Below are 121,896 nucleotides of genomic sequence, written 5' to 3'. Positions count from 1 at the left end.
ATAAGATAAATCATCCATAGTATGGAATTACATAACTCATAAAGGTCAGACAGCTTCTTGGCATTCACTGATATGGAAAGGAAGGCCTCCTGGCTACTCTGGCAGAACCAATGACTATCTCTGGGCAAGTAGGGAGGTGAGGACCCTTTGCCATCCTACTTCTTTCAAGAAAGAAAAGTTTAATTTCAAATAGATGCTAACAGCTTATTTCTCTACAAAATAATTTATTTTCTGACTCATAGGTAGGTGTAGTAAGGTCCAATCACAGCTGTAATAATTTTAAAATAAAGGCATTCTTACTTAGGCCTTATGCATGAAAAAGGCATTTTGGGCAGGATTTAGTTGAAATAAGTACCCTCTGCAGATGGAGTAATTTGAAACTATTTTGAGATCTTGGGTAATCCAGAGCAAATAGCATACTCTTTTACTGATGCAAAAGCTGAAAAATAATCACTTCTAAAATAAGGTTATGCACATATTCAGACCTCTACCAGACATCAATGACATTGTGCTCTCAGTATTATTTATGACCCACCATATAGTCTTCTGAGTTTGAGCAGTAATGACAGTAGGAAAAATGAGAAAAAAACCAAAGGTTGTAGAGAAGTTACTGAACCAGAAACAAAGATGGCTCTTTTTTGCAGATTTTATATAAAAACAGCCCCACTGAAGCTGAAGAACAGGTGGGATGACTTTAAAAAAGGAAACCATCAACACAATAAAGAAACAAACATAGAGTGGTATATTTTAAAATGAGGGTTTAAGTGTAGTGCCAGTTTATAGTAGCAGTGACAAAAAAATTAAAAGTAATAAATACAGTACAGCTGGGAGAGGACAGCTGATAATCAGAGGTGATAGAAAGTGGGGGTCTGAGAATGCAGAAAGGATAAGGACTCAGAGTAACATAGCAGCCTGGGTGTAACCAGTGAAAGATCTGAAAAGTTTGTCATTTTATATTTAACATTTAAATAATCCTGGTCTGAAAATGTGCCATCCACTACCCTATGTTTGAGGCACCAGTAAACAAGCAGAATAAATTGTTCTCCATATAATAGTTCCTCACATCAACAAGATATTTCAGGTAGTGCAGGCTATGAAACTGTGAACACTACAACAGGCCATGGAAGCATTTCCTGTGACACAAGGAAAAGCTAGGGCAAAATACAGTGAGGCACTGTTGCCTGGGCAGTAGGGTGTATAGAAAATGATGGAACATAATAACGTAAGGTAAAGTTACAATTAATTTAAGCAAGAGAAAAAAAAATCTATGCTCAATTTCGAAGTCAAGCAGAGAATATTTCCAACGGGTCAATTCATATATATTTTATAAATTAAGACTTAATAGGGTAATTGGTAAAATCTATTTATAGACCATGAACAAATGTTTTAAAAAGTGAAAATATTAAAAAACATTAAAAAGTATGTTTCTATTTAAGATGAAGGACATTTCAAAGTATTAGACATTCTCGATGTTGCCATATGTATTTTGTTGATAGAGAGTTGTAGTGATAAATCTGAAGAAGCAGAGAAATTATCAAGTAATATTACATTTAAATTTATTAATTAGAAATTAATATTAATTAATTCATAAATTAATACTATTAATTCAATAAGAAAAAGGTAATACACCTAAAGAAAAAGTGGGCAAAAGATGTGATGGGAAAATGCAATAATAAAGAAATGCTAATAAATTTATAAAAATATTTATCATCACAAGGAAAAAGCTTAAAATTAAAACTATGACTTATCAAATCAGAAAAAAAAAAATGTAGATACTATCAGTCCAGTGTTAGCCCTAGACTGGGAAAATAGACTCTCATTAGCAGCTATATCGTAAATTATTGTAAATTTTTCATCGCAATTTGGCAGTATGTATCAAAAGCCTTAAAAATGTTCATATCCTTGGATCCAGAAATCTCAATTATAAAAATATATTTAAGAAACATAACTGAGCAAGAGTGGTAATATAGGATGACATGGAGGAAAACTGGAGAAAGTTCTAATTGGATTTCAGTTTTGTTTCCTCTTTCTATCAAAATGCCAATTTAGAATAATTCCTGATTCCCTCCTCCAAGATTAGCCCATAGGAAAAGCACCAAGAAAAAAATAGAAAATTAGAGAAATCCCTGAAGTGACTGTGTGAAGGTGGGGGTGGCTTTCACCTGGAACAGGATGCAGCCAGGCAGTGAGAAAAAAAAAATAAAACGACCACATTTCCTGCTGCTTTTTAAGGAAGAAAATCAGGGCAGTATAAAAGGTCCCTGTTTAGAAGTAGCTAAAGAAAACAGGAGATGAATTAACTTCTGGAGGTCACATCCTCACCTTTCCTCTTCCAGACTACCAGGGCTGATGAACTACAATTGCCCAGTTGGAAGGTTGGTGTCCCAACCATTCTTAACCGACTCAAACTCAAACTGGACACAGCTGATTCCAAGTTCCTGAAAAACAGCTCAGATAAACATCTTATTGTTTAGGCTGTGTGATGCTTGGAGGACGTCTAAGTTTTTGTAAAAACAAAAAAGAGTGAGCTTGATCAGTGAAAGCAAGTTACAGTTCATTACCTATTAAGCAAGTCATAGTTGAATGGATCTAACTGATGACTACCCTCGATTTTACAACACATGTACTTTACATTTGGTATTTTTCTAAGACAAAAAGAAATTTTATCAAGGTGTTTAGTTTTATTCATTTGACTGCATAAACTTCATAGATCTCTTGCAAGATCTCTTAGACTTCTTTCTCTTGTTTAGAATACTTCATTCAAAACTCATTCAGTCTTCTGAAATCTAAGGCCTCAGGTTGCATTGAATAAACTTTAATGTGTTTGATTATGGGATTTGGCTCAGAATCTACTTGAGGTTATTTAATGCATATATTTTCTTATGTCCTGAAATGTAAATGACAGTTTGATAGGATATAAAATCCTCGGATCTAAGGTTTTTTTCCTTCAATGCTTTGAAAATTCTACTCCATTGTCTTTTTGCAGTTACTGGTGGAATATCTAAGTCATTCGATTATTATGTTTCTCTCTACAAGTTTTTAGAATGTATCATGATTTTTTATATTCTCAAATTTACTTACCTTTCTAAAACCTGAAAAACTTTTGCATTCTAAATTACTAGTGTATTTGTATCAGTTGTCTATTGCTATGCTACAAATCACCCCCAAACTTAGCAGCTTATAACAACATTCATGCATGAACTCACCGTCTGTGGGTCAGCAGTTTGGGTCAGGCTCTGCTGGCAGATTTTCTGTTGCTCTTGCCTTGGCTCACTAATGTGATTTTTTAGTAATCTCGGGGCTGGATTGAAGCTGTATGATATAGAACAACCTCAACTTTGGTGATTGGCTTCCTGTCATCTGATTCTCCACCATGTACCTCTTCAGCAAGCTAGATGGAGCTTGTTCACATGGTGTGTGCTTTCTAAAAGGGCAAGAGCAGAAACAGCAAGGCATCTTAATGTCTAGGCTGGCAAGTTGCTCAGCATCACTTTCACTACATTCTGTGGGCAAAACAAATCACCAATTATCTCAGTTGAAGTGGAGAAATACACTCTATCCCTTCATGGGTGGAACTGCACAGATTTTGTGGCCATTATATCTAACACAGTGATGTTATCCATACAGGATTATGGACCTGCTTTATCACAAGAGGGTGAGTGTCAAAACTATCAAGGAAAATATTCTTGTTTCTACTGGCGTGTCTAATTCTGAGAATTCATTTTGACATAATGAATGATAGAAAATAAGGAGAAACACAACAGGTAAGGTTTTAAATAGAACATTTAAACAAGGAAGAATTATTGTTAAAAATCCACAGCAATCACCAAAAGAATGGAGAAATGGAAGTGAAAGTAAATGAAATGATGATGTTATAGGAATGTGTCAAAAGGGTGTTCAGTGGGGTAGTTTCCATCTTGGTGAGTCTGCCTGGTAGTTACGAGCTGTAAGTGAATAAGGATGCCCAGGAACTATTCTCCATGGAAGACAAGTGTTGAAGGAAAGACAAGTGTCAGTAAAGACAAAGCAATGGAAATGGAGGGAATGTCTATGAAGGGGGTGAGGATTATATTTGTCAATTATTTAAAGTGGAGCAACTACCAAATGTAAAATAGATAGCTAGTGGGAAGCAGCTGCATAGCACAGGGAGATCAGCTTGGTGCTTTGTGACCACCTAGAGGGGTGGGATAGGGAGGGTGGGAGGGAGATGCAAGAGGGAGGGGATATGGGATATATGTATACCTATAGCTGGTTCACTTTGTTATACAGCAGCAACTAACACAACAATGTAAAGCAATTATACTCCAATAAAGATATTAAAAAATAAATAAATAAAATAAAATAAAATGGAGCAGAGGACACAATGAAAAAAACTCAGAGAGGATTCAGTGTAGCAAAAGAAAGGTGAGTCTAGGTTCAAGTATTTTGAAGGAAACTATTTGTGCTTGAGAATATTTGCTACAGCTATCCCCCCAAAATCTCATTTTTCTGACAGAATGACATGTCTCTAGCTGTTGATTGTGATCAACAAAGGATGTGAAGACCTTGGGAAAAATTTTTGTTTGGATAATAAAGAAAGGACAGTCAAAGCATCACTGTACATAAATAAATCAACTCAATGACCTGGCAACTTAGAACTGGCGACATATCAAAAAGGCATAATAAATATTAATCTACCTTTGTACAAAGGTGAGTTGCATTGAATTCTGAGTTATTGTGGTTTAGGTAATCTCAAGGCAAGAACACACTGAAGCTGGAAAAAGACTTAAGTTCAAGTCTTCCATTTCAAGGATGAGTCTGGAAAGAGTTAAACCTCTCGCCTAAGACTGGATGGATATATAGTGGCCTTGGGGATTCTACCTGTATGTGTCTCAGGCCAAACCAAATATCTGGGAGTCACCTTTCATATTCCTCTTTCCTTTCACCTCCCATGCACTTCAGCAAAAAACAATATTATTTCTTACAAGGAAGACCACAGAGAGTCTTGAGAAGGATTCCTCCATGTGCAAGCAGAGAGGGGGAGTAGCTGCTTCTGGAGGAGGGACAAAAAACTCCTTTTGGCCCCTTCTCTCTTATTCTTTTATGGAACAAAAGCCCTAATCTCTGTGTGTGGGAATAATATGGCAACAAACTGTCACTCTCAGGACACTGGGAGAAGGTAAGATAAAAACTGTGTAAACATGGGGAAAGGGGAATACATGGCAGAAGGCCTAAAACTAGAACAAGAGGAGGGTGAATAGCACTTTTGCACCTAGATGACCTAAGTTCCAATAGCTCAGAATTCAATGTAGCCTGTCTTTGTACAAAAATAAATTAATATTTATTATTCCTTTTTGGTACGTTGCCATGTTCAAAAAATTTTTTGAAGCATATGAAGTCAAAGAAATGAATGTACTTCCAAGCTGGAAAGAAATTAGCACCAGACTCAGATATCGAAGATTGATATGTTAAAGTCCCTAATGGAAGAGGTGGTCAACATACAAGATCATACAGCTAATTTCAGCAAAGGGATAGAAACCTTAAGAAATAAGAAATGGAAATGTTAACAGAGATGAGGAATGTCTATGAAAGGTATATCAATATCTCATTAATATACTTTGCTGAGGCAAAAAAAATTGGTGAACCTGAAAATAAGTGAATAGAAATTACCAAAACATAAATGAATAAAAGATAGGGAAAAATAGAAAAGAAAAAAGAGAATGGGGCAGAAGAAATATTTGAAATATTAATGACTCAGAATTTTCCAAAATTATGACACACATAAAACTACAAACCCATGAAGTACAGAAAACACCAAACAGGATGCATAAATTTAAAAAAATCATTAGCATATTATATGCAAACTGCTGAAAACAAAGAAAACTCCTGAAAGTATCCAGAGGAAAAAAAGAAACATTACGTACTGTACTCTTCAGAGTAACTGAACTCTTTTTACATTGGCCTATTCAGAATATATTCATAATACATCTCATTTCTTAAAAGCAAATGAAATTAAGTCCACTGAAAGTGTATCTATTGCATGCAAAGCAACGTGCTGAATCATGGAAGATTTGTGAGAATAGAACTTGAGCTGACTGAAAAAAGTACAATAGGGTAAAGTGGAGATGAGAAGGAGAAAGCTACAATCAAACATAAAGTGTGAAAACAGCAAATGGATTATTCAAAGGGACAGTGGATGAGGTATTTCTCTGTAATGAAGATAGTTCGATAAGGTTGAAAAGCTGACAGGTGATCAAAACATTGTAGTCTGGACTTGGTTAAGTGGAGAGCAGCGTTTATAGTAATATCTTGAATGGTGTCATAACAAGATCAAAACAGTGCCATGAGATCTTATTCTGAATGCACTGCATAAGATGGATTGGATCAGGAGGGACAAGAATTCGAGACAGCAGTACCCTAACTTTGCAGTGTTCCAGAAATGGAGTGATAGCTCTTAGAATTAGGTAATTTTTTAAAAATGGAAAATTTACAGAGATAACCAATAAGTCTTGTAGAAAGCTGGTGGAGATTGTAGGGACAGTGCCCTCAATCAAAGGGTAAGAGTTAGGTAATCAAAATCATGTGTAGATGTGATTTATCTCACACTTTCTTCTCTTCTGGGGTTTCAAACAGGGTGTCTAGTGATATTCTCCTCTTGTGGCTCTAGATCTCCCAAAAAGTTAATGTTTAACCTGCATACCAGGTCAAGGAGTTCAGGGTACATCTTTGTTTTAAATATGTTTCTAGTGTAAAGTTTTCAAGTATATCCGTGTCCTTGTTCCAATGAAGATGCAGTTTTGGTGTTTTGTTTTTTTTTTATTTTGGTTTTGGTTTTTGCTTCTTTCCCTTTATATTTCATTCCATAGTAGAGGGAATAAAGATAATTTTACAAAAGAGTTAATAATAACCCATTTCAGACAAAAAAGTATAACCAAGGAATATTTAATCAGGAAAACTATAGCCTACCTGCTATACTATTACACTTGTATAAATATATCACATGTAGTTAAAATATTAACTATAAAAATATTTTACATGCTCTTAAGTATAAACCAGTTAAATATTTAGGGATACCTTATTTTATTTTATTTGTTTTTTAAAATTAATTTTTATTGGAGTAGGGATACTTTATTTTAGAAACGTTGACTATACCTGCTGTTTCTGACAGTTCAAAAAATTTTATTGATTACTAGGACTCTTCATGTGTGAGCATAAAGCCATGTGCTCTGCATACAAAAAACTCTAAATCTTTCTACTCTTCGACCAAGGCTGGGGAATAGAAGAAGGATGAAAGTATGGCTCCATAGTGCTCGGGGATCTAGCTTTGCATTCTACCATTCCCAAGATAGGATCATTGTCCTTAAGTGTCGAGATGGAATTATAGCCATCACTTTCACAATCCAAACCACAACACAGATGAAGGGATAAGGCAGTGGCATGTCCTCTTCTTTTAAGGGACATGTGGGCACCATTTCCATTTATGTTCCAGTGGCCAGCAATTAGTAACGTGGTTGCTTGGGCCAGGGATACTGGAAATGTAGTCTTAATTCTGGTTGTCCATGTTCCTAACTAAAATTCTAAGGAAGAAGGAAAATTGGAAATTAACTAGGAATTTTTGCCAACAAACTGGCTTGGCCTATTGGATACACAGACACACTTCAAGCTTCTCCCTTGCAACAGAAACCTCTATTAAGTGGATCTTTCATATATTTTCATAAATCCTAGTATATCAACATTCATATTTACTGTGCAATATATTAAAGCTTCTTTTTGAGACGGAAGTACTCTAATATCATATGTGATATATTTTTAAATCATAATTTAGGCTCGGGAACTCCTGGAAGGTGTCTGTAGTTTTATCTATAATGTTATAGGCCATCCTAACCTAAGCTATTCTTTAGGTTCTGATGCAGGGGTTCCAAAATTCAACTATTTTATATGTTAGCCAATATATCAATTTCACCTACATTACCCCCCCAAACACTAGTTGAATAGTTTTTGCATGGAGAAAACTCAGCCCTTTTAGAGGATTCCATTCCTTTATAATGAAATTGTAAGCACCAGGAATTTTTTTTTATATTAGTTGAAAATTACACCTGAAATTAGAATTGGTTAGACTTTGTCTTTCCCTCTGGAATCTAGAGATATGTGATTCAGTATGGGAGCTGGCAGTTTTCATATTCAATAAATATACTAACTAAATGTATAAAAAGTTTTCTCTTAGTCTTTGGTGAGAGATAAACTAATGGGCATCTGAAGGTTTTCCATCAGGGACCTATGATCAAACATTCTCTAGAAGTACTCACAGGACTCAGCATGTGGTTATACTCATGGATAAGATTCTCTACAGTGATGTAGTAGGATATGCAGCTGAACCCTAAGGGAAAAGACACAGGCAGAGTCTAGAGGAATGCATGTGTAGGTTTCCAGGTATGCTCTCTCCCTCCCGTGAGAGGTCACACAGGGCACACTTCCCCCACAGCAACAAACGTGCAGCAACATATGTGTGATGTTTCCACCCAGGGATGCCCATTAAAAGCTCAGTGCCCAAGATGTTTATGGGGGGCTAATCACATAGGCAACTTCTGGTTTACTAGGGGGCTGGTCACATATGAAAATTCCAGACTCTACAAGGAAGCAGGTGTCTCACACATACCTTATTGTTTGCACAGTCTAGGTACAGTTAATCACCTTGTCACTTAGCTGTAGATTGGGAACTTTGAGAGCCAAGTACACAAATGCCAGCCAAGGGTCAACCTTGCCAGCAGGTTTTTCTTATAATAGCAATCTCAGGTTTGCTATGTAAACTCTTTTCTGCAAAGATAAGTAAATTCCATGTCTTTATATTTCTAGATGAATAAGGTCAAGACAGATGTGTAGGAGTGTGCTTAACTTCATAGGCATTAAAGGACAATGTAAATATAGTAGCAGTTTCCTAAAAGTGTTTAAAATATTGACTCATTCAACATTAAAATTTTCAACAGCTTTTTTCAACTGTCATGTGAATAACATATTGATGATGTTATTAAACAAGGGAAGCCCCCCATTTTTTTCATTTCCTTTTTAAAAATTGAAGTATAGTTGATGTACAATATTATATTAGTTTCAGGTATACAACATAGTGATTCAACATTTTTATAGATTATACTCAATTTAAATTTATTACAAAATAATAGCTATATATATATATATATATATATATATATTGTGCTGTATAATATGATCTTGTTGATTATTTATTTTATACATAGTAGTTTGTATCTCTTAATTCCCTACCTCAAACTGCCCCCCTTCCCTTCCCTCTCCCTTCTGGTATCTTCTAGTTTGTTCTCTTTACCTGGGGAAGCAGCCTGTTTTCACTGGTAAGACTTTCCCAGGGAAGGACTATCATCTCCAGGAAAAAGAACAGAGATTTGATTTGCTAGGATATAAGCAAATACCATGACTTCTTCCTCCACTTCCCAATAAAAGCTCTGCCACAATCTCCACCCCCAGCTCTGGCGTGATGGCTTTCCTTCCTCCTTGGGCCTGTGCACTAGTTGGTTGCATTTCTGTTTCTTTAGCAGGAGCTTTCAGTCTCTCAGATCTGTATCCCCCCCTGTGGAGTGAGAGTCCTGGTCAGTTCAGTGACTACAGGGTGGAGAATGGGAAGTATGTTATTGATCCCTGGGTATACTCTAAGAGAATGGGGATGTACAAAATCCTCATGAACAAAACAGCCAGTTATTTTGAAAAATTTGCACCAGATAATGAACAAAATTTTTTATGGGGATTGCCTTTGCAGCATGGCTGGCAATATACTACAGGTAAGAATGACCCTTGTTTTTATTCTAATGATCTTCTAATATAACCATGTTGTAATTGGGAAATGGAACTCTGTATACACCATAGCATGTCTTTGAAAATTGATTCTTTTCTTTTTCCTCTTTTCCCCTCATAACCCTTATTTTTCTACTGCTTCTCCTTCTCCTCCATCAATCTTTCTGTGTTGCCTGTTTTGACTAGAAACTGCAATGGGGCATATGGCATAGTTGCCAAACACAAAAAGACTTCATATTCAACCTATTGGGCATTCTACAAATATTTATTGAACTCCTACTAGGTGCCAGACTCTATTCTAAGCCCTGGGATGAACAGAACAGTCAAGGAGATGCGGATTAAAAGCAGAAGGTGATGTCAAATTAGTTTGAATTTCTTAAAGTTCTAACTATGATAACCTATACATGGAGATGGAGAGAAGCAGGAGTGGCACCTTGTTCATGAGGATGTTTCTCTGCAAAAGATTGATTCCTTTCAAAAATAAAATACATTCTAGTGTTTAGTTAGAAGATATGTTTGGGCCAAAGACTCACAAATTATAAGATATTTTGGCTGATGGAGAAGCTCATGAAACAGAGTGGTGCCTCCTTCACTCCATACTGATAACACCACCAATAAGGAAACTTGTTCTGTTCTGATGGAAAAAATATACGGAGAAGATTAAGGTTTGTCTAAGATCTGAGGAGGAGTCACGTACAGGAGCTACTGAAGTTGGCAATTCATCCACCTTTGTCAGGTGATGTCCTGAGACTCAAACCAACTCCTATTTATCTGGCTTTCCTCAGAGTCAAAAAGATAGAGATCCAGGAGAAATCATTAGCACATAGTCCGCCATGGGAGGCACGCCAGACTCCGGGGCCTGGGGGCCAGCGGTAGATGGAGGCTGAATGCTTTTCTTATTCTTTCATTACATTCACATATTATGATCAAGCCTGACTAAACTCATCTAATGATGGGCTTATATGTCTCCAGCATTTTCTAAAAGCAGCTGTGGGGTGCGGGTAAGTAAGTATTGCAGACAGTTTCCCTGCCGTCAAAGACCTTACAACACAATTGAAACAGGAAAGGTATTAGAAATGAAACAGAGAACAATAAATAACAACACTTTGTTAAAAATTAAAGTGCAAAACAAGGGACACAGTGGAGTCAGCTGGAGTAATCAGAAAAAAAAATGCATTTGAACTGAGATTTGAAATGTGGACAGAATTTCACTGTGGAAAAAGAAACAAAATCTAATAGGGAATAAAAGAATGAACAAAAGCAGAGGTTCTCGCGTGTAGTTGCACGTTGAAAACAACTACCTAGTTTTTAAAAATATCAATGCCTAGGTCCACCACCAGAAATTCTATTCTGATTTAATAATATGGAAAATTAAGCTACAGAACAGAGCCTGGAAATAGCATGGCATAGGTATATGTGACTGAGTGCAGGTGTGTGTGCACGCGCACGTGCGTGTGCAGCCTGAGGAATAATCAATTAGGAAAACTCACACTTGTAATATTCATGCAGGTTAACAGCATTAACAAGTTCTTTATCAATCATTGCTTTGAGAACGATTAGGTTAGGAAAAGGAGAATAATAACAAAAGCAAATAATATTCAAAACAGATAACCCAAAAGTGGAATACTGCGGTGATGTTAGATGAAGGAATAGAACTTGGTTCTGAGATGGGAAATGAAGGGCAAAGAGTGATAGGAAGATAAACACAAGTCATCAGAAGAGAAATGTTTGTGCATCTTTGCAAACAAACTGCGCCTAGGTAAGGGACAATTATTACCATCTTCAAAATGTGCATAATAAATAATCCGTGCCTCATTTCTCTTCTAGGCAGATTAGTTGATCCCAGCCGAAGGACAGACTGTGGCTATGAATCTGGAGATCGTTTGTGCATCTCTGTGGACAGTTGGTGGGCTGGTATGTTCATTTAATAGCAAAATAGGTAATAACCTTCCTGCAAAGAAAATATTCAACCTAAAATCTGAGGGACAGAGAGAAAACAAAAACAGCACTATTCCTCTGTAAAAAGGAATTTACTTCATCATGTACCTTGTGGCCTTTATGTCACATTCTAGGATTTATGGCCACAATTTCAATAATGATTCCTTTGGACATATTTCACACGGGGACTGAATTGAGGAACAGTAAAGGACGACGGCCTTTGAATGACCAGCATTGGCAGTTAGATGGGAGGTCCCACTAGCCAGAGGAGTCTCCAAGGACGAGGAAGGATGAGAAAGGAGAGGACAAGAAAATAATGCTTTCTTCTCATTTTGCTCAGATAAAATGTGTTTAACTTTGAAACTCATAAAATGTCAGTGATTAATCTACCACAAATCGTTCTATCAATCAGTAATCTAAGGCCTCTGTCAGATATTTAATACTAAAATAATTAGAAGGTAGTTTCTAATTCTTTAACTTTATTTTGTATTTTAGTAGTGAAATTAATTTACACACACTTTCTTAGGCATATTTCCCAATAATTAGAAACAAGGTCACATTAAATTTCACTTTCTTGCAGTGACACACATCATATACACCTTTACCTATTTTTCTCATAGGATACCAATGGAGTCTTTCCAAAGACTCACAAATAGTCACAACTACAGATCTAGAATTCAGGCTTCTTTTGTCTCACATGGACTCCATAGTTTGGAGTATAAGCCTGCTACCCTGGGGCGTAGGACTGCATTCAAAATACATGTCTATGATGAAAAATGTTCTGCATCACCAGTGGGAATCAGTACAACAAGCTTTACAGTCAACTATATCATGATGTCTAAATTTGCTGGAATAGGTTCCATTTAGAGAGAAATTTTAAAAATCTTAATTCAGTGTTAATTTAATTATCCAAAGATCTATTGCCAACATTTACCCAACATTTTTGCTTTAAAGACCTAATGTAAGACAAGGACTTTGTGACATCATGGTTGCACATTAAACTTGGTTAAATAAAATACAAAATATCAATACTATAACCATAATAAGATAATTTAGAAAAAAATCACATTTCATGGTAAAACCTCAGCTAGAGGTGTTGTATCATTCTGTGCACAAGTAGATATATTTCTTCCATTTTTACATAATGCTTTGAAAAATGAATGGTACCAAATTCATTAAAATTACTTTTTGTTTTAAAATATTGTAGTCGACTATTTTAACCCATATTCATTTCCAATTGTAGAGTTATTAACAGAAACATGTTAAAGTTATGTATATGATCCTTAGGGAGATTTTCAATATTTTGCAGTGACTTTTTTTCATGTTTCTGGATCTGTGAGTTTTTGCTTAATGATTTACAGATTACTTTAAAATATCCTCTATCACATTTGTTAGTGCTTGTGGTAATAATAAGTATTTTGCAATTACAGATATAAATTACTTTCTATGTGCACTACCCTTCCTTGCTGCGGTTGATTCTGGCATAATGGGGATATCATCAGATCAAGTCCTGCTTTTGCCACCGCCGAAGGACCAGACAAAGTTTTGTCTTAATATTTCTAGTTGTCAGTCATCCTTTCCTAAGACGATGAACAAGTGGAATGCCCTTTACAAGGTACCTTTATTAAGTTTTATAATTTACTCTCTTAGGAGGTGGTAAGAGAATTTCTTTTTCTTTTTTTTGTGTAATGCTTTCTGTTTAGGTTTTTGTGTGCATTATATGCTATAAAAATGTAAAATTTTATGCCAGTTATATTAATATCATTACATTACAGCAGGGCATTACATGTCATTTACACCCTCTGAACCAATGCAGCATTAACAGAAAATCTATCCACTCTTCTCACCCTAAATAAGCCATACATAAATGTGAGAGCACATAGGATATCTCACTGAATGAAAGGATTATTCTGGTAAATTGAACCTTCAAGTCAACTGAGCAATAACACTTGGGAGAAATATGATTATGGAGTTGGTTTTAGAATAGTCAATTAACTTATTTCAAGTGATTTGATAAGCAGTCACAAATAGGTATAACTAAACAATTATGTGGTAATCAAAACCAAATATTCAGTGACCAAAATAAAATACATTGGTTAAGCACAGTCATGAACCAAAATCAATGCTAAAAGATAAATTTACTTGTTCTATAGATTATTAGTTCATTTTTAAAGATGTGATTAAATTAAATATTCTGGTAATTTCCCACTTTTCTTAATGTTAAACTTTTGTGGTAATTTCAACTATGGTAGCAGAAATACAACTGATAAACAAAAAGTAAAGTTCTCTTGGTCAGTATAAAATACTGACTTTTGGGAAAACACATGCAGTTCGTCTCTTATAGATGCACTCAGTATTGCTACTAATAATAGATAACTATTATAGTCTTTACAGAGTGTTAGTCACTAATGGCTTACAAAAATTAATCCATAGAAACAAAACTTTCCTGTCATGTAGAATATTGTTAAATTGTAAATGTGAACAAAATTAAATTGTAGAGAAGAATTGTTATAGTTGCTCAAATATGAATAAATTTCTTCTCTTTAGCGTTTGCAGTCACCTTCTAGTAGCTTTGATGACTTGTTGAAGTACTTGTGGGATGCACATCTCTCAGCCTTGAAAGATGCTTACAAAATTTTTGAAGATAGGTAAGAATGGATCCCAAGTTATTTCTACTTAATATGGCAAATAATTTTTTGGCTTATTTATGCCTTTTTATTCATTTTCTAATATCAATCTTCCTATTAAATATTATATTTAATCATTGGGGATTTTAATGATGATGTGTGATTATTTTAGTATGATCAGGCTTAAAAATTGTTTTATGAAGAAAGGGCAAAAATTTGAGAAGAAAAATCTTGTACCAACCAACCACCCAACCAACCAAAAAACATACAACCAATTTCTCTCTATTAAAAAAAAAAAAAGAAAAGAAATTATCACTGTTTTTTTTAATCATAGGCACATAATATGGTAGCTACATACTTGGGGAAGAAAATTCAGTAGCATCAGGGTTTGCATACAAAATAGCCTAGAAGATTATCAAGCCACTCCACAGGTACACTTAGAAGTATTATACACCTAGATGTGAGAGTGTAAGAATGATTTGTGTTAAGATGTGAAAGCACTGTATTAGTTAGTGTTCTTCACAGAGACAGACCCAATAGGAGATGATAGATTTATAGATACATGATAGATAGATATAGATTTTTTGTAAGGAACTGGCTCCTATGACTATGGAGGGTGGCAAATCTATAATTTGCAAAGCCAATGTCCAGTTCAAGTAAAAAGGCTGCAGCTGCTATAGAACCAGGAAGAGCCTATGTCTCAGTTTGAAGGCCATCAGCCAAGAGAATTCTCTCTTACTCACTGAAAGATTAATTTTTTGTTCTAGTCAAGCTTTCAACTGATTGGAGGAAGCCTATCCACATTATAGAGGGCAAGTTGCTTTACTCCGTCTACAGATTTATATGGTAATATCTTCCAAAAATACCCTCACAGAAATACCCAAAATAATGTTTGACCAAATATCTGGGCACCCTGTGGCCCAGTCAAGTTGGTGCATAAAATCAATGATTACAGACGCTATTTAAGGGGTGGAGTCAATCCCCAAGAGTGAAGTATGGGCTAGAAATCTGGGTATAATATAAAACAGGAACAACAACAACAATAAAAATCGAGGCTCATGGGCATTATACAAGCAAATTTGTAAATCCAGCCAAGAATTTTGGGTACCTCATATTCCACTGGTTGTTGTCTGTCTCACGAACTCCATCATCCAGTAAGGTAAATAAATCACCTGATTAGCAGATTCACAGCATATGTCCTCCTTTACCTATTGGTTTCAACAACTGGGTATTAAATTGGGCAATCCAAACAGTGACAAACTCAGTTTTCTCATCTTTGAACTTGTAATAATAACAGTACATACTACATAGGGTAATTTTGGGGATTAAATCTATCTATGCATCATGCTTAACATACCACTGTCACATGAGAAGCAGTCAATGTAAAGTAACTATTATCATCACAAGAGGCAGTAGAGGACAGTTGTAAAGAACATGAGCTTTAAAGCCAAGTTGCTAGGGTTTCAGTCCTGACTGCAATTAATTAGATGTGTGGCCCTGTATTGCATCCAGTTTTTCTCACAAGAATGTGAGGCACAATCAACAGCCATTAAACCTCAGCGTCATACGACGGTAAGCGTTGATTGCTTACGTGCCTGAGGCTTAGATGGGCAGCTCTGCGGATCTTTCCTGGGCTCATGTCATGTTGGCTGATTTTTACCAGCCCCGCAGGGGTGAGTGGGAAAGCTCAGCTCTGCTCCACTTGTCTCTCGTTCTCCATCAGGCAAGCCTGGGTGATCTCCACTGTGATGACAGAATAGCAAGAGAGAGAAACCAAGTGTGAAAATGCATTTTAAGCTTATGCTATGTAAAGTGGGCTAATATATATTTTTAAATTTTTAATTGAAGTATAGTTGATTGACAATATTGTGTTAGTTTTAGGTATACAGCAAGGTAATTTGGTTTTATACATATATGTATATAAATATATATATATTTATATACATGTATATGTACATATATATATATTTATATACATGTATATGTGCATATACATACATATGTATCTATATTCTTTTTTATTCTTTTCCATTATAGTTTATTACAAGATATTGAATATAGTCCCCTGTGCTATACAGTAAATCCTTGTTTATCTATTTTATACATGGTAGTATGCATCTGGGGAAGGGGCACTGGAAGATGACATGCCAAAAAACAGGGACATAGAGAGTATTGAAGAATTGAGGCCATGTTTACAATCTGTACAGCCTGGGGAACTTCCTTAAAACCTCATGAGTTACTTTCTTTAGGTAAAAATAAATACTAGGAGTTGTTTCTTTACATGAGACAATACTGAACCCTGTGTAGTCTACATATACTTAAATAAAACTCTGTGGTCCTGGATCCTCAGATTGGCTGGTACATGTATATATTTCATGTTTTAAAATATATTTTAAATTAAAATGAGCCTTTTAAGGTGTATTTTTCTTTTTGCTTGGACATATTTTAACTGACTTATTGGTTGAATTGTTCAATAGCACATTCAATAGAATAATGTGAAAGGCTTCCATTGAATTTCACTTGTGCTCCTATGGCCTCTGTGTCTTGATCTGGTGCCCACATCCCTTTCCCCCTTTCCTAGTGTTGCTGACTCCCTTGCAATTTGTTTAATCCATTGTTACTAGGGCTACGTGGCTATTGGTCAAAATCCTTATGAATTCACATTTCCTTTAATCCTTACTTCATAATCAGCTGTGATGTGACTAAAAATAGTCAACTGTGAATCCAAACCAAACTCTTCTCTCATTAAGAGCACACTGTATGCAGTCTTCCACTTCTGGGTGTTAGAGGCAGGAAGGAGCCTGTGTGCATGTGAGCGAAACACAGCAAGGCTTCTTCTCTGGGTTATGTTAGGATTTGCTTAACATTAACAAACATGATGCAAATGTTTTCTGTTTAATAGACCCTACGTATGTACTTCGGAACCAGAAAAATTAGAATATAACCTAATTACTAGAAAATTGAATATAATCTAACGAGAAAACAAACTTTTAAATATATGAGTAATAGCGTGCTTTGGGAATATAGTGGAGTAGGAAGTAGTTGATTCCACCTCAGGTGGGATGGCAAACTTTGTGAAGGAGGTGACACCTATGATGAGACTTAAAAGAGAATGTAGCTGGTGAGCAAAGCAGGGAGTAGACAGTGTTTCAGGGGGAACAACTTTGTTCAAAACCTGCAAGTTGTTCAGCAGTGGGTGGGGACAGGAGCCATGAATTATATAGTTATAAAACGAATTACTACACCCTAACCTTTCCACTGTAATAACTTGTTCCCCAAATAGGTGAGAGTTTGGTTTCCCAGCAGATTTCCTCCACTAGAAAAAAACCCCATGTATTCAGAAAATCAGACCAGAAAATCAGACATCTGTCTCTCTAGGATGCTCAGTGTTTTAGGGGTCTCCTGACCCCAGGAAATCGACAGTTTTACTAAGGATGTCTGAGTCTAGCAGATATTTTTTTCTTGGAAACTTTGATTTTTATCTGCACATTTCTACTACTTAGTCATAGTCTAACACCTGGTTATATGATTCCCAAGGTATAAGGTATCTGGTTAATAGAGATAAAAAACTCAAAATAAAATATAAACAACTGATGGGATGGTCTTTTCCAAATTTAAAATTTTAATTACTTATATCTTCAAAGGCAGGCACTCAAGCCATCACATTCTAAAACTAAAAACTACATTCTTAGTTTGTTGGCAGAAGGTGATCTTTCCTAGAAAATGACGAGGCTGAAATTCTGAGTGGAGTAATTATAATTGTACATGTTTCCACTTGTCTTTTAGGTTAGAATATTATTCTAAACCAGAAGCAGATTTTGGAAGAGATTGGTGTGTGGCTTTGGACTATTTAGCTGCAGCCTGCTTTCCTACAACCTTTATTCGAATATCTGAGTTCCAGAAGGGCCTGCCACCACGAGTGCTTGTTGATGGGGATAAAGCCCCCTTCATCAGTGACTTTACTGACTTTCAGAACACAGTCCTGCTTGGTCTAAATCTTCTTCACGAAGTGGATAACGCTACAGGTAAAGGCCTTATAAAAAATACCTTAAAGAAAATCAATATTGTGTTGAATAGATAAAGGAAGAAATAATGATTATCAGAGATATATGTTGTTAAAGCACACACTCTCAGAGAAAGTCATGGTTTCTTAAGGGTATCCATTACACACATTTTGGTCCTTGCATTCATGGCTTGTCCTTTCTTATGGGTCCTGTTAGACTGCACCCCACAGTCCTGCAATCCTTGCAACAGCCCAGCCATGTCAGCTACAGAGACTTCAGCCATTTACTGCACAGGAAATCTTACGAAGTCAGAGGCAAAGGTCCTGGAACGACACCCCACGGTGGTACAGCCAATAGCCGGCAGGACACAGTAACAACCTTCCCTACACAGGGGAGGAGGAGGCTATCAGTTATAAGGGACGTGACATCAGAAGGGCTCCTTGGTTTCCAGGAGGATTGTTGGAATATGCCTCCCCTCAGCTCTTTGGGTTAGAAACTTGCGAGGGCCGCTCTTTCCTGTTGAGTACCCAACATACTGGAGCCGTTCTGGTCCGAGGACTATAGAACAATCATTAGCTGAGGGTTGAGCTGATCACGAAGGTAGTTACTGATTAAAGTTTCAGCTTAGGAGGGGGAGGCAATCATGCACATAAATTAAGGGTAAGGCAGTGCCGGGTGGAGCAAGGCATATACAGACAGCAAGAGAGCAGCCATTTTATGGGGCCTGACCATACAGGTCCTTATTTACCCATGAGGCTACCAGACTACTTCGTGTACTTTATTCACCTACAAACCCAGATATATTCTTTTTTGTTGTTGTTTTTATAGTGTTTTTTCTAAGAAAAACCTTAATAACACTCTCAGATTTAGAAGAAAAAAAAAAAGAAAACCTGCTGTGATTAATGAGAAAACTAGCAAACTGACTTATGTGAGTTCCCTCCATCCAGCCTTAGTAGTCATGGCAGAAGTATTCTACTTCAGCCCCTCAATTGTAGGGTTTCCTAGCAGAGTGAAAACCAGAAGAAATCTTTAATTGCAAGTTTGAATTACTACATCATCCTAATTTTCCAGACATGCTCTTATGCAGTGAACCAAACTTAAAACATAATTAAAATATTAGTATTTTAAAAACAAAAAAATGAATCTGAAAGAGTAAAAGACATAAAAGCAAAGTAAACATTAAACTATAAGTTTTTGAACTCTTATTTGCATTAAGTAGAGTAAAAAAACCCAAACATTTTAGGGGCTTCATGCAACTGAAGTCTTTTCTTGCTCCAGTAATGGTTCCAGGGCAGTGTTCTCAGTCCGTGGCAGCTTTCCTTCACACAGTGAGTAGCAGACTGAAGATCCTTACATCTGTGGTTCTTCCAGCCCCTGGCCTCTACATTATTCACATTTCACCAGCAGAAAGACACTATAGTGTTGGAGAAAGCCTGGATATTTCTCTCACTTCATCTCATACTCTATTGGTATGAAATAGTCACATTGTCCCATATCTGGATGCAAAGGGGGCTAAGGAATTAAATTGTTGCCCAGGAACCACTCTTGTGTGACAAATCTACACCATGAAAGGAGATGCATGAATTTTAGGAGTCGCCTAGCCATCTCTGCCAAATTATTACATAGTATAATTGCATTCTAGGCCTGGATAGTATAAGCTGGCTCTTCCCTGTTAAGATGTAAAGGGTAAAGAACTGAGTCAAGAGTTGAAAGTCCTTGAAAGCTTGGAAGGCCCATACTACAATATTTTATTAAAAGATTCAATTTTATTGAAATTTAGCTTTGGATTTAATATGTGGTTTTGAGTTACTCTCACAAGAAAAAAATTGGTGATTAAATATTGAAAACTACTGATTTAAAAAAAAATAAACCTTGATAGCATAATTGTTTAGATATCACATAATAAGGCATTTCCTATTATCTATCCATTATTCTCATGGCCAACCACTCTCCACAGTCCCACTGACACTCAGACTTCAGTAACAGTGCCAAAGGCCTTGGAATTTCCAAATAAGCAGAGGATAGGGAAAACATATATTAAAAGCAAAGCATAATTAAAATACAAATAGTGACATTTAAAAATGAACATTTTAAATTAATTCAATAGAAATACATATTTACATTCACAAAAATACTTTCAAAGTATCATTTAACACTTTTTAGTCTCCAGAAGTATTTTATGATGTTCTTCACAAGGAACCTGAGTTAAATTCATTTGAATAAGTAAGTAAAATCAAACTTTTCAGGCCTCAAGTTAGCTCTTTAACATTTTCACTGATGATAAGAATTGGCATGGAGGAGTTTTTTTTATTTCTAATTATGTAAAATTCTTAACAACCTCTCCATCTTCAGTGGCATCAGCTTTTAATCCTTGACTACACATATTCTAACACTAGAGAACTCATATTAAAGCTGAGAAATAATATTAGGTAATAAATAAGTAGTAAGAAAAGAAAGCTTGCATAGGTTTTTTGTTTTTTCTATGGGTGATATTGAAAATAAACGATGAAGACTGAGTGAAGGTTCAAAACTGTCAGAAGCTAGATTCAAGGTAATGAAATTCAAAGTGCTTTAAAAACTTATTAAACTTTACGTTTCAAGGCTGAGGCCAGCTGACCCCTTCACTGCCCCCATCCTGACCAAGAAGGTCATTGCCTCATCTTCCTTTCTTTGAATGGAGACAACTGTTTGCTGAAGTGTGATGCGTGAAGAAATCGGAGAAAATGAGCTTGGGCATCTCAAAAACTTCAATTCAGATAACAACATAGGAGGCTCCTGAGCTTACCCCTTTCAATAGACACACCTAATCTAGGGCTACATACAAAACAGTTCCTTCTGGAAAGAATCCAGAAACTAGCTGAGTGACTCCTACACATCAGGCGAATGAGAAAAAAATCCCACATTGAAACAGGAGGGAGAATCTGTGCTATAAACCCCACCCCTGGCACAGTGACACATGCCTCGGAGGGATCTTACAACTCCCAGATTCTCCCTGAGTAGTGAAGGGTTTGGATCTGGCATCTCAACTTTTAAGACTTCCACCTGAGAGATGGGCCACGAAAACATCTAGCTTTGAAAGGCAACAGGGATTGCATCCATGAGACCCAGGAGGCTAAAGTGAACTAAGAGATACTTCTCAAAGGGCTTGTGCAAACTCACTGTGGCAAGCCCCTCAGAGCCCAAAGCAGAGGCAGCAGACTGAAATGGGCCTGGTCTTTCCATGAAAGAGGCCTATTTGCTTATCTTAATAGCTGCAGACTGAACGGCAGTCCTCTAACTTAATGCACATCAAGGGGCTGGCTACAATATTCTCCAGAGACTGGAAACCCATTGGGTACCATCTTCACACTCTTCCTCTGTCTCACTCCAGATTGCTGATATATCCTGGAAAGGAACTTGTGCACACATTTGGTGCCCCACTTTTTTACAGCTGCCATGCAGGGGATACCCCTTGAGTGCCTGGCTGCGCTCTCCAGCAGAGTTTAAGTTCATGGATTCCACAGGACTGTAACAAACAAAAGCTATTGCCTGAGGATCCAGCTTACAATCAGCCTACATCTAGGTGCTACCTGAGATCCTCCCCTTTGGGACACTGACAGGTCTTGGCACACCCTCAATTACTGGGAGACACTAAGAACAACAACAAAAAAATTGCTTAGACAATCACAATGATTGAGAAACAACCAAGAGCTGGGTCAGGGTTAAATGATAAATTTCATGTCCTATACAAGGCCACTCCTTCAAGACAGGGAGGGATGGCTGTATTATACAATGCATAGAAATCAACAAAGAAAGTCAAGAAATGTGAAGAAAAAAGGAATATGTTCCAAATGAAAGAACAAGATAACACCTCAGAAGAAAACCCTAATGAAACAGAGATAAGTGATTACCTGATAAAGAGTTCAAAATATTGGTCATGAAATGCTCACTGAGGTCAGGAGAACAATGCATGAACATTGTAAAGTAAAAAAGTAAAAGTAAAAAAATTTGGGCTTCCCTGGTGGTGCAGTGGTTGAGAATCTGCCTGCTAATGCAGGGGACACGGGTTTGAGCCCTGGTCTGCGAAGATCCCACATGCCGCGGAGCAACTGGGCCCATGAGCCACAACTACTGAGTCTGAGCGTCTGGAGCCTGTGCTCTGCAACAAGAGAGGCCGCGATAGTGAGAGGCCCGCACACTGCGATGAAGAGTGGCCCCCGCTCGCCGCAACTAGAGAAAGCCTTCGCAAAGAAACGAAGACCCAACACAGCCAAAAATAAATAAATTAATTAAAAAAAAATTTGATACAGAGAAAATACCAGACAGAAATCACAGAGCTGAAGAATACAATAACTGAACTGAAAAATTCAATAGAGGGGTTCAACAACAGACTGTTGAAGTGGAAGAAAGGATCAACAAACTCAAAGACAAGGCCATGAAATTCATCCAACTAAAGAAGCACGGAATTCCCTGGTGGTCCAGTGGTTAGGACTCTGCACTTCCACTGATCTGCTGGGGGCATGGGTTCGACCCCTGGTCAGAGAACTAAGATCCCAGTGTGACCAAAAAAAAAAAAAAAAAAAATTAAACAGAGTAAAGATAGCTTAAGTTCCAAATAAAATGAACCTAAGGAGACCCACACCAAGACACATTATAATTAAATTATCAAAAGTTAAAGACAAGGACAGCCTCTTAAAAATAACAGAAGAAAAGCAACTTATTATGTAGAAAGGAACCTCCATAAGACTGTCAGCAGGTTTTTCAGCAGGAGCTTTGCAGGCCAGAGGGAGTGGCACAATATATTCAAAGCGCTGAAAGAAGAAACCTGCCAAATCAGAATGCTCTACCTGGCAAAGCTGTTTGTCAGAATTGAAGGCAGCTTTTTGAAGAAAAGCAAAAGCTGGAGTTCAGTACCATGAAGCAGCCTATAAGAAATGTTAAAGGGACTTTTTAAAGCTGAAACAAAAGGGTGCTAATTAGTAACAGGAAAACATATAAAATATGTCTCATTGATAAAGGTAAAATACAGTTAAATTCAGAATAATCTAATGTTGTAACGGTGGGTTAATCATTTACGAATCTAGTATGAAGATTAAAAGACTAAAGAGTAAAAATAACTATAACTACAATTACTTGTTAATGGGTACATAAGACGAGATGTCAATTGTGACACTGAGAACACAAAACTTGGTGGGTGGGGCATGAGAGTAAAAATGTAGAACTTTAGAATATCTTCAAACTTAAGTTGTAGGCTTAAAGTAGACTGTTATAAATATAACATATTTTATGTAAGTCTCATGGTAACCACAAAGCAAGAATCTATAGTAGATACAAAAAAAGGTAAAGAGAAAGGAATCTAAGCATACCCTACAGAAAATCATCAATCACATAGAAAGAGAGCAAGAGAAGAAGAAAAGCACAAAGGAATTATAAAACAACCAGAAAACAATGAACAAAATGGCAATAAGTCCATACCTATCAATAATTACTTTAACTGTCAATGGACTAAATTCTCCAATCAAAAGACATAGAATGGCTGAATGGAAAAAAGGTAAGACCCAACTGTATGCTGCCTACAGAGACTCACCTCAGCTTTAAGGAAACTCAGACTGAAAGTGAAGGGTTGGAAAAAGATACCCCATGCAAATGGAAACCAAAAGAAAGCTCAGGTAGCTATACTTATATCAGAAAAAATAGACTTTAAGACAAACATTGTAAGAAGAGACAAAGAGGATCCGTATATAATAATAAAGGTTCAATTCCACAGGAGGATATAACATTTGTAAATATTTATGCACCCAACATAGGAGGACCTAAATATATAGAGCACGTATTAACAGATCTGAAGGGAGAAATAAATAGCAAAAAAATAATACTAGGGGACTTCAACATATCAGCAGATAGATCATCCAAGGAGAAAATCAATAATGAAACATCTAGGATTGAAGAGTATTTTGGAGATTATTAGAGTTTGCAAACCACTGGCCCCATAATGGATCAAGGCATTTTCGTTTGGTCTACAAATATAGATATTTAAGATATCAAATTATTTGTGAAAATATAATAATGATAAATTTCATGAAAAGAATCTAAATTTTTGAGACTCTACTAAAAACATTATAATGCAGGGTATGGTGGGCCCATATTTCTGCATGTCACCAAGTTCCTGAAGTTGAGTAGGAACTGCCTCTCCTTGAAATAGTTTTTATAGCTACCGTCACTACTAATTTTCTTTTTTATTTTCTCTTTATTATTCTCCCCCTTCATCTCCACCCCAAATTTATCTTAAGGTGAAATTCCAGGATCCCTGAATTCCCTCCGTGGGTTTTCACATGGCCAGGTCTGCAAACACTTGGCCCCAGTGAACAGCGTCCCATGGACACAGCAATCCTTGGGTGCACAGCTGCACAGTGCACAACTCCCACTACTAATTTTCTATATTTATCTAATCTCAAACATTTATGTTACCTTCCTAGTCTCTGTGGACATTAGCTTTCGCAGCCTCCAATATAAGTAATGACTAGTGTTATATATATGAGTTAAATCCCTCAAGGAATGAGTACTGGTAATTGTGCAGTACCAAAGATCACATTTTTTTTGCCCCTATCCAAAATCAAAACCAGTCAAGACAAGCAAAGGAATGAGTGAATGGAACCTCAGCTTTAATGCTGGAAAACAATTGAAGAATATGATTTAGACATGCGGCAAAAATGTTCTCCCTACTACATACCCCTACTCTAGACCTGGGAAAGGACACCCAAGGGAAAGTTTGCAGAATAGGTCAGTATCCTAGTATCACTTCCTCACTAGTCTAGATAGAAAAAAGGAGAAAAAGAGCTATTCCTGGATCTTAGGACTTTAGTAGATTAGCTCTAGCCAATTGAAAAGCATGAACTGAAGGCTCACACCCATTAATCAGGTAACATGCTTTATCTCCATGGAAAGGAGCAAAGGATGTTCATGAAAATAGCTCTTAATGGAAATTAAGCATGACCCTCCTATCCCCAAAGAGCCTAGGAAGAAAAAGAAGTATACCTGGGACCAAGTATTCTGGATACTGCCAAACTGTTACCTCTTGTACAGTAACAGATGTAACCTAAAATATTTCTTCTTTTCAAAAACTGTTTTTAAAACTCTAACTTATTTTCTCTTCATTTAAAATGCACTTTAATTACTGTACATTTTACTGATTTATTTTTAAGTATATTTAATATATTCAAACTTTAAAAGTCTAAGTGACACATCAAATGAAAATAAAAGTCTTCTTTACCATCTTTCTTCACTTGTATCTCTTGGTCTTCCACCTAATTTTAAAAAATCAGTCCTTGGTGCAAATTTATTGGATTTTAAAAAATACTTAAAACAGTGCAAATAAATGAATAAATAAAACCTATGTTGTCCGTACAAATGAAATCATACTCACTGCTCTGCACTATACTTTTTACTAGAAAATCTTCATGGAGCTTTTTCTGTATCAGGACATATTGATCCAACCCACTCTGTTTAAATGATATGTAGTGTTTCATTTAATGAATATACCATAACTGTGGACATTATTTTCTGTTATAAGCTGGTAGCAATAATGGAACAATGGCATTTTATATATATATTTCTTGCCATAATTTATTATTTTACCAATAAATGTGTAGAAAGGAAATGTATTCAAGTTGATGGGTCATATATTGCCAAATGGTATTCAAAAAAATTTTCAGAGTTTACATTTTTGTTATAAAACTATGAATTAAGGTTCTTATTTTCTCCAGCCTACTATCATATAGCAATTTCTATAATTTGTGTGTAATGTAGAAAGTGCTACTTCACTCTTATATGAATTTACAATTCTTTGTGTTTGTGTGCTTTTCCCAGTTTTCTGGTTAATTGCTTATATTTCTTACTGATTTTTTTATGAAGATCTGGTCAATTAATTTTAAATTTAAAAACTTTACATGTATAATTATCATGTACATATATATTTGTATCCAAATACATAGAATTTTATTTAAAATAAACATTTTAGCAAATGGGTATACATTTAAATTTACATGTAATTATTTTATATTTTTCCCAGATTCACTATCTTTGACTATATGGAAAATTTTAATGAAGACACAGGTTGCAAAGAAGCTAGCTCTAAAGATTTTTGAAGCAATCCTTGCAATCTTTAATCCAACGTTTCTGGAAATGATTAATGAATTAAAATGAACAATTCTAACAAATTGAGCAACAGTAATTTCAAAATTTAACACTATCATAATCATATAGTTTTCTTGTTTTTGGTGTTTTTGACTTATGCTCATTTGTTAGGATTTTGTCCGTGCATTCCTAACTTTAAATTCAACTTAATGCAATGATTATTTTGCTCAATTAGTAATTCTTGATTTTTGAATTCATTAACACTTAAAGTGTTTAGGATCTAAAGAAAATTGTATTAAGCTATCACAAATCACTATGAAATTAATAAACAGACAATAAACTTGTATGGCTCTTCTGTTGTTATCCTATGTAACCCGATTTCATGAAATTTAGAGCAATATGTCTTGCTGAATTATAACCAAAGTCCAGAACATTTTAAAATGAAGTACTGACATTCAATTAAAGTTTTAAAACTCATAAAACTGACCTGGCAAATAGAATATATAATTAGTTTGTTAGGGGTTTTTTTTTGTGTGTTTTCACTGACGACAAGTGTACAGCAGTTAGGTAAGTTTCCCCTCCTTTGGTCCACACTTGATAATGAAAGCTTAAGGATCAAATTTCTCAAGGTTGCTCTCGTAGGAGACAGTATCCACTGGCCAGGAGGTGGTGACTTGTAGAGCCACATGAAGCTTTCATATAAAGGTTTTCCCAGTGATAGGAACAGAGTAAAGGAACAAAGTAGGTCAGTTTCATGGGGCTCCAAGGAGCTCCAGTTCTTTATGGCTCAGCGAAGAAAGAATTCATTGAGAGGCAAAGTGATAAATAAGTGATTTATTAGAATAGGACACTTGTGAGGCTTACAAGCAGGCTAGCGAACGGGTGCTGTGCCCTGAGAACTTAGTGGGCTACACTTCTATAATCAAAGGAAAAGTGGGGAGAGGAAAAAGACCACCTTCTTCCTCATTCTTGAGGAGATGTCATCGGTTCCTCCTCCACTTCAGGCGGGGGAGTTTTCTTGTCCCTATGTGGTCAAGCTGGGACTGTCATGGAGGAATGGAAATGAGCAAAAAGACGGTAACATATGCTAAAAATGGTTAATCATCTCAGGTTTTAGTATAATGTCACCTTTTCCTTATATTTTTGTTTTTAGTGTGTGCAGAGGGGTGTGCCCTAGTAATCATTAAATTGCTGAGCTCACTGGGCAGGATGTGGGTCTCATGCAACCATTGTTTTATTGTTTGGGGGCATGTCTCAGGCTTCTGTTGCATGGTTTTGTTGCTATGCAAGCCTGCTTGGCTTTGTGGTTAAGCAAACCTGCTGTCTTGAGTTACCATTAACATACAGGGGTCTCCCATACTTTCTTCTGCACTTACAATCCCCTAGCAGGATTAACTATTTAATTACCTACTTTGTTCCTTTACTCCGTCCCTATCACCAGGACTCATCCATAGACTAAATCTACCCACTAACGGGTAGAAAAAGAAATTAGATAAATTGGTTTCAATAATATGGGCATCAGAGTAGAAAAGATATAGTTTAAATCTCAGCTCTATTGTTTTCCAGGGTGAACTTGGGCAATTTTTCTAACCCCCTCCGTGCCTCAGTTTAGTTATTGTTAAAATGAGATTATAAAACCTACTTGCAGAATTATTTTGAGAAGTCAATAAAAACATAGATATAAAGTGACTAATACTCTTCCAAATGAGTAGTAGGCATCCACAAAAATTAGCATACAATAATTGCGCTCAAAGATCAATGACATGCATTGTATTGTTGGTGCAGTAAAAACATCTTTGATGAGCCAAGACCATGATTAAATTTTTATTGAATCCAAAAGCACACAGAGAATTTCCTGGTTGCTGTAGACAACAGAGGCAGTGCAGCAAACACTCTCCAAAAATCTTCTACCCCAAAAATGTGAAGTAACTGTCCATTTATGAAATGTCTACACAAAACCAAACCCTCAATATTACTTGAAGACAGACAATGCTAAAAAGACAAAATAACTCCCAGTAAAAAGAGAAAAATCAACAAATTCCAGTGCCCCGGGAACACAGGCTTTGACTCCATCTCAGCAAGCAAAAAGGCAGACCAAGAAAATCTGTCGGGTAGGTGAGGAGGGTAGATAACAGAGAATAGCAAAAAAAAGGGAATATACTATATTTAATAGGTTATATACTACCATCTAGTGATTGTCGACTGAAAAAAAATGCATAACCTAAAAGTTGAGAGTTATGTTTTATTTGGCAGACATTCTTAGGACTTCAAGCCTGGAGACAGCATCTTAGATAATGTTGAGAAAACTGTTCTGAGGAGGCAAGGGGGGAGCCAGGATATATAGGAGTTCTTGCAACAAAGGGCAGGTAGTTGGAACGTCAAAAGATTGTTGTTAATTAAAGAAAACCAGATATCTCAGGTTAAGGAATTTAGCGCTTTTTTATGTGTGGGAAGATGCAAGAGTCTGAGCTCACTGAAATCATTCCTTTGGTGTACATACACCTCAGCTATCTGGGGCCAGTACCCTGTGTTTTCTCATCCTGAGTTTCGTCAAGCTGCACTGCTGGGGGTGGCTGCAGTCTGATGACTGCTAGATTGCAGGCATTCCTTGTTTCCATCCCGAGTTCCCTCAGGGCTCACCATCAGGTTGGCTGCAATCACTGATGGCTGTGACATCCTTTGTTTACTGATACGGCAGGCAGCGTTCTTAGTCCACATGATGATCTAGAAAATTTCATCATTATTCATAGTTCACTCTATTAATAACCAAGGAAGTTTTATTTTGCTTAATGTAAATTTTTTAAAAGTATCATAAATAGTAAATATATTTATAATCACACATTTACATGTTTTATGGGGCCAGTAAGAAAACAGCACATGTTTAAAGATAATTTCAGTTAATATTCAAGAAACCAGCTTTGCAGTGTTGATGTTGACAATAACTTTAAAATTAAAAATAAAATCGGAATAAATATATTGCAGAAAATAGTCATTTGTTCTCAACTGCAATATAAAATGAACCATATTTCAAGGTTTGCAACAGACAGTCTAGTAAGACAGACAGTCTTCTTTCTGGGAAACAAATAGTTGCTGTTATGAATGAAGTAAAAAGTAGGCATATGTGTCTATGGAGAGGGTCTGTGAGCTTGGATATCCCCAAAATAATGAACATATCAACCACTCAGATCCTGACTTCAAAACACCATTTTCCAATAAACGAAGAAGGATGCCTTTGAGAAATGGCTGATTCTAAGGTTGAGGCAGGTAAAGGAAAAGATGAGCTTGAAATACCTTGTAATTCCAGAAAGCAATGAAGTGTTTAAAAATAAATGGATATATATGTCAAAAGGGACTTCCACTGGTGAATACTAGGATAATGGACTATTAAAATAAATAATAAAATATATTCACCTCTATATCTATCTATCTGTCTATCTATCTACCTATCTGCCTACCTACCTACCTACCTACCTACCTTTAATCTATTTATATTGTAAATCCTGAGTTCACACCAATACCTCCAATTCTAATCCAACAGCACAGGGGTTATTTTAGTTTTCACACTTTTCATGCTTGTAACTCTCTAACAGTGAAAAAACGTTTGTCTTCCATTACTTTTAAATATGCATTTATTTAATTTTTCTGTACATAAGTCAAACTTTCATCTATGCCACAACCTCTCTTCTGTATGGATGCCCTCCTCACCCTATTTGGGCTCCAGTGACCCGTTCTATATAGCCTCTATCAGCAAATCCCTCTGCAAATTGTTAGGGCTCTGGCTTCCTATGCTGGGTCTTTCCTCTCAGGGAATGTCTTTCTAGCCGTTTCTTTTCTTTTTTTTTTTTTTAAATGGTAATTTGTGTGTGTGTGTGTGTGTGTGTGTGTTAATATTTATTTATTTGGCTGTGCCAGGTCTTTAGCTGCAGCATGCAGGCTTTTAGTTGCAGCATGCGGGATCTAGTTCCCAGATGAGGGATGGAACCCTGGCCCCCTGCATTGGGAGCGCAGAGTCTTAACAACTGGACCACCAGGGAATTCCCTCTAGCCGGGTTTAAATTCTGTTTTCCTATACCTGGGCCTCCTCTTTGTGGGTGCACCTTTTTCACCTTTCTTGGGCTCTGGATCTCCATGCTGGGTCACCCTGACTCCCCTTCTATCCCCAACTCCTATCTTGCCCTGTTTACCTATTAGATTTTGTGTGAATTATTCAGGAAAGTTAGGGAAGGGAAAGAAAGGGGACAATTATGGAGTCATTTATAACATCTTTCTTCCTTTCATACCTCATACTCAATCCATTGACAAATCATGTTGGCACTATACTCAAAGTATATCCAGAATACAATCACTTATTACCATTTCTATTATGGTCCAAGATAACACCATATGTCCTCTGGATGATCACAGTAGCCTCCTTACTGATTTCACATTACCTCTACAGTACAGTCTCAACTGAGAAGCTAGTTTGGTCACTCCTCTGCTCAGAAGCCTTCTCTATATTCTCCATTTCCTTCCAAGTTAAAAAAAAAAAATAGTCCTTATGGTGAACTACAAGAGCCTACATAATCTGCCCTCATATACCTGAGTCCTAAAAGTTGACCTCCCAAACCCATTATCACTCTGATTATATCTCCTACTTCTTTTCTCCTTGTTTAATGGCCTTTCTGCTCTTCCAAGAGCACACCAGGCCTACTCCCAACTTTCAAACTTTGTGGTTGCTCTTCCTCTTTGCCTGGAGTAGTCTTACTTCAGATATCCTCAAGGCTCCTTCCCTCTCCTCCTTCATATCTTTGCTGAAATACCTCTTTCTTAGCAAGACATCACTGATGAACCTTTTAACATTTAAGGTGCTCAATGTCGGCTGAAAAAAAATGCACAACCTAAAAGTTGAGAATTATGTTTTCTTTGGTGGACAAAACTGAGGACTTAAGCCCGGGACACAGCCTCTCAAATAGCTCTGAAAGACTGCTCCAAAGAGGTAAGGGAGGAGACAGGATATAGAGGAGTTTTTTGCAACAAAGACCAGGAAGTCGGTACTTCAAAAGATTACTGTCAATCAAAGAAAACCAGATATCTCAAGTTAAAGAATTTAGCATTTTTGGGCTTCCCTGGTGGCACAGTGGTTGAGAATCTGCCTGCCAATGCAGGGGACACGGGTTCGAACCCTGGTCTGGGAGGATCCCACATGCCGCGGAGCAACTGGGCCCGTGAGCCACAACTACTGGGCCTGCGCATCTGGAGCCTGTGCTCTGCAACAAGAGAGACCACGATAGTGAGAGGCCCGCGCACCGCGATGAAGAGTGGGCCCCGCTTGCCACAACTAGAGAAAGCCCTCTCACAGAAACCAAGACCCAACACAGCCAAAAATAAATTAATAAATTAATTAATTTAAAAAATAAAGAATTTAGCATTTTTCTATGTATGGGAAGATGCAAGAGTCTAGGCTCATTGAAATCATTCCTTTGTTATGCACCTCAGCCATATAGAGGAAGTATCCTACCCTGATACTTTCCCACCCTGAGTCCCCTGAGTGTGCGCTGTTGGGAGTGGCTGCAGTGGCTGAGGCCTTGGCAGCGGGCAGTCTATTTTTCTCCAGCCTGAGTTCCCTCAGGACTCATGGTGGCGGGGGTGGGGGTGGGGGTCTTGCTGTAGTAGCTTGATGGCTGCAGAATCCTTTGTTTACTGATATGGCAGGCAACATTTTTCATTATCAATATCTTCTAGCACTCCTTATCACTTTTCCCTAAATTTTTTCCCCTTAGCAGTACTATTTACTAAGACTATCAGGTTTGCTTATTATCCAACTAACTGATGAGATTATAACCTCCTTGAGGTCATAGATTTCTGTCTACTTTTTCTGTTACTATACAATGAGGGCCTGGGACAGTATCTCTCATAGAGTAGGTACAAATAAGTTTTTTTTGAATGAATAAACTTTTTGTGGTTATTAAATGAGATAAAATTGCTGATGCATAAAATGTATTAAAAATACAAACTGCCTTCCATTTACTCTCCCTTCTCTGTTAAACCATAAATCACTCCAAATAAGGAATCATGTATGATTTCTTTTCCCCCAAAATTCATAATTAGAACCACACTATAGCATTCAATAAGTGTTTATTTCAGTCAGTCAATCAAAAGCTTCCTGAATTAGTGACTCATTGAAACATTGTCTCTTGAATTCTGTAACATTTGGTAAGATTGAATGGCTCTGTTTCCTTACTTAGTCCTTATCTCCCTGAGGAAAAACACAAATCAGGTCAAATCTTGGCTACATTTGCTCACTCCCTCCAAATTTAAAGCCTATCAGAATAAGAGGCCTGCCTACTTCCTAGCATAAACATTTTTTTACCCTGGTTTCTCTTGTTCTACACTGTTGTTTAGATTTCAACCAAAAATTGTGGGTCACACACAAAAAATAAGAAGAAAGAACCCACTGTCAAGAGACAAAAACAATTAGTAGACACAGAATCATACATGATTCAGATGAAACTATCTGGCAGGGAATTTAAATGAACTATGTTTAAGATATTAAAGGTTTTAGGGGAAGAAGTAGACAACAACATAAATAAATGGGCAATTTCAACAGAGACATTAAAAAATTATGGAAAAGAATCAAAGGGAAATATTAGTAATTTTTAAAAAAAACCACACACACGATGATAGAGGTTGAAAAATGCCTTTAATAGACCCATCAGCAGACTCCATACAGTTAAGGAAAAATTAATGAACTCAAAGATAGCTCAACAGAAATTACTCAAAGTGAAACAAAAGAGAAGAAAGAGTGAAAAATCAAAACAGAGAATAAAGGATCTGTACAATAATATCAAACAATCTATCATTTGTATAACTGAAATCTCCTAAGGAGAAAGGAGAGAGAATGGAGCAGTAATATTTGAAAAGATATTGCTGGAGAATTTTCCAAAAATAATAAAAGAGATCAATACCCAGAGCTAAGAATCATAGAGAACACCAAGGAGGTTAAGTATCTCCCCAGCACACACCTAGACACATCATATTTAAACTGATGGAATCTGAAGATAAAGAGAACATATTAAAGGACACCAGAGAGACAAATTACATGCAGAAGAATAAGGATTCCAAGAGACATCTCTTCAGAAACTATACAGATTACTATAGATTGAAATCTGTGTGCCAAAAAAATACAGATGAATGAGAAATAAAGGCTTTTTCAGTAAAACAAAATGAAAATAAATGCCACCATCACCACTACTGTGACCAATACCACTATCAACAACAAAACAGAGAATTCATTACCTGCAGGGCTGCATTAAAAAGATATTAAAGATGTTCTTCAGACACAAGAAATTTGATACTAGACAGAAGCTAAAAAAATAATGAAGACTGCTAGATATGATTTAAAAAAGCAAATATAAATTTTACATGCTTATTAGTAATTTCTCTAAAAGACAATTAACATTTAAAGAAAAATGATAGCAATTTGTTTGTATCATATAAGTAAAATTATGACCATAGCACAAAGAAGAGAACAAATTAGAATATTCTAGTACCACACATGAGGTAACACAATATTACTTGATGATAGACTAATTAATTATGGTTGCATGCTGTAGTCCTTAGAACAACTGATTTATTATTTTAAATAATTTGTATTTCTAAAGTTATATGAAGTAAGCAAATAGTAGAGATAAAATGAAATCATAAAAAATACTCTGCAAAAAAGGCAAAAAGAGGTAAATGTGATTACAAAGGAACATGCCTCTTTGTGGTTGGTAGATTTAATCCAAAGATTTTAAATTATGTTAAATACAAATGACCTAATCATAAAAGTTAAGGGCTGTCACCTGAAATAATGCACAGCATGAGAGCTGTGAGTTCAGTTTTATTTGGGGACATACCGAGGGCTATAGCCCAGGAGACAACCTCTCAAATAACTCTGAGGAACTTTTTTGAAGAGATAGGTGGGGAGGCCAGTATATATGTGATTTTGGTGAAGGGGTACTTGCAATCAAGCACATATTTTGGTAGAGGTTACTGCTCATGATGGGAGACAGATATCTCAGTTAATGATTTAAGTGCTTTTCTAAGTATGGGAAGATGTGAGAACCTGGGTTCATAAAATCTTCTCCTGAAAATGTCTAACTATCTGAAGGTCTGTTCTTCCAGTTTTCCCAGAGCACAGAGTGCCTTGTTCTTGATCTGCACCCTGAATTCTTTCTAGGGTGTATTGCAGGTCAGTGACTGCAGTGGCTAATGACTCAATTCTTATAGAACCGGGTGGCAAGCAACATTCATCAGTTGGCAGAATTATGAATGTTTTTTCTCTGGATAAAAAAAATCAAGACCCAATTATATGGTGTAAACAGAAGATAAAGATAAACATAATATAAAAAAGACAAGATAATTAAGAGAGCCCATATGGTAAGAATTCTAGTCTCTAAAATTTTCTACTTAAGTTTTATTTCCTGAAGCTATAGTGCAAATATGAGAACACTAAAAACATGGAAAGCATTTTTGGAGTTATCTTTTATAAATTTTTTAGACTATATATATATCCCTAAACTTAATCATTATTGTGAAGTTTAAAAAATAATTTATCTGAACCAATAAATCACTTCAGAGTTTTTCATTATTTGATCTGAACCTCAGGTGAGGGTGGGCATCTGTGTATAGTTTGTATATTAAATGTTCAGTCCATATGTTCCTTTCTGAACACAGCCCACTCATTCTCTTCACAAAATGGATCAATTGCCAATTATTTTTACTCTGTTACTGTATTAGTCTTTGTTCACGGCTCACTGTAGCCCGCGTGCAAAACTAACAGGAAAACCAATACAGAGGGTACATTTCACCAAACAAAATTTATCTCTAGGCAACTTGTGTTTTGACAAGGATAGGTCAGTGAGTTATGGGCTGTGAGCCTGTAACTTGTAAACTGATGTAGGCTCTAGAGCTTTGGGCAGAAATAATGACTCATGTGCAAATAGAGTAAAGGAAGCCAGTTTATATATAGCAAGGGAAGAAAAAATACAATGCACAGTGATAAACGGAAATGAGTTCTCCTAAAGCTCAAGAAATATAAAAAGTACTTTATTTGGTACCTGATGATTTTTTTTAGCTGTTAGTTCTGATATCCAATGACAATCATTTGCTCTTTCATCCCACTGTTTCAATGCAGTAGCATTCTTGTACTCCACAGAAATCCTCCAGCTTTTTTCCTTAATTTACTCTAGCTATTTCACTCCATGAAACTAAATTACTCTAATTTTAAATTTGTAATATAATTACTAATCAAGATACTACCAACCACCATTTCTGATATGAAATAGAACAGTTCCTATTGTATTAAAGCCATCAATAGAAAAAACATAGTATATTACTTTGTGATGATGAAACTTATCATGTGTTTATTGCACTGAAACTGTGCCATTTTCTCATATCTATCCTTGAATACATATAATACAGAGAGAATCTTATGAATGCTGTGGTAGCAGAAATAATGGTTCTGAAAAGATATGCATGTCTGAACCCCAAGAATACATGAATATGTTGACTTAGATGGTGAAAGAGATTTGCAGATGTGGCTAAATTAGGATCTTGAGACGAGAGACTACCCTGGATTATTTGGGTGAATTCATTCTAACCATGATGGTCCTTATAAGTAAAAAAACAAACACAGGAAGGTCAGAATCAGAGAGAGGTTTGAAGATGCATGGTACTGGCTTTGAGGATGCAAGAAGAGGCCATGAACAAAGGAATGAGGACACCTTCCAGAAACTGCAAAAAAGACAGGTGATTCTCCCCTATACCTTCCAGAAGAAACTCAGTCCTGTTAACACCTTGATTTTTGTCCAAAGAAACCAATTTCAGACTTGTGATCTCCAGTGCTGCAATGTAATTTGTGTTGTTTTAAAGCCCCCAAGTTTGTGATAGTTTGTTACAGCAGCAAAATGAAACTAATACAAATGGTTTAAAATATTAGCAAATGAAGATTTCTATGAATGGTAGAGTTGCTGGAGTTCACCATGGGTATATTTCATGGTTCTAGATTCCTGGAGTTTACACTTTAGTAATAATTGATTTTTGATATAATTAAGTGTCTTGTTCATCAAACGTGTGTACTCTGTGCCACAATTACTGTGTTGTATGTATTATACTGAATGCTCACTACCATCTGGTTATTGAACTAGTCAACCTTTATAACAAAAATCTTGTAGACTCTTCATTAATCTTCTTTATGTCTATAATCTTAATTTTTTCAACAGGAATATTGAGGTACAGGGAAATTTGATTAGTTGCTCCAGGTTTAACTAGCTGACACCAATTGGAAAATGGCAAGAGCTTAGCTACAAACTCTAGTCTTTCTGATGTTAATGCCAATGTTATTTCACCAAGCTCAATTTATTTACTTTATTTTTCCAAATAGTTTGCTAGTGGGTATACTGTGCCTGTGGATGGAGCCCTATGTAATCTTGTGTAAGCAGGTTTCATAAAAGCTTTGGAAGGAAAGTCACCAAGAGGACTAGCAGGAGGCAGACCCACCTTCTTGTGTATTATCTCTTCTTAAAGGAGAGAAATGTTGCCCTCTGTGACCCTGAAGTATTCCATAAAAATGAAGTATCCCATAAAATATGAACTAAAAAATTCTGAACATAATTTTAAAATTTTTTCAGAGAGAACATTGCTAAATCAGGTAATACATTCTAAACCAATAGTTCATTTTTAAGCATTTTAGAAATTCAAATTCACTATTCAGATTTTCATTTAAAATATTCTGCCTCTTGACTACTGTCCATGAAAATCTATTCCTCTAAATTTCATGAAATTAATTTAAGTAGAATAATATCCCAAAAGTCCAATCAGGTTTTTATTACCTTTATTAACTTATCAGCATTTGCCAGTTATTCAACTGAATCTATACTGGACAGTTAACATTTTAGTTATTATTGGAGAACACTGTTCCTTGAAAATTTATCATTGTGGATTTTTATTTTATTATAAATTTCCAGGAGCATTTAGTTAAAACAATGAAGAATGAATTCCAAAATCTCTAGAAACAGTTTTCTTGTAACTTTTAACATCATTAAAATGTTCCATATAACGAGAGACAGTTTTCCTAGAAAATTTAAAGACATTTAAAAGTTGTAGGTAGGGGGCTTCCCTGGTGACGCAGTGGTTGGGAGTCTGCCTGCCAATGCAGGGGACACGGGTTCGAGCCCTGGTCTGGGAAGATCCCACATGCCGCGGAGCAACTGGGCCCGTGAGCCACAGCTACTGAGCTTGCTTGTCTGGAGCCCGTGCTCCGCAACAAGAGAGGCCGCGACAGTGAGAGGCCCGCGCACCGCGATGAAGAGTGGCCCCCGCTTGCCGCAGCTAGAGAAAGCCCTCGCACAGAAATGAAGACCCAACACAGCCATAAATAAAAAAAAAAAAAAAAAAAAAAAAAAAGTTGTAGGTAGGGACTTCCCTGGTGGTGCAGTGGTTAAGAGTCCGCCTGCCAATTCAGGGAACACGGGTTCGAGCCCTGGTCCGGGCCGTGCTCCACAACAAGAGAAGTCACCACAATGAGAAGCCCGCGCACCGCAATGAACAGTAGCCCCCGCTCGCCGCAACTAGAGAAAGCCTGCGTGCAGCAACGAAGACACAGCGCAGCCAAAAATTAATAAATAAATGAATTTATTAAAAAAAAAAAAGTTGTAGGTAAAATTTTAACTTTGATCCCAAAAGATGAAATTATTTAAAACAAAATTCAATTTAACGAAATTCATTTCAATTTCAATTAGTATAAAATTAGCATGTTTTCATATACATTTTAAAATAAAACATGTTTTGTTCTTTAAAATTATGTTATGCCTTCATATTCAAATTTATAAGATACATAAGTAACTGAAGAGAATAGTGGATACAGCAGTGATTAAAAGAATAAGACCCACAAAAAAGTGAAGTGATATTTTTTGCATATTAGACTATTGCAAATTTTAAAGTTTGCTAATACTCATCTTTGGTGTCTATGCAGAAATATGAACCTTAATACACCGTTTGTGTGGGGTTTTTTTTGTTTTTGTCTTTATTTTGATAAGAACATAATCTATACCACACTCTTTCATTGCCATTTGGCAATACCTGATCATAAATTCATTCCCAGTAATTTAATCTGTCACCATTCCAACAAATTAAATTAATGAAAGTAGACATCAAATGTCACTTTGCATGGCTTAAAATTGGAAAGAATATAAATCCATTCAGTGGCAAGTTATGTATTATTTAAAGAGAATGTCTGTTAATATTTGTTGACTTGCTAATATCCAAAATATACATGATTAGTTAAAAATACATAGCATAGAACAGTGCCATACATTTAATCTCTTTTATGCAAATACAGAGTTTTTATCAAATAATTTATTCATTTATTTATATTCACTAGTTCATACAATTATTTTTGTAGAAGTGGGCCCAAAACTTAAATATATGTAAGTATATATATCAGGCAAGAAATCATGGTATGGAGGTTAAGTGATGATGATGGAGAAGGTAAGTTTTATTTGCATTTAATAACTTTCTGTAGTGTTTGAATTTTAAATAACAGACATATATTGAATATATTTTAAAAATAAGGAAAATAATAGTCATAAAATGAAATGTTATTAGGAAATAGAAAAAAGTAGTAACGGTTGTGAATTTTGGGTAGACCAAATGTGTCAGAATGGATTGATCAGTTAATGAACAAGAAAGAGGATACAGAAGCCTTGAGCTTGAGCTACTGCCCTGTTTTCTTCTATTAGTTCTCTGTTGGGAAAATCATATTTATTTCCCATTACTTTATTTTATGAGCAGTTATTTCCATTAACATCCCTGGACTCTTGCCCTACCCCTAACTCTTCTACAGGAGGTCCTTGACTGGAATTGGTTAGAACTTACACATCAAAGTCTCAGGAGTCAGGAATCACTCTTTTCCCTGTAATTTTTCCCACTAAGAGTGAGGCGGGGCAGCCACACAAGCAAGTGGTATAATCTGCAGACTAAACTTTCCCTTGCATGACTTTTCCCAAGTTTGGTTAAGGTAAATAATTAATTTTTTTTTAATGCCAAAGTAATGGAGACTTAAAGTCACACAAATATCATGGCATAAAGGCTAAAATACAAGAAAATTTAGTGCAGTTGCTAGTGTAAAGAAAAAATCTTAAATTTTTTTATATCAAAAAATGTAGTTGAATATTATGTTAAAAAGTTTAATATATGTTAACTATGAACCAGACATGTTCAACTGTAAAAATATTTTGATTAATGATATTCTATTTATTATTATTTTGTCTATACTTGAATTAACTAAAAATATCTGCCAAGGTTTTCAGCACAGTTTCTGAACTCTGAGCATCAGTGGGAGCATGCAATTACTAGAGGAAGTGAGGAAGCAAGGTAACTTGTTTAACTATGTTCCAATTTACTGTTTCTTTTCTTTTTTTTTTTAAGACTAGTTTTTTTTAAAGCTGCATCTTTTTTTTTTTTTAATTTATTTATTTATTTATGGCTGTGTTGGGTCTTCGTTTCTGTGCGAGGGCTCTCTCTAGTTGCAGCAAGCGGGGGCCACTCTTCATCGCGGTGCACGGGCCTCTCACTATCGCGGCCTCTCTTGTTGAGGAGCACAGGCTCCAGACGCGCAGGCTCAGTAATTGTGGCTCACGGGCCTAGTTGCTCCGTGGCACGTGGGATCTTCCCAGACCAGGGCTCGAACCCGTGTCCTCTGCATTGGCAGGCAGATTCTCAACCACTGCGCCACCAGGGAAGCCCTACTGTTTCTTTTCTGCATCTTTTTCTTTTTTATTGTAGCCTGCAGTGAATTCAAAACTCCTTAACAAATCCAAAGCTAATTTTAGTAAAAGTAGAGCTTACAAAAATTTAGAAATCTTATAATTTTTAAATGAAATCAACTCTAACCATTCATCTAATCCTTCATTCTTTACATACTGGGAAGTTCAAGTTTGTTAAATCATCTTGGCCTAGATTTTACTTTCTGTATCTGACAATGTGGCAAAGATGACCAGCAATTCAACAGATTTTGTTTCTCCTATCAGTGGGGCTCAGACAAGAATGAACTTTCCCAAGTCCCTCCCATCCTCCATCCAGTGGGGCTGTATTTTTGCCAAAGGTATGTGAGATAAAGTTATGCTTGTCTCTTCTAGTCCTAGGCCTTTAAAAGGGGGTCTCTCTTGAAGCTCTCTAAATCCTTTGATTTGTGTAGTGAGCAGACGATGGTGAAGCTGTAAAGACTGATGGAGCCACAGACTGAAGGGTCCTAAGTCCCTGAATTACCACGGAAGAAAGCCTCCTTTCAACTGAGTAAACATCCTGAATCACTATGCGAGGGAGAAATAGAATCCTATTGAGTTTTGCCATTATAATTCAAAGTTTATTTATTCAAATATCGTGTTACCCTAAGTAATGCATACACAATTTTAAATTTACAATGCATTCATTTTTATTTTGACTCATATCTTATTTCTGAATTTGGCTTTAGGGAATAGAAATTAGATATATGTGCATATATATATAAATATATATTTTTTCCTCAATAGAACAAGGGTAAATGATAAATAGTATCTGGGAAATTGAATGATACAGTAATTTTCAAATTTACCATTATGTGATTTCTTCTGTTTTCCACTATTAGTAAGCCTAAGATTTGGAAATTTTGGAGAAATATACCTCCTCCAAAACCAGAAATTTAGGGGGTCAGATTTTTTTCTTTATGTCTATAATCTGCAGAACTGGCTGAAGAAAGTTCACATAACAATTATTTCATGGTTCCGTTAGTCATGGCAAGTATCATTATTATATTTATTATGTTTTTCATTTTAAAACAAAGTAAAATAAAATAGCAAAACTTATCCAAGAAAGAAATAGAGATTCCTCTTATCTCCTTGTCAAACTAAAATGGTACTGATAAATGGTACTGATCTGCTGTTTTTGTGCAAAGACCCCAGAAGAGAGGACATGCTAAGTAAGGGAGGGCCTATAATATGTCCCATTAAATGAAACCCATCATAAGCCCACAAAGAAGACTTCCCTGGTGGCTCAGTGGTTAAGAATCCGCCTGCCAGTGCAAGGGACCCAGGTTCGATCCCTGGTCCAGGAAGATCACACGTGCCATGGAGCAACTAAGCCTGTGCACCACAACTACTGAGGCCACGTGCCACAACTACTGAAGCCCTCATGCCCTAGAGCCCGTGCACTGCAACTACTGAGCCCGTGTGCTGCAACTACTGAAGCCCATGTGCCTAGAGCCCGTGCTCCACAACAAGAGAAGCCACCGCACTGAGAAGCCTGTGCACGGCAACAAAGAGTAGCCCCTGCTCGCCACAACTAGAGAAAGCCTGCACGCAGCAACGAAGACCCAACACAGCCAAAAATAAATTAAAAAAAAAAAAAAAAAAAGCCCACAAAAGTTATTGTAAAAACTTTGAAACAGCTACGTACAGGAAGTCAACATTTCTTTCTTTAGACGATATGTTGTAATGATTTATAATTATGATTCTAGTGGTATTTCATTACCTATGAAATCAACACAGCATATAGAATTTGCAAAAAAATAAAGTCTCTGTGTCACTTATCTGTATACTTATACACTTTGTGGAGAAAATTTAGACCAAGCAGGACTGTGTTCTGAAAGCCTGTAAAGTCACTGATGAAGGGGGCTTTATTCCCACTAACAAGCATTTGTGTTGGCAGGCCCTTCTGGAGTTCATATGTTCTAATCAAAGCTGAAGGGAAGAGGGGTGGAGCTAAATAATCCACAAACAAAGCCCTGCTGCTTTCAAACTCTGCTTCTTGTTTAGAGTAATGCTGTAACCTAATAGACGAGTGAGGGGGAGTATGCATTTAGAATTAGTCTACTCAGAACTTTGCCAGCTGAACTTATAAAACAGCTAATTTCTTCAAAACTACATTATTCTACTTTTTAGATTACAGACTGTAAAAACGTGGTATTGATTTAGCCCCTAGATTTGAAACTTTGAAGAGATGTTCTTAGAATTTAAATCTGGAAATTATCATCCCAGAAAATATGTACTTTTAGTCAAATGTTTTGCCTTTTTCATTAAACATGCTCTACTTGCATAAACTCTGGAATGTGACCAACTCTCATTGTTTCAAAATGTAAAGATATAAATCAAAGAGGATTAGCAATTTCTGCTGGATTTGGATATCTCTTTAAGAACACATGAATTTCATTTCAGGTAACCACTGAAAAATGAAATAACCTATGGAGAATTTTTCCTGCTTTTCAGGTAGTTTGATATTTTTTCCTAATGATATATACTAGACAGACAATTTTTTTTCTCTTTTTTTTTTCAGGTGTACAACATAATGATTTGATATTTGTGTACATTGCAAAATGATCACCGCAAGTCTAGTTAACATTAGTCACCCTACACAGTTACAAATTTTTTTCTTGTGATGAGAACTTTTAATATCTACTCTCTTAGAAACTTTCATATATGCAATACAATACCATTAACTATAGTCACCATGCTGTACATTATGTCTTCATGACATTTATTTTATAACTAGAAATTTGTACATTTTGACCCCTTTCCCGCATTTCACCTGCCTCCCGCCTCTGGCAACCACCAATCTGTTCTTTGTGTCTATGAGCTTGGTTTTTGTTTTTTGGGGGTTTTGTTTTTGTTTTGTTTTTAAGATTCTACACATAAGTGAGGTCACACAGTATTTGTCTTTCTCTGTCTGACTTATTTCACTTAGAGTAATGCCCTCAAAGTCCATCCATGTTGTTGTAAATGGCAAAATTTCCTTCTTCTTTATGGCTGAATAATATCCCATTGTGTATATATACCACATTTTCTTTATCCATTCATCTGTCGGTGGACACTTAGGTTGTTTCCATGTCTTGGCTAGTGTAAATAATGCTGCAATGAACATGAGGGGTGCATATATTTTTTTCAAATTAGTGTTTTCATTTTTTTTTCAGAAAAATACCCAGAAGTGAAATTGCTGGATAATATGGTAGTTCTATTTTTAATATTTTGAGGACTCTCCATACTGTTTTCTATAGCGGTTGCACCAATTTACATTCCATTTTCTCTTCTTATTGACAAAGAAATTTTAATTTTTAATTTGTAATGAGTAATATCTGTATTATCTGTATCACCTGGTCTGGAAATATACCTACTTATAAAATACTTTCAAGTTTTATCCAGTAAAATGTTTTCTTATCAGTTTTATCTTTATCATAATACCTCCCGATGGTTGACATATAGGTAAATTGAAAAAGATTTCAGTGAAAACGATAGTGTAAGATAGAAAGATAGTGTAAGATTAAAAAAATAACTTTAGATCCATTCTTACCTATTGTGAAATTTTTTACGAGCAACCTTCAAGGATGAGACATGTGCAACCCATAAGTACTTCAAGAGGTCATCAAAGTTACTAGAATATAACGTTACCTGCTATCCAAGAAGGAAAATGTTATTAATATTTAGGCAATTATGACAATCTCTCTTTCTGAAAATCAATTATATTTATAAATATAATTTTTCAATATTCTAAATGAGGGGAGAATATTTAAGAGTTAAAGTATAAAAGACTTAATGCTTAATTCTCCCCAAAGAGCTTAATATTAACTATATTAATTACTAGTATTACTGAATCCATTTGAAAGAAATAAACCATATGATTTTGAAATGCTCAGAATTTTATACTGTAGTATTTCATTTATTTGTTTTTCTCTTGCTATGCAATGAACTTTCCACAAAGTTTTAAAAGTCAGAAATGGGAGAAATGAGAGGAGGTATAAGAGTATTTTCACCTAATCATATGCAGTATAATGAACAAGTTCTCTAAAGGGAAACCTGATCTTTGGCCATTTACTCTCTCACCCGTGACACTTCACTTTGGACATCAACATTTGATTCTGATTGTCAAATTATCATTTTAGTCAGTGCAGGTGATGGTTTATAAAGTGAGTTGAAATAAGCTGATCAAATTCACCGCAATCTATTCCCTAGTAGTATTTATAGAGTTTACTGCTCACTTGACCTGAAAATGTGATGAACATGCACTATGAAGACATAATTTCTACAGGTTTTGAATATAATTTATTTCGTGTGAAAAGAATGGATAGGGCAGTCTTAATATTAATGTGGGTGCTAATGAGATATGATGTCATGCAGTAATCTACTCCTATTAATATTGTTGTCATCCTAATTAAGATTTCGATACTAGAACTTTATTCCTTAGGAACATACTGTTCAATGCATAAAAAAATCTTACATTAAATATTATTCAAAATTTACCTGACTACTCTCAAAGAGTAGTACTTAAAACCCTAAAAAAAACCCCGCCAAAACCTGGTAAAATTTATTCCATTTTTTCATTGTATCTGGAAAGGATGAATAACAGCTAGAAACATTATCACAAAAATTCATCTGATCCTTGGATGCTGGCAGAAAGGTGACATTGTCTGATGATATTCCCATTATGCCAGAATCAACCACAGCAAGGAAGGGTATTGCAGAGAGATAATAATTAAGGTCTGTATAAACAAAAAGTTATTAATGTATTACAAATTCCTACTTTTGTCCTATGTATTTAAAGCAAGTTTTGAGGTTACTAGTTTTCTCTAATTGATATTTTCATAATTGGATAAATTAACTACTAATTTTTAAAATACTGTCTAAAACCTCATGTCAAAACATTCACAATATTTGGGTCAAAGAGATTTTTCTTTTTTTTTTGTAAAAGCAGTAGTTCTCATTTCTATTTTTGTTTCTATTATTGGGATTCTAGATTGAATTGATTCTTTGAGGAAAGGTCGTCAATTTGAGTTTTGATTGTTACATTAAATTCACCAGCCCACCAACTGTCCACAGAGATACATAGATGATCCCCAGATTCATGGCCACAGTCTGCCCTTTGGGTGGGATCAGCTAAAGAGAAAGGATCAAGGGCTGGGTTTACAAGGCTCATTTTTAAGCTGTAGATATACCAGATACATTAGGTTTACAGAAATGCACAAAATATTTTTCTTTTAAAGAATTGTGTCAGCCTTCACTGTTGCAAAAAAATTAATAAACAGAAACCCAGGGCTTCCCTGGTGGCGCAGTGGTTGAGAATCTGCCTGCCAATGCAGGGGACATAGGTTCGAGCCCCGGTCCAGGAAGATCCCACATGCCGTGGAGCAACTAAGCCCATGCACCACAACTACTGAGCCTGCACTCTAGAGCCCGTGCTCCACAGCAAGAGAAGCCATCGCAATGAGAAGCCCGCGCACCGCAGCAAAGAGTAGCCCCTGCTCACTGCAACTAGAGAAAAGCCCGTGCACAGCAACAAAGACCCAATGCAGCCAAAAATAAATAAATAAATTTATTTATTAAAAAAAAAAAAAAAACAGAAACCCAAATTAAATTAAATTAGATTAAATTAAATTAAAAGTTGGGAGACCAGAATGGAGAGCTCTCATACCTTGCAATGTTAGCAGAGCCCAACAGGAAAAAGAAAAACTCCTTTTCTTTCCTCACAAGGATTCAGCCAATGAAAAGCCATGGACTCTTTGTTTACTATAGCCCTCCCAACTTCCTTTTTCTTCTATAAAAGTGTGCTCCTTCCCTTGCCAAGCGGGCACTTACATGTTGTTTTCCATGGTTGCAAACCCTGAACTGCAATTCTCTGCTGATCCTGAAAACACCCATATTCCCTAGAGAAATATTTGGCCGTCTATTTATTTGTTTATTTGGTCAACATTTTGGCGGTCCATGCAGGGACCAGAGAAGATCCTCAAAGGCTCCGGGCTTGTGACCAAACAGGTGTGGTACACACAACTGACCCCATTATCACTCACTGCTTTCTCAGTGACCCTGGAGTTTGAAGGTATGTCTTTCTCCTAGATCTGAGCTCATGCTCTCTTTGCATTTGATGCTATGTAGGCTTTATTTGGGATCTATTTTAAGTTTTGTCTTTCTGGTTAAGTCCTTGTTCTATATGCAAGTACCTGTTTGGCATTTTGGTCTGATTTTGAGATTAGACTGTTTCAACTGAAGCAGGCTGACATGCCTTAGACCCATTCTTTTGGGACAGGGGAAAGAATCCCTTGCTTCACTGACATCGTGTTGGTTTTTTAGCCTTTGACTTATTCCTTTGGAAGAGGTTATTTTCTGGAAATTGGCTGAAAAGTCTTTTGGCCTGGCTTCTCTGGGACCAAGCTGTTTTTTAACATTGGCTGGTATTAGGCTTGCAAGTTGTTTGAGCTGTAAGCTGTTCAAGCTGTTTGAAAATTGTTCTTTGATCTCGGAGAGACAGCAGTTAGTGGTCTTGAAACAAGATCTTAGTTCCCTGCCCAGGAATTGAACCTGAGTAGCCTGGATGAAAACCAGGAATCCTATCTGCTAGACCACCAGGGGCTAGAGGCTAGAAGCAAAGTTGCCCTGGCTCTTGCCCCCATTTGAAAGCAAGAATATTTCAAGAAGGTAAAAACTGCAAAAACAGGTACAAAGTTTATTAATAGACACACAGCACAACATGTGGGAGAGCACACAGAGAAAGAGTTTATTTAGACAGAAGCAAAACAGGAATACACACCTGGAGAGAAATGGTGTGGGTGTCCTCCTTAATGAAGAGGGGCACAGTAAAGAGAAAGTCAGATCATTTACGTAGGGGCAGTTCTTCTGCGACTTTGTTCTCCTCTGTCCAATTATCTCCTTTCTTTTCTCATATCTGACCTATCTTAGGGCCCTATCCAATATTTGCACACATCTTTTTGCCAAGATGGATTCCAGTGGAGGCTTACGGGGGGCTTTAAAACACCTACTATGGGATGGTGCTCCCTCCTTTTTTGACCCCCCAAGGAGCCTTCCTGTACATGTGCAGTTGGGGAGGTTTCCTTGACCTCAGGAGTGATAGATGTGGTCGTCTTATCTCTTTGCTCCAGCAGGGCTCAGCTCCCGCCACTAATTTTGTCCTTGGAGTGTCAGGGAAAACAAAGCTCAGATTTATTCCACTTGACAAACCCCAGCTGCTCAGCCCTGGGGCCCGTCTACCTTCTACCTCACTTTCACTCTAAAGAAAAACCTCTGAGAAATGGGATCCCAGTTACCTAAGCATCTTGAGAGTGCCCCCCGCCCTCCCCCCGGACTCCAGCCAATTTTATATTTAAAAACAGTGGTCCTTCCTCGTGCACATCTGCAACTAAATGGATCAACCTGGCCAAACAACAATTAAAAATATCAATGGCCATTATGGGGAATTTTTGAAATCTCCAAACAATTTTCTTAAAACCAAATTGGACTACAATAGCTTAAAAATTTCCAGAACTGAGTGAAATGCTTGTTTCAATTGGTATCTTGAGGCTTCCCAATATTATTGGGAGTCTAAAATTGTATCTTTGCAAATTAAGATTTTAAGATGAACTGAGACAAACAATTAAAAAAAGATAAAATGTCTCCCAAAGCCTCACACTCTTCTCCCTTGGTTCCTCCTTCAGCACCACCTGTCTCTTTCCCCAGCTCTCCCTGGCCAGACTCCACCTCTGATGCCATCATCCCCCTTCCTTCTACACCACCCACACACACCTCCTCTATACCCTCAATTCCCCCATGCTAACTCTCTCACCCAACTTCCCCTTTCTCTGAAATTCTCCCCATTCCCTTTTCCTCTGAACTTGTCAGAATCTGTCCCTTTAAAATTAAGCCTTCTGAGGAGCCAGAGAGCAAACCCTTAATTTCTTATATTCCCTGCACTAAATTTGAACTGCAAGTCATTGTCAAAGATTTTCCCCAAATAACTGGAGATCCTCACAGATTTGCTAAGGAATTTAATATTGTCATTCAAACTTACCAGACTGGTTTCTCTGACTTATATTAGCTAGTTCATATGCTTGTTGGTGAAAGCCAGGCTCAGTATTGCATAAAACCTGCTAATAGGGAAATCCTGAAAGATCTCTAGGATGACAACTGGGAGATCAGCTCACTAACTTACTATATGATTAGGCTCAAGCTATCTCTAGGTGACTTCATCAAGCAATTTCTAAGGTTTTTCCAAAACCTGTTGATTGGAACAAAATTCAGGCTTGCACACAAAAATCTGATGAACATGTTCATGACAATTACAACCAACTTCAGGTTGATTTTAAAGAAAATTCTGGCCTTCCTTTAGACGTTGATTCCACCTGGGTGGTTTTTAACTCTATGTTTATTCATGAGTTGAACTGGGACCTTTCCCTTATAGTAAAAAGGACCAGGAAGGAATAGGAAACTAGGTCTACTCTAGAGTCAGTTAATCTGGCAAACCAGCTGTCTCATACTCTAGATGAATCACCTCAAAGGAAGACTGCCAAAATTCTTAATCTTCAACTCCAGGAAATGAAGGCTCTTAAATGAAACAAAATCCTCCCAGTTTCATTTATTATTGCAATAAGCCAGGACATTGGAAAGAGATTATTATAAAGTTAAGTGTTTTATGAGCCTTCAATCTTCTAATCAGGCTTTCCAGTGTCCTTCTGATTCTCAGTGACAGGGCTTTGAGGAATTACGTTCTGTGGAAATAAAATTTAAAATGGCCCCTATATTCAGAATTATTGAATGCAATACTTTTACCTGCAACTTTAGCTATTATTAAGATTCCAGGGCATTCTAAACTTGATTCTGTTAGCTAAGTAAAATCACCCTGCCAATATTTCCACAAGGAATGCTGCCCTTAAAGGTAGCATTAGCAGCCAAACCTCTGTCATGTTCCAAAGGGCCCCCAAATGCTAACTTAGAAAAACTGGCTAGAGAAGCCCAACAGTTGGCCTCAGGAAAGGAAAAACAAGATTGTAAATTTAACAGTTGTTGGTTTGGTAAAAAAAGGAAAGCTCTGGTTTGACCAAACAACAACCCGGTCCCACTGGAGACTCTAAAATTCCCACTCTTCACCACTGTCAAAATGATAGCCTTCATGAATCAATATTAGGGGAGAAACATTAATAAGGCCACAAAAAGTGCCTGTCTCACTTGTCCCACTTATCTGAAGTACAACGCAGAGAAGCCTGTTCGTACTGCTCCTAGACATTTTAAACTGCCTAACGGACCGAAGTCTGGAAAAATGGATTTCATACAACTTCCTTTGTCTCATGGGTAAAAATGTTTTAGTTACAATCTGTATATTTTCACATCAGACTGAATCCCTCCCTTGCAAACAGCCTACTGCCTCTTCCGTGGTAAAAGTCCTTTTGGAAAAGATTATCCCTACCTGGGGAAGTCCTCTAAAACTTCATAGTGATTGAAGAACTCATTTTACTGGCCAAGTACTTTAAGTCTGTGCTGTTTGGCCAGTTTTATAACTATTTCACTGCACTTGTCATCTTTAACCCTCTGGTTTAGCTGAATGCACTAATGCATGATTATTATTATTTTTAAAATTTATTTATTTATTTTTCACCACATTGGGTCTTTGTTGCTGGTCCGCTTTCTCTAATTGTGGCAAGCGGGGCGCTACTCTTCGTTGCGGTCCGCGGGCTTCTCATTGCAGTGGCTTCTCTTGTTGTGGAGCACGGGCTCTAGGCATGCGGGCTTCAGTAGCCGTGGCATGCAGGCTCAGTAGTTGTGGCTCGCAGGCTCTAGAGTGCAGGCTCAATAGTTGTGGCGTATGGGCTTTGTTGTTCCGAGGCATGTGGGATCTTCCCGGACCAGGGCTCGAACCCATGTCCCCTGCATTAGCAGACGGATTCTTAACCACTACACCACCAGGGAAGTCTCCACTAATGCATTATTAAGACTCAACTGGCGAAATTTGTAGATGCCCTCCAAATACCTTGCCCAAAAGCATTGCTGTGAGATCCTTTTGGAACTCACAAACTCTCAACTTTTGAGATAGTCATGGGATACCTAATGCACTTGATTCCTGCTTCTTTTGGCCCATAGCTGATGAAAAGGGAAATACTTATATATTGCAAAGGAGTAATTGTTTCTATTAAAAATAACAATGCTTCGGTAGAGCAATCTTCTCACAGTGTGCTCTTGGGAGATGAAGGCATTAAGAGTTACACTTTGCTACCAGGAAATTTTGTCTATTACAAAAGACACTTCTAGAAGAACTCTCTTCAGCCTCACTGGAGAGGCCCCTGTCAGGTACTGTTAACCAACACTTGCGCTAGCAAACTCCAGGAAAAGACTCTTTGATTCACATGACACAGCTAAAGAAATCACCAAACCCTGACTGGACCTGCACATCATCTGGTGACCTGAAAGTAAAGATTTCCTGGAATTGAAGCAGATAGCATCTAATGAGACAGCTTTCCCAAGATATCTGAATCAGGCTTGTTGGAAGTTTGCCACCAGACCTTTGTGATGATATAACACTTCAGATGATTTTCAATGCCTATGATCTTGATAACATATGGACTTTAGATAAAAACTGCCTGCCAGTTCTCCCTCCACCCCTCCTTGTTACTCAAATGTGAGCTTAATAGGCTTCCAATCTGTGCACTTTCCCTCTGACATGAGACATTACACCCAGGGAAGGTCTTTCTTGACACTGCTTCGTGAACTTTCCACTTTTTGTCAGAGGAGTTCCACTACTCTTCCCGCCATCTTTTAGCACTTTCTCCTCCTTTATAGCCAAACTGTGCTCACCTCCTGTTGATTTCTCCTCTGAAGAATTTTTTTCTTGGTTTCTGATGGCAAGAAATACATCATTCTCAATAACCTTGACCAAAACCTGTTTTTTGGTACCCATTTTTTCAAGAATGAAATTAATGCTATATTTTTTACTATTCAAACTAAAATTTCTGCCATGAACTTACCCTATTTTCCAATTATATTATGCCATGCTAATTTCAAACTCTGTCCTTTAGCTCATTCTATTTCTTTATTCGTGGATTACTTTTCTTTTTTAATCTATCAACATTTACTCTTTTTTTCAAGATTCATTTCCAGTCTTACTCTATTCCCAGACTATTCCAGCTCACAACACTCTCACTTTTATCCAGTATTTTATGCCTTGACCTTTTATTTTCCTCTGATTGTATCATTTCTAACTTTTCTTCTTAACTATGTTGGAAGTCCTTTAAGGGAAGGCATTATCCTGCCTCAGACCCTCAATATTCTCTTTCCAATTCCAACATTTTTCCAATTAAAATTTCTGCTAAGCAATAAAAATAAATGAATATTGACATATGTAAGTAGATTGCTGAATCTCAAAATAATTATGACAATTGAAATACACCAGACAAAAACGAGTACACAACTGTTTAAATGAAACTCTAGGTAACGTTGTCTAATCTGCAGTGATAGAAAGCAGATCAGTGGTGCCTGTGAAGTTGGGGAGCAGGGTGAGGTGAGAAGTTAGTGGCTTGGAGGGCAGGGAGAGAGTGGACATAAGGGGTGGGGAAGTTCTTGACGATGAGAATACAAAGGGGAAAAGAAATTTTTTAGAGTAACACAAATGGTCATTTTATGTGGTGATGGGTTCAAAGCTACATACATATTTCAAACTTATCAGTGAATACATTTTTAAATGGGCAGCTTATTGTATTCTTATTATATATTAATAAAACTATAAAAAAAACTCTGCTAAGCAAGCAAGAAACAAACATTCAGAAGGCCTAAGTATTGTGCAAGCATTATTAAACTCAAACATATTGCTTAGGAGCCCAATTAAGACTCCTTAGTCTGAATTTAAAGACATTTCTTAAACAAGCACTAACTGATCTTCCCAAATTTACCACTCACTACTCTGTTTCACATTCCAGTTCTCCTGCCAGCGTGTTAGTCTTACTCCTGATACAACCTGCTGTCATTGCCATCTCTGTGATATTATTCCCTCAAGGCCTTCACCAAGCTCCTTGGTCCTACTTTCTTCTTATGATAATCTCAGCCCATGGTTGTCACTCTCTTTTTTAATTTACTCTTGTGATTATAGTCCTTATCTTATCTTTGAGACTTAGCATACTGTTGGTGAAATACTTTTATGGAGCCTTTTATAATTTTTAATCCTGTTAAGATTTTTCTCTAGTTATATCATAGAGTTCAACTCAATTAAGAACTAAGTAAAATCAGCCACTTAAAAAAGAGAGGAATTCCTTTTATTGTGTTCTTGAATGAAAATGAAATTTTTTTAAAGTATCCAGTCCGGCATTCTACCTTGCTGTTTGCTCATTTCTGGACTCAGAGTAGAAAACTTTCCTGGGAGTAGGCATGTGTCACCTTTGGGGGAGTTGCTTATTGTTTACAGTGGACCTTAAGGTTTGGGCTCTTCCTGAACCATGTCTCAGGAGTTCAGATATTCCTTTTCTCCATGCCAAGGATAGGCTAAGAATAGGAATTATGCTGGGTGTTAGGAGATTCCCTGACAAGCTCGGTTTTAATGCCAGCTTGGGATGTTATCACAGATCAGAATTTTCAGAGTCTCCTCCCTTATCTTTTCTCCAACAGCACACATTTTCTCATTGATTCCTTTCTTCCAATACTATTTTCTGGGAGTTGATGGTAAAGTTTCCTTATTTCTTGAATGCCATTGTTAGCCAGAACAAGATAGCTTAGGACTTAGGATATTTTTGTTCCAAAACAAATCTCTACTTTCATTCCTGAGTGTAGATGCTATTTTCAGGTAAAGAGCACATGAAAGAAAGGTTCTACCGCAGATGTTTTTGTTTCTTTTTTACTCCAATCTACATGATTACTTAATCACATTTAAACATTAGGTGATGCAAACTAATCTTATACACCCTTGTGAATTTAATGTATATTGCCTTAACTGTCTCTTTCCTGAATGTACTCCCCAGTGCTTAAGACTAGGCTTGGTACATAGTAGCACCTCCATTAATAGTTGTTGATATTGAATAAACCAGGTCTAATATGCTGTGCCTCAGTGAATGTGGTAATCACTAGCCATTTGCGGCTATTAAATTTAAAATTAATTGAAATTAAATAAAATTAAGAATTCAGTTCTGCAGAAGTATTAGCCATTACAAGTGTCCAATAGCTGCATGTAAGAACATATGGCTCCTGCTCTCACACTGACAGTGCAAATACAGAAAATGTTTATTATTGCGCACAGTTCTCTTGGGCATCACCTAGTAGAACAACCATACAGACATTCCATAAAGGTTTGATGAAGAGAGATTAGGAAAAAATGAGGACAAAAATAGAGAGGAGGAGTAGGAAAAAAGATAGTTGGAAAAGGAGTAGGAAGGGGAAGGAGAGAAAAAAAATCAACTTTCAAAAAAGTGGTGTTATATATACAAGGTACTACTTCCTAATTAACTTGCAGCAAAATTAAAGAGTCATTGTAATGAAAAAGAGAGTCATTCTTACCTGTACTGCCACCCGTGATGCACAGGCAGTCCCCATAAAATATTTTGTTCATTTTCTGGTGCAAATTTTTCAAAATACTTGCCTGTCTTGTTCAATAGGATTTTATATGTCCCCAGTCTCTCAAGGTAATTCCAGACATTAATGATGTATTTTCCATTTTCTACCTTGTAGTCACTGAACTGATCAGGACTCTCTTTCCACAGAGGGGGATACACATCTGAGATATTGGATATTCTTCCTAAAGAATCAAAAGTACAGCCTATTATTACACAGGCCCAGGAAAGATTAAAAGCCATGTTGTTTAACCTGGAGACTGAGATTATGACAGAACTTTTATTGGGAAATGGAGGAGGAAGCTACAATTTTTTTATACCTCTTCCAATCATATGCTTTCAGGTCTCTTCCCTGGCTAAAGATAGGGTGAAGATAAAGATATACCTTGCCAGAGATAACAGGGTACTTCCCTTGCTATTCATCTCCCAAATAAATAATGTTGATTATGTATCAGTCTTTAAAATTTTTAGGAAGAGGTGGTTTCTTCTTAAATTTATTTCTGTCTCTATTTGTTTCTCACATTAACTATAATAGTAAATTGCATGTTCTTTCCTCAAGTACTTGTATTTTAAAGGATGGCTGTTTATCCAAATTAATCTCTAATTGGTGGGATTTCAGCAATATAAAATGATAAAGTAAACAATTTTAGGTAGAATTTGGAAGACATTTTAATGATTTGGGGGGCTTCATCATATCTCTTTTAAACTTCAGTCCATGTGCAAGCCCTGACTTGTATGTCAGAACTGTCAACCCCAATTCCACATTAGCAGGACCTGAGCCAAAGGCTTCTGTGCAGGTAGTTTATTTGGGCCTTATAGTGTAAAAGAAAATGAGGAAGGAAAAAAAGGAAAGGAAGAAAAGCTAATACAAGGAAAGATAATTGCCTTGCCTCCAGTAAGGATATGGGTGCTAAATGTTGTCTTGAGGCTGATAAGGAACATTATGAAAGAATCACTAACCTTGAGGGGTGGAAATAAGAAGGATTTTCTCTCATTGTCCTTTAGTCACAGGTCCTTTAGATCCAAAAGGTAGAAACTCTCCAGCAATTCTGGTTACACAGGTGTGTGTGCTAAGTGGGTTCTTCCAGGTATCCCAGGTAGTAGCAGAGGCACACATGCCCAGGATAGTAGGTGAGAAGTAAAAGGTGTGACTGAAATTAAGCTGCAGGATGCACCTGCAGAAAGCAGATCAAAGCCTGAATGGAAATCATTCTAGCAGTAGTGGCTGCCTTCAAAATTGCAGCCAAGAAGATTCAGGAGTGATGCACAGGAGATGGTCCATTCAGAACCCCAGTACTATGGCCAGAATTATGGGCCATGATTGGGAACATGCAGGCCATGGACCCAGGCAGGCCCAGCCCTTCCCTGTATGCATGTGCTTATGTGTTTATTCCAGTCTCAATGAGTTGCTAGAAAACTCTTTATCAGAAAATCACTCCCAACCTTCAGACCTAATTTGATGGATATTGAGCAATGACCTTATTCCTGGTTCTGCAGAAGCCCTGGCCTGCCATGGTGAGAAAGATAGTAAAGATTCTTGCCTTTGAGATGTGCAATAAAGGATTACTGAGGATAGGGCTGGACCCCAGGGCAGCTGTGGGCTCAGGGGTCTTTAGTCAGCCTGCTTCTGGTGGGGGGCTGTTTCTCTCCCTGGCTAGTTGTTTGGCCTGAGGCATCTTGACAGGCTGATGGGTGGGGCCAGGTCCAATGCTAATAACCTAGAGGGAAGATTCCCCTGAGCTTGCCAGCACCAGTGTCCTCATGGTAGGACACCAAAAATGGCTGCCGCTAGTGTCTACAATTCCAGGGTGAGCTCCAGTTGCCTCCTCCCTCTCCAGGAGGCTCTTCAGGATCAACAGATAGGTCTGACCCAGGCTCCTTCTGAATTACTGCTTATGTCCTGGGTCCTGGAGCATGTGAGATTTTGTGAGTGCCCTTTAAAAGTGGAGTCTCTATTTTCCACAGCCCTCTGACTCTCCTGAAAGTAAGCATCGCTGGCCTTCGAAGCCAAATGTTCTTGGGGCTTATCTTCCTGGTAGAGAACCCCTGGGCTGGGGAGCCCAGGGGGGCTTGGACCCCTTATTTCTTGAGAAGAACCTCTACAATTAGAATTATTCTCCCATTTGTGGGTTTCCCACCCCGGGGTATGAGTCTTTTTTTTTCTTTTTTTAAACATCTTTATTGGAGTATAATTGCTTTACAATGGTGTGTTAGTTTCTGCTTTATAACAAAGTGAATCAGTTATACATACACATATATCCCCATATCTCTTCCCTCTTGCATCTCCCTCCCTCCCACCCTCCCTATCCCACCCCTCTAGGTGGTCACAAAGCACCGAGCTGATCTCCCTGTGCTATGCGGCTGCTTCCCACTAGCTATTTTACGTTTGGTAGTGTATATATGTACATGACACTCTCTCACCCTGTCACATCTCACCCCTCCCCCTCCCCATATCCTCAAGTCCATTCTCTAGTAGGTCTGTGTCTTTATTCCCGTCTTGCCACTAGGTTCTTCATGACCTTTTTTTTTTTTCTCCTTAGATTCCATATATATGTGTTAGCATACTGTATTTGTTTTTCTCTTTCTGACTTACTTCACTCTGTATGACAGACTCTAACTCCATCCACCTCATTACAAATACCTCCATTTCATTTCTTTTTATGGCTGAATAATACTCCATTGTATATATGTGCCACATCTTCTTTATCCATTCATCCGATGATGGACACTTAGGTTGCTTCCATGTCCTGGCTATTGTAAATAGAGCTGCAATGAACATTTTGGTACATGACTCTTTTTGGATTATGGTTTTCTCAGGGTATATGCCCAGTAGTGGGATTGCTGGGTCGTATGGTAGTTCTATTTTTAGTTTTTTAAGGAACGTCCATACTGTTCTCCATAGTGGCTGTATCAATTTACATTCCCACCAACAGTGCAAGAGGGTTCCCTTTTCTCCACACCCTCTCCAGCATTTATTGTTTCTAGATTTTTTGATGATGGCCATTCTGACCAGTGTGAGATGATACCTCATTGTAGTTTTGTTTTGCATTTCTCTAATGATTAATGATGTTGAGCATTCTTTCAGGTGTCTGTTGGCAATCTGTATATCTTCTTTGGAGAAATGTCTATTTAGGTCTTCTGCCCATTTTTGGATTGGGTTGTTTGTTTTTTTGTTATTGAGCTGCATGAGCTGCTTGTAAATCTTGGAGATTAATCCTTTGTCAGTTGCTTCATTTGCAAATATTTTCTCCCATTCTGAGGGCTGTCTTTTGGTCTTGTTTATGGTTTCCTTTGCTGTGCAAAAGCTTTGAAGTTTCATTAGGTCCCATTTGTTTATGTGTGTTTTTATTTCCATTTCTCTAGGAGCTGGGTCACAAAGGATCTTGCTGTGATTTATGTCATAGAGTGTTCTGCCTATGTTTTCCTCTAAGAGTTTGATAGTGTCTGGCCTTACACTTAGGTCTTTAATCCATTTTGAGTTTATTTTTGTGCATGGTGTCATGGAGTGTTCTAATTTCATACTTTTACATGTTCCTGTCCAATTTTCCCAGCACCACTTATTGAAGAGGCTGTCTTTTCTCCACTGTATATGCCTGCCTCCTTTATCAAAGACAAGGTGACCATATGTGCGTGGGTTTATCTCTGGGCTTTCTATCCTGTTCCATTGATCTATATTTCTGTTTTTGTGCCAGTACCATTTTCTCTTGATTACTGTAGCTTTGTAATATAGTCTGAAGTCAGGGAGCCTGATTCCTCCAGCTCCATTTTTCGTTCTCAAGATTGCTTTGGCTATTCGGGTTTTTTTGTGTTTCCATACAAATTGTGAAATATTTTGTTCTAGTTCTGTGAAAAATGCCAGTGGTAGTTTGATAGGGATTGCATTGAATCTGTAGATTGCTTTGGGTAGTAGAGTCATTTTCACAATGTTGATTCTTGCAATCCAAGAACATGGTATATCTCTCCATCTATTTGTATCATCTTTAATTTCTTTCATCAGTGTCCTATAATTTTCTGCATACAGGTCTTTTGTCTCCTTAGGTAGGTTTATTCCTAGATATTTTATTCTTTTTGTTGCAATGGTAAACGGGAGTGTTTTCTTAATTTCACTTTCAGATTTTTCATCATTAGTATATAGGAATGCAAGAGATTTCTGTGCATTAATTTTGTATCCTGCTACTTTACCAACTTCATTGATTAGTTCTAGTAGTTTTCTGGTAGCATCTTTAGGATTCTCTATGTATAGTATCATGTCATCTGCAAAGAGTGACAGCTTTACTTCTTCTTTTCCGATTTGGATTCCTTTTATTTCTTTTTCTTCTCTGATTGCTGTGGCTAACACTTCCAAAACTATGTTGAATAATAGTGGTGAGAGTGGGCAACCTTGTCTTGTTCCGGATCTTAGTGGAAATGGTTTCAGTTTTTCACCATTGAGAATGATGTTGGCTGTGGGTTTGTCATATATGGCCTTTATTATGTTGAGGTGAGTTCCCTCTATGCCTACTTTCTGGAGGGTTTTTATCATAAATGGGTGTTGAATTTTCTCGAAAGCTTTTTCTGCATCTATTGAGATGATCATATGGTTTTTCTCCTTCAATTTGTTAATATGGTGTATCACATTGATTGATTTGCATATATTGAAGAATCCTTGCATTCCTGGAATAAACCCCACTTGATCATGGTGTATAATCCTTTTAATGTGCTGTTGGATTCTGTTTGCTAGTATTTTGTTGAGGATTTTTGCATCTATGTTCATCAGTGATATTGGCCTGTAGTTTTCTTTCTTTGTGACATCTTTGTCTGGTTTTGGTATCAGGGTGATGGTGGCCTCGTAGAATGAGTTGGGGAGTGTTCCTCCCACTGCAATATTTTGGAAGAGTTTGAGAAGGATAGGTGTTAGCTCTTCTCTAAATGTTTGATAGAATTCGTCTGTGAAGCCATCTGGTCCTGGGCTTTTGTTTGTTGGAAGATTTTTAATCACAGTTTCAATTTCAGTGCTTGTGATTGGTCTGTTTATATTTTTTATTTCTTCCTGGTTCAGTCTCGGCAGGTTGTGCATGTCTAAGAATCTGTCCACTTCTTCCAGGTTGTCCATTTTATTGGCATAGAGTTGCTTGTAGTAATCTCTCATGATCCTTTGTATTTCTGCAGTGTCAGTGGTTACTTCTCCTTTTTCATTTCTAATTCTATTGATTTGAGTCTTCTCCCTTTTTCTCTTGATGAGTCTGGCTAATGGTTTATCAATTTTGTTTATCTTCTCGAAGAACCAGCTTTTAGTTTCATTGATTTTTGCTATTGTTTCCTTCATTTCTTTTTCATTTATTTCTGATCTGATCTTTATGATTTCTTTCCTTCTGCTAGCTTTGGGGTTTTTTTGCTCTTCTTTCTCTAATTGCTTTAGGTGCAAGGTTAGGTTGTTTATTCGAGATGTTTCCTGTTTCTTGAGGTAGGCTTGTATAGCTATAAACTTCCCTCTTTGAACTGCTTTTGCTGCATCCCATAGGTTTTGGGTCATCGTGTCTCCATTGTCATTTGTTTCTAGGTATTTTATGATTTCCCCTTTGATTTCTTCAGTGATCACTTCGTTATTAAGTAATGTATTGTGTAGCCTCCATGTGTTTGTATTTTTTACAGATGTTTTCCTGTAATTGATATCTAGTCTCATAGCGTTGTGGTCGGAAAAGATACTTGATATGATTTCAATTTTCTTAAATTTACCAAGGCTTGATTTGTGACCCAAGATATGATCTATCCTGGAGAATGTTCCATGAGCACTTGAGAAAAATGTGTATTCTGTTGTTTTTGGGTGGAATGTCCTATAAATATCAATTAAGTCCATCTTGTTTAATGTATCATTTAAAGCTTGTGTTTCCTTATTTATTTTCATTTTGGATGATCTGTCCATTGGTGAAAGTGGGGTGTTGAAGTCCCCTACTATGATTGTGTTACTGTCTATTTCCCCTTTTATGGCTGTTAGTATTTGCCTTATGTATTGAGGTGCTCCTATGTTAGGTGCATAAATATTTACAATTGTTATACCTTCCTCTTGGATCGATCCCTTGATCATTATATAGTGTCCTTCTTTGTCTCTTGTAATAGTCTTTATTTTAAAGTCCATTTTGTCTGATATGAGAATTGCTACTCCCACTTTCTTTTGATTTCCATTTGCATGGAATATCTTTTTCCATCCCCTCACTTTCAGTCTGTATGTGTCTCTAGGTCTGAAGTGGGTCTCTTGTAGACAGCATATATATGGGTCTTGTTTTTGTATCCATTCAGCCAGTCTGTGTCTTTTGGTGGGAGCATTTAATCCATTTACATTCAAGGTAATTATCGATATGTATGTTCCTATTACCATTTTCTTAAATGTTTTGGGTTTGTTATTGTAGGTGTTTTCCTTCTCTTGTGTTTCTTGCCTAGAGAACTTCCTTTAGCATTTGTTGTAAAGCTGGTTTGGTGGTGCTGAACTCTCTCAGCTTTTGCTTGTCTGTAAAGGTTTTAATTTCTCCATCAAATCTGAATGAGATCCTTGCTGGGTAGAGTAACCTTGGTTGTAGGTTTTTCCCTTTCATCACTTTAAATATGTCCTGCCACTCCCTTCTGGCTTGCAGAGTTTCTGCTGAAAGATCAGCTGTTAACCTTATGGGGATTCCCTTGTGTGTTATGTGTTGTTTTTCCCTTGCTGCTTTTAATATGTTTTCTTTATATTTAATTTTTGATAGTTTGATTAATATGTGTCTTGGCGTGTTTCTCCTTGGATTTATCCTGTATGGGCCTCTCTGTGCTTTCAGGACTTGATTAACTATTTCCTTTCCCATATTAGGGAAGTTTTCAACTATAATGTCTTCAAATATTTTCTCAGTCCCTTTCTGTTTCTCTTCTTCTTCTGTGACCCCTATAATTCGAATGTTGGTGTATTTAATGTTGTCCCAGAGGTCTCTGAGACTGTCCTCAATTCTTTTCATTCTTTTTTCTTTATTCTGCTCTGCAGTAGTTATTTCCACTATTTTATCTTCCAGGTCACTTATCCGTTCTTCTGCCTCAGTTATTCTGCTATTGATCCCATCTAGAGTATTTTTAATTTCATTTATTGTGTTTTTCATCATTGCTTGGTTCCTCTTTAGTTCTTCTACATCCTTGTTAAATGTTTCTTGCATTTTGTCTATTCTATTTCCAAGATTTTGGATCATCTTTACTATCATTATTCTGAATTCTTTTTCAGGTAGACTGCCTATTTCCTCTTCATTTGTTAGGTCTGGTGTATTTGACCCTGCTCCTTCACCTGCTGTGTGTTTTTTTGTCTTCTCATTCTGCCTATCTTACTGTGTTTGGGGTCTCCTTTTCACAGGCTGCAGGTTCGTAGTTCCCGTTGTTTTTGGTATCTGTCCCCAGTGGCTAAGGTTGGTTCAGTGGGTTGTGTAGGCTTCCTGGTGGAGGGGACTAGTGCCTGTGTTCTGGTGGATGAGGTTGGATCTTGTCTTTCTGGTGGGCACGTCCACGTCTGGTGGTGTGTTTTGGGGTGTCTGTGGCCTTATTATGATTTTAGGCAGCCTCTCTGCTAATGGATGGGGCTGTGTTCCTGTCTTGCTAGTTGTTTGGCATAGGGTGTCCAGCACTGTAGCTTGCTGGTCGTTGAGTGAAGCTGGGTCTTGATGTTGACATGGAGATCTCTGAGAGATTTACGCCGTTTGGTATTACGTGGAGCTGGGAGGTCTCTTGTGGACCAGTGTCCTGAAGTTGGCTCTCCCACCTCAGAGGCACAGCTCTGATGCCTGGCTGGAGCACCAAGAGCCTTTCATCCACACGGCTCAGAATAAAAGGAAGAAAAAATAGAAAGAAAGAAAGAAAGAGGATAAAATAAAATAAAATAAAGCTATTATAATAAAAAATATGAAAAAAAATTATTAAGAATAAATTTATTAAGAAAATTTTTTTTAATTTTTAAAAATAGATTTATTAATTTTTATAATAAAAATAAGAAAAAAATTATTAAGAAAATATTTATTAAGAAAAAAATTTTTAATTTTTTAAAATAAAAAATATGAAAAAACTTATTAAAATTTTTTTTTAATTTTTAAAAATAGAAAATGAGGAAAAAATTATTAAGAAAACATTTATTGGAAAACAAATTTTTTAAGTAAAAAAAAAAACAAAAAAAAACGGACGGACCTAACCCTGGGACTAATGGTGAAAGCAAAGCTATACAGACAAAATCTCACCCAGAAGCATACACATATACACTCACAAAAAAAGGAAAAGGGGAAAAATTAATATATCCTGCTCCCAAAGTCCACCTCCTGAATTTGGGATGATTCGTTGTCTATTCAGGTATTTAACAGATGCAGGCACATCAAGTTGTTTGTGGAGCTTTAATCCGCTGCTTCTGAGGCTGCTGGGAGAGATTTCCCTTTCTCTTCTTTGTTCGTACAGCTCCCGGGGTTCAGCTTTGGATTTGGCCCCGCCTCTGCGTGTAGGTCACCTGAGGGCGTCTGTTCCCCGCCCAGACAGGACGTGGTTAAAAGAGCAGCTGCTTCGGGAGCTCTGGCTCACTCAGGCCGAGGGGAGGGAGGGGTACGGAGGAGGCGGGGCGAGCCTGCGGCGGCCGAGGCCGGCGTGACGTTGCACCAGCCTGAGGCGCCGCCGTGCATTCTCCCGGGTAAGTTTTCCCTGGATCACGGGACCCTGGCAGTGGCGGGCTGCACAGGCTCCCGGGAGGGGCGGTGTGGAGAGTGACCTGTGCTCGCACACAGGCTTCTTGGTGGCGGCAGCAGCAGCCTTAGCGTCTCATGCCCGTCTCTGGGGTCCGCGCTGATAACAACGGCTCGCGCCCGTCTCTGGCGTTCGTTTAGGCGGTGCTCTGAATCCCCTCTCCTTGCGCGCCGCGAAACAAAGGGGCAAGAAAAAGTCTCTTGCCTCTTCGGCAGCTGCAGACTTTTTCCCGGTCTCCCTCCCGGCTAGCTGTGGTGCGCCAACCCCTTCAGGCTGTGTTCACGCAGCCAACCCCAGTCCTCTCCCTGCGATCCAACCGAAGCCCGAGCCTCAGCTCCCAGCCCCGCCCGCCCCGCGGGTGAGCAGACAAGCCCCTCGGGCTGGTGAGCGCTGCTCGGCGCCGATCCTCTGTGCGGGAATCTCTCCGCTTTGCCCTCTGCACCCTTGTGGCTGCGCTCTCCTCCATGGCTCCGAAGCTTCCCCCCTCCCCCACCCGCAGTCTCCGCCCGCGAAGGGGCTTCCTAGTGCGTGGAAACCTTTCCTCCTTCACAGCTCCCTCCCACTGGTGCAGGTCCCGTCCCTATTCTTTTGTCTCTGTTGTTTCTTTTTTTCTTTTGCCCTACCCAAGTACGGGGGGAGTTTCTTGCCTTTTGGGAGGTCTGACGTCTTCTGCCAGCGTTCAGTGGGTGTTCTGTAGGAGCAGTTCCACGTGTATATGTATTTCTACTGTATCTGTGGGAAGGAAGGTGATCTCCGCGTCTTACTTTTCCGCCATCTTGCCCAGACACACCCCCGCCCCCGGGGTATGAGTCTTAAGTGTACCTTACCTCTGCCTCTCCTACCTGTCTTATTGTGGTTCCTTCTGTAATCTTTAGTTGTAGGAGATTTTTTCTGCTAGTCTTCTGGTCTTTCTCATCAATAATTATTCTGTAAATAGTTGCAATTTTGGTGTGCCTTTGGGAGGAGGTGAGCTCAGGGTCCTCTACTCTGCCATCTTGGCCACCGTTCCACAATTCTTAAAATGGAACTTGATGTCCATGCTATTTATCTTGGGTAAAGACACAGCACCAAGAAAGTTTGGCAATCAACTGTTAACCACTTCTAATTTATGCAAAAATTTAATATAACTTGGAAGTGAAATCCACTGAAAGTTTATTTGACAATATTTTTTCTTAGTTAACTATCAGTAAACATGTAATAAATATTTTCACCCACATTTTCTTTGTTAAATCCAACGTGTCTTCTATCATTTAATCTGTTGAAATGTCTTCAAATTTACCTGAGAAAATAAACTTGATGCTTTGTGTAAAGGGATGACATAGTGATCTAAATGTGTGCTGACACTGAAACAGAAGTAACCGAAAAATTACTTAAGGACATCATTTATAATCTTCCAGGACATGAGGTGGTTTACTACATCACAGACTACAGGCACAAAATTAGGATTCTTGCACTTTAGTTATAATCTCTGATGTAAAATTGAATAAAGATAATATAAAAATTGTAATTAACCTGCTTCTATTGGTGTAAACTTCTAGCGGTGTAATCAAAGGCAATATATGTATGTGTGAAGCCTGAGTATGTGTTATCGCTTTGATATGCTATTAGGTTAATTTGTATATGTTAGGATTCAGTTTTTTGTTTTTAACCTGTCTTCATTTAATTTTATTTTTAACATAGATTATTAACATTTTAAATATCAAAACTGTGAGAAAATATATACGTAAATTTTTATTTCTTTCCCTACCCCTTCCCAACCCATTTTTGCTCACACATCATGGGTAACCAATTAAGTAGTTTCTGGTTTATCCTTTCTCTGTGTTTTTTTTAAATGAATATATCTATATTACATCTATATTTATCTGTCTATCTATTTATCTATCTCCATATTATTGTATCTATCTCTTATTTATCCCATACTTCTTCTACAAAATGTAGAATATTATGTTTATTCTTTGCTTTCCTGATTTTTTTCACTTAGTTTTTTTCCCTGGGAAATTACTCTATATGTCCTCATAGAGATATTTTTTATTTAATTTTTTTTTTTGCTAACTACTTAACATTGCTCTGTGCAGATGTTCAATAGTTTTTTCCACCAATATCCTATGAGTGGTCATTTCGATTTTTTTGGCCACAATGGCAGGAGGCAATTCCATTCCATTTCAATTTCCACTCCACAGCCAAGGCACGAATGTACTGTCCTACCCTCCAAAAGGCCAGTAGCATGAAGTCCTGTGTCTCTATGGCCTCCACACCTGCAGTTTCTGCCCCCACCTAGATGGTCACTCAGTGAGTACAGGTGCCTCAGGGAAGTGACCTTTACCTTACAGGTGGCACCAGCAGAGATTGAGTGGGAGCCCAACAGCACCAGAAGAACCACCAGACCAGAATATCGTTGTAAGAGCTGAGAAAACTGTCATTAAGATTAAAGACTACAAGAGTAGACAAGATTCATATGCTTAACCTAAACAGGGCTATTCCCTGTTAAAATGGAAGATTTATATAGGACTTAGAATCTTCTAAGATAATAATCAAAATGTCTAAGACACAGTAGAAGTCACCAGATATGCTAAGAACCAGAAAAACCACTATTTTCATGAGAAATTACAATCAATGTCAAAACCAAGGCAAATCAGATGTTGGAATTATCTGTCAAAGATTTTAAAACAGCCAACATATAAATGCTTGAGGATCTAATAGACATTTATAGTACATTCCACCCAATAGCAGCAACATACAGATTATTTTCAAGTGCCTGTGGAACAGTCACAAAGATAGAACACATCCTGAACATAAAATAAACCTTCACAAACTTAAAAGAATTGAAATCATAGAGAGTATGTTTTCTGGCCACAGTGAAATCAAGCTAGAAATTAATAACAGAAGGACAACAAGAAAATTATCCAGGATACAAGATTAACAAACAAAAATCAATAACATTTCTATATATTAATAAGTGGAAACCAATTTTTTTAAATACCATTTACAATCGCTCCAAAGAAAATGAAATACTTAGGTTTGAATCTAAGAAAACATGTTAAAAAAATCTACATGATGAAAGAAATCAAAGAAAACCTAAATGCTTGTGGAGACATACCATGTTTGTGGTTTGGAAAACTCAATATAGTAAAGATGTCAGTTTTTCCTAAATTTATCTGTAAGTTTAATATAATTGTTACCAACATATCAAAATCTAGGTTTTTTTTTTTTTTTACGAGATATAAGCAATCTTACTCTAAAATTTTTACAGTAAGGGAAAGAACCTATAATAACTAAAAACTATTTTGAACTAGAAGAATAAAGTGGGAAGAATCATTCATCTTGGCGTCCTACATAGCCACAGGAATCATGACAGTGTGGTACTGTTGGTAGAATAGACACATAGATCAATGGGACAGAATAAGGAGACTAGAAATAAATCTACACAAATTATGCACAATTTTTGACAAAGTTGCAAAAGCAATTAAATAAAGGAGGTATAGCTTTTTGAATAAATGGTGCTGGAAAAACTGGACATCCACAGACAAATAAATAAACCTTGATTTAGTCTACACACCGTCTACAAAAATCTACTCAAAAGTATATCAGGGACATAAATGTAAAACAAAACTATAAAGCTTCTAGAAAAACATAGGATAAAATGTTTGGGATCTGGGACTAGGCAGAGTTCTTAGACTTGACTTCAAAAGCACTTAAAAGTGAAAATTCATAAAAGGAAATTTGATAAATTGGACTCAGCAAAAACCCCACAAATGTTCTCTGAAAGATTCTGTTGAGAGAATGAATAAGCCATAAAGGAAAATTGAAAAATTGAACATAAAATTTTCAAATTTTTCTCTGTGAAAGATTCTATTATGAAGACAAGATAAGCTACAGACTGAGAGAAAATATCTGCAAACCACATATCTAAAAAGGAATTATATCTAGACTATATAAAGAATTCTCAAAACTCAACAATAAACACATCCAGTTAAAGATGGTCAAAAGAAGCTACAATAGCCAAGACATGGAAACAACCTAAATGTCCATCAACAGATGAACGGATAAAGAAGATGTGGTACATATATACAATGGATACTACTGAGCCATAAAAAAGAACAAAATAATGCCATTTGCAGCAACATGGATGCAACTAGAGATTATCACATTAAGTGGAGTAAGTCAGAAAGAGAAAGACAAATACCATATGATGTCGTGGAATATAAAGTATGACACAAATGAACTTATCTATGAAACAGAAACAGAATCACTGGACATAGAGAACAGACTGGTGGTTGCCAAGGGGGAGGGGGTTGGGGTGAGTAGATGTAAGCTTTTATATGTAGAATGGATAAACAACAAGGTCCTGCTGTATAGCACAGGGAGCTACATTCAATATCCTATGATAAAGGATAGTAGAAAAGAATATATATAAAAAAAGAATGTATATACATGTATAACTGAATCACTTTGCTGTACAGCAGTAATTAACACAACATTGTAAATCAACTCTACTTCAAAAAATTTTTTTTTAATTTTTAAAAATGGGCAAAAGGCATAAAAGGACATTTTAGGTAAGAAGAGATATGGATGTCAAATAAGCACATGAATAAATGTTTAACATCATTAACTATTGAGGAAATTGAAATTAAAAACACAATAAGATATCATTACATGCCTATCAAAATGGCTAAAATAAAAAGTGGCGATAACACAAATGCTAGTTAGGATGTGAGAATTGGATCATTCATATGTTGCTGACAGGAATGTAAAATGGCAAAACGACTCTGTAAAATAGTTTGACCGTTCCTTTTAATACTAAAAATGGATTTACCATACGACTCAGCAATTAACCTCTTAGGTATACATCCCAGGGAAATGATAACTTATTTTCATGCAGAAAATTTGTACACAGATATTTATTGCAGCTTTATTTGTAACAGCCAGAAACCCAAGTAGCATTAATGGATAGATGAATAAACAAACTGTACATCTATGTCAAAGAATACTATTCAGCAATAAAAAGGAACAAACTACTGATGAACAAGCAACTTGAATGAGTCTCAAGAAAATTATTCTGAGTAAAAAAGCCAGTCTCAAAGAAAACATATTACATGGTTCCATTTATATATTGATAATATTTGTGAAATAACATAAGTATAGTCATGAAGAATGGGTTGTCATTGCCAAGGGTTTGGGCAGGAGAGGGATAAGGTGAGTGGGGATGTGAAGAGGTAGAAGGACGGAGACTTGTGATGATGGTACAGTTAAGTATATTAATTGTGGTAGTAATTGCACAAAGCTACACATGTGATAAATTTGCAGAGATACACACACATGCAGGTACACAAATGGGTACAGCTGTAACTGATGAAATCTGAACAAGCTGTATGGATTGAAACAATGTTAATATCCTGGTTTTGATAATGTTAAATCTTAACATTGAGGGAGTTTAGGTGATGGGTGACTGAGATCTCCCTGTACATTTTTTTGCACTTTGCTATGAATCTATAATCATAGCAAAATAAAAAGGCTTTTTTAAAGTGAGGATAAATGTTGCTTTGTTATATATGGCCAGATTCTTCTGTGAGTCTTGTACTGCTTTACCCTGCTACCACTACTAAAGATTTCATGTTTTCTCACTTTGCTAATTTCAGAGTAGAGAAATGGTATGCCAGTATGTACTTAATTTGCATTTCTCTTATTATGAATGTGTTAACACAAAGAATATAACTGTCAAAGCAGATTCACATGAATTGTAAATCTTTCCTAACCCCAAACTTAATTAATGATTTTAAGGATATATATATAAGTAAGAAGCAGACAGAGACAGAATTTATTTTTGGAGGGCAAGAAATCTTCAAACACTGCATCCTAATTGTCTTTTTCTCCTGCACTAATGTGCAATTCAAATTCAGATTAACAGATGTATTCTGAAAAATGTATGCAAATACACTGTTCTCAAAGGCAGTGGTTTCAGTTTGCAGGCTCCCCAGTTTTATGCTGTTACTTACGCAGATAAAAAAAAATGCCTACAAGATTAACTTCCATCACCACCTCTGCCCTATAAATCAAAAATATTATTTTCAATAAGTGATCAATAAGCAGGGACCCCTGCCTGAGCTGTTGGGGTAATGTTGACCCTCCAGAGAGTACAGAGGGCAAAGAATCAAATCAAAAAACCTTAAGATTTCATGTTGTTTGCCCTTTTAGGTTTTAGGCTTTGGACTTACTTGGGACCAGTTACCACTTTCTTTTTCCTATTCCTCCCTTTTGGAATGGGAATGCCTATTTTATGCCTGTTCTGTCTTAGAAGATACATCATTTCTTTGGTTTCATAGGTTCATAGCTAGAGAAGAAGTTGCCTCAGGATGAATCGTACCTTGAGTCCTATCCATATTGGATTTAAATGAGACTTTGGACTTAGACTTTAGAACGATGTTGAAATGAGTTAAGACTTTTGGGGCTGTTGGAATGGAATGAATACAATTTTCATGTAAGAAAGACATAAATTTGGGAGGCCAGGGATGAAATGTTATGGACTGAAAGTTTGTGTCCCCCTCCCCCCAAATTCATATGTTGATATCCTAACCCCCAATTTGATGATAATAGGAAGAGAGGGCCTTGTGAGATGTTTAGGTCATGAGAGTGGAATCGTCATGAATAAGATTAGTGCCCTTATAAAAGATACCCCAGAGAGCTCTTTTGTTCTTTCTTCCTCCTTTTGCCATGTGTGGACACAGAGAGAAGATGGCCTTCTATGAACCAGGTAGCTGGTTCTCACTAGACACTGAATCTCTCAGCACCTTGAGGTTGGACTTCCCAGCCTCCAAAACTGAGAAGTAAATGCTTGTTGTTTAAGTCAGTCAGTCTATGACATTTTTGTTATAGCAGCCTAGAAGGACAGAGGCAACCAGTAAAGCCATCTATCCTGTTTGAAGGAAGTTATTACATCAAGCATTCAAAATTTTTAATAAAGAATAGTGTTATTCATTTTTCTACATCTGCTCGAATCAGTTTTGGTAAATGGTACCTTTTCATGAATCTATTTTATTTAGGTTGCCAAATTTATTAGCATCATTTTGCTCATAATATTTCCTTATTATCTTTTTAACATCTATAGGGTATGTAGTGATGTTCCTTCATAAAATTTTGATATTGATAATTTATGTCTTCTTTGTTTATCTGTCTAGCTAGATCAATTTTACTCATATTTTTAAAAAACTTGATACTGGTTTTGTTGATCTTTATTCTTCTTTTCTATTTTCTATTTCCTTGATTTCTGCTCATTATTTTTTTCCTCTCATTGTACTTTGAGTTTATTTTTGTCTTCTTTTTCTTGATTCTTAATGTTGAAAATGATTAGTGCTTTTGACCCCATTTCTTTTTCCAATATAACTATTAAAAAATATAAATTTCCTTTGAAGCACTGCTTTAGCAGCATTCCACTAATTTTGGACTGTCAAATTTTTATTTTCATCTAGTAAATTTTAAAAAATATTCTTTGTCATATCTTCTTTTATGTATGAATTATTTGTTCCTTTATTGTTTAATTTCCAAATATTTGTGAATTTTACAGATACAGTTTTGATATTCCTTTCAAATTTCTTTTTATTTTTGATGAAACATAGTTGATGTACAATATTATGTTAGTTTCAGCTGTACAACACAACACAGTGATTTACCGTTTAAATACATTATGAAATGGTCACCATGATAACTCTAGTAACGATCTGTTTCCATACAAAGTTTTTACAATATTATTGGCCATATTCCTTATGCTGTATATTACATCCCTGTGACTTATTTATTTCATAACGGGAAGTTTGAACCTCTTAATCCCCTTTATCTATTTCACACAACCCCCTACACTCTCCCCTCTGGCAGATACCAATTTGCTCTCTGTATCTATGAGTGTGTTTTCATTTTGTTTTGTTTGTTCATTTGTTTTGTTTTTAGGATCCATATAAAAGTGAGATCGTACAGTATTTGTCTTCCTCTGACTCGTTTCACTTAACAGGATGCCCTCTAGTCCATCCATCTTGTTGCAAACAGTAAGATTTCATTCTTTTTTATGACTGAGTAATATTTCTGTGTGTGTGTTTTTGTGTGTGAGTGTGTCTTTCTTTTTTGTGTATTTATCTGTCAATGGACATTAAGGTTGCTTCCATATCTTGGCTATTGTAAATAATGCTGAAATAAACACTGAAGTGCATATATCTTTTTGAATTGTTTTTGTTTTCTTTGGGTAAATACCCAGAAGTGAAATTGCTGGATCACATGTCAGTTCTACTTTTAATTTTTTGAGAAAGCTCTATACTGTTTTCCACGGACTCATAGATACAGGGAACAGATGGTTGCTGGGGGTACGGTGGGCAAAATAGGTGAAGGGGATTAGAGGTACAAACTTCCAGTTATAAAATAAATATGCCATGAGGATATAACATACAGTATAAAAATATGGTCAATAATATTGTAATAACTTTGAATGAGAACAGATGTTTACTAGACTTATTGTGGTGATCATTTCATAATGTATACAAATGTCAAATCACTATGTAATCCACCTGAGACTAACCTAATATTATACATCAACTATTTTCAATAAAAAAAAAAAAACAGTTTTCCTGGGAGCAATTCTAGAGCCACCTTTACTTGGGAATAGTTATCCTTACTACTAAAAACACATTTATTGGGTGTCTAATGAATGTTCTTCTTATTCAACAAGATCTTTTCCATATGGTTGGAGGAAACTTGAGTGAATGCTGTCCTTCTATGAACTTGGGGAATTTGAAGACTTAAGCACCCCCAGTAACTGTTTTTTCTTTGGCCTTTTAGAGTTTCATTCTATACATATGCAGATTGCTATTTAACTTAAAGATTGGAGGAGAACTCTGTGCAAATTTCTGCAGTTCTTTCTATGCATGCTTCCCTTTTTTCCTGGCATTATACTTTGCAAGTTCTGATAGCTTCAACTTCCCTAAAGTCCAATCTTTTTCTCCTCAAGTCAACGTAAACTCTGGAGTCTTTGGGGTTTTTCTTCCTGAACTTACCAAATGGCAGAAAACCATGGCTATTATAGGGCTCATTAGATTTGTTTCCTTGGGTCTAAATCATTACTGCCCTCTTCTGATTACTTTCCCATGTCTGGAAATAAATTTTATATATTTTATCCTAGTTTTCAGTTGTTTATGCAGGTGGCAGTCCAGTCAGAGTATCTTTGTAATAGGCAGAAGCAGAATTTCTGAAACCTATAAGATTTGAATATCTGGAATAGAGTTCCCAAGTACTTTATTCTCAGGGACTGTGGTGACAGATCTTGGTCTAACAACATTCATAAAAGAGGCAAGTTTTTAGTGTTTGGGTACTATCGGTAGCATTTTTATCTTAGAATGCTAGCTCTGAATTATTCAAGAGCAAAAGGCCCCACCCCATAAATCTTTCTTGCTAGACTTGAAACCAACAACTCCTATAGGGACAGTCAGGAGGGTAATTTTTTTCCTTTATCAGGACACTGCCAACGTTAAGAAAAACAGTATGGCAGACAAAGTGGATATTCTGAAGCCTACTTAAAAGAAGACTTTTGTGCATAAAAGATATTCTAGATAGAGATTAAGTGGATGATATAGAATCTTGATGGTTAGGAGAGAGATTTGGAAAGAAAGTGATAACTTTTCTAACTGCTTTAAACATGAATCACATGATCTACAAAACTTTAGTAATTACAAGTCCAGAAATGTTGCCGAAATCCAAAAATCTAACTAAGAAAGAGAGAAATTTTCAGAAGCAAATTAGATTGACTTATACAGGGGACCTCTAACCCTTGTTAAGCATACGCTTAAAGCTGCTGATGGAGCCCCTTTAACAAGTGAGCTCCCATTTTTGGAACACTAAATGCTTGCCAGAAAAGTGTTAAGGAACGGTAAGGAATTCTGCGTACGTTAGTACAAAATATTTAAAGTGATACTAGGTGAATTTTGAAATGATGCCGTTATTTATAAATGGGAATTCTTGTATCTTTATGTTGCCATTTGATTTTTTGTATAGTCCCTGTTGAGCTTTATTGGTCAATTAGTTAGAAATGAGGAAGTAGATAGAATAGGTTTGTGAATTTCAGCCTAAAGGACAATGAGGCCTTTGAGTTCTTTCACCTCATATATTGTTTAGATCCCTTTTAGAGTTTTCTGGGGCCATGACTCTATTTCTTAGCAGTGGTTCCACAGAATGGGCTCTTGAAGATGAAAGCAAGGACTCCAGTTGTTTCTGGTCTTCTCCCTCAAGAATACAGTCCAAATCCCCTTACTGAGCATAAGTAGAATTTTCAAGACTGGCTGGTTAAGTGAACAAAAATATGTTATTATGTGATATTTATATAATATAAATTTTTAAATATTCATGATAAAAATATTATCCACAACCCATCACTATCCCCATTTATCTTTCACTTTCCTGATATTTCTTATCTGTTTTATGTCTTTTATATACAGTTTGATTTTTTAGGATTTCTCAATTTACACTAGGGAAAGCCATATATATGTATATGTCCATACCTATATATATGTCCATATATATATATGGCTATATATATAGCCATATATATGTATATGTCCATACCATATATATGTCCATACCTGTAAATTGGCTTCCAATTTTTCTGTAAAGACTTAAGGAATAAAAGAATTGATTATAAGAGTAGCATTTGTTCAGTGGAACAGAACATATACATACCATTTTATGGAAAAATAAAAGAACTAGTGAACACACTTTGATGTCAACCACAAGGAAAGGAAAAACATACACTTATTATTTGACCACTTTCATTTACTTTTCTTCTAATCTGTAGACTGTATCAAATTATGTTAAATACTAAAAATTGTCTGCCGGTCATATGTCTTCTTGCTCCAACCATATTTCCTCACTAGTTTGTACTGTTAAGTTCAATTTTCTAAAAAAGATTATATTGTCACAAAATCATTTCATGCACTTAATCATATAGCTTCCTAGGAAAGTCTTGGGGTTCAGCACAATGGTTTGGGGGATGTGGGTTCTTTTGAACCTTAACCTAGGCTTGTTTTGATTGAGTTGGCCCCAGACCTGCCTCATTCTTAATTACCCACCTCAGTGAGACAAGGATCATGAAAACAGAAGACTATATAAGAGAATCCTGGAACAAAAAAGATAGATGTTTTTCCAGGTTTTGTTTTACTGGGACAGAGTAGGGTAGTGGTAGGAAGAAAAAAGAAATATCTTCTGGAGATGTAATATTCAGTAAAAACAATACTCATGGTGGTTTCAACACCACTCTCCTCTATACACTAAAGAGGACTGGTGATCTTGGTAAATGGATGTGACGTGTTAGACAGCAGGACCTAGTTAGCTCAGAGACGTTAGAGGATTTTCTTCCAAGTAAATGGTAGCACTTGGTTACTAGAAAAATGATGAAGTAATTAGCAAATGGATTCTGTATATTACTGAACTGGTGAAGCAGTATGCTTATCATCAACTCTGTGCCAGGACATGCAGAGTTTCCTGTTGCACTGTAACAAATTGCTATAAACTTACTGACTTAAAACAACACAAATTTATTCTAAATATTATCGTTCTGGAGGTCAGAAGTCCAAATATTGGCTTCACCTAAATTCAAGGTGTCCGCAGGACTGATTCCACTGAAGGATCTGAAGGGAGAATCCATTTCCTTGTCTTTTACGGTTTCTAGATGCCACTTCCATTTCTTAGCTTGTGATCCCTTCCTGCCATCACTGCAACCTCCGCTCACTCCGGTCACCCCATCTACCATCACATCTCACTCTAAGCTTCCTGCATCTCCCTTATAAGGATCTTGTGATTACACTGGGCTGAACCTGATAATTCAGGATAATTTCTCTATCTTAAGATCCTTAAATTAATCACATCTGTTAAGTCTCTTTTGTCATGAAAGGTAACATATTCTCAGGTTCTGGGGATTAGGAAATTGTATTAATTTTGCGAGGACTGCCTTAACAAAATAGCACAAATTGAGCGGCTTAAACAACAGAATTTATTTTCTCACAATTCTAGAGTCTAGAAACTTAAGATCAAGGTGCTGGCAGGACTGATTCCTTTCGAGGGCTGTGAGGAAGCGTCTGCTCCATGCCTTTCCTCTCGCTCCTAGTGATTTACTGGCAATCTGCCATTCTTCGGCATGTAGAAACATTGCCCAAGCTTAAACTTGATATAATGTCACTGGAAAACGGGGTTAATATAATTCTGTTACCATGTTCAGGATAACATGAATTGAAAAGGAACTTACATACACTTTGGTATCAAAGTCACACTGTTTTGAGCCAGAACTGGCATGTGTTGTGCCCATGGGTATTGCTTCGCAATGATACATGAGCACCTATGTTGCGCAAACTTGTTCCTCAGTGGCTGGGTTATTGTTATCCTCCCAGGCCAGATGGAACCAGAATTTGCTAAGAAGGACCGCTGGTGACCATCTTGATAACAAGAAATATATGGTATATATATATGGTATATGGATCAAGAGTATTTTTGTGGGGCAGGAAACTTAGGAAAAGTAGTATATTAACTGAGATGTGGTGTGGTCAACATTAAGTTCATCTTTCTGCCACCACTATAAGGTATAATACACAATTTGGAACTTCACTTAACGAAACATTGTTTTAAGACTACCAGATGTCTTGGGGAAACAATCTAAAATATCCAAATTTTTATAACAACAACTGATAAAACAGAGAAAGATGTAAATTTACCTTTGAAAAATATAATATATGCCATTGTCTCTATCAACACCTTAAAAAGGTGTTGGGTAATGGGGGAGAAAAAGTATAAGAATACAAGCAAATATAAGAATATTGTGAGGGTTATGCTCATGGTTAATGTATTACTTTAGGAAAACCTAAGCTTTAAATAATGTAGATTCCAACGGCTATTCAAGTTACAGCCATCTTTTGTACACAAAAGATGATAGAGGTTGCTTTATAAGAATTATGATAATATGCTTGAGGAATATATTGCAAGGAAGTACTAGCCATATGGTTAACAGTCATATTATAATAATAATATAGTAATCTCACAAGAAATCTTAGAGAATCCCTAAATAATTCTGGTCACATTTCTGAGTGGCCAAGAGAAAAATATCCCAGATTTACGTGAGAGAGAGAACTCTCTGTGAAATACTATCCCATTCATGCTTATTTAAGAATTTTGGCATGAATTCTTAATATAATATCAGGCAAAGTCACAGGAAATTGTACGCTTTTTAGTATCTTTCAGAGTAGTTTCAGTGATTTGGTACATACTTACAAAATGTCTTCTTATGCCAAGAACTGTGAGTCATTCTGCTGCTACAGGGAATAATTAAAATTACATTCTTTACACCCTCCCTTAGTTGTATATAAGCCTGTAAAGAATTTGTCCTGAAGAAATTTTGCATGCCAAGTCTCTGGTTTATTGTTCCACCTAGCAAAAATGATTAAGCAACTTAACCTGCCTTAATTTATTAAAAACATTATGGTTCCTTTCCTACTATGACTTTTCCATTCTTTATGTGAAAGTAAAAAAGACAAAGGGTAGATATTGAAAAGTAAATCTCTCACCCTCCCTGTTTTTCCATTGTGTGTGTGTGTGTGTGTGTGTGAGTGTATCTGGGGGGGTGTTGTGTGATATAAATTTATTCAACCTTTTCATAAACACAAATAGAAATATACATAATTTTGTAAAAGAGTTTTAAAACTTGATCTTAATATATCATAATAATAGCCTGTGCATTCTTTTTTATAGTTAGCATAGAATTACCTTGTATTAATTTATAATAATACACATATCAAGACCACTTAAATGATAGTTTGGTCTATTTATTCTTTTCCCAATAATCTTACATTAGTGAACAGTTTTGTAGAGTGTATTTTGCTATGAGACAATAATATATGAATGATAAAAAATATTGTATGTGGAATTTTAAATTTTAGAAGAATATTGCCAATATTTTTTTCCAACAATGATGGAAAATGCATATATTCTCACAAACTTTTTTTTTTTTTAAAGAGGCAACGAATTTTTTTTTTTTTTTTAAAGATTAGTTTTTTTTGTTTTTTTTTTAATACTTTATTTATTTATTTTATTTATTTATTTATGACTGTGTTGGGTCTCAGTTTTCGTGTGAGGGCTTTCTCTAGTTGCGGCAAGTGGGGGCCACTCTTCATCGCGGTGCGGGGGCCGCTCTTCATCGCGGGGCGTGGGCCTTTCACTATCGCGGCCCCTCCCGTTGCGGGGCACAGGCTCCAGACGCGCAGGCTCAGTAGTTGTGGCTCACGGGCCCAGTTGCTCCGTGGCATGTGGGATCTTCCCAGACCAGGGCTCGAACCCGTGTCCCCTGCATTGGCAGGCAGACTCTCAACCACTGAACCACCAGGGAAGCCCCTCACAAACTTTTAAACACTCTAGTCTTGAATTTTTGATCACATCCATTTTTAAACATAAATATCCACATGCATATTTTTGTGTGTGAATTGCTTTTTCAAATCTTTTACAGATTTCTACAGGACTGTTGGCATTTTCCTTATTAAATTATCATATTTCTTTATATATACAGATGTAAATATATATCACATATTTCTTTTAACATATTTGTTGCTTACTTTAAAAATGTGTCTCTTTTTTTCCAGTTCTACTGAGATATAATTGACATTTAACATTGTATTAGCTTAAGGTGTACAATATAACGATTTGATATATGTATGTATTGTGAAGTGATTGTCCGTCACCTAGATAGTTACAACATTTTTTTATCATGAGAAATTTTATGATCTATTCTCTTAGTGACTTTCAAATATACAATACAGTATTATTAACTGTAGTCACCGTGCATTATATCCCAGGGCTTATTTATCTTGTAATTAAAAGTTTATCCTTTCATCCACCTCACCCACTTTTCCCACCTCCCACCCATACCTCTGACAATCACCAATCTATTATTGGTTTCTGTGAGTTCAATATTCTTAGATTCCACATATAAGTAAGATCATATGGCATTTGTCTTTCTCTGCCTGACTTATTTCACTTAGCATAATGTCCTAAGGTCCATCCATGTTGTCACAAACGGCAAGATTTCTTTCTTTTTCATGGCTGAATTATATCTATATAGATACAGATAGATAGATACATATATAACTATATCTATATCTATATATCTCACATCTTCTTTATCCATTCATCCATTGGTGGATACTTAAGCTGTTTCTACATGTTGGCTATTGTATATAATGCTGCAGTAAACATGAGGGTGCAGACGTGTCTTCAATCTGTTCAATAAAGTGATTTTGTTTCCTTCAGATATATACACTGTAGTTTGAATTGATGGGTTATAAAGTAGTTCTATTTGTAATCATTTAAGGAAACTCCATACGGTTTTCCATAGTGGCTGCACCCATTTACATTCTCTTCAACAGCGTACCATGGTTCCCTTTTCTCTATATCTTTGCCAACACTTGTTACCTTTCTCTCTCTCTCTCTTTTTTTTTTTTTTTGATGATAGCCATTCTAACAGTTTTGGGGTGATACTATGCTTTTGATTTGTATTTCCTTGATAATTAGTGATGCTGAACACCTTTTAGTGTACCTGTTGGCCAGTTGTATGTCTTTTTTTGAAAAATGTCTATTCAGTTCCTCTGCCCTTTTTTTAATCAGTTTTTTTTTTTTTTTGCTACTGAGTTGTGTGAATTCTTTATATATTTTGAATATTAACTCCTTATCAGATATATGACTTGCAAATGTTTCCTCCCATTCCTTAGGTTGCTTTTTCATTTTGTTGATGGTTTCCTTTGCTGTAAAGAAGTTTTTAGCCTGATGTAGTCCCACTTTTTAATTTGCTTTTGTTGCCTTTGCTTTTGGAGTCAAATTCAACGTCAAGGAGCCTGCCATCTATGTTTTGTTTTAGGACTTTTACAGTTTCAGGTCTTATGCTCAAGTCTTTAATCAACCTTGAGTTATGTTTTGCGTATGGTGTAAAATTATGGTCCAAGCTCATTTTTTGGGCATGTGGCTCTTCAGTTTTCCCAACATCATTTATCAAGGGTTCTGCCCTTTCCCCATGTATATTCTTCCCTCCTTTGTGTAAATTAATTGACCATATATGTTTGGGTTTATTTCTGGGCTCTTTATTTCTTTGCATTGATCTATGTGCCTTTGTGTATGTCATTACCTTACTGTTTTGATTACTATAGTTTTATAATATAGTTTAAAACCAGAATGTGTAATCCTTCTAACCTTTTCTTCTACTTCAACATTGTTGTGGCGATTTGGGTATTTTCTGGTTTGATACATTTTGTCACTTGACTTCACTTATTAGTGTTATTTTTTTAATGTAAAAATATCTCACTTGTATGTAGACATTGATCAACCTGTTTTTGACATTTGAACAATGGATCTTGCTTAATAAGACCTTCTCCTAGGAAACACTGATAATACAAAAAAGTCATACTAATACTATGTACTTTAAACCATTTTTGGTTTTGCAGGTAAGGGGTGGTGTTGCAAATTGAAATCCAGCCAGAATCTTTTACCACATTATTTGCATAGCTACCTTATATAAACATCTAGAATCTAAGAATAGAAATTAATCGAACATTGCATCCATTAAAAAAAACTTGATTAAACACAAAGAACTACTTTACTATGAACTATACTGTCAAAGAATGCATGGAACTTCTTCCCAGAAGAACTGTAAACAATCAGCCATCTTTTCATGTGTAACTTCACTGATGAACAAGATGACACTTAGACAAGTTGCAAATAAAAATGGAAAGTCTATTTCCTGGTATTTTCTGGAAAATATGAGTAATGAATATTTGAAGAAACAAAACCTTACACATATTATGTTTTACAATGCCGGAAAGAAACTGAGAGTTTAATTGGATCACATAAAGGAATTATCTTACACATCATTGAAATTTGGTTTTGCAACATCAATGGCATCTTGATGGCCCACGCACATATATAGAATTGCTGTGTCCTCATCTGTGTCATACTGGGGAATACCTCTGATAGTGGAAACCATCTTTCTAGACTGCAGATACTATAGAATGAATAATATGATTTACATCAATAAAAGATTTTAAAATAAAATTAAAATAAATTTAATTACCAATGTCATGAATTCCTGAAGAAGAATACTGTGAAATACTCATCTAGCTGATTGTTTAGAAATGAAATTTATTTTCAGAATAAATTTTGACACTTAAAGATGTCATTTAACTTTACTTGTTTGCTATACAGAAAGATTTATGCTAATCTATTTGCAGAGACAAACATAATTTGGTAATTATTACATCAATTCTACTGAAAAAACTTTTTTATAAATCCAATTATACCAATTTGCTATTAACTATTTAGTATCATTTCAGGATACTTAATGGGAACAATTCAAGGAGGTAGGGACAAAACTTTAAACTTATAATTTCATATGCATATAAATGTGAAGTTAATCTATTTTTAAGTCATAAACCCAACAGAAGACCTTCAGTGTCTTCATTCATTCCACGTATAAAAATATCATTGCATTATTTTACCTTATAAAACCTGTTGGCTGTACCCATAGCTTGTGGGTAAGATGCACGGCATTCCTCAATTGAATAACAGAAGTTAGATCTGTACTCCTCTCGAGATACTAACTCTACTTCGTATGGCAAATTCCCCAAAAACTCAGATTCAATTGCAGCAAGGAAATATATAACAAGCACATAGAAGTTAATGCCTGTAATGTAATAGGAGAAAGGTATCTGGAATCATTAACTATCTACACGAAGCAGGAGTTAGCAAAATGACTAAGGCTTAGGATATATAACTTAGCCTGTTTATCCCACAAACCATTATGTTGGTTCTAGGAAATGCATAGGACTATGAGAGCTTAGGCCTAATCACGGTCAAGAAAGTTTCTATCAGGGACACACTCTGCGTGCAGATATTTGTATACGAATCCACTTAATTCAACTCAGTTCCAAATTATCTATGTCCTATATTTATTTACCTCTCAAATAGGAAGTAAATAATGATTGGCTAAGGAAACTATTTACTTCAGTTTGGGTATATATGTAGATGATGTTAAATACATATAAGTTACTTGTGGAGATTCTTTGCTTAAATTGAGAAAGAGGTTTTGAATTAGCCATCTTGTCCTATCCTCTCAGCTCTCTTAGGGATGGTTCTGAAGCCCAATCAGCTCTCTTTCCAATCAACCGTGAATGCATTTTCTCAATTTTCAGTTTGGTATCTTTCTTCTCATTCTAGATGCTAACTCATTTCAACCAAGTACTAACTCTAGTATATTCTGTCTTTGGACTATTTATCTACTTCTTGATTCTGGGTTCATCTTGTCTACCAGGATTCCAGCAGCTTCCAGGTCTGGGTTATTCCTAGGCCTACTACTCAGCCTGGCTTTGGTCACAGGCATGAATCCATACCTTCTGTTAATGAAACACATCCTTCCACATTCCTGCTTGACAATCAGAGAACTATTTTGATTGTTAATCTAGCTGTCAAAGAGAAGCCAAAGTACTAGTGATACAAAACATAGGGGAGAAGACACAAATGATAGATAGGTATTTCAGGGAATATTTTCAAGCCTTTTGATGACAAATCATTTTCTCATTATTTGAAACTTGGTGCACTAGGTGACCTCATTCCACTTATTTCTACTTTTAACCTGAATTTTCAAATTTGAGTGGATGATTGTCAATATAAACTTTACCTTGGACTGTCTATACTGGGCCTAGAAGAATTTTGTTCATTACCAAGTACAACGTTTATTTTGAAATGTACATTTACATGATTCACTTTTTCAAAATTTTGTACTTAGTGAAGTTTATGTTTCTGAATAAACCACTGAGAGGAGCAGATGTGTTAGATGTCGCCTACAGTAAAATTGGTCTTTAAGGCCTGAAATAAGTCTTGCAATTGAAAATAAAAAATCATTATTAAGTTGTTTTTTTTTTGTAGATAAGGGGTTTAGGAGGGCAAACTGGAACAATGATTAAGAAAATGAATTTTAGAGATAGAAAGATGAATATTAAGACTTTATTACTAACTTTGTGATAAAAAGCAAATTACTCAACCTCTCCCAGCTTCTGTTTAATTATCTGTACTATGAGAATATTAATTTTAAGATCATAGTAAAGTTTGAATAAAACTATGTCTCTAACGGGCTAAAGTAAGGTGCTGGAATGTAGTAAGCATGAAATAAATAGTAACTAGTTGGAGAAGGGCCATAGTAAGAGTTACCATTCTTATTTGGTCTTTTAAATTGATTAGTCCCCAGGGAGATTGCACAGAAAATTGTATTATAACTACAGATATTTCCATATCTTGTTTTAATATATCGTACAGCAGTGTTAGCTATAGTCATCATGTTGTATATTACATCCCTAGTACCTATTTATCTTATAACTGGAAGTTTGTACTTTCTGACCACCTTCCTCCAACTCCCTCTCCTCCCAGCTGCCTCCTCTGGCAACCACAAGTATGATCTCTCTTTCTGCAAGTTTTTTTTTTTTTTCAGATTCTACATATAAGTGAGATCATATTTGTCTTTCTCTGACTTATTTCACTTAGCATAATGCCTTAAGGTCCATCCATATTGTAGCAAATGTTAGGATTTCCTTGCTTTTTATGGCTGAATAATATTCCATTGTATGTGTACACCACAACTTCTTTAACCTTTCATCAATCAATGGACGCTTAGGTTTCCATGTCTTGGCTATTGTAAATAATGCTGCTATGAATATGGGGGTGCAGATATCTTTTTGTTAGTGTTTTTGTTACCCTTTGGATATACTTCCAGAAATAGAATTGCTAGATCATATGGAGTTCTATTTTTAATTTTTTGAGTCTCCTCCATACCTTTTTCCATAATGGTTGCACCAATTTACAGTCCCACCAACAGTGCACAGGGGTCCCTTTTCTCCACATCCACGCCAGCATATGTTATCACTTGTCTTTTTGATAATGGACATTCTAACGGTGTGAGGTGATATATCTCATTGCAGTTTTAATTTGCATTTCCCTAATAACTTGTGATGTTGAGCATCTATTTATGTACCTATTGATCTTTTGTATATCTTCTTTGGAGAAATATCTATTTTTTTCTCTGAGTTGTTAGTATGTTTTGGATATTAACCCCTTATCAGATACATGGTTTGCAAATATTTTTTTCCCATTGAATATGTTGTCTTTTCACTTTGTTCATGGTTTCCTCTGTTTTAAGTTTGGTGTAGTCTTGCTTGTTTATTTTTGAATTTATTGCTTGTGCTTTTTGTGTCATTTTCAAAATATCATTAACAAGACTCATATCAGTGTGCTTTGTTCCTATATTTTCTTCTAGGAGTTTCATGTTTTCAGGTCTTACATTTAAGTCTTTAATTCATTTTGAGTTAATTTTTGTAAGTGTGTAAGATATGGGTCCAGTTTCATCCTTTCACATGTATTTATTCAGTTATCCCAATACTATTTATTGAAGACATTTTCTTTTCTCCATTGAGTATTCTTGGCTCTCTTGTCAGATATTAGTTGACTGATTATGTTTGGGCTTATTTCTGGGCTACCCATTCTGTTCCACTTTTCTGTTTTTATGCCAGTACCATACTGTTTTGATGACTATAGCCTGAAATCAGGAAGTGTGATACCTCCTGCTTTGTTATTCTTCCTCAGGACTTTTTTGGCTATTCTCAGTATTTTGTGGCTCCATATAAATTTTAGGAGTGTTTTTTCTACTTATGTAGAAAAAAATGTCATTGGAATCTTGATAGGGATTACATTAAATTTATAGATGGTTTTTGGTAGTATCAACATTTTGACAGCATCATTTCTTCCAATCCATGAACACAGGATATCTTTCCATTTATTTATGTCTTCTTTGATTTCTTTCATCAACGTCTTTTGATTTTTGGAGTAGAGATTTTTACCTCCTTAGTTAAATTTACTTCTATGTATTTTATTTTTTTTGATACTCTTATTTATAAATGCGATTGATTCCTTTATTTCTTTTTTTTTTAAATTTTGTTGTTAATGAATAGAGATGCTACTGATTTTTGTATGTTATTTTTGTGTCCCTCAACTTTACTGAATTCACTGTTTAGATCTGTCTTGGTCTCTGACGTGTAGGGATGTGCTTCAACCTCACCTCCGTGTTCTAGGATTCTCTCACTGCTGTCTTGTTCTTTTTTTTTTTTTAATTTATTAATTTATTTATTTTTATTTTTTTGGCCGTGTTGGGTCTTCGTTTCTGTGCGAGGGCTTTCTCTAGTTGCGGCAAGCAGGGGCCACTCTTCATCGCAGTGCGTAGGCCTCTCACTATCGTGGCCTCTCTTGTTGCGGAACACAGGCTCCAGACATGCAGGCTCAGTAGTTGTGGCTCACGGGCCCAGTTGCTTCGTGGCATGTGGGATCTTCCCAGACTAGGGCTCGAACCCGTGTCCCCTGCATTGGCAGGCAGATTCTCAACCACTGCGCCACCAGGGAAGCCCTGCTGTCTTGTTCTTGAATAGATGTTAGTTGTTCTTCTTGTGACGGAACTGCCTATGTCGCCATCTTAGTGATCTCACTCTCCAATACTTTCATTCCTATGTAAAAGGTATCTCCCAAGTGACACTAACCCGTGTCCCCAAAATAAAAGATAAAAACATTTTTTCCTCTTGGGACAGATTAAAAGATGAAACTGAACACTTCTCTATGATCCAGTACAGTCTGTAATGCAATTTTTTTGGTGGCTTGGTGGCTTAGTGGTAGGGAGGAAAGAGAACTAGCATTTGTTTACCTTTGATTACTTGTTAGGCCCTTTAAAATTATTATTTCATGTAATTTTACAATTATTCTATGATATATATATTCTATATATTCTATATTCTATTCTATTGCTTGGTGCTTACATATGGATAGAAATTGTGTCTGTGTCCAAAACGCAGACTTGAAAATATCATAACTCACAGGGCACTGTGTAGAGTACATGGAAGGGTCTTGCCCTACAACGAACACTGCTGTTGTACTGTCTAACATATCTTCATAAGTAAGACTTGACTATGAAAAAGCTTTTATATTTAATTTAATTTAATATATACATTTTTACTTAACCTTCAAAACAGTTAAAAACTTTAGATGTTTGGCATGCAATCAAAAATTTTCTGCATGCCAAAATTAGTCAAATATGACCAAAATTAGGAGATAAAACAATTAATAAAAACCAATACAGAATTGAAAACTATATTAGAATTATCACACAAGAACTGACATTTGGATAGGACTGAATGTTCTAAGCTTCTAACCAAAGCTTGGTCTTTCTGGCAACCATCCCCCATCCTAAACTATCTAGGCCTCCAAGAAACATCACATTAGAATGAAAGAGAATCTTATCACCTTATCACTTAAGAAATTCCAAGTATTTTAAGATTTCTATGTCAGGAACCAAGGACAAAGCCCAAGTATCTTTCTATGATGTCACACTATGACATCAAACATAGAAACATAGAAAATATAAAAAAGACTCAAATCAAACTCCTAGAGATAAAAACTACAAATGATAAATATACAACCAATTAGATAAACTATTGGTGATATTAACAACCAATTAGATAGGGCTGACAGAAGATTAGTAAACTTGAAGTCAGAACAACAATGACAACAAAAGTACCTACAAGAAACAAAGAAAAACATAATTAAAAAAAAAAAAAAAGGACATCAGTGAGCTGTGGGGTAACTCCAGTTGCCATAATATACATGTAATTGTAGTCCCAGAAGAAGGGGCAAGATAGAAAATTATTTTATGAAATAAAAGCTGAAAATTTTCCAAATTTGATGAAAAATATAGCCCATAGATCCAACAAGCTCAATGAGCTCCATATACAATAACCATGAAGAAAACTGCACCAAGGCATATCATAATGAAATTATTCAAAACCAGTGATTAAGATAAAATCTTAATAGCAGAAAGAATAAAAAGACATATGTAAAAAAAAAAAACAAAGATAAGTTGATTTCTCCTTCTACACACACACACACAATGCAAGTAAGAAGACAGTGCAACACCTATAAATAAATAAATAAATAATAACCTAGAATTACACACCCACTAAAAAATATTTTTAAAAGAGATAAAATAAAGAATCCTTCAGACATACCCTAGCTGAAAGAATTGATCACCTTCAGATCCACAGTACTGGAAATGTTGAAGGATATTTAGGCAGAAGAAACAACATATCTGATGGAGATGTGGATCTGCAGAAAAGAGAGAAGAACACTGTAAATGGCAAGCGTGGACAAACAAATATGATTTTTTCCTTAAAATGTAAAACCCTGAAAAGATAGTTGGCTATTTGAACAAAAATGGTAACAATGTACTGTGAGGTTTATAACTTATATATAAGTCAAATATATTATGCCTAGAAGGGGAAAATGGAAATATATTAAGATTCTTATACTGTACATGACATGGTATAAAAGTCACTTGAAAGTTGACTGGGATAAGTTAATTATGCATGGTATAAACCCTAAAGCAACCACCAAAAATGCAAATCCAAGAGTCATAGGCAATAAGCTATATGTTTATTGAGTCTAAGATTCAGTATTAGCCAAAATGTCAGTTCTCCTAAATTTGAAATTTAGATTCAACACAGCCCACATTAACATCCGAGGAAGGTTTCTTTTTTATTGTAAACATGGATGAGCTGATTACAAGATTTATATGGAAAGGCAAAAGAACTCAAATAGTAAAAATAAACCAAAAAAAAAAAAAGAAAGAAGTAGGAGGACTAGTCAATTTGAAGACATTATACAGTTAATCAAGACAGTATAGTATTAATTAAAGGATAGGTCAATGGAACAGAACAGAGAGCCCAGAAATAGACCCATACAGACACTGTCAACTTATTTTTGACAAAGCTGCAAAGGCAGTTGAGTTGGGGTATTTTTAGGAAAAGGAGCTGGAATAAATGGATGTCCATATGCAAAAATACAAGTCCTGGCATATGCCTCACAGTTTGTATAAAAGTTAGCTCAAAATGGATTATTGACCTACATGTAAACTACAAAACTAAAACTTTCAGAAGAAAACATCTCCATGACCTTGATTTTAGTGATGTTTTGAGATATAACACAAAAAGCACAATCTAAAAACAAAACAAAACAAAGCACACATATGGAGAGAGAGAGAGAGAGAGAGAGAGATAATAGACAGATAGATAGATACATTGGGGTTTACCAAAATTAAAATTCTTGCTAAGTAAAAGACACTGTTAAGAGAATAAAAAGATAAGTCACTGACAGAAAGTATTTGCAAATCACATAGCTACTGTAGGTCTTATATCTAGAATACATAAAGAACTCTTAAAATTTAAGATTTAGAAAACAATATATTCAATTAAACACATGTAAAAGTTTTGAACAGATACCTCATCAGAGAAGATATATGGTTGACAAAAGAACACATAAAAAGATGCTCAATATAATTTGTCAATAGGAAACTATAAACTAAAACCACAATGAAATACCAAAACACACCTATTTTAATGGTTAATATTGAAGGGAAAAAACTGACAGTAATAAATGCTGGCCAGAATGTGCAGCAACAGAAACTCTCATTCATTGCTAATGGACATGCAAAATAGTAGAGCTTTGCTGGAGACTAGTTTGTCTGTTTCTTATAAAGTTAAACATAGAATTACATATGACCACATGATTTTTTATCTAGATATTTCCCCAAATGATTAGAAAATTTACCTTATTTCAAAAAAAAAAAAAACCCCATACATCAATAGCAACTTTAATAGTTGCTAAAATAGCAAAAAATGGAAAACAATCCAGAAGTTGTTAAACAGGTGAATGAATAAACTAGTGTGTATTGTTTATCATAATGGAACTCTAATCAGCAATAAAAAACAACAAATTATTGATTCAGAAACAACAAAAATGAGTCAAGTTCATTTTGTTAAACAAACAAACAAAAAAGGCAAGACCTAAAAAGCTACATGGGGTGTGATTCCATTCATATGACATGGAAAAGACAAAAATATGGGATGAACAACACATCTGTCATTGCCAGTGATTGGATTTGGAGAAAAGTTTGACTACCTAGGGGTAACAAGGGGTAATATTTCTATGAAAGGATTGTTGTATATGATACTGTGGTGCTGGGGACATGACTCTATGCATTTGTCAAAATCCATTATCTGTACACGAGAAAGAGTGGATTTTACTGTATTGCAAATTTTATAAAAAGTTTAATAGGACAGTATTAGAAGACAAGATGAAATGTGGACTGTGACCAATGAACCTATCTGTATGTCACAAGCACTGAAAGGTGTGAGATTGAAAAGGGATGGCCTGCATAACTTTGTAAAACAATATTTTGCTTAAATGAGTCAAGCCAAAGAAAATAAGGGATGACCTCCCGTAGGCTACATATGACCAAAATGCTGAGGTTTTCTTCAGTCAAGTGTTCATAATGTGAAAATCATTCAAGTTCCTTTGAGGAGACTGTGCTAATATTGTTGGAGTCTAACACTGGAGAATGTTAGAAGAAAAGGAAAGCACTCAGTAGAATGCTTCACCAATTGTTAGTCATCAAGTAATTTTTTATGACTTAGTAGATAACTTTGATCATATAAGATTAGTGATATTAGAAAAGGATCCTTAAACTCAGTGATATATAACTTTTTTTTTCTTATTTTTTTGGGATTTTATTTTATTTTATTTTTTAACATCTTTATGGGAGTATAATTGCTTTACAGTGGTGTGCTACTTTCTGCTGTATAACAAAGTGAATCAGCTATACATATACATATATCCCCATATTTCCTCTCTCTTGCATCTCCCTCCCATCCTCCCTATCTCACCCCTCTAGGTGGTCACTAAGCACTGAGCTGATCTCCCTGTGCTATGTGGTTGCTTCCCACTAGCTATCTATTTTACATTTGGTATTGTAAAAATGTCCATGACACTCTCTCACTTCGTCCCAGCTCACCCTTCCCCCTCCCCATGTCGTCAAGTCCATTCTCTACGTCTGTGTCTTTATTCATGTCCTGCACCTAGGTTCTTCCAAACCATTTTTTTTTTTAGTTTCATATATATATGTTAGCATATGGTATTTGCTCTTCTCTTTCTGACTTACTTCACTCTGTATGACAGTCTCTAGGTCCATCCACCTCACTACAAATAACTCAATGTTGTTTCTTTTTATGGCTGAGTAATATTCCATTGTATATATGTGCCACATCTTCTTTATCCATTCATCTGTTGATGGACATTTAGGTTGCTTCCATGTCCTAGCTATTGTAAATAGAGCTGCAATGAACATTGTGGTACATGACTCCTTTTGAATTATGTTTTCTCAGGGTATATGCTCAGTAGTGGGATTGCTGGGTGGTAAGGTAGTACTTTTTTAGTTTTTTAAGGAACTTCCATACCATTCCCCATAGTGGCTTTATCAATTTACATTCCCACCAACAGTGCAAGAGGGTTCCCCTATCTCCACACCCTCTCCAGCATTTACTGTTTGTAGATCTTTTTGATGATGGCCATTCTGACTGGTGTGAGGTGATACCTCATTGTAGTTTTGATTTGCATTTCTCTAATGATTAGTGATGTTGAGCATCCTTTCATGTGTTTGTTGGCAACCTGTATATCTTCTTTGGAGAAATGTCTATTTAGGTCTTCTGCCCATTTGTGGATTGGGTTGTTTGTTTTTTTGATATTGAGCTGCATGAGCTGCTTGTATATTTTGGAGATTAATCCTTTGGCAGTTGCTTCATTTGCAAATATTTTCTCCCATTCTGAGGGTTGTCTTTTGGTCTTGTTTATGGTTTCTTTGCTGTGGAAAGCTTTTAAGTTTCATTAGGTCCCATTTGTTTATTTGTGTTTTTATTTCCATTTCTCTAGGAGGTGGGTCAAAAAGGATCTTGCTGTGATTTATGTCATAGGGTGTTCTGCCTATATTTTCCTCTAAGAGTTTTATAGTGTCTGGCCTTACATTTAGGTCTTTAATCCATTTTGAGTTTATTTTTGCGTGTGGTGTTAGGGAGTGTTCTAATTTCATTCTTTTGCATGTAGTTGTCCAGTTTTCCGAGCACCACTTATTGAAGAGGCTATCTTTTCTCCACTGAATATTCTTGCCTCTTTTATCAAAAATAAGGTAACCATATGTGCGTGGGTTTATCTCTGGACTTTCTATCCTCTTCCATTGATCTATATTTCTGTTTTTGTGCCAGTACTATACTGTCTTGATTACTGTAGCTTTGTAGTATACTCTGAAGTCCAAGAGCTTGACTCCTCCAGCTCCATTTTTCTTTCTCAAGATCGCTTTGGCTATTCGTGGTCTTTTGTGTTTCCATACAAATTGTGAAATTTTTTTGTTCTAATTCTGTGAAAAATGCCATTGGTAGTTTGATAGAGATTGCTTTGAAGCTGTAGATTGCTTTGGGTAGTATAGTCATTTTCACAGTATTGATTCTTCCAATCCAGGAACATGGTGTATCTCTCCATCTGTTTGTATCATCTTTAATTTCTTTCATCAGTCTCTTATAGTTTTCTGCATACAGTTCTTTTGTCTCCTTAGGTAAGTTTATTCCTAGGTATTTTATTCTTTTTGTTGCAGGGGTAAATGGGAGTGTTTCCTTAATTTCTCTTTCAGATTTTTCTTCATTAGTGTATGGGAATGCAAGAGATTTCTTGCATTAATTTTATATCCTGCTACTTTACCAAATTCATTGATTAGCTCTAGTAGTTTTCTGGTAGCATCTTTAGGATTCTCTATGTATAGTATCATGTCATCTGCAAATAGTGACAGTTTTACTTCTTCTTTTTCAATTTGGATTCCTTTTTCTTCTCTGATTGCTGTAGCTAAAGCTTCCAAAACTATGCTGAATAATAGTGGTGAGAGTGGGCAACCCTGTCTTGTTCCTGACCTTAGTGGAAATGGTTTCAGTTTTTCACCATTGAGAATGATGTTGGCTGTGGGTTTGTCATCTATGGCCTTTATTATGTTGAGGTAAGTTCCCTCTATGACTACTTTCTGGAGGGTTTTTATCATAAATGACTGTTGAATTTTGTTGAAAGCTTTTTCTGCAACTATTGAGATGATCATATGGTTTTTATTCTTCAGTTTGTTAATATGGTATATCACATTGATTGATTTGCATATATTAAAGAATCTTTGCATTGCTGGGATAAGCCCCAATTGATCATGGTGTATGATCCTTTTAATGTGTTGTTGGATATTGTTTGCCAGTATTTTACTGAGGATTTTTGCATCTATGTTCATCAGTAATATTGGCCTGTAGTTTCTTTCTTTGTGACATCTTTGTCTGGTTTTTGTATCAGGGTGATGGTGGCCTCGTAGAATGAGTTTGGGAGTGTTCCTCCCTCTGCTATATTTTGGAAGAGTTTGAGAAAGATCGGTGTTAGTTCTTCCCTAAATGTTTGATAGGTTTCACCTGTGAAGCCATCTGGTACTGGGCCTTTGTTGGAAGATTTTTAAACATAGTTTCAATTTCAGTGCTTGTGATTAGTCTGTCTACATTTTCTATTTCTTCCTGGTTCAGTCTCAGAGGGTTGTGCTTTTCTAAGAATTTGTCCATTTCTTCCAGGTTGTCCATTTTATTGGCATAGAGTTGATTGTAGTAATCTCTCATGATCCTTTGTATTTCTGCAGTGTCAGTTGTTACTTCTCCTTTTTCATATCTAATTCTATTCATTTGAGTCCTCTCCCTTTTTTTCTTGAGGAGTCTGGCTAATGGTTTATCAATTTTGTTTATCTTCTCAAAGAACCAGCTTTTAGTTTTATTGATCTTTGCTATTGTTTCCTTCATTTCTTTTTCATCTATTTCTGATCTGATCTTTATGATTTCTTTCCTTGTGCTAACTTTGGCGTTTTTTTGTTCTTTCTCTAATTGCTTTAGGTGTAAGGTTAGGTTGTTTATCTGAGATGTTTCTTGTTTCTTGAGGTAAGACTGTGTTGCTATAAACTTCCCTCTTAGAACTGCTTTTGCTGCATCCCATAAGTTTTGGGTCATCGTGTTTTTGCTGTCATTTGTGTCTAGGTATTTTTTGATTTCCTCTTTGATTTCTTCAGTGATCACTTGGTTATTTAGTAGTGTATTATTTAGCCTCCATGTGTTTGTATTTTTTACAGATTTTTTCCTGTAATAGATATCTCGTCTCATAGCATTGTGGTCGGAAAAGATACTTGATACTATTTCAATATTCTTAAATTTACCAAGGCTTGATTTGTGATCCGAGATATGATCTATCCTGGAGAATATTCCATGAGCACTTGAGAAGAAAGTGTATTCTGTTGTTTTTGCATGGAATGTCCTATAAATATCAATTAAGTCCATCATTTTAATGTATCATTTAAAGTTTTTGTTTCCTTATTTATTTTCACTTTGGATGATCTGTCCATTGGTGAAAATGGGGTGTTAAAGTCCCCTACCATGATTGTGCTACTGTTGATTTCCCCTTTTGTGGCTGTTAGCATTTGCCTATGTATTGAAGTGCTCCTATGTTGGGTGCATAAATATTTACAATTGTTATATCTTCTTCTTGGATTGATCCCTTGATCATTATGCAGTGTCATTCTTTGTCTCTTGTAATAGTCTTCATTTTAAAGTCTATTTTGTCTGATAAGAGAATTGCTACTCCAGCTTTCTTTTGATTTCCATTTGCATGGAATATTTTTTTCCATCCCCTCAGTTTCAGTCTGTATGTGTCCCTAGGTCTGAAGTGGGTCTCCTGTAGACAGCATATATATGGGTCTTGTTTTTGTATCCATTCAGCCAGTCTATGTCTTTTGGTTGGAGCATTTAATCCATTTACATTTAAGGTAATTATCGATATGTATGTTCCTATTACCATTTTCTTAATTGTTTGGGGTTTGTTTTTGTAGGTCTTTTCCTTCTCTTGTGTTTCCTACCTAGAGAAGTTCCTTTAGCATTTGTTGTAAAGCTGGTTTGGTGGTGCTGAATTCTCTTAGCTTTTGCTTGTCTGTAAAGGTTTTAATTTCTCCATTGAATCTGAATGAGATCCTTGCTGGGTAGAGTTATCTTGGTTGTAGGTTTTTCCCTTTCATCACTTTGAATGTATCCTGCCACTCCCTTCTGGCTTGCAGAGTTTCTTCTGAAAGATCACCTGTTAACCTTATGGGGATCCCCTTGTATGTTATTTGTTGCTTTTCCCTTGCTGATTTTAATATTTTTTCTTTTTATTTAATTTTTCATAGTTTGATTACTATGTGTCTTGGCATGTTTCTCCTTGGATTTAACCTGTATGGGACTCTCTGTGCTTCTTGGACTTGATTGAGTATTTCCTTTCCCATGTTAGGGAAGTTTTCAACTATAGTCTCTTCAAATATTTTCTCAGACCCTTTCTTTTTCTCTTCTTCCTCTGGAACAGCTATAATTAGAATGTTGTTGTGTTTAATGTTGTCCCAGAGGTTTCTGAGACTGTCCTCAATTCTTTTCATTCTTTTTTCTTTATTCTGCTCTGTGGCAGTTATTTCCACTATTTTATCTTCCAGGTCACTTATCTGTTCTTCTGCTTCAGTTATTCTGCTATTGATTCTTTCTAGAGTATTTTTAATTTCATTTATTGAGTTGTTTATCATTGTTTGTTTGTTCTTTAGTTCTTCTAGGTCCTTGTTAAACATTTCTTGCATTTTCTCCATTCTGTTTCCAAGATTTTTGATCATCTCTACTATCATTACTCTGAATTCTTTTTCAGGTAGACTGCCTATGTCCTCTTCATTTGTTTGGTCTGGTGGGTTTTTACCTTGCTCCTTCATCTGCTGTGTATTTCTCTGTCTTCTCATTTTGTTTAACTTACTGTGTTTGGGGTATCCTTTTCACAGGCTGCAGGTTCGTACTTCCCGTTGTTTTTGGCATCTGCCCCCAGTGGCTAAGGTTGGTTCAGTGGGTTTTGTAGGCTTCCTGGTGGAGGAGACTAGTGCTTGTGTTCTGCTGGATGATGCTGCATCTTGTCTTTCTGGTGGGCAGGACCATGTCTGGTGGTGTGTTCTGGGCTGTCTGTGAACTTATTATGATTTTAGGCCGTCTCTCTGCTAATGGGTGGGGTTGTGTTCCTGTTTTGCTAGTTGTTTGGCATAAGGTGTCCAGCACTGTAGCTTGCTCGTCGTTGAGTGGAACTTGGTCTTAGCATTGAAATGGAGATCTCTGGGAGAGTTTTCACCATTTGATATTAGATGGTGCCAGGAGATCTCTGGTGGACCAATATCCTGAACTCAGCTCTCCCACCTCAGAGGCTCAGGCCTGACACCTGGCCGGAGCACCAAGACCCTGTCAGCCACATGGCTCAGAAGAAAAGGAGAAAAAGAAAGAAAGAAAGAAAAGTATTAAAAATAAATAGTTATTAAAAATTTAAAAATTATTAAAAATAAAAAAAAGAAAGAAAGAAGAGAGCAAACAAACCAAAAAAGAAATCCAGCAATGATAACAAGTGCTAAAAACTATCCTAAAAAACAACAACAAAAAAACCCGACAGACAGAACCCTAGGACAAATGATAAAAGCAAAGCTATACAGACAAAAACCACACAAAGAAGCATACACATACACACTCACAAAAAGAGAAAAGGAAAAAAAAATTTATATATATATAAAGGGAGAGAGCAACCAAATCAATAAACAAATGTACCAATGATAACAAGCTCTAAATGCTAAACTAAGGTAAACATAAAACCAGGAACAAATTAGTTGCAGAAAGCAAACCTCAAGTCTACAGTTGTTCCCAAAGTCCACCGCCACAATTTTGGGATGATTCGTTGTCTATTCAGGTATTCCACAGATGCAGGCACATCAAGTTGATTGTGGAGGTTTAATCTGCTGCTCCTGAGGCTGCTGGGAGAAATTTCCCTTTCTCTTCTTTGTTCGCACAGCTCCTGGGGGTCAGCTTTGCTTTTGGCCCCACCTCTGCATATAGGTCGCCCTCAGCATCTCTTTCCTCCCAGACAGGATGGGGTTAAAGCAGCGGCTGATTAGGGAGCTCTTGATCATTCAGGCCGGGGGAAGGGAGGGCTATGGTAGTCATAATTGGAATGTGGGGCAAGCCTGTGGCGTCAGAGGCCACCATGATATTGCAACAGGCTGAGGTGCGCCATGTGTTCTCCCGGGGAAGTTGTCCCTGGATCATGGGACCCTGGCAGTGGTGGGCTGCACAGCCTCCTGGGAGGGGTGGTGTGGATAGTGACCTGCTTGCTCACAGGCTTCTTGGTGGCGGCGGCAGCAGCCTTAGCGTCTCATGCCCATCTCTGGGGTCCGTGCTGATAGCCGCGGCTCGCACCTGTCTCTGGAGCTCATTTAGGCGGTGCTCTGAATCCCCTCTCCTTGCAGACCCTGAAACAATGGTCTCTTGCCCCTTAGGCAGTTCTAGACTTTCTCCAGGACTCCCTCCTGGCTAGCTGTGGTGCGCTAGCCCCCTTCAGGCTGTGTTCACGCAGCCAACCCCAGTCCTCTCCCTGGGATCCGACCTCCGAAGCCTGAGCCTCAGCTCCCAGACCCCGCCCACCCCGGCGGGGGAGCAGACAAGCCTCTCGGGCTGGTGAGTGCTGGTCGGCACCGAGCCTCCGTGCGGGAAACTCTCCACTTTACCGTCTGCCCCACTTTTGCTGTGCTCTCCTCCGTGGCTCCGAAGCGTCTCATCCGCCCACCCCCATCTCCCCCAGTGAATGGGCTTCCTAGGGTGTGGAAACATTTCCTCCTTCACAGCTCCCTCCCACAGGTGCAGGTCCCATCCCTATTCTTTTGTCTCCGTTTTTTCTTTTTTCTTTTGCCCTACCCAGGTACGTGGGGAGTTTCTTGCCTTTTGGGAAGTCTGAGGTCTTCTGCCAGCATTCAGTAAGTGTTCTGTAGGAGTTGTTCCACGTGTAGATGTATTTCTGATGTATTTGTGGAGGGAAAACTGATCTCCTCGTCTTACTCCTCACCATCTTGAAGGTCCCCCTCCAATGATAAATAACTTATATACCTCAGATCTCTATTTGGGGAGGTCATCCTAAAATTTTGGAAAGTCCCACCACCTCAAAAGTGTACAATATATAATTAATTAAGACATGCCAAAAATAAAAAGAAAGCTTATGATACTTTGAAGAATTATGTTAACAGAAGAAGCTGTATTTAGAATAATTTTGAAAAAAGAAATCAGTATGTCTCCTGTTCTAAAAAGGCCAGAGGGAAATGTCATAGTCTTCTTATTAATTGATCATTAAGGAAATGAGAATGCATCAGAATACCTTAGTTTAATGATACAAGCCTGTGGGTTCAAGCTATTTGTTTGCCCAGGTTCTCTGTTCGTGGAGGAGTTTGACTTCCTCTGGAGAGTTCTCTGCAGGGACAAAAGGTCACATCTAAAGAGCATGAATATACAGCCACGCTGGCTTATCTGTTGTAAATATATAAATCAATCCTGTGTTTAAAATAAAGTTTTGTTTTGTTTGGCTTGATTAATGTGAACCAAGTGCCTAAGTTCAATCAATGCTGGGCATAAAAACAAAGTAAACTTTGTGTCCATAAAGAGGAACAGCAAATCCTGGGCAAGGACTAAGGAGTCTTTGCCTGAGGAACTGGCCAAGATCACTTCCATCCATTGGTTTTTAAATGTTTCCATCTGTTCAATTTCCAGTAATTAAGCAAAAATTTATTGAGTGTTTAATATGAGCTAGGTACTGTGTATGTGACTGGAAACAAAAAATTGAAAAAGACATAGTTCTTACTATGGTGGAACTTAGTCCAGTTTAGGAAAGTAGATAAATGAACAAGGCTCATGTTGTAAATGCTTACATACATGTGAGTTCAGAGTCTTCTGACAATACAGAGTAAAAGCATCTTAGTAAGAGAGGAAAGTCAATAGTAATTCCCAATTTATATCTACATAGGCTTGAAAGGAAGGGGTCCTTGCTGAGGGTGCTTCTCTTCCCTAGGGTGGGATGCTAATGTCATTTAGTATGGAGGGAAGGGTGAAAGACTTCCAGAGACATAGAGGGAAATCACACACACAAAAATATTATCCTACATCCATACTCAGCTAAGTACTCATGTAGCTGAAAATAGGTAATTCTGAGCCTAGCTCTTTTTTTAAAAAATTGAAGTATAATTGATTTACAATGTTGTGTTAATTACTGCTGTACAGCAAAGTGATTCAGTTATACATATATATACCATCTTTTTTTACATATTCTTTTTCATTATGGTTTATCATAGGATATTGGATATGGTTCTCGGTGCTGTACAGTAGGACCTTGTTTTTTATCCATTATATATATATAAAAGCTTACATCTGCTAACCCCAACCTCCCACTCCATCCCTCCCCCAAACCTGTCCCTGTTGGCAACCACTAGTCTGTTCTCTATGTCTATGATTCTGTTTCTGTTTCATAGGTAGGTTCATTTGTGTCATATTTTAGATTCCACATATAAGTGATATCATATGGTATTCGTCTTTCTCTTTCTGACTTACTTCACTTAGTATGATAAACTCTAGTTGCATCCATGTTGCTGCAAATGGCATTATTTTGTTCTTTTTTATGGCTGAGTAGTACTCCATTGTATGTATGTATCACATCTTCTTTATCCATTGCTCTGTCAATGGACATTTAGGTTGTTTCCATATCTTTGCTATTGTGAATAGTGCTGCTATGAACATAGGGGTGTATATATCTTTTTGAATTACAGCTTTGCCTGGATATATGCCCAGAAGTGGGATTGCTAGATCATATGGTAATTCTATTTTTAGTTTTCTGAGAAACTTCCATACTGTTTTCCAGAGTGGATGGGCCTAGATCTTAATTCCATTAAATAGAAATGATCTGTTGTACATTAAATATTCATTTTGTTTTCTATATGTGCCACTATGAGGTAATTCAAGAGAAGGTTGTTACAATATGGTGTTGAGTGATGAGTTTTTATAATGTTGGAAAAAAGAAATCGCTGATAGAAAAGCCATTGATGGCATTTTTACTTCTAGTAAAAACATATATATGGGTATGTGGGTCTGCATTTATAGCTGTCATATTAAGATAATTTTATTTAAAGTAAGTGGTGTGATTGTGCTTCAGCACTGACACATTAAAATACATTTATTTATTTTATATTTCTTTTGATTTCCTTTTCATGTTTCCTTAGTCTAGAGAGTAATTGTCTATACATATAAAATATTTTTGTACTTTAAAAATGTGCTTAATTTTCCAAAAGTATAATGGCCACACATTTCAAGGGAAAAATGTGTATACTTTTGTTCAGAATTGTATATTTTTATCATTTTGGAAAATGATGTCACCAAAGGCAATGCTTCCCATGATATTTCAGTTATTAGGAAAATACTCATTTATCAGGTTTCATTAGTAGTTTTCACAGTCGTGTGATTTGTCTTACAAGTACAAATATCTAACTATTTCAATATCATTTCTTTAATAGTTGTGTCCAGCATTTTCAAGTCCAGCAATGGCAGGTGGAGTCCTTTTCATTGTGCATCTCTCTGATCCTTCCTCTGTCCTCACATCTCTCTCTAACCCAGCCAGGAAAGGTTCTCTGATTTTAAAACCTCATGTGGTTAGATTGGACCCACTGGGATAATCCAGAATAATCTCCCCGTCTGGATATCTGTCCCCTTACTTCCATCTGCAATCTTAATTTTTATGGTATACGAGGTAATATATTCACAGGTTTCATGGATTAGGGTGTGGACATCTTTGGAGGCCATTAGTCAGGGTCCAGGAAGCACAACCTCAAGGTCCAATGATCAGGAGGCTGCAAATATAAAAATGCCCCCTATGACCTAAGGTAACTTTTGATATTGAAATAAGTTTTTCATCGGAGAATTCCCAGAGTCCGATGCAGACCTCATCAGCAACCTGCCCAAATATCTGCCCACATCTGTAAGAGAAGAAGGAGGGTTGCTGCGTCTTCTCTTCCACCTTACAAATCCTGCATGAGTACCTCTTCATGAGGTAATTGTATCCAGAACTTCCTTCACACGTGAATCAAGGAAATGTCTTCCCCTGTCAGTCGAAGGGATTAAAGATGATGATGAACTAAAATCAGGGAACATATTTGTACAGTCCATACACTTGTCAACTCAGCATATGTAAACATAATCCTATCCTTTCAAATACCCATAAAAACAACATCATGTTCCATCAAACATGATGGCGCCAACCTTCTTACAAAAGAATATAGGTTCTTCCTCTCTCCAGAAGGTAGGGAACCCAAGTTTTGTCATTCAATCTCTGTACCCATTTCTGATTAATGATCCTTCCCCTTCAAGTTCAATCAAACTCCTCCTTCGACATTCTATAACATAACCACTAGTATTTTAGGTCAAACTTGCACAAAATAATACGAGAGAGAATAGGGAAGAAACCAGTTAAAATATACAAATATATAAATAATCAAGAAAGGAAAAAATTGCCTGGTTTCTATAGTAGCCATTATTACAGGTGGTCATGGGAAAGTTAAAACCTGATTTTTCCATATTCATTCAAAGTTCTAGTCTTGGTTGTTTAACTTGTGGAATAACTCAAACCTGTATTCTTGAAGTCTCTGAACTATAGTAGTCCTGCCCATTTTGGTTTGCAGAACTCTCCTATTAATTTTTATCACTAGTTATAAAAGTACTAAAAAGTTAACTAGATAGTCACCTGGAAAACAGACCGATTTCTCCTCATTCCCTGTGTATACCAGCAATCCTACCTCCCTTGGATAATGAACATCAGTCACCTACGAAATACAAAATCTGGTTTTTTTGGTGATTAAAAAATATAGGAGCCCAAAATGACTGGGTAGCAGTACTTCTTTTGGTTCAATATAGTTTTAAAAGACCAAAGACATTTAAATCAGTAGAGCACAAAATTGAAGGCATGAGAACAGGAGAATGTGTGTGTGGCCCATTAGAGGAAAAGTTAAGTGGTTAAGTTAAAAGTGAGTCTCTTTCATTCTCCACTGCTTGGTTCACAGGTTGAGAATTCTGATGGGAGAAAAGTCACCACGTATTAAAATTGGTTCATGTTATATACCGTAACTCCTCGGATATCACCCTAACTGTATGAGATAAGGTTTAAATGGGATATAAGCTCTTTCACTCTTATATCATGTCTGTTACTTCCGGTGATGGGTGTGTAGTAAAGGCAGTGAATCCCCTGGATAGGTACTGGTAAAACGAGCACCTTGATCAGAAACAATGCAATGTGAAACATTATAACAATAATTAGAGCATTCAGCAAGTCTACAAAGTTGGTATGGCAGAAGATTTTAATTGGGGAAAGCAAATGCACTTACAGAATATGGTTCTATTTCAATGAGTATTAACTCCTGCACCTTCCATGTTGGAAGGAAAGTACTACAAATCACTTGCCACCAGGAAGGCTGGTGATACTCTGAGGGAGTATTACCCTGTTGGGGGCTTAGAAATGTCTGCTTTTTGCTGTTTGATCTTTCAACCGGAGTAATATTCAAATCAGCTTTGTTTAGGGGAAACTTAAATTGTTGAAATCTTTGCATGATTTCCCCCAACCCACCTTCACCACCACTGTCCTTTTTAAGTGTCTGACCACTGACAACGAACTAGTGTAGATCTGTACCTCTGGCCATCTCTCCCTCCAAGCAAAGTGAAGAAGCAGATGCATTATTTAAAGTTCTTCCCACTGGAATATTTTCCACCCCTATTTTCCATCAGGTCCACACCTGAGGATTACAGAGGTCTGTTTCTGGTTTTTGCCAGCACAACATGCAAAACTATCAGGTACTCAGTCAATGTGGAAAGATGTTTTCCCCTCTTTCTACATGAATCTGAAATGGGAGACTCTCCATGAGGTCGGAGGTATGGGCTGGAGGAGAAGTAGTCATGCAGCAGGAATAGGTGGTTCGAACTTCTTCTTTCCCATGGTGGTTTCCACTATGACTAAATGACTTTAGAGGAAAAAAAATACAAATTAGAGTTATCACTAGGGAAACCCAGGTATATTTGTCAACAAGATGTCCACATTCAATTTCATAGGAAAAATTTTCCCAGTTATTCTCACCTCATAAATAGCCATCTCCACTAATTCGTCCTCAACACTGCAGTAGTGTGCCTCATTCAGATGGCCTTAATTGTTTCAATAAGGATTGAATTAAAAGTTATTGTAGTATTACTCCACTATGCTCGCCCAGAGGAATCTATTAATATATAAATATTTTAGTGTATATATATATATATATATATATATATATATATATCTCAATATATCAGTTTGTAGTCCTTTCTTGTATATGTATGTGTTATATATATATATATAAATATATATATATAACACATACATGATATATATATATATATCTTGCAGGTAAATAAATGATATCAGATATATACATTACAACTTCCTGGATTGTCAGCATTCTTTAATATATGCCATGATTTATGCTGCTCTTTATGATATTCAATAATACCATATAACAGTTTTTGCTACTACAAAGTGTTGCAAAAAAATCATCTTTCATGTTGCATTTCTATACTCTAACAACAAAAGATCAGAGAGAGAAATTAAGGAAACAATCCCATTTACCATCACATCAAAAAGAATAAAATACCTAGGCATAAGCCTACCTAAGGAGACAACAAGACCTGTGCTCTGAAAACTATAAACGCTGATGAAAGAAATTGAAGATGACACAAACAGATGGAAAGATATATGGTGTTCTGAGATTGGAAGAATCAATATTGTCAGAATGACTATACTACCCAAGGCAATCTACAGATTCAATGCAGTCCCTATTAAAATACCCAAGGCATTTTTCACAGAACTATAACAAATAATCTTAAAATTTGTATGGAATCAGAAAAGATCCCAGGTAGACAAAGCAACCTTGAGAAAGAAGAACAAAGGTGCTCCCTGTTTTCAAACTATACCACAAAGCTACAGTTATCAAAACTATATGGTACTGGCCCAAAAACTGATACTGAGATCAATGGAACAAACTAGAGAACCCACAAATAAACCCATACTCATATGTCACTTAATCTATGATAAAAGAGGCAAGATTATACAATGGGGAAAAGACCATCTCTTCAAAAAATGGTGTTTGAAAAACTGAATAGCTTCATGCAAAAGAATGAAACTCCACAAAAGTGTACACTATATAATTATGTCAAAAACAAAAAGAAAGTTTATGCTACTTTGAAGTATTATGTTAACAGAAAATGGAACTTTTCCCATTCCATCCATAAAATACCTTTGGAAAAGGAAGAAAAAAATAGCGTGTCTCTTATTCCAAATAAGATCAGAGAAATGTAATAAGAAATGTCTCTTATTAATGTATCTTCAAAGACTTGATGCATCGGAACAACCCAAGCCTCTAAGACCAAACAGTTAACTTAATTATCCAAGCCCCTAAGCCCAAATGGTTGACTCCTTCTGCCCAGATTTTATGTTTGTTGAGCAATTTGGTTTCTTCAGTAGCTTTCTCTGCAGGGACAAAATGCCATGTCCAAAGAGCATGAGTATGCAGCCATGTTATCTATTGTAAGTAACGAAAACTCTTCCTTCTTTTAAATGAGTTTCTCTTTGACTTGGTTAATGTAAATGAATTGCTGGAGTTCTGCCAATGTTGTGCACAGAAACAAAATTAACTTTCTGTGTCTACAAAGATGAACACCAGAACCTGGACAGGATGAGTTAGTTGAGGAACACCCACATGAGGACATGACCACTTCACTTCTAACACAGTATGTTGTAAATTCTTCTTATTCATTAGGTTTTCCAATAAGTCAGCTGACACTTTCTGAGTGTTATTAAGAGCTAGGCATTGTGCTAGACACTACGACTGTAAAATTGAAAAAGACGTTGTTCCTGCTACCTGGAGCTCAGTCTGTGTAGAAATACTGATAAGCAGATAAGTGAACATGGCTTATACAATGAATGCTATCATCAGCAGAGTACTATGGGAACACAGAGGAAAAACACAGCAGGAAAGGAGAGTCAGGCAGTACTTCTCACATTAGAGCCACATAGTTTTGAAAGGACTTCATTCCTCACTTAGATGCTAATCTTCCGTAGGACAGGGCACTAATAACATTTAGTGTGTGTGTGTTGAGGGGTGGGGGAGACCAAGGTGAAAGTCTTCCAGACAAATTAGAGGAATGTTAACCACAAACAAAAAAAGTCATCAATCTATGTCCTGTTGACAACTTATGTGGTTGAGAAATCTGTTTATAATTATCTGAGCCTAGGTCTTAATTCCATTTTATTTCTAAACAGAATATTTTTGCATTTTTAATATTCACTGAATTTCTAGAAATATCACTATGAGGTAACTCCAGGGAAGACTGCTGCGATATTTTGTTAGGTGATTAATAGTTTATCATGTTGGAGAATGACATCATTAATGGGAAAACCATTCTTTTTTTTTTTTTTTTTCCTGATTTAAAAACATACAAGTGAGTCTACACTTGTAGCTGCCTTATTTAGATTATTCCACTTATAGGAATAGTGCGGTTGACCATTTATATATTAAAATATGTTATTTCATTAATATTCGTTTACTTCCATTTCTCTTTCATGTTTCAATTGGAGCATCCTGTTGTTTTTTAATTTGTATGTAGGTAGTTTATATTTTCTGTGACTTTCAATTTCTAGTTATAAAGTAGGTATCATCAAGTATTTAATATTAAAAGAGGGTCATGTCTGATATGATTCTTAAAAAAAAAAATGAAAAAAGAAGGAAGGAAGAAGAGTCCAAAATTTGTGGCTTTTACTTTGTATAAGCATTTGTGGGAAGGTGAGAAAGATTGAGGTGTTTCAGACTGGAAACCTAGTGATCCTTGCTCTGCACTGGCAAAATATTTGTATAAACTATTGACAGGTATACAATAGCCTAAAAACCTTGCTCAAAGAAAAGTTGCAACATTAGAAGACATGACTGAAATTTTCAGAATTTTGGTATTTTTTCGATTCAAAGTGCTAAGAGAGACAGGAATTTAAACTGAATGTAGCCAACCTGTAAGCAGAGGTATAAGAGACTACAACTCTGCTATAGGAAGCACTCTCTGCCTTGAATTTATAATAGAAAGTGACCAAAACTCAGGTAATTTGGGACCTTTCCATGCTTTCATTTTCAGAAGGAAAGTTTTAAATTAGTTATGCTCTTTCTATTGTATACGGTGTATTACATAGTAGGAAGAGAAAAAAAAATTTTTTTAATTTATCATTAATTCTACTATGAGGAGTTCACCTGGATCATATTGACAGGACCACACAGCACCCAAAAACTGTGAACACTGGTTAACCAGGTTGTAGAAGGATTTTGAGGTTGGCTTCCTTGGAGAGGGAAATGGCAAGAGTGTTAGACTTGTGGGGAAAGGATAGACACAAATATTTGAGTGGATAGGAGTACAGTTGGTGGCAAAGACCTCTAGCTGTCCTCCATGTTCACTTCCCCATTATCTCACAGCAATATAACTCAATAAATTTTTACACATAATACCCACTGCATCATTTCCCCCTCCATACACACAACTTGAACAAAGATTACATTTTCCAGCATCCCTTTCAGATAGATATGGCCCTGTGACATGTGGAGTGGGACATGAGCAGAGTCACATGTAGAATTTCCAAACGTGTCTTTCAAGATTTTAGGGACCACTTCTTCATTCCTGTCAATTGGAATGTAAATGTAAATGCTGGATGAGTGAAAGTCATCTTGTATCATGTGGATGGGTGCTAGACTGGAGGGATGAAGAGCAGCAAGATATAAGAAACCTTATTTTTATTGCAAATCTTACATACTGTGCACTGTGACCCATCACTTGAAAAAGTATGAGGGCTGTCTTACACCAGAGTTACACAACAATACCAATTGTTCTGTTTTCTTTCTTTCATACTTATATTGAAACCATTCTGTGTAAGAATAATTTTGAATAACTCTTCACTTAACATCTATTTATTATCTTATCATAAAATAGTATTAATTTGATCATTATTTGTTTCTAACAGGGGATTTTGTTAAAACACTAACATAACTGACATTAAAGTTAAGATTTATGATTGAAAACTGATTATCTCAACATTTAACTGAGACGAAAACTGTGCTGAATAAAAACAATTAACATTTTAAATAGCATAAATAGATATTTTTACATAACATAAAGTTATACATACATATACAAGTGAGTACTGTTCTCTAAAAATGTGGGCTGCATGCTTGTGGCAGAGTATAATCTGGAACGTGTGTCTGTCAATCAGAAATTGGTCAGCAAAACAGTCATCACTCTAGATGTTGCAGGCAGAAATATTAACACTAAAAATTAGGTGATTGCAGAATTATTGTTAGGGCTGGAGGAACAAAGCTCAAGGAAAGCTGCCACTGAATCCAGCAGATAAGGAGACTGAAATATAGAGTATTTTTCTATATTTTTAATACTCTCAGATATCTTCTTTTTTTATTTATTTAATTAATTAATTTTTTTTGAAGCAGGTTTTTCATAGGATAATTCCCAGAGTCTGACACAGACCTCATCTGCAACCTGCCCAGATATCTGCCCACGTCTGTCAGAGAAGAATTAGGGCTGCTTCTTCTTCTCCTCCACCTTACAAATCCTGCAATTGTATCCAGAACTTTCCTTCACACGTAAATCAAGGAAATGTCTTCCCTGTCAGTCCAAGGGATTAAAGATGATGATGAACTAACAATAGGCAAATTGTTACAGTCCACACTTCTGTTAACTCAGCATATGTAAACATCCTTCTAGCCTTATTTAATTTTCAAATGCCAACAGTAAAATCAACCTCATGTTCCATCAAATGTGATGGCACTATCCTTCCTACAAATGAATACAGGTTCTTCCTCTATCCAGAAAGTGGGGAACCCAAGTTTTGTCATTTACTCTCTGTATCCATCATGATCATTTCCCTTCCCTTCTAGGTTCAATCAAATTTCCCTTGGACATTCTACAACCCAACAGTAAAATTTTAGGGTCAAATTTATATTAAATTATAGGGAATGGAAAAGAAGCCACTTAAAAGATACAAATATATAAATAATCAAACAAGGAAGAAAATAAACCTATCCTCAATAGTAGCCATTATTGGAACTGGTTGGGGGAAAATTGTGACTTACCTCTTCTAAACCTAATCAAAATTCTCGTCCTTGTGGAATGACCCAAGACTTTAATCCTGAAGTGTCTAAGCCTATAATAGCCCTGCATGTATTGAGTTGCTGCAGAAGTCCACTTTTGACTGTTATCATCATATTTTGCAGAAAGGTCAATTAACTCAGCCCATTTTTCTTTATCTACCAATCTGAAATAGGAAACTCCTTGAAGCCATAAGTGATGATGGAAGAAGAGCTAGCAGTGCAGTATAATTAGGTGTTTCTAATTACTACTTCCAAGAGTTGTTACCAGTATGATTAAACAGCTTTAAGAGAAAAAAAACATACTACTTACAAAAAAAAGTTATTGCAAGGGTAACCCAGGAACATTTGTCAACAATAGGTACACATTTGATAAGTTTTTAGCACAAGGATAAGAAATATTTGTCTACTTATTGCCCATCTCATAAACAGCCACCTCCATTAATTCATACTTGACAGCACAGTGTCATGGCTCACGTAGATGTACCTTATTTATTTGTTCTAGACAAGGATGGGTTGAAAAGAAGTGGTAATATTACCTCACTATGAGCACCCACAGTGATCTTTGTAATGTATAATTCAAAACAAGTTTCCCTCTTGTTTTCAGTCTACCTTAACTTTGAATTCTGTAGGAGACTATTAAAAAAACGTTCAACTTTAGTAAATCTATAAAGGTATTAGTGACCTGCTTCTCAAATGAAAATACGTGTGTGTGTGTGTGTGTGTATGTATGCATATATTGCAGGAAAATAGGCCATGAAATACATATTTTAAAGATATTTTTGTGACTGGGGCTGTACTTAATGAACATTTAATAATGTTGTATCCACTTTTTGGCACCACAGGGTTGTAATAAATATTCTCTGTCTTACAGCTTTAGCTTTGGATATTTTAGAATGAGTTTCACTTCAGAATTCCTAGCTAAAATAGTTTATGTTTGTTTCGTAATATTATCTACATATTACCTGAATAGACGAGTGTAATGCATCACAATTTTTCCCCAACTAGTTATTTCTTTTAACTTTATTCTTTCTGGTGGGTGAATTAATGGTATTTCATTGGGTTTCTTAAATTTGCATTTTCCATTGGTGTGGTTGGACATGTTTTCATATATGTACTTATTTATATGTACTAAAATTTGGGTATCATCACCTATGAATTTATTGTTTGTATTATTTGCCAATTTGGGATATCTGATTGGTGAAAAAAATGTCACCCCATTGCTTGTTTACTTATAATTTACATTTCCCTGACTACAAGTGAGGTTGAATAAATTTTCATGTGTTTATTGACAAATTTTATCTTATTTGCTGTGATCTGACTGTTTTTGCCAATTTTCATTTTCTACTCAAGTTATAATGTCACTTTGCATTTTTCTATACAAACTTCATTTTCTATGTGACAAACAATTTTTAATTTTTTCTCTTTCTCTTTGACTTTTGAAATAGTGACTTTTAAAAACAAATTTTTCACTTTAGTTTTTTTAACTTTTTAAAAAATTGAAGTAAAGATACTTCAAGTTCTATAGTGCTTTACAATTTTCAAAAATTTCACACACATTATTTCATATAATTCTGTAATAACCCTTTTTTTAATCCCCTACCTCTATATTGCCCCTTCCCCTTCCCTATCCCCACCAGTAACCACCAGTTTGTTCTCTATGTCTGTTAGTCTGCTTCTTTTTTATTTTATTCATTAGTTTGCTGTATTTTTTAGATTCACATATAAGTGATATTATACAGTATTTGTCTTTCTCTGTCTGACTTATTTCATCTAGCATAATGCCCTCCAAAGTCTATTCATGTTGATGCAAATGGCAAATGAAATAGTGACTTTTGCCATGCATTTTATTATTTATAATCAAGCATACCCATTTTCAGTTTATGAAATCTGAATATATATCCTTGATTTCAAAATTCTCTCCCAAGTCAATTTTATGCAGATTCACGTAAGTTGTATTCTGATCATTTTACTCTTATTTTTCGCCACATGGTCTTTTAATCAACTAAATCATGTTCTTTATAGTTTGATCCAAGATATTAATATCATTATATTTATTAAAAAATAAAGAAAAAACATACTTTAAAAAATTTAGCCAAGAGAAAAAAATAAGCTTTTAATTTATACTAATAGCTGGGAAATTATACTTTTTAAAAAATAATTTAATCTATGAGGAGTCTATGAATACAAATTGTATGCATTTTCAACCAACATGTTCTGGTGATTACATCCTCTTTCATTTTAAATCAAGTCCATAACACTGATGGAAGAAATTTTCATGTACTGAGGTATGGGGAAGTCATTCTGGCTTATACATGATTTGGCTTGAACTTTATGTTAGCTAGGCAGCCTGCCGTATGGCCTGTCAAACATGCATTGTACATCTGCTTTAACCGTTAAAGAAAAGAATGCATTTAAAAATCAAAATGGAGTAAGAGTGGTCCAGGCATTCAAAATGGAGGCAGGTGGCCATTGTGGATATGGTTTCAGACATGTTCTTGCATCACTGAGAACTTAAATTTTCTGAACTCTGTCAAACTCATGGACACCACCAGCTGTTTTCAAAACAACATCTGCTAGCAGCTGCCAGCTGCAACCTTATGGTTCCAAGGTCTCCCTTTGTATTTATGTAACAATTTTGGACCCCAACCAATCCTTGCTTAACAAGTACCCTTACTTCTAATCCTAATTCTTGACAATTCATGTAACTTTGCATTTTTGCCTTTATAAGCCTCCCCATTTTGTGGTCCTGTGGAGCACAATTTAGGTGCTTCTTGAATCTGTATCTCCCAGGCTATGGTGCTCAGTTTGGCTCAAATAAAACTCTCTTCTACTTCTTATTATAGACTGTTTATTGATTATTTGCTTCAACACCACTATTCTATTTTTCTTTTAATCCAAGAGGACTTGATATGTCCTTTTTAAATGCTACTGTAAATCATACAGATCAGCTCAGACTATTTTATCGTTAAATTACAATACAGTAAAATTGACTTTTTTTCCTTTTGGTGCACAGTTCTATAAATTTTGACACGTGTATAAAGTAATATAAACACTAACTATAGTCAGGACACAAAAGAGTTTCATCACCCCCAGGACTCTTTCATGATATCCCTTTATAATGACCACTTCCCCCATCTCTATCTCTGGCAACCACTGATCTGTACTTCATGACTATAGTTTTATTTTTCTGAGAAAATCCTATAGACAGCATGATATTTTGATACTGGCTCTTTCGCTCAGGCTTTGTAGTTCACTAAATTCTTTGAGGAGTTTTGTTGTTGTTGAGTTTTTTTGTTCTGCTTGTGTTTTATTATTTTTTGCTGAGTAGTATTCCATTGTATGGATGTGCCAGTTTGTTTATCCACTCACCCACTGCAAGATATTTGGGTTCTTTCCAGGTTTTGGCAATTATAGATTGAACTGTTATAAATAATCATCCATTGTATGATTGTTATAAACAATCATAATGTATGTGTAAACATACATTTTCATTTCTCTAGGGTAGATGCCCAGGAGTGGGATTGTAATATCAATGGCAAGTATCTGTGTAATTTTGTAAGAAATTGTCCAAGTGTTTTTAGAGTGGCTGTTTTAGTTTACTAGGGCTGTTGTAACAAAGTGCCACCAACTGGGTGGCTTAAACAACAGAAATTAATTGTCTCACAATTCTGAAGGCTGGAAGTTCACGATCAAGGTGTCAACAGGGTTGGTTCCTTCTGAAGCTGTGAAGAAGAATCTGTTTCATGCCTCTCTCTCCTAGCTTCTGGAGGTTTGCTGGCAATCTTTTGTGTTCCTTGGCTTATAGAGGCATCACCTCATCTCTCATGTTCACTTGATGTTCTCCATGTGTGCATAACTGTGTCTAAATTTCTTCTTCTTATACCGATACCAGTCATGTTGGGTTAAGGGCTCACTTTAGTCCAGTAAGACCTGGTTTTAACTAATTACCTTTGCAATAACCCTATTTCAAATAAGGTCAGCTTCAGAGGTACTGGGGATTAAGACACAATTCAACCCATAACAGTAACTATGTTATTTGGTATACTCACCACAGAGTTCCACTTCTTCTACATCCTCATCCATACTTGATATTGTCAGTAATATTTTAGCCATCCTAATAAGTGTAGAGTGGTATTTACCATAGTTTTTATTTTCATTTTCTTAATGGCAAATTGTATTGAATATCTTTTTATGTGCTTATTTCCCATCCTTATATCCCTCTTTGGATTGAACTGTCTCAAGTTCTTTACCCATTTTCAGTTGGGTTGTTTGTTTTCTAAATGTTGAGCTTAGAGAGTTTATTATATATGATGGGTATAGGTACATTTTAGATACATTATTTGCCAACATTTCTTCCTAGTCTTCCTTTTTATTTTCTTAATTCCGTCTTTTGGAAGGTAAACCTTTTTAATTTTGATGAGATCCAATTTATTATTATTTTCTTTTATGAATTATGATTTTGGTGTCAAGTCTAAGAACTTGTTGCCTACCTCCAGGTTACAAAGATTTTCTCCTACATTTTTTCTTTTGAAAGTTTTATAATTTTACATTTTACTTTTAAGTCTGTGGTTTTCTTTGAGTTAATATTTATATAAGTTGTCATGTCAAGGTTTGATTTTTAACATACAGATGTTCAATTTTCCCAACACATTTGTTTAAAAGACTATCCTTTGACCACAGTATTTCTTTGGCTCTTTTGTCAAAAGTCAGCTGGCGTTATTGGGTCTATTCTAGAGTCAGTGGGTCTATTTCTGGAATCTCTGTTCCATCCTCTGTCTACCCTTTCACCTATATCACACTGTCCTAATAACTGTCACTTTGTAATACTAAGTCTTAAAACTAGGTAATGTTATTCCTTTAAATATATTCTTCTTCTTTTTCAAAATTGTTTAGTTATTCAACTTCCCTTGACATTCTCTTTGCTATTCCATATAAATTTGTGAATCAACTTGTCTATATAGTAAAAATCCTGCTGAGATTTCAATTGCATTGTGTTAAATTTTTATATTAATTGGGGAGAATTACGTGTTTACAAAAATGAGTCTTTCAACAATAAACACAGCATGACTCTATGTTTTCTAATTCTTTGATTTTTTTTGGTTAGAATTAAAAAATTTCAGTATGAAGACTTATACATGTTTGTTAGAATTGTATCTTAATATTTTATCTGGGATAAAATATTTTCAGTCATATTCATTTTTTTCCCTAATTTTTGTTTCCAATTGTACTTTGCTAATATATAGACATAAGATTAATTTTGATGTGCAGACTTGTATACTGCAATCTTACTAAGCTGACTTAATTCTTAGATTTGTTTGTAGATTCTCTGAGATTTTCTATGTAGACAAGCATGTTGTCTGTGAAGAGAAATGTTTCATTTCTTTTTCCGAAAAGTATGTCTTTTGTTTCTTTTTCTTGCTCTATTGCACTAAGCATTCTGTACAATTTTGAATGGGAGTGGTGAGAGTGAACTTCCTTACCTTGTCCCCAGTCATAGGAGGAAATCTTTCAATCTTTCATCATTAAGTATGATATTAACTGTAGGGTTTCTGTAATGTCTTTTAGTCAGATTTAGGAAATTCCCAACTCTTCCTAGTTTTCTGAGAGTTTTTAACCATGGATAGAATTTGTATTTTGTCAAGTGCTTATTTTGCATTGATATAATCTTACAGATTTTATTTTTTATATTGTTAAAAATGCAGACTACATCCACTGATTTTTAAATCAGTTTTGTATGATTAGGATAAACTCTGCTTTATAGCAGTGCATTACTCATTTTATATATTGCTGAACTTGATTTGCCAATATTTTATTGATGATTTTTCTATCAAAATTTATGAGAAATATTGGTCTGTGTGTTTGTTTGTTTGTTTTACTATCAGGGTAATAATAGACTTATAAAATGGGTTGGAAAGTGTTTACCTCTCTTCTATTTTCTGGAAGAGCTATATAGAATTTTCAATCTCTTTTCTATTGTTCATATGGTTAATTTCCATTGCTCTATCTTTCTTCTCTCGATTCCATTCGGCTACTGAGTTCATCTACCATGTATTTTATTTTTATTATTATATATTTCTGTGTTAAAATTTCTATTTATACATATCTTCTATTGCTTTAATACTTTAAAATTTTTACATTTGTTTCAAGAATATTCATGATTACATGTTTGGGCAATTTTATGATAGCTGCTTTAGAGTTTCTGTCAAACAACTCCAACATCTATATCATCTCATCCTAAGCACCTGTAAATTGTCTTTTTCCATGAAAATTGACATTTTCATCTCTCTTCATAAGCCAAGTAATTTTGGATTGTGTCCTGGACATCTTGACTGTTACATTACGAGACTCTGGGCATTGTTTAAATCTCCTGGAGAATGTTGACATTTCTGTTTTAGCAGAGAATCTACCCAGTAAAGTTCACACTGTGAATTTCTACCCATCTTCTGTAGGCTATGGTTTCAATGTCAGCTCGGTTTCTGAAGCCTTTGCAATGCCACAGTGCTACTGGATATGTTCCCTATTTAGCAGTCAGTCTGGGATCTGGGAAATCCGATGTACTTTTAGCTCAGTTCTCAAAATCTTATGCTAATTTGAAATAGATCTATGCATATGCAAGTCGAAGTATGCCCAGAAGTTCTTAATTTGTGGATGGCCTTTCTGAGCTCTTCCTTCTCCATGAATCTGGAGATAGTTTGTGCTTATCAGCTGACAGGTGATGTAGTCTTAGATTCACTTGAATAATAAAATACCCAACTAAAATCCTATTACAGAGAATCTATTCAACTGAGAACACTGTTAAAAAACAAAAGAAAACAAACAAATACAACACTTTCTAAAAACCAAACTGCCATATAGTTTATTCCTATGTCATATCACCACCCTGTGGTCTTTATATCCTAGGACTTAACAACACCACAAATCAAGTTTTCCTTTAGGATATTTCCTAGTTTTCCTTAAAAGTGGTCTGTGAAACTGCACAAGGTAACAGGACTCTGCAGAACTGCCAGAAATGTGCTTTGAACCACAAGGTATATAGAACCTCTTAGATAAAGAATTATATGGAATGACGAGAAAATTATTAGTTAGCCCATATCTAGAATCGAGACTCAATTTTCAGATTAGCTTGATTTTTATGAACTATTTCAGATCCTTGGGTCCCTATCTTTAGTCATGGAAATACACTCAGAAATGATAAAATCAGCTATGTGTATCTATAGTAAAAAATATTCTGAAATACCTATGAAAATCAATAGAAACATAATATCCAACTTACCCCCAAATAATGGATGTTCTAAACTGGGCTATCTTTAAGTGGCTATTTTAAAAATTAAATTTTGTGAATATCAAGTTCAATTATTCACAAATTATTGACAGTAATCTTATGATACAAATTAAGCATAAAATATGAAGAAACTGTTCTACCATGTTGATAGATTAAATTTAACTAAACAAAGCACCATCCTTCAAATAATCATCAGTTTTACATAGAAAAGTATAAATTGTAGTAATGGCTATCATTGTTTTTGCAATTATGAATTCTTATCTATTTGAATTACCCTTCCTTGTTTCAGTTGATTCTGACATAATGAGATATTCTCAGACCAATGGACAATTTTGATCAAGGGATCAGCTAAATTTTAGTGTGTATAACAAAACAAAATTATATGTATACAACAAAACTATAACAAAAATTAGCTGCCATTCATCTTTCCCAACAGCAATAAAAAATCAAAATGCATTTTAACTATTTTGGGCTATAAAAGGACAATTTTTTTGTGTTTAAAAATAGGTGAAGTATTTGGTGTGTTGAACTTAACATTTTTCTAAGAATTGAGATTCTTATAATGAAAATGTAAATTATTATTGTAGTAATAATGCTACTATAGTATGATGTATCATTATCAATTCTCTTCAACAAAGTATTGACAGGTACTTATCTATTCCTTTCTTTACAAACAAAATTAAAGATATAGTCACAACATCTTGAAGCATGGAGAAGGAGGGGTTTAGTTAACTGAAATTTCAAATCTACCAAAACTAACTCTTTATATAGATATAATTGTGGAAATGGTTTTTACAGAGTTGATCAGAAACAATTTTGTGCTTAAAACTGAGCATTTGTTGGCCAAAAGTAAGGCTTATTGTAGAGAGCAGACATGGTCTAAGTTTGATTATGGAAAACATAGGTTTACTGCACTTTTTTAAAACCAGGTTTTTTTAAGATGTTATTAGATTAAATGCTGTATTTTTTCCTCAGTTCTCACAAGTGTTAACATTCTAACAGAAAAACACACAAGCATATACCCCAAATCTGATTCTAGCCATTATGAATATGATACACTTTGAAAGTATTTCAGATCATTCCAGATGCATATCTAATACTACATAAGCTTTTTCCTGTGTTTTAAGCATAAAAGGTTTTACATATATATAATAACCACAAATGGTGTTTCTCCCTCATTTAATGACTGTAAAATTACATGCATAAATAAAATTGATTTTCAGAGTGATTTTACTGTTGCCTAAATATTAATAAGATCCTCCCCCTTAGGCTAGCATTCACAGGCATCTTCCAGTAATTTTGTTGGCCTATTGAAGAACTGATGGACTGCGTATAGCTTGTCCCTGACAGTTACTGACAATATTTTAAGTGATGAGTAACATTAGATTCTTATTACTTCAAATCCTCATTTCTACTTGATGTAAAAACACATTTTCAGTCTCATATTTTTCCTCCAGAAATATCATTAAATTTTAAAATTTATTAATATAATAATTGTTGAGAAAGCAAAACCCAGAAAATATTATATTGTGTTTATAAATTAAAATAGGCAGAAAATACTGTGTGAAAAAGCAGTCATGTACCCTCCCTTCCAAAGCAAAAAATTGCAAGAACATTTTCTAAAAGTTCACTTATTACCAATTTCTTCTTATAATTCTTTTTTTTTTTAATTGGGGTATAGTTGCTTTACAATGTTGTTTTAGTTTCTGCTGTACAATGAAGTGAACCAGCTATGTAATGGGGAGTAAATATCTTCATATCTGAATATTTAGATCACAGAACTATACATGATCACAGCACTCTTGAATAAAAACAGCTAGCAGTATGACATGACAAATGAGGCAATGCACAAGAGTGAAACAAGGTTAACTAGAAGATCACTCCCTAACATTCAGTATTTAACACAACATAAAGCTGCTTGTTAACATATAACACCAGAAATGTGTGTGCTATCAAAACTGGGTGTTAATAAGTGACATAATCTAAAGCCATCAACTATCCAGAGTGAGATCGATGTGTGTTAGAAATAGTGTATCCCTACATTCTTGCCTGATATGAAGTTTGCCTGCACTTGGTTCAGTGGCAGATACTATCAAATCGTCTCCTTGACAATTAGGGAAGGTGAGACTCAGAGAAAACTCAATAAGTCTGCATTTACTCCTACAATTTTTTTTTAAAGATTTGAATATTATGAAGCAAAATTTGCAAAAAAAACCTGGGTTTCCTTTGTGGAGTGCAGCCCTCATTCCTACAATCTTGATAAGAAATCTTTTTCTAAAGGATCTATCACAGTGGATTCTTATTACTAGAGATTAACAGCCCTTCATAGTGACTTTGCTAACTTATAGGACAGTGTTGCCTGATTTAAGTTTTCTCCACAAAAGCACCTTATTCTACAGGTTCTACGAATTCTTTGATATCTCTTACATTGTATGGCATGGATAGGAAAAGAATTAGAAGTTCAATCATAGATATGTCATTACGATGCATGATCAAAAAATGAAGTGTGACTTCTAGATATCATCCAATGTTTTTGCAACAACACTTGCTGGGCACCTTTATGGCTCTCCCACAGTTGGCCTGCCCTCTCCATGGGGTCCTCAGATAAGAGATCCTTTGCAACATGCCCTTTGACTGACCTGGAGGTCATGTGAAGTCTCTCTGTTCCTTTCTTGGGTCTCACTACTTTTGCTTCCTGCATTGCTCTTGAACAGAAAAAAAAAACAAAAACAAAACTACAACAACAACAAAAAACATTAAACATGAAAACCTGCCCGACTAATGGAAACAATAATTAAAACTGCCTTACCAGAATTTTGCCCATCCAGTTCTGCAGATTTCAGACATAACCGAAAATTCTTTCCCCGAATCCTAGTGTTCTGCTCCAGCCCTTCCCCAGCTCCTAGGTTATATCGCAAAAGAAACAGTCTGTAATTGAAAATTTGACAGTTACTCTTTCAGTCTAGCTCCAGAATAAATGTGCCCTGTTGGACCAAATTTTACCATAACTGAATCACTTGTAGTCCTTACAGTAAAAATATCTAAATTAATATGGGCATGGAAAGAGGCAGCTTATGCATTTTTAATTATATTAAGAATAACTTTTTAGATATTATAACTAAATTCTAGGTTTGGAAGGTATAAACTATCTCTTACCTTTTAGAATATAAAGAAAAAAAGAGTGGGGAGTTAGAAGCATTTTTTTTAAAACTTGGATGTCACAAATTTTAGCTTTTTATAAACTCCAGTTTTACTGGCATGGGATTAGATATTGTGTTTGGAAAACATTGGTGAAGATAAGGGGGAAGCAAACTTTTGAGAAAATGACTGCTTAGATTTATAAACTAGACAACTAGCAACATCTAGTGGTCATCCTTATGATCAACCCTTCTCTTCATTTCCATTGTTGCTTAGAATTCAGTCACATGCCAAAATTCTTGGTAGGTATTTTGAATTAGGTTAAAATAAAATAAAATAAATACAGAAAACAATATAATCTGAAATCTAAGCATTAGTTCTAATGTATATATAATATAAAAATACAATACACATATTGTTATTCACAACTGTTTGGTTTATGAGCAATAGGATTTAATACATTGAGCATTAAACAGTATTCAGCTGCTTTACTTGTCATAAGAAGGGCTAAAATTTTGCTGTATAAAGCAGACAGGACTTAATTTTACCAACTTTAACCCTAAAAGTTAAATTAATATCTAAAAACTCCTGTTATAGATAACTCTTTATTATTTTAACTGATAGAACTGGCATGGATTTTGAACCATTATTTATTTTACTCAACAGTTTGAAATAAGAACAACAGGTTTCAATCCTTGAATATACATACAGTGATAGTGAGGGCTCATACTCATGTAAAGAAATAATAGCTAATAGTTACTTGGGTCAAAAGAAAGCTTGCTTGGGGTTTTTATATTTTTCATGGCCAGGCTATAAATAAATAAGTAAGAGTTGAATACAGGTTAAAAACTCTCAGAAAATCGATGATTTGTTGGAAGAAATATTTACAAATGATGCAACTGACAGGGGCTTAATTTCCAAAATACACAAACAGGTCATGCAGCTCAATATCCAAAAAAAAAAAAAAAATCAAAAAACAGGCAGCAGACCTAAATAAACATTTCTCCAAAGAAGACATACAGATGACCAACAGGCACATGAAAAATGCTCAACATCACTACGTATTTGAGAAATGCAAATCAAAATTACAATGACATATCACTTAACACCAGTCAGAATTGCCATCATCAAAAAGTCTACAAATAATAAATGCTGGAGAGGGTGTGGAAAAAAGGGAACCCTCTTACACTGTTGGTGGGAATGTAAATTGGTGCAGCCACTATGGAGAACAGTATGGAAGTTCCTTAAAAACTAAAAATAGTTACCACATGATCCAGCAATCCCATTCCTGGGCGTATATCCAGAGAAAACAGTAATTCAAAAAGATATATGCACCCCAATGTTCATGGAAGCACTATTTACAATAGCCAAGACAGGAAAGCAACCTAAGTGTCCATCAACAGATGAATGGATAAAGAAGATGTAATACAATGGAATACTACTCAGTCATAAAAAAGAATGAAATAATGTCATTTACAGCAACATGGATGGACCTAGAGATTATCATACTAAGTGAAGTATGTCAGACAAAGACAAATATCATATGATATCACTTACATGAATCTAAAAAATGATACAAATGAACTCATTTACAAAACAGACTCACAGACATAGAAAACAAACTTATGGTTACCAAAGGGGAAATGGGGGGAGGGATAAATTAGGAGCTTGGAATGAACAGATACACACTACTATAAATAAAATATATAAACAACAAGGTCCTGCTGTATAGCACAGGGAACTATATTCAACATCTTGTAATAACCTATAATGGAAAAGAATCTGAAAAAGCATATATATATGTATATATATATATATATATACACATATACATATATGTATATATACACACATACATATACATATATATATCTGAATCACTTTGGTGTGCGCCAGAAACTAACACATTGTAAACCAACTATACTTCAATTTTAAAAAAAGTAAATAGACAATTCCTATTAACATAATTCAAATTCTCAAAAGGATTATTTCAAAAATTGATAATATAACATATAGTATAGATACTGAAAACATAAACAGGATTGCAATCTAAAAAGAGAGGGAAGAAATGGAGGAAAGAGATTAATGTTTATTTATGCACATTGCAAGTGCCAGACACTGGGTAGTACTTCATGTGAATCTGTCATCGTAATTCATCTCCATGGTAATTCTGGAGACAGATGTCATTGGCTGACCCCCTCCACCCTATTATATAAATAAAGAAATGAAGTTCTACTTCTGTGATCATTCAACCAGTAAGTGACAAATCTAGGTTTGAATTCAGGTCAACCTGACTCCAAAATCAGTGCTCTCAAAGTTTTACATATGATATCAGCATTTATTTTTTAGTTTTCTAAATGTTTTGCAAGCCCAGGAAAGAAATGGCTCCAGGGTCACACATGTTGTCTTGAAAGATACCCCACTGGTCAAGTGTCTCTTTTATTCATCATTGAACAAAGTCTTTCATTTCATGCTTTCATTTAACTATTATGCATTCATGATACTAGAGAAAGCTTAAAATAACAATCTATGTTGAAGGCAGCATAGTAAATTAAATTTACACAACATTAAAAATTTATTCATTTAAAAATCATGTATTACATACCTACAGTGTGTCACTGCAAATACAAAGACAAATGACACAAACTGCCTGAATACCAGGAACTCAGTGAAAATATATGCAAACAAGTATTCACAACACTGAACATATGTTGTTGTATGCTATGTACTGTAGTAGTAGAGGAGAAGTGGGGATGATAGCGTCTGCTTGAATGAATCCTGCAGAATTCACAGAGGAGATGTTTGAACGCTGCAGTTCACTAGCCTGATTGAGGTGGGATAGAAGATCATGCCAGTTAGAAAAAGAAGTTCATGTAAAGGCAAGAAAGAGATGGACAGAAGTAGATGGATGTGAGACACATTTAGAAAGTAATAATACATCAAGGATAATGACTCCCCATGGCCTTAGAATAATGGGAACTATACATCATCACCAGGATGCAGGAGAGTCTGGTGTGATGCCCTGACACCATTCCCAACAGTCACTAATTATTCATTTCCTATTTTGGTATCACTTATTATATAATATTGTTGTAACATTCTCTCTTAGTTATTTTAAAAACTGTAATACATTTATTGCCCAAAAGTCAAACTATATACTTCTATAATTTAGCCCTCACTCGTTGCTTTACATGGTAGTAAGTAAGGGACCATAAAAATGACTGTGCAAACTGAAACTGTGCAAAGTGCTCTTAATAGTCAATGGGAACTATTAAAATTGTTCCATGACCTTTAAAAATTTTGTCTAGACATTAAATAATCATATTGTCATTTATAAATGTACAAGCAAATAAAAAAGAATAGTAAAACTAATATTTATCTAGTACACTATAATTTAAAATGGCAACATTGAGAATTGAAGTGCCGTGTTTCTTTGTAAAACACATCAGAAACAGTGTGAACAGTCCCTGCCTTCTTTTTCTCATTGTATATCTTACAATACAGAGCAAGCACACCTTGGTGAATTGTCATACTTCTTTTTAAGTTTGGATCCAACATTGTATCCCTTCAATGTTGTGAAATATCTCAGAGGGTTCCTGTAATATGTAAATTTGTGCTGTTGCTGCCTCTTCTGAGACGAATTCATCCTTTTTACCACACCCACTTTCCTCATTTATGCCTTCAAGTTCCTCTGGCTGCATACTTCAACTCTCTCAAATGGCAGCAGTGCCAACATTCTCACAGTGAGCTGTTCTTCCACAACTCCATTCTTGTTTGATTTGAGTTTCACTGTCAGTGTTCTCACATTTCTTTTATTTGCTACACTTTCATTTTGGTTGGCTTCTTTGAAACCTTCTTTGGATTATCCAATTGTGTAAAACATCAGGTGAACTATCACTGGGAGACAGGGAAGCAATACTACATTCTTTGCTGTTCTTGTGTGAACTGGGTAATAGATGTGCAGTAAGTGCCCAGTTACCAACATACTTTAAAAGAATCGATGTGATTTGTCACTGATCAATATGTACATGTGTTATTTACACAGGGATTTGTGGACTGAAGAGCTAGAAGCCATGTTTGCTCTTTGTGAAACTGAAATTTGAACTGTGTTGCTGGGGCACTGGTGTTATTTGGTGTTATTTAACTAAACCATAGACTGAAAATTGTGCATGTTGGAACTGTGCAAGGCAAGAACTGCCTGTACACACACGCACATGCACACACACACACACACACACACACACACATTGGACTTACCACACCAAGACTGTGGAACAACCGAAAATCTCATACACTGCTGATTGAAATGAAAAAATAGGACTATCATGGGAATCATTTTGGTAGTTTCTTAAAAAGTTAAACACATACCCACTATATGACCCAAACATTTCACTCCTAGATATTTACCCAAGAGAAGTAGAAGCATCTCTCCGTAGAAGGATTAGTACAGAATTGTTCATAGCACATTATTTGTATAGCCAAAAACCTGGAAATAATTTAAATGTCCATCAACAGAGGAGTGGATAAACAACTTGTGGTCTATCCATACAATGAAACAGTACTCAGCAAAATAAAGAATAAACAATTTTATATGCAATATAACATGTATGACGCTCAAAATAATTACACTAAATACAAGAAGGCAGACAAAAAATTATATACTACATGATTCCACTTATAAAAAGTCTGGAAAATGCAAACTAATTTACAATGATAGAAAGAAGATGGAAAGTAGTGACATAAGGACAGGGAAGAAAGACAAAGAAAAGTAAGAGGAACGGCATGTTGTTCATTATGTTGATTGAGGTGATGGTTTTATATGTATAAACATATGTCCAAATTTATCCAATTTTCCATTGTGATTATGTGCAGTTTATTGTGTGCCAATTATACCTTAATAAAGTTGTTATAAATATTAAAATACATTTCATTTTTCTTTGTCTTTTTTTTTTACTGTTACTAACTTTGTATATACTTAAAATTTGTATTGCTTTACACTTCAATGGTAATATAAATTAATTAAAATAAATTTGGTTTAATCTTTTTTCAAAAATTTGTTCTGACCTTTATAACATGACAAGAATTTTGACTAATTATTGACAAGATATCATTAAAGTTCTATGTCATTCTTATTGTCCAGAAAATTTCTAAAAATAGGTAATGAAATCTAAAAGGTTTTTAGACTTTTTACCTTAATTATATGACTAATAGATCAGTCACATAAAAGTGACTGATTTTATCATTAAAAGTACTTAACATGGCTGCCAGCTGTTGGAATATGGAGGTAATTGGTCACAGAAACATTTGAAAATAGAAATTGTGTTTTTTTCTTCCAATGAGTAAATTTTTCAATAAATTTAGAAAAAAAAATTAGGATAATTCAAAATATTGAATTCAATCCTGGGCATATCCTGGGCAATCCTGAATTTCAATCCTGGGCATATTATTCAATATAAAAGTATATTCTTAAAAAAATTTACTGAAATTCCTATCTATGATGGGTTTAAATATACTCTGTAGAAATAACATAACAAATGGTTGGTATCCTAAAATGAATTTATGGAGCAAGACATTTGAAATAATATTTTAAAATATTAATAAGTTTATAGTTGCAGAAATCATGGGAAATCATAGGCCTTCTCCTTCCTTCTTCATAACTTAAACATGTTTTGACATTAATTGAGTCAAACTTCAAGGTGGATAGGTCTATGAATCAGAACAGGAGCATGTAGGAGAGAAGCACCACAATCTAATTGTTCATTCTTTCTTGTTGCTGTTGCCATGTTGTAACTGGGTATTTGTGGCCCCAGCTGCTGCTAATGGTGAGGTATTCT

The 121,896-nt window shown here is 35.9% G+C and overlaps 2 protein-coding genes across 2 annotated transcripts; one reads left to right on the top strand and one right to left on the bottom strand.

Annotated features, from left to right (window-relative positions):
• Positions 1–9,484: 9,484 nt before the first annotated feature.
• LOC103007027 (protein LEG1 homolog) lies at positions 9,485–26,548 on the top strand. Its single transcript, XM_057527631.1, has 6 exons — positions 9,485–9,785; positions 11,626–11,712; positions 13,167–13,351; positions 14,284–14,384; positions 18,150–18,388; positions 26,415–26,548. Exons 1-6 carry the CDS (start codon positions 9,485–9,487, stop codon positions 26,546–26,548), a joined length of 1,047 nt encoding a protein of 348 aa, XP_057383614.1.
• Positions 26,549–29,029: 2,481 nt separating this feature from the next.
• Positions 29,030–54,053, bottom strand: LOC103007329 (protein LEG1 homolog). The gene is made up of 8 exons (XM_007191102.2): positions 53,758–54,053; positions 48,077–48,090; positions 45,322–45,399; positions 44,821–45,005; positions 43,820–43,920; positions 42,083–42,305; positions 31,224–31,337; positions 29,030–29,203 (listed from the first exon to the last, which is right to left on the bottom strand). The coding sequence occupies exons 1-8, from the start codon at positions 54,051–54,053 to the stop codon at positions 29,030–29,032; spliced, it is 1,185 nt and encodes a 394-aa protein (XP_007191164.2).
• Positions 54,054–121,896: the final 67,843 nt, after the last annotated feature.

Source organism: Balaenoptera acutorostrata, chromosome 14 (assembly GCF_949987535.1).
Source record: "Balaenoptera acutorostrata chromosome 14, mBalAcu1.1, whole genome shotgun sequence".
NCBI lineage: Eukaryota > Metazoa > Chordata > Mammalia > Artiodactyla > Balaenopteridae > Balaenoptera > Balaenoptera acutorostrata.
The sequence above is the reverse complement of the archived record's forward strand: the minus strand, read 5'-3'. Positions and strand labels throughout refer to the sequence as shown.

Excerpts from the sequence above, each read along its gene's own strand:
- LOC103007329 (XM_007191102.2), bottom strand. The coding sequence starts at position 54,053 with ATGGCTTTTAATCTTTCCTGGGCCTGTGTAATAATAGGCTGTACTTTT. Across the intron at positions 43,921-44,820 it reads AATGGAATAAATTTTACCAG|CAGGTAACGTTATATTCTAG; the intron begins GTTTTGGCGGGG and ends CTTCTTGGATAG. Across the intron at positions 29,204-31,223 it reads GAGCCTTGAGGATATCTGAA|ATCATCATGTGGACTAAGAA; the intron begins GTAAGACTACTC and ends GAAATTTTCTAG.
- LOC103007027 (XM_057527631.1), top strand. The coding sequence starts at position 9,485 with ATGGCTTTCCTTCCTCCTTGGGCCTGTGCACTAGTTGGTTGCATTTCT. Across the intron at positions 9,786-11,625 it reads TGGCTGGCAATATACTACAG|GCAGATTAGTTGATCCCAGC; the intron begins GTAAGAATGACC and ends TTTCTCTTCTAG. Across the intron at positions 11,713-13,166 it reads TGTGGACAGTTGGTGGGCTG|ATATAAATTACTTTCTATGT; the intron begins GTATGTTCATTT and ends TTGCAATTACAG.